Genomic DNA, 144179 nt, shown 5'->3' on the forward strand with positions numbered 1-144179 from the left:
TGGGTTCGATGCAAAGCATTGAGATCTTTTTTTGGTCTCTTTCATGTTGACTCAAAAGACATCCTCTCTTCCCTTTCTTCCAAGGTAGTGTCTGATGGACTTGAAAAGCACTGAGAGGGGGGGGTGAATCAGTGACACCAAAAATGATACTACTTCAGCTAGTAACCGGTAGATGAACTTAAAAATTTTATTGAACATAATGCATGCAATCCAAAATGATATAACAGCATTCACAATAAGTAAAACATCCACCATAACACAAATATTTATACATGGAAAACCCAAATAGGTAAAAACCACGGTGAGATGGAACTCACAAGTTAACTATCTGAAGTAATAGATAATTGACCGGTTAGGGTCTACAAAGTGCTATGCTAGGAGCGAATCTTGTTAGAGATCCCAAAGCTTGATTAGAAGCTTATACCCTGTAAAAGGTAGTACCCTGTTAGGAGTAACCTCGGTGGAGGATTTCTGAATCCAAACTAATGAATCACCCTGTTAGAGGATTTGTACATTGAATCTTGTTATAGCTTACCCAGTTAGGGGATTTGAATTATGTTGTGATTGTTAGAAAACAACAGGATTGGTTTGATCTGTCTAAATAGCCCAATACTTGCTTGATCAGATCCTTCTAAACATATTCAACACTGCTCTTTTGCATACTCTGCAACTTAACTCTTTGTCTTTGTGCACAACATATCACTTTCACTCATATAAAATAATTCATTGTGATGTCAATATATAGACATTTAGATTTCATGTCAGCCTTAAGAAATCATAACACAATTTCCTAGGTGTAGTGTATATGGTCAAGTGATCATAACTCATCACAAAAATACCGGCAAAAATTGTCGGTGGGATAACTCATCACAATTTGTGATAACTCATCACACAATCAACGAATAGTGGTTGGAACAATCAATACCGGTTGGAGTTAAATATATAAACCGTTATCCTTGAATCTCTTGACATAATCTCCGCTTGATCTTCATCTTGATGCCAACTAAGTATATCCATTGGTTGTCTCATGCATATACTAGTTGTCACAAAGTACCGGTTATAAATAAACCTCTTAGTATAACGGTTGTAGTGTAAACAACTTGAAGTTACACCGGTAGAAATTATAAACATATGTGTGTGTATGTATTTCATCAATGACAACATATGATGAATATATTACAATCATCATCAAGCCAACAGTGTCCTTCTTTGGGGAATGAAGATTATTATATGCACATACATATATGATATACATGAGTTATCATACAACATACTGACCTTGAGGGAAGTGACACTACCTCATCTTTTGTGTTCATTATCCTTGGGTTTATACCTCGATTGGGGGGATAAATCCTTGCAATAGCATGCTCCCTCCCTTCTCTTTCTTTTGGGTGTATCGTATCTTAAATCAATCACTCCCAACAAGGCACGTGTGATCGCTTTAACGTGGGGGCATACACCCCGCTCATACTTTCCTTATTGTGATACTTAGAATTACTTAGTGAAATTTGCTTTTCTTTGTAATCTTTTGTATCCTTGCTTTCATTACTCATAGTGAAGGGAACTTTTCTACTTGCAATCATGGTTTTCCCCTTCTCAATATTCTCTTTTCCATTGTCAATCGAAGTCGTAAGATCCTAAGTCCACTGGGGGCTTGGTGCATCTTGCCTCCTTGACATGGTGAAAGTCTTTCGATCTTGTTTCCTTGTACTTTACTGGCAGTATCGGCATAGGCTCATACTCCTCCTAAAGTGGGGGCTAAATGTAGTGTCATAAAATTGTGACCCTAGCAATTTTTTACTACATTAGGGTCCTCACGCATGCGAACTCGAATCCTCTAGCCTAATTGGAGACCAGAGAGTGCTCATCTTGTGAAAACACCTTCTTCCTTGGCCTCTGCATCACTCTGTCCACACTCTGCCCTAGAGAACAAGGGTAGGACAGGAGTGTGGCGCCCCTTTTCCAGCCCTATTTTGGGGCAAGTCCTTTCTAGTGCAAGCATTGTGGGTTGTGCAATGACAGGAAATCTCCCCGATGTCATCCCGTGACAAAATTCAAGTTCCGTGGGGAAATTCACAAGCGATCAAGCATTCAAGCATTCTTTTCCAGCATTGAGCATTCTTAAGTCTCCCTTTAAGGCTAGGTGTTGCATTCAAGTCAATGATTCAACCATTGAAGAGGAGATTAATTTCAACATACAATTCCATACAAACATTTCTATCAACATTGCTACTACAACAACCTCCCTTGAGGTGATTTACAATTCAGTCTTTCATTTACATCTGCTTGCAAGTACTTTCTTTCATTACTTGGTTAATTCCAAAAGTGGGGTTTGACCTAAAGACAAACCCCCAATTCCAACACATTTCCCTCTCTTTTTTGTGTGTAGGTTGTAGGTGTGCAGTTGTACTTTTGGATTCGGGCTTCATTTACAGAGGCAGAAAACCCTTTTCGTTTCACGGATTTTTTGGAGGACCGTGTACATTCCTGCCATGGTCCGGACAAATTTTCATCAAATTTGCAGGGTGACTTCATCTTGGCATTTCACTGTCAGATCCAGGTGCACAACTTCATCCCATATTCAGATTTGAAGTTATAATCGATTCTTTGTCACTTTTTCACTACATAATTCAATCAATTTCCTTTCTATTTCAAACAAAGGAAAAAGGGGATCATCATAACCTCCTTAATTCATTCATAATTCAATCTATCATCTTTGTGTGGAGTTTGGATCTAGTGAATTACCCCTTATCTTCCTAATGTAATGGTGAAAAGTGCTTGAAGGATAATCAATAGTGAAACTCTCATCTCTCTTTGAGGGAAAGGGTTAGTTTTCCTCTTGATATATCACTCATCATTTTCCCACCAATATAGATTGTAACGTATATCTCAAGACAGAAGGTGATAAAATACTGGTAAGTGAGGTATTTGTTGATGATATCATTTTTGGAGGTAATGATGATATGTGTCATGATTTTGCTAATGAAACGAAGAATGAATTTCAGATGTCACTAGTAGGTGAGATAAAAAAAAATTCATAGGTTTTCAAATCCAACAAATGAAGAAATTTTTATCACACAATCCAAGTATGTGAAGGAAGTGTTGAAAACTTTTGGAATGGGAGATTGTAAACTAGTTGGAACACCAATGGTTACAGGCTCTAAATTGTCAAAGGAAGATGATTATGTACCAGTTGATGAAAAGGAATACAGATCCATGATAGTTAAGCTACATTATATTGTCCACAGTGCTCATGCAGTAGGATTGGTTGTTAGATTTCAGAAAAATCCCCAAGAGTCACACATGATTCCAACCAAGAGAATTTTTAGATACTTGAAAGGCACAATAGATTATGGATTATGGTATCCATATGCAGGAAACTTTGACTTAAAGGTCTATACTGATGCAAATTGGGCAGGAAATGTTGATGACAAGAAAAGTATAACCAGAGGAGCATTTTTTATTGGAGGCAAACTAGTGTCTTGGAGCAGCAAGAAACAGAGTTGTATCTCTCAATCAATAGCAGAAGTTGAGTATGTTGTAGCTTACATGAATTGTACACAAGCAATTTGGATGAAACACATATTGGAAGGTTTCAATCTGAAGATATCAAAACCGGTAAAAATTTTATGTGATAACACTAGTGCTATAAACATTTCTAAGAACCCAGTGTTGCATGTTAGGACTAAACATATAGAGTTTAAGTATCATTTCCTGAGAGAGAAATTTCAAAGAAAAGATGTATCACTGGAGTATGTTTCCACTAAAGAATAGCTAGCAGATATTTTAACTAAACCTCTACCTAAGGCTACATTTAAATATCTTAGAGGTAAGTTAGGGGTTGTACCCCTACATGAAGTCAATTAAGAAGATATGGAAGACATTAATCCTGGAGCCTATTGAAAATCTTGAAGAAGGATTGGTGAAGAATGCAGCTACTCCATAGGGGAGTAGCTAATTGCAAATCGGTGAAGCATGGATAAGAAACAAAATAGTTTCCCTTCACTTTGGCATTGATGTCAAAGGGGGAGAAAAGTATATGATTGAGGGAAAAAAAGAAAAGGGGGAGGAAAGTATATGATTGATATCCTTATATGTTAGGGAGAGGAGACAAATTCCATACCAGTTACCAGCTGAAGATATGAAGATGCAGTTGAAGGATAGTTTATGTTAAAAATGTAAACCATGATTCCTATACAAAATGTAAACTAGAATGCCTATACAAAATGTAAACCAGGATTCCTATACCTGAATCATTTGAAGGATAGTATATGCTTTACTCTCAATCATGACAATCAATTGGTATTGATATTTGTATTGTCATCAATGCCAAAGAGGGAGAATGTTGGCATTGCACGAAGATTGCATTGAAGAAGATATTAGGAAGTGTTGTCATTGATGTCATTAGCAATCAATAATGAAGTAGTATAGCAACTAGTAATGAAGTTGTAAAGCAATCGGTAATGAAGCAATGAAGATCAACTGGTAACCCTATCTAGTTAAGAAGCAAAACCCAAACCGATGAAGGTTAGAGATCGATTGTGATGATCTATGACCGAATGATGATTGGTGATGAAGATGACACGTAAGCATGTTGTACGTGATGATTTTCAAAATGGTTTTGGTGCATAAAGATAGCCGTTTATCTTGGGAATGATCAAATGCATAGTATGAAGTGACAAATGCGTGATGTGTTACAGGATTCAAAGTGCGATGATCCAGGAGCGGTTGTAGATGCCTAGAAGAATGTAAATTTGATTGCATGTAATCTAATGGTCAAGATTGAGCCAATGTGTTTGTAATCTCTATGAGAATTTTAGGGTTTGTGTTTCGTTACCGACCTAATGTATTTGTTTATAAGGTCGATGAATTGATTGAATGTGTCATTGTAAATTTTGATTAAGTGTGAACGTGATTGTTGCTAAACCAGGAGGCGTGTTTGCAAAATGATGTGAAGGCAGATAGGAGCGGTAAAGGATTTGATTCAGCAAGGAAGTGTTATTTCTAGATTGGTCAAGAACTTGTTGTTCTCTAACCATTACAGCAGTTTGAAATCCCTTAACAAGGTAAGCTCTAGCAGGCTTCTTGTTGAAATCCTCTAACCATGTGATCCATTAGCTTGGATTTGAAATCCTCCACCGGGGTTACCTTAAACAAGGTATTACCTTTAGCGGGGTATTTGTAGTCAATCCCTTAATCGGGTGGTCCTTAACCGAATCTGTTGCTAACGGAACATTCTTGTATAAGCTTCTAACAAGGCTTGGCTCCTAACAGAGCTAACTTTAGAAGTTTTCAAAATACTTGTGGGTATTCATCCCCACCGTGGTTTTTCTCATTTGGGTTTCCACGTGAAAAAACATTGTGTCAAGTCATGAATGATTTTATGGATGTGTTTTTGGTATGGTTGATATGAATGATTGGTAAATCTACATAGATATATCTAAATGATTGGAAATGATTTTAAATATTTTATTATTGGTATTAATGAAGTGGTTTAAGGTTTTTGTCAAAGGATATTTAAGTTTTAGATCTGTTGTATTATATCACTGCAGTATTAGGTCAACCGGTAAGGTTTAATAATGCAGCTGCAAATTTGTTAAAGTGACTAAATCGGTAAACTTTGTGAGTTGATTCTAAGTGTACTCTTCAACTATAGATTTAGAAAAGTTAGTTTACTCTTCAACTACTGATTCACCCCCCCCCCCCCTCTAAGTAGTTGACTGGATCTTTATAGTTTTATCATATTATCATCGGTCACGAAGTTTAATGTATTTATTTTTGTCTAGGTCGACATGTAAATAAATTGTAATATCATTGTAAGCCGACATAAGGCATTCATGTTTATGTTTGGGAAGGGTATTTAATTCAGTCTAGTTAGGTTATTTTGGATATACATATAGAGAGAATGAATATATAGTGGTGTGATATTGTGCGAGCAATTTTGATCAACTAAATGCAAATATAATATTTTGTAGTTGGTCTTGGTTATTGGTTTAGAGGTTTGGGATGCGAAGTAAGTTACAGGTAAAGGAGGACATGGTGAAAACCAGTACAGATGGTACTTAAACCAGAACTCATCTAGCATAGCAGATGCATTCTCTGAGTTCATAATTTTGTTTGTAAACCAGTATTTAGTGTTTGTAGTCAGTGAGGCTCCTTTTGTGATGAGAAGTGCGTTCTAGGTTGTTGGCCTTCCTGCATGTGTAGGCCCCTATTGTAATATTTATTCATTTGGCCAGTGGATGGATATTGTGGGTCACCAATCCCACCATGGTTTTTCCTCTTTGAGGTTTTCCACGTATAAATCTTTGGGTTATGGTGTATGTTCTTGTGGTGGCATCATTTCTACTTACTGTTATATTATTTTATGGTTACCGATTACTCAATTACTTTATTAATAAGGATAAATTTGATATCACCAGTAGAGAACTGATTCACCTCCTCCCTCCCAGTATTCTTGGATTCCAACAATTGGTATTAGAGCCCGGTACCTTAGAGTAAGTCTAACAGCTTAAGGAAGATCATGAATTTAAAATCCATGGAGATTATGGAGAAACAACTTGAAGTAGCACTTGAAGATTATGATGTTGAAAGGATGAAGAACTTGAAGTTGCAACATGAGTTGAACTCTGTAAATGAATTCATTCTTATCCTACAGGAGAAGTTGTCATCTGCTCAAGTTAGAAGGAAGGAACTTTTACAAAATCAGGATGACGAAGAAAGGAATTCCCTTAATGAACAATGTCAAAAGCTGAGTTAGGAGAATATTGTCATGAAGAATGAAATGCAAGCCCTAACTATGAGGATGTCCAAGGAGATTGAAGATCAGAATAAGAATGCAGAAAATCTTGGCAAATCTCTGAAAGACAGATCTGAGGAATGCATTAGGCTAGCACATGAGAATGATATTTTGAGAACTGAGCTAGGGCAAACCCAGAATAATGAGCAGGAGTTGGAAAGATTGATAGCAGTCCTAAGGGGAGATCTGGATATTGCAAATGAATACAACGAAAAGTTTAAGGATAGTTCTTCAAATCTTGATGAGTTATTGAAGGATCAAAGGTGCAAGGGAGACACTAGAGGTCTTGGATTTGAGCATGGAGAAAGCTTTGGTACTGCAAATGAAGTTGAAGCAACTGATCAGAAGGAGAACCCACCTGTCAATCAAAACTAGAAATCATCAGTAAGACAACCCAATGCACATAAATTCAACGGTAGATGTTTTGTTCACAATAAATTTGGTCATATGGCAAGATATTGCAAATATAGAGCAAATTAGGACAATAATGCAATTCCCGGTCAGTGTTCAAATTACAAGAAGTATGGTCATAGGATAAAAGAATGTAGAATGAATGTGAAATGTCATGCATGTGGAAAGTTTGGACATTTGGCTAATCAATGCAGGTCAAGGAATGATCAAGGATACAGTAAAGCAATTCAGAAAAAATAATGTCACTTATTATGCATGCAACAAAATAGGACATATTGCTAAATTTTGCAGAACCAAGAACAATCTGGTAGGAAATGATGAGAAAGGAAAACAAAAGGTTGATGATATCTGGAAGGAGCATGAGAGGAAATGGGTTAGGAAATTTGAAGATCAACCAGCAGAGACAAACAACCCAATTACTCAACCGGCAAAGCAGCATGTTCCTGCACCAGCAGGAAACTCATCTAGTAACTAAGGCATTAGGCTTAGGGGAAGGCAAATAATGATAGATCTTGCATTACCCCTGGTAGTGGTCTGAAAACTTGTTTTAGATCTTGGAGAAGTTAGTCTAAAGGTTTTTCGGTACTAAGATTATGGATTTTGAATCTTGTATGATAAGTTGGCACGCATTTATGTTAATGTGAAATTAGGGTTTTCACCAAATAAGAGGGAAAGGTTGGTTCATTTCTGATCACACAGCATTCAAAGTGAAGAAGAGAAAAGAGAGAAAGTTTAAGGCAATTCAAGGCGATCAAGAGCATTTTCAAGCAAATTTAAGTGCATTTAGAGCAAATTTTCAAGAGCTTTCGCCGACGAAGGTTGTGAGGTATTTTATCAATTTTTCGTGTTATCTTTTATTTGTAATGGCTTCTAGATCATCTCCCCCTCTGATAAGTTTGGATACTCCTATTGTTGTTGACATCAAAGATTGTCCATGCCCAATTTTCAAGCAATGCCCTCAAATTGCAAAGGTCAATGGTTCAGTCGGCATGTTTTCTAGGGTTCCAGATGGAGTTCTGTCTATTGAAGATGTTCGTGCATATATCCACTGCACTTCAAAGGATTTAGGTTCTACTGAAATCAAAACAATGTACATGACAAATCTTCTAGATAGGAAGGGATCGATGAAACTGAAATTCCAAATTCTGAAGGATCAAGGTTTCATAGACATTTTGGAGATGCCAAAATTTGAAGATGAAATGATCTGGTATGTGCTGAGTCATGTCCACAGGGAATTCATGTGGCTAGACCAACCTTACAAAATCACCAAGGAGGCTATTTGTGCAATCACTAGTTTTCCCCAGACTGGTCAGACTCCCGGAAAGAAGAAAATATGTAACAATGAGGTGGAGAAGTTAACTGGTGTAAATTTTGACAACGGGTCAATAAGGATAAGCACTATCAGAGACAAAGTTGTTCAATTTGCAAGTATGATCATCAGTTACAAGGTAACCCAATCAAACTAATTGAACTCTATTTCCAGTACATGCATTTACTGTGCTCATAAGATGGTCAAATAAGATGATAGGTATGATCTCTGTTAATGGATGTTTGAAGAACTTATTTTAAACCTAGGGAAGATTAAGGGTAAGAAGAAAGGTGTTTTCCGGTATGGCAACCTTGTTGTTTGCTTGATGCTTTTCTTTCTAAATGAGTTACCAGGATCTGGTAAAACACAATGGGAATTTGATATTCTGGTAGGGAAACAAATAAAAGATGCTATAAGAGGCTTGGGATAGAAGAAAGAAAGAGACTCCATTTTATGGGGTTATTTCAAATCTTTTAAGAAGATAATGAAGAAAAGAGAGAGAGTGCCTAAGCATATTGTTGAAAATTACTCTACATAAATCTACTTTATGGTTAAGAGGGATAAAACATTGATGGAGGCAGAGAAACCACAAAAGATCTGGATCACTGAGATGGGATATGAGGTTGATGTTGAGATCTTATACTTATACGCCAAGACTCTTATTGATGCCCCAGTTGATGAAGCTGAGAAAACCTTTAGGACGGCAAAGCAAAAGGAATCTGAAGTTCAGATAGGTTTTAGCAAGAATAAGAGGGAAGGAAAAATCGAGAAGGTTGGGGAAGTTGTGAAGAAAATGTTCTCTGAAATCAAACAGATCATTGGACTAGCAAAAGGGTCATCTTCGGCAACAGTTCAAACTCCACCAATAGCAATAGCCAGCAAGGGTGTATTAAAGAGGAAGAAACTGGAAACTTATATTGCCCCTGTTGAATCTGGTTCTGATACTAAAGTTGTGCCCTCAAAGATTCTCAAAACTTACATCATGATACAGAGGAATAAGCCTGAGGAAGGAAAGAAATAGAAAGTAAAGGTCACTCCTTCAGCAGCCAAAAGAAAATTTTGAAGGAGAGGAAACCCACAGAGAAGAGGAAACTGGTTAAAGAGTCTACTTCTACCCCTAGCAAGAAGAAGAAATCAGATATAGATATGGCTCTCAAATCCGGTAAGAGTATTGAAGTCATTCCTCCTCTCTCAGATACTAAATTGATCAAATAACTAAAGATGGAATTTCTAGTAATATCCAGCATTACTATATACATATGGATGATAAGGAACAAATGGAGATTAAGGAAGCAGTTTTGTTATACTTAGATATATATAAGAAAGTATTACTTGAGATTGAAAATAAAAAACCGGGAGATTTGTACAATAAGATAGATGCTAGGAGATTGTCTGCAGTTGAAGAGGATAAATATATTAAGATGCAGGAGTTATTGACTATTTGTGGTGCAATAACTAATGAATATTTGCAGCAGTGTCTGGAATATGCAAATAAAATAATTTTCCAGAGGAGACACCGACATGTGAGTCCAATGGTAGGTAGAGTAAATGAAATAGTTAAGGAGACCCATGAGGTATGGGTAAAATTCTTTGTAGATAAGCTTGATTTCTTTACTCCACCAATATTCCCTCCTAAGTCTGGTATTCAAGATATCTCAATTTATGGTAAGGGAAAAGGCATATTAGGTTTGGATTCACCATTTTTGGAACAAAAACTAACAAAGGATATTCCTCTGGTAGTATCACCTATACATAATGTAAAAAACTAGTAGATAACATTGAAGTTGTGCATGATAAGCAGGATACACTGAAACAGAACATTCCAGATGTAGAGGTCATTGATGTAGTTACAGAAAATAAACAGCATGAGGATATTGAACCTCCGGCAAAAAATGTACATATAGAAGAGGTTAAGGTTGAGCAGGTTACTGCACCAAGCGGAAAAGCCATCGGTGCCATTCAGCAGGTTGGAGAGTCTAGTAATTCATTGTTGGCACTTGGCTCATCTGGTCAAGTTGATTTTGGACAGAGGAATATTCAGAAACTGGGCAGTTTTGAATTGATGTATGTTGCAGCTCAGAAGTTAAGGAAGGAATAGAAGACAAGCAAGTCATTGAGCAGACCATTCTAGTTCTGCAGCAGCTAGTTCCAGGATACACTAGTCTCGTAGCTAGCGCCTCTGGTAAGCTTAAGATTTTGACTGAACACATTGCAAAAGAGTTTCAAACTCTTCAATAGATATCAAACTGGCAGTTAATAGAGAGATACAATGTAGCTAGGAAGGTCATCTGTGACAATATGATCATATCAGACATGGTGAAGATGACAAAGAAACTAACAAAGATTGATGAGGCTCTTAATCAGTGCAGATGTATATAAAGGTCTTGTACTAACATTGGAAAACTTACAGCTGGCCTGGAGGTAAAACTAAAAGCGAAAAAGGCTTGGTTGGAACATCTAGCTAATAATTTTGATGGTACTCAATCATTGACCAGCGCTATTGATGGTCCAATTTTGGTTACAAAATCAGAGATATCAGCCTTGAAGAAAGATATGGACAAGTTAATTTAGTGATCTAGGGAATTGAGAGGATTGGTAAGTCCCCGGTTGAACACTTTGTTACTTCATAAGCGGGAAAGCTTAGAATTGATGAATAAACCCACACTGGAAAACCTGACTGAAGAAGAACTTCATGTATAAATTATTAATGGGTTTGTATCTATTTTTGGAACATTGAAAACCGGTTGGGATACTTAGGATTTTTGAAGGATGCTTACTCAGATATATTCAAGTACACCTAGATCCAGTAAACACATTTTTTATTTCATTCTTTCATTCATTTGCCCAAAATTTGTCATTGATGTCAAAGGGGGAGTGGTTGTTGTGAAAAATGTTAAGGGACATAAGAAGTAATGTATAGCTCAGGGGGAGCAAGGTCAGTTTTGAGAGGAACCAGGATAGCACTTCAGCGATCCATTTTTTTACATGAATATTGCCATCAATGCCAAAGGGGGAGATTGTTGGAAATTGACACTCATCTAGTTTATTTGTGTTTTCATTGATGGCAACACACATCATTTTTGGGTTGGACACTTAACTGGTACTCACCGGTATTCATGATTCAGCAACCGGCATTCAGGTCATCTAGTAGACAAGGGAAACCGGCAAACTAGGAACCGGTATATGAGGTCGACATAGGAGATTGATCCGACAGGTTTACATGGCAACAATCAGCGGCATCAGTCATGAAGTTTAATGTATTTATTTTTGTCTAGGACGACATGTAAATAAATTGTTATATCATTGTAAGCTGACATAAGGCATTCATGTTTATGTTTGTGAAGGGTATTTAACACAGTCCGGATAGGTTATTTTGGATATACATACAAAGAGAAGGAATATATAGTGGTGTGATATTGTGAAAGAAATGTTGATCGAATAAATGTGAATATAATATTTTGTAGTCGGTCTTGGTTATTGGTTTAGAGGTTTGGGATGCGAAGTAAGTTACCAGTAAAGGAGGACGCACTAAAAACCAGTACAGACAGTGCTTAACCCGGAAATCATCCAGCATAGTAGATGCATTCTCTGAGTTCAAAATTGTGTTTGTAAACCAGTATTTGGTGTTCGTAATCAGTGAGGCTCCTTTTGTGATGAGCAGTGCACTCTAGGTTGTTGGCCTTCCTGCATGTGCAGGCCCCTATTGTAATATTTATTAATTTGGCCAGTGGATAGATATTGTGGGCCACCAATCCCACCATTATTTTTCCTCTTTGAGGTTTTCCACATATAAATCTGTGTGTTATGGTGTATGTTCTTGTGGTGGCATCATTTTTACTTACTGTTATATTCTTTTATGGTTACCGGTTACTAAATTACTAATAAGGTTAAATTTGGTATCACTGGTAGAATATTGATTCACACCCCCCCCCCCCTCTCAGTGTTCTTGGATTCCAATATAAACAGTATAACTCAAAAACCTAGCCCCATAACCATATAATTGAAAACCCCATAAAACATAACAACCTTGACCACCTAGACACAAACACAAACACACACACACACACACACACACACACACACACACACACACACACACACACACACACGTACATATGTATATGTATATGTATATGTATATGTATATGTATATGTATATGTATATGTATATGTATATGTATATGTATATGTATATGTATATATGTATATATGTATATATGTATATATATACATATATATATATGTATATGTATATGTATATGTATATGTATATGTATATGTGTATGTATGTATATGTGTATGTATGTATATGTTTATGTATGTGTATATGTATATGTATATGTATATGTATGTGTATGTGTATGTGTATGTATATGTATATGTATATATACACATAAACCTACATATATATATATATACACACATACACACACACACATATATGTATGTATTTATGTATTGTTGGACATTGTTACTGCTAGGACATGTTTTTGTCATTGATGTCAACATATTCCTATGATCTATTGTTCCAGTGGTTTCAGATTGGTTTATTGGGATCATGGTTCACTATATGGAGTATTTCTAGTATCATTATATCTCTTTGTATTGGTTTCGGGGATCTGGGACTTTAATTGGTCATGTCATATGGTCCGGTTTACAATTTGGTTCTTCTTCAATATTTTGCAGAGTTCGATATTTTCTCCAGTATATTCTAGTGACATCAGATCTGGAGTTGAGATTTTGGGAAATTGTTTGGGATGTTCATGTGTATCTAAATTTCATATGGATCATGATTTGGTGCTCTGCAAGTTATCCTTCCTCGTGACAATTGATGTTGTTTGAGTGTTTTTGATTTTCAGATGTTGATAGATGAAGATTTGATAAGTAGTGTTGGTGCAGCTGTTATAGATGATTCTAACATGCTTGTTGGTGTTTCCTAATTCTGTCCTATTTGTTTTGATGATCTATAAAGAACTAGGAACTTCAATATGCTCAGCTACACTTATCTCATATCAGGAATAAATGTCTGATGGCCAAGTTATAATTAAATTTGATGTTTTGTTTATCTGATGGTGTTCTTCATGATATGAGACCTATTTGGTGGTGTAGCATGTTGTGGTTGATCTTGGAGTTGATTCTGATGGTGTTGCATGTTTGAGAATTTGGTTTAGGTCCATTTTATGTCATGTATATCATTATATTGGTCTTGTGGTCGATCTTTGTATTGTGTGATGTAATTTTGTAATTGAGAGTTGAGGGTTTGGCCGACCTTGTTGTCAAGGTTGATGATCGGTATATATAGGTGGTATAGTCATGTAAATTAGGTATCAATGAAGTGTCTGCATTATCAAGGAATGGTAAAGTTGTGAACAAACGAATACATCCTTCAGCATTGTGATTGAGTAGAGATTGAAGTGTTGTAGAGTAGACAAATGTGCTTAGCCAAAAATGTCATCAGGCATTTGTAGATGCTATTCTTTTAGTTCATTTAATTTCAAATTGTTATCTAAATATTTTGTAGGTCAGTGAGACTTCCTTGTAAGGTAGTGAACCTTCCCTGAGGTTTGTAGCCTTCCATTTTATTATACTTTGAACAATGAGCTCTAAGCATTGAGCCTGAATGCAAGTGCATTCCCCATTGTAATTATTTTCACATACTACTATAGAGGATCATCTAATTATGGGTAGGTTCCCACCGTTTTTTTTTTTCCTTAACTGATTTTTCCATGTCAAAATATTGGTGTTGTGTGTTGTGCTATCAATTTACTTATCTTTGTCATAGCTGCAATTAATCAGATTTGCATTTGAGGTTAAGTTTGCTAATCTGGTGAAAACTAATTCACCCTCCCTCCCTCTCTCATTTTTCCATCATTATTTTTTCCAACAATTGGTATCAAAGCTACATCCTCCGGAAGAAGCTTGACCACTTGAGGAGATCCGAGATGGCAACTGGAGGTGTTATTTTTAAGAAGGAAAGTTCAAGATTTGATGGAAGTAATTATTCTATATGAAAGAACTGGATAGAGGTGCATTTGATATGTCTTCGAGAGGATTACTAGAAGATTACAAAGGATGCCTATTATGTTCCTCATAATGGACCAGTTATTGTTGCTGAGATCAAGGATGCTGAAAATAAAATTAGAGCTAAGGAAGCATTGCTGAGTTCCCTAACTGATTCAGAGATGACTAATATGGTGGGACTTTAGACTGCACATGATATCTGGGAGAAGCTTGAGACCTTATATGAAGGAGATAAACAATTAAAAGTTGCTAAGTTGCAGAGTTTGAAAGGGAAGTATGAGATGTTGAAGATGGGAGATGATGAGAACATATCAACCTTCATGTCTAGGGTGAATGACCTTGTCCTAGGTATCAGATTTGTCGGTGGAACCATTGAAGAAGATGAAATTGTTGCTAAGGTGCTGAGATTATCGCCTCCTACTTACAAACATAAGGTAGTTGCTATTGATGAGATCCGGAGTGTGACTACTGTGACGAGATATGTTGGTTGGAAAGATTGTTGCATTTGAACTGAGCAAGTTTGGTGAATCACATGGAAAGTTTGAGACAGCATTTAGAGCATTTGTGTCTGGAAAGCAGAAGTATGATTCTGAAGAATGTAAAATATCCAGATATGATAGAGAGAGAAGAGAGACGGAAGAGAAAGAAATAGAATTGGATGAGCTTGAAGCATTGATTTCTTGGAGATTGCCTAAAGGAGCTAGTAAGTATGATGGAAAATTGCCTCTTAAATGTTTCTCTTGCAATAAGATAGGACATTTTACTTCTAGGTGCCCAGAGAGAATGTCTAAATATGAGAGGCATGATAAATTTTATAAGCATGATAGGAATGATAGATATGAGAAGAATGAGAAGTATGATAAACCTTACAAGCCTAACTGGAACTATAAACATCAGAAGAACTGTTATTATGTTGTTGATGAAGGTGTTATAGATGAAGAATCAGAAGGAGATGAAATTGTGTTTATTGTTATTAAAGAAGATGGACCGGTGCCTTTTGATTCCACAACCTGCAGTATTGAGGAGAAAGCTTTAGCTGCTAAAGTTGAAGAGAAAGATGAATGGGAGATTGACAGTGGTTGTTCACATCATATGATCGGTGATAAAAGAAAATTTGTGAATATGGAGAAGTATGATGGTGGAATAGTAAGATTTGGAGATGACAAACCCTGTGTGGTCCATGGTAGAGGTTCTATTTCCTTTGATGGTAAGCATAACACTGATGATGTCTTGTATGTTGAAGGTTTGAAGCATAATCTTTTAAGTGTTGGACAGATGGTTGAAAAAAGTTATGATTTGCAATTCAAGAATGGAAAATGCAAGATCCTAAATGCCTTTGGTATAGAGATTGCATTAGGAACTAAGACTGAAGGTGTTATCTTTCATTTGAATGTCGGTGAGAAAAGTTGCTTGATTTCTCAGATTGATGAAAGTTGGTTATGGCATAGGAGAATGTGTCATGTTGATTTTGACTCAATGATTAAGATCAGTTCCACTCAAGTTGTTAGAGATTTGCCTAAAATTGTTAAGCCTATTAATCTGGTATGCAAGGAATGTCAAATGGGAAAGCAAACAAGAATTTCTTTCAAGAGTAAGCAATATACATCTGATGGATTGTTGGATCTTGTGCATACTGACCTATGTAGACCTACAAGTGTAAGAAGTGTGAAGGGTGACAGATATTTCGTGTTACTGATTGATGATTATTCCAGGATGATGTGGGTTGCCTTTTTGAGGGAAAAGTCAAAAGCATTGGAAAAATTCAAGATATTCAAAGCAAAGGTTCAGACTGAGACGGGATTGAAGCTAAAATGTTTAAGATCTGACAGAGAAGGAGAATTTTTCTCCAGTGAGTTTGACTCATTCTGTGAGAAGCATGGAATTTTAAGACAATTATCTACTCCTAGAACCCCACAGCACAATGGAGTTGTTGAAAGGAAGAATAGAACTATCTTGGATGCTACAAGGACTATATTGATTGAAGGGAATGTTCTGAAGATCTATTGGAGAGAAGTTGTTAGCACTGTTGTTTACACATTCAACCGAGTGCATATAAAAGGTGATTCTGGTAAGACTCCTTATGAGATATGGTTTGGTCATGTTCCTACTGTGAGATATTTCAAAATTTTTGGAAGCAAGTGTTATATCTAGAGGGATGAGGGTATAGGAAAGTTTGATGCAAGAAGTGATGAAGAAAATTTCTTGGGATATTCTACAAAGATCAAAGCCTACCGATGCTAAAATAAGAGACTGGCAAAGATAGTAGAAAGTGCAAATGTGAAGGTCGATGAGAACTGTGGAAAAGAAATCAAAGCATGTAGATATGATGATCAGAATGTTATTTTAGTGCAAACTCAGACAGAAGAAATGAAGCAAAATCGTCCGGTAGAGATAGTTAATCCGGATATTGTTGTCATCGATGAAGAGGTGCAGGAACCTAAAAAATCATAATAATCAAAAGACTCTGAGGTATGTAAGATTGAATCATTCTGAAAATCAAATCATTGGTGATAAAAATAAAGGTATGATGACTACAAGAAGGCTAGTTGCTGAAGAGGTATGTTTAATTTCTAAAATTGAACCTAAAGATGTTGTTGAAGCCTGTAAAGATGAAAATTGGATGAAGGCTATGGAAGAAAAATTGAATCAGATTGAAAAGAATAACACATGGGAACTTGTGCCTAGACCTATAGACAAGAATGTGATTGGTACTAAATGGGTATTCAGGAACAAATTGAATGAAGTCAATGAAGTTGTCAGAAATAAAGCAAGGTTGGTATGTAAAGGATATTCACAAAAGGAAGGGATTGATTATGAGGATACTTTTTCTTTGGTAGCTAGACTTGAAGTTGTTAGACTACTGTTTGCATATGTTGCTTATAAGGATTTCAAGGTATATCAAATGGATGTCAAGTCGGCCTTTTTGAATGGTGATCTTGAGGAAGAAGTCTACATTGAACAACCTGATGGATTTTCATTATCAGATGCTGGAGACATGGTATGCAAACTAAAAAAATCCCTTTATGGATTGAAACAAGCCCCTAGAGCCTGGTATGCTAGATTGGATAACTATTTGCTAAAATTAGGATTTAATAAAGGTATTGTTGATAGTAATCTATATTTCAAAATTGAGAATGATAATATTTTGATTGTTTAAGTTTTTGTTGATGACATTATCCTTAGAGGAGATGATGACTTGAGTATGAAGTTTGTCGGTGATATGCAAAAAGAATTTGAGATGTCTATGATAGGAGAAATGAAATTTTTCTTAGGTTTGCAGATTTCACAGATTGGAAAAGGTATTTTTATATCTCAAGCTAAACATGTGAAATAATTACAAAAGAAGTTTGGGTTAGAATATTCTAAACTAGTTGGAACTCCTATGGTGACTAGCTGCAAATTGTCTAAGAATGATGAATCTCTGAAAGCTAATAGACCTTGTACAGATCTATGCTTTATGGACTATTATACCTGACTCAGACTAGATGTGACATTATGCATGTCGTATGCATGGCTTCTAGATATCAAGCTGATCCGAAAGAGAGTCATATCACTGTTGTAAAGAGGATATTCAAATACTTGAAAGGGACTATGGATTATGGTTTATGGTATCCAAGGAATGAAGATTTCATGTTATGTGCTTACACTGATGCTCACTGGGTTGGTGATGTCGATGACCAGAAGAGTACCTTCGGTGGTGCATTCTTTTTGGGTAAGAAATTGGTTTCATGGGCAAGTAAGAAACAAGATTCAGTTTCCTATCTATTGTTGAAGTTGAATGCATTGTTGCTACTAGTAATTGCACTCAGGTAGTTTGGATGAAACAAATGTTGAAGGATATCAAAGTTATCATTGATGAGCCTAGTATTGTCATATATTGTGATAATTACAGTGCTATTAATATGTCAAAGAACCTGATGCAACATTCAAAGACTAAACATGTATCAATCAAGTATCATTTCTTGAGAGAAAAAGTCAGTGAAGAGGAAGTGAAGCTAGAATATGTGTCTACAAAGGAACAAATTGTTGATATTTTCACCAAGTATTTGCCTGCATATACATTTGGATATTTGAGAGACAGGTTAGGGGTATATATCCCTTCTGATGGGATCTAGATGCATTGAGTTGCATCAATCCGGTGGACTTCACAATCTTATCCTTTTTTACCAGATTGATGAGTTTATGTTGCTCCTTTGATGGAGTAGTCTATAATCATGATTTATTTATCTAAGGGGGAGAGTCCGGTTTTCTATTTTGAGAACCTTTGTCATTAATGTCAAAGGGGGAGAGAAACCATGTGAAAAATTATCTTATCTATTGTTGGTGAGCTTAATCTTAGGGGGAGTTTGTTGGAGATGTTTTATTTCTTTGCATTGATTGTTTTTCACATCCATATGTTGTCATCAATGCCAAAGGGGGAAATTGTTGGACATCGTTGCTGCTAGGACATATTGTTGTCATTGATGTCAACATATTCCTGTGATTTATTGCTCTGCTTGTTGCAGATTGGTTTATTGGGAGCATGGTTTGGTATATGGAGTATTTCTAGTATCATTATATCCCTTTGCATTGGTTTCATTGATCTGGGAGCTTAATTGGTCATATCATATGATCTAATTTATAGTTTGGTTCTTCTTATCAATATTTTGCAGAGTTCAGTATTTCCTCTAGTATATTCTAATGAGATCAGATCTAGAGTTGAGATTTTGGAAAATTGTTTGGGATGTTCATGTGTATCTTCATTTTATATGGATCGTGATTTGGTGCTCCGCAAGTTATCTTTCCTCGTGACAATTGTTGTTGTTTGAGTGTTCTTGAGTTTCAGATGTTGATCGATGAATATTTGATAAGTAGTGTTGGTGCAGTTGTTATAGATGATTCTAAGGTGCAGTTGTTATAGATGATTCTAACATGCTTGTTTCATGATATGAGACCTATTTGGTGGTGTAGCATGTTGCGGTTGATCTTGGAGTTGATTCTGGTGGTTTTGCATGTTTGAGCATTTGGTTTAGGTCCATGTTATGTCATGTATATCATTATATTGGTCTGGTGGCCGATCTTTGTATCGTGTGATATAATTTTGTAATTGAGAGTTTAGGGTTTGGTCGACCTTGTTGTCAAGGTTGATGGTCGGTATATATATAGGTGGTATAGTCATGTAAATTAGGTATCAATGAAGTGTCTGTATTATCAGGGAATGGTAAAGTTGCAAACAAGTGAATACATCCTTCGGCATTGTGATTGAGAAGAGATTGAAGTGTTGTAGAGTAGACAAATGTGCTTAACCAGAACTTTCATCAAGCATTAGCAGATGCTATTCTTTCAATTCATTTGATTCTAGATTGTTGTTTGAATATTTTGTAAGTCAGTGAGACTTCCTTGTAAGGTAGTGAACCTTCCCTGAGGGTTGTAGCCTTTTGGGTTATTATAGTTTGAGTAGTGAGCTCTAGGTAGTGAGCCTAAATGCATGTGCATTCCCCATTGTAAATATTTTCACATACTACTACAGAGTATCATCCAATTGTGGGTAGGTTCCCACCGTGGTTTTTCTCTTAACCAGGTTTTCCACATCAAAATCTTGGTGTTGTGTGTTGTGCTATCAATTTTCTTATCTTTGTCATAGCTACAGTTAATTAGATTTGCATTTGAGGTTAAGTTTGTTAATCCAGTGAAAACTGATTCACCCCCCCCCCCTCTCAGTGTCCATCATTATTGTTGCCAACATGTATGCATGTATGTATGTATGTATGTATGTATGTATGTATGTATGTATGTATGTATGTGTATATGTGTGTGTATACACACATATACATATACATATTTTGATATAACAACATGATAAGACATAGACCGTACAAAATTGAACGCTTGCCTTAAAACATAATGAAAACTGGAAACCCATTTGATAATATAACAACCATAACCGTGTAGACCTTACAAACTGGATGCCTACCTTTAAAAGTCACAAAAAATAGAAACCCATTTGACAACACCCCAACGCACATTGTTTCCCTTTATTTTGGTGTGTTTACGAACACATTCTTTATCAATGATCATAAACACCATGGATGCAAATAAGAGAACTGGCAAATGAAGGAAACCAAAGTCGAAGCACCTTTGCGAAAAAGTTAGAGACTACAAAACGAAATGAACAAACCAAAAAAAATACATATGCAAATTTCAACGATAGCCTTAGTGAGGAGTAATTACTCACCTAGGTCAAATGGCACCAAAACCTACAAGCAACCCCCCTGTTAGATGCAAAAACTTGCAAACAACCACCAAATGGAAGTAACCTACATCAAGCATGAAATAGAAAAATGGAGAAATGTCAAACAAAACAACCTAGCATCAGTTACCTTAAATGACTACTATAAAACAAGATCATCGATAACAATGGCATGGTGAAAAGGTGTCACAAAATACATTAAGGTCTCCATGTGCGCGAGCACCTTGGCACATAAAAATGATGGTTTTCAATCCTCAAGAAAAACACTTTTGGTTGCTAAAGTGATGAACAATCTAGAACAAGTGTGAAAGGAGGGAAAGTGGATGTGTTTAACAATGAAATAAACCATTTAGTGGTTCTTGCATTGGATATTAGGTAGTAAATGGGTCTGTGAAATACAAGGTGATACGTAGTAAATGCCCCTTGCTAGATGGAATTTAGAAGATGGTGTGGTATTAATATTGTTGGTATTTTGGATATGTTGATATGGTTTTGTCATTGATGTCAACACTTGTCAACACTTATCAGCACTTGGAGATTTGGTTATGTTCACCGGCAAGTTAGTGACTTATGCACAGTCACCGATATTTGGTTCACCGGCAGGTTATATTGTTCACCGGCACTTGGAAAGACTTGGAGACTACTTGGTTATGTCGAAGACATTGTTCGGACACTTTGTTTTGGTGTTTTGTTCATTAGTTTGATCGGGTTTGCATATTTGTTGTTATCGGCAAATAGGTCTAGGTTATGCACCGGCAGGCATATCTATTCCAGATCAGCACGGCACGTCAAGAAGATAATTAGTTATTATTGTAAATGCATTGAGCCGACATCATGCATCGGATATTGTTTCATTTGTAATTGATTTTATTGTAATATCTTTTAGTAAGCCGGCCTACTCAATTGGTCTTAGGTTATGGTATAAATGTAAGATCTCATTTGTGAGACTGATATAGGTTTTGGGAAAAAGGATTGTAATTCGGTATATGTGATTATAAGCAGAGCTATACACGCAGACATCATTCAAGATTGAAGGAAGGTTTGAAGAAGGCATATCAAAGCTAAACCGGTACTGAATCCAGCATATGAAGATGTTATTTTGAGCAGTACATTATCATTGGATTTAATCATCCAATTGTAGTCAATGTGACTCCCATTTTGTGATTGAGCAGTGAGCTCTAGGCAGTTGGTCTTTCTGCATGTGCAGACTCCATATTGTACACACATAATATCTGCAGTAGTATCATATGATTGTGGGTAAGGTTTCCCACCGTGTTTTTTCCCTTACAGGGTTTCCACGTACAAATATTTGTGTTATGTGTTGTGGATGTTATTGCCTTTTTGTTTCATGCATTAATCTTTACCGGTACTGCAATTAACTAATAAATTGTCTACCGGCATAAAGTTTGGTCTACCAGTATTAAGCATTAAGTTTTGGTTAAGTTGTTTTTGGTTTAAATTTATTGGACAATTGATTCACCCCCCCCCCAACTCTCAGTTGTCTCTGGGACCTAACAAATGCAACTCGTCCTTTGCAAAGAGTGGTGGACTGCTTGCATGCCACATAGACAATACAACTTAGATGCATGCCTTGACATGCCACTTCTCTCGATTGATGTGCACATGTCATGTTGACTCAAAATTGGGTCCCTTTTGACACCTTGAACCAATCGCACTATTACATGTGGCAAATCCTATTTAAGCTAGCTAGAAAGTATTTTTCCAAGTTTGCAACTAGTTTGACTATGTGAGAGAGTAGTTGGATGCCAACATATGCATATGTGATAGTCTGCGTAGTGGCCCGAACATATATAGGATACCCGCTTTTTTCCCTCTCCCCTATTATTGTAATTCATGTTTAAGATTGAAACAATACCAAAAAATATGGAAGGGACGCGAAACAACAATCTTCTCCTTGTTGTGTGACCAATGAATGAGAAGGTTTGGAAGGCAGAACTCATAATTAATTGTCATGTTTGGTTTGTCATATTCCATTCTTGGTATAGATAAGGTTCTATGTAGAACACTCATGAACGACTTTCTACTTAAAATTTAGGCACGACTAAAACAAAATGGTGATACTTATTCAATTTCTCTATGATATTAAAATATTTAAAAAGAATAGATCACAAATTCCAGATGAAATATACATTACATAAAATGGGCACCCACTTAACTACTATTATTTTTGCAAGATGTATAGAGCCAGTCAAAATAAGATGAATTAATAGTCTCTCCAAAGCGCACATGAGCCCAATGCAAGATGAAACTTGCCTTGTCATTTCCCTATTCGTTCACCTGCTCTATCTAGACATTTATCAAGGTGATAACTTCTCTCAAGCATGCAACAGAAGGAAGAACAACATTGACGCAATATGGTTCACAAGTGTTGTAAAATTGTTTGTCCAACTTAAAGCTAGATGGGTAACCATTGAAACCTGCAAGAGAGAAATCAAGCTTGAGATAATAATAATTATATTGGATGCTATATAAGAACCAAAGAAAAATGAATAAATAAATAACACATTTGCAACTTAGCTGTAATATCTTCTCTCTTGAGGTCTCTAAGGTCGACTCTTCTCGCCTAGAACAATTTGAACTTTTTGCCCATTGTGCCCTCTGTTGTTCTGGTGGGTGTGGGTTTGTCTTCTTCCGTCATGCCCCCATCCTCTCCTATGTAAGTGGGTGCCCCCTTTGTGTCTGTTGTGGGGGTCAATGATGGTTGTCCTCCACTAGGTGATGTTGGTACTATGGTTGCCTTGCCTGGTGATGTTGTTATTGCTCCCTTTAGTGATGGTAGCCCTGTTTGAGTTACTATAGGTGCTAAGGTCCCTCCTAGACCTGCTAGTGGGCGAAGTTTTGCATGTGTGGTAAGATCTTTTGCTCCTCCCAAAGAGAAATTTTGACCTCTTTCTTGTGCCAAAACCTCCCTAGCGGTGGTTTGTGGCCAAGATGTGGTTGAAAATGTTGGCTTTTATGAACGTTGTGGATTAGTGTGCAGATTTGTTGGTTTTTGGCATTCTCTTCCTGACCTTCATTGTTGGGTAAGTGATTCCTAGAAGCCTTTAGTTGCTAGTAGCATTGAGCTTTACCCTTGTGCTAAAGGTTTTTTCATTGCTTCATTTGCTTCTTCTCATGATGGTGACTTAATAATTGGCAAGTTGTGGGGTTGGGGAGTTAACTCTCTCTCTGTCAAACCTTGGACAACTTCTTTTAACCCCCTTATCGAACAACTAAATGTGCATCCGATTTCGGTTCACCTTCCTAACCTCCCCCTTCATTTCTGGGAGCATTCTTGTTATGAGGCTATTGGTAACTCTATTGATCATTTCTTGAAAGTGGATGATGCCACGGCTTCCATGGGCCATTCTACCTTTGCCCGTTGTGATGGGTGAAAATTAGGGTTTCACCATAGAATGTAATAAAACTGCTATTTTTTCTTAATTACCATCACATTAGGGAGAGATAGGAATTTGATAGATCTAAGCTTGATAGATCAAGGTTCTAATTAGATCAAAGCCTCCTAAATTGGGATCTTCTTTCCCTAAGATTGAATTGTATTTTTAAATTGTAAAAGATTAGGATAAAATAGTGAATTGTTGAAGAGATTGGGCATAAATAATGAGCTATAGTCATCGTATGGAGCCAGAAACCTAGATCTGGTCGAAGGAATATGATTTGGATCTGCTCCCTGAAATTCGACTTGAATTGTCGGGACTGTGGTGGTATATTTAAAATTTAAAATTCATCATCCAAAGGTGAACCTATTCGTCTAAAGCTCTGTATTTGTTCCTACACATAGTGAAAAGGGGGAAATGGTTGGGAATAGGGGTTTTCCTAAGTCAAACCCCTGTTTAGGAATTAACCTTGAATGAATAGATGCAAATACTGAAATTAATACTAGAAAGATATACCTCAAATTTATAATTGTTGATAATGACGCTTTTCTTCTTTGAATGTAATCACATATGTTGTATGAAATGGCATGAACCTAACAAAACCCTAATCACATGTACATGCTTGCATATGAATGTAGTTTTTCTCCACAATGGTTGAATGATGAATATGCAGCCTTGAAGATCTTTGAAAATGCTTGATAATGAATGCTTCATGGATACAAGGATGATAGATTACTTATAGTCTTAGAATGGATAGAGTGGGTAGATAAAATTAGGTTGATAAAATATCTTTATATAGGCTTGTCTAGGTAAATTACCAATTAGGCCGACCTCCAACGGTCATGCGAAGCCATGGAGATAAATTCCGTTGGAGAGATATGGCTTTGACCCTAATTCAAATTTGAGCCCCATTAAGAGAGATCATGGCATTGGGTGCCATTGCCTAGGACCAGGACAGTAGGAGGCTCGGTCCTTCTCCAAAAGGGACCAAAATAAGCCTCAAGGGAGAGGGTTACCTCACCAAGGAATCCATCAATGGGTGTTAATTACATCAGAATTGGATAATATGCACAAAATGGACCTAGTCAGGTGATCCGAATAAGACACGCTAAAGTAGGGGCACAAATATGAGGTGTAAATTGGCTTGGTGACAATTTACAATGCTACACCTGTATTTTAATCGACATTGACATCTCCATGCCCAGGTCCCTGGGGATGTGGTTCTTATGGTTGGGGATAGGCCTTGGACTCAATCATTGGATTAAGAGGGTCTCCCCTTTCGCTATCGAAGATACTTTTCTACATGCCACTTAGCTTCAGATTGTTATCTCTCGCCACAAAGGTGCTACTACTTGGTGGAAAGAAGCTACGGTTGATCACTTGATTGTCAAGGCTTCTGATTCGGATGATTTTGATGACTCCTAACAAGAGGATGATGACTACTCCCAAGTTGAGTTTGTGCCTCTTACTGGTATTGAGGCCCATGTTGGCCCTATGGTTGTTACCAATGTTGCCTGCTCTGGCCCCATGGCTCCATTTGTTGCTCTTGTTCTATAGTAGAGAATTTCTCTTGATGATTCTACTCTTGCTATGGTTCTACAGCAGTGATCTACTCTTGGTGAATCTACTCGTGTTGTGGTTCTATAGAAGCAATCTAGTCCTAGTGAATATACTCCTGCTGTGGCTATGCATCTACAATAAGCTCTTGTGGCAGACAATAACTCTGCAGGGATTCCCTCGCTTGATCCTTCTCGTGATATTTCTAATAACAATATTGTTTAGATAGTTGTTTATCACAGGCGAAAGGGTAAGATCTCACCCCCAAACTCCTTTGGGTCAAGTTTTGGTTTTCTCTTCCCACTCTTTAGTCAAGGTTTTGGGTTGTTGGTGGTTTGACGGGCTTTTAGTAGTAGTCTTTTCATTTGCTATTAAAGGATTGTTAGACCATATGGTTTGTTAAGGGTTTGCACCCTAGTTTTGATTCCTTTCTTTTTTGCCACCTATTGGTTGTTTGTATAAAGGGTTGGCACCCTTGTTTTGCTACTTATTTTAATCAAAGACATCAATAGAAGTCCAAATTGGGTAGCAGTTGGATGAACTTGATGGACACATTAATTAATATTTGAAATAAGGTTATTTTTTTGTATTGAAAGAATGTATTAAATATTACATAAGAAAGACAGTCAAAAGACTATTAAAGATAAAATAGAGCCCAAGAAGGAAACTATAAGAGAAAATAAGACTTGCTTGTTTACAAGCAAGAAACTTCAGAAGAATAGCAACAACAAGACATAGGAAAAAAAAAAGAGAATAAATTTTATGGCATAGGTGAAACAAATTTACTTTGTTGACTCACTAGCAAGGACATAAGCAAGACCAGGAAGAACACTACGAGCAATGATATAAATAAAAGAGACAACAAAGCAATACAAATCTTATTGTTAATCTGCGAGCAATGGCATTAGCAAGACTAGAAGACACAAGAAATCTTCAAAAGAAGATTTTAGGTTCTTTGCCATTACAACTTTCTTTTGTTGAGTAGAAGCTTAACCTACAGTTTGATTTGTTGAATCTAGAAGTTAAACTTTAAATTCTTCTTATCTCTACCTATAATTGAGAGAAAAGTGATATATGAGTAAAGCTAGAAATACAAACTTGTTGGTGAGCATTAAGGTTATAAAAAATAGCTTTAAGTTAATTTGTGTTCAAAGATAGTTGACAAGTCATTAAAAATGAAGTTTCACTATTTTTTTACAAATTGACATCCCCAAACGATATACTTTATGTTTTCTTACGTTTAACAAAAAGAACAATTAACTGATTGGATCATTATACATTTGTTAAGTAGGTTTATTAGCAATTACCTTTAAGGTCTCGATTGAATTCCAAATCGAATTGCAGGTTCAACTATCAGTGTAATAATTACTATTAAAAAGAAACACAAGTCTAATGTTGGTTTCTTTCAAACAAAAATAAACTCAACTCAAAGAAATGTACATACAATTGTAATTTTGCAAAGTAAACTACTCATATATATCTGAGACTTCAATGAAAAATAAATAAACGAAAATATAGGAAAAAAAATTAAAATTAAAATGGGCTCTTATAGCTAAAGAGAAGAAATTAAAAAAAAAATCATAACAAAATTGGCGGCCAAATAATCTAAGGAGTGGCCACTTTTTTTGCATGATGCACCCAGTGAACACTCCTCTTGAAGTAAAATAAAATAAATATTTAAAATAATTTATTAAAAAAAATCACGATATTGTAAAATATTTTTTTTTTAAATAGATAAGTTTGGGGTTTAAGTTAAAAATAATAAAAAGAAGAAATCACATAATATAAAATATTCAAAATAGAATGCTTATTTTGTAAAAGTAAATTCTAATGTTGTAATTACAAAGATGATTTTCTCAAGATTTGGTGAGATAAAAAATAACATAATAAAAAATAGAATATTTTTTTAAGATAATTCCATGAGATAGTAAATAACATTAAAAGAAGAAAAAAAAATTATATTTAGTAAAAATAAATTAAGTAATTACAAAGATGATTGTAATTATAATTAAATGTTAGTATAAGCAAAAGGATACATTTTCAAAAGTAAATATCAAAATTATAAAGGCAATGTTACAAATATAGTAATAAATGCCTCCATAAATAAAATGGATCAATCATCAAGTGTAAATAATCATAGAGACATATTAACATTTAATAATAAATGCTATTATAAGTAAAATAATAATATCATCAAATTTAAATGATCTAAATTTAAAGGTAATATTATAATAAAGATAATAAAAGAATTTCTAGTAATACTATGTATTAAACTATAACAGCCTCAAATTCAAATTATGAAATTAAATAGAGGTTCAACCGAACCAAGGCTGGGTAAAGATTAATTTTGACGGTGCCTCAAGGGGAAATCATGGAGTTTTGGGTGTTGGGTGTATTGCTTGGGATGATGCGGGTAGGATCCTTGTCAAAGGTGCTCAAAGGTTACCAAATGGCACAAACAATGAAGCTGAAATTTGAGTTGTGTCGATGGCAGTCGAGCTAGCTTGTAATCTCAAAATCCCAAAACTACATCTTGAAGGGGATTCCAACATAGTTACGGATGCAATTTCAAGTGGATCTTCTCAATGTTGGCAAATAAATAAATTTGTCTCTATTATTTGTTCAAAATTGGATCTTTTCAAGATTTTAAAATTTCACATATCCGACAGGAAGGCAATGGGAAGGCTGATGATTTGTCCAACCTGGGATGTGAATTGGACCCCCAAGGTATTCGATGGTGGGATAGCTTAGGAGAAGATGCGGCATGGGATATACTTGAGCAGTACTCGATAATGATTTCACTAGCCATTGGAATGTACTGTGCATTAATTTCACCTTGTTTTTGCTCTTTGTGTCAATCTTACTTCTTCATCATTAAGTTTGAGTTTTCACCTAGAATTATTACCATGACAAGTTTTTTTGTGATTGGATGTATGCGGGGTGGCACGTTTTTTGTCGCGCGGATGGGTTGGTTTAGTCATGAAATCGAACGATTCTAGATTTGGCAGTCATTTGTTTCCCTTTATGTGTGGCTTTTCCTGGTTTTTGGAGAGGGAGTGAGGTGTGGAGGTGGAATTGCTAATCTCAGCCTCTTTGTTTAGAGATGGAGGCCAACTTCACTCTTCATTCCACCAAGCAACAGCTAGCATTTTAGGGGGCATCTCTAATAAGCAGTTGGGTGGCATTTTTCTCTGTGATGAGGAGGAAATTTTGAACATTATCAAGAGACTGTTGGGTCGTGAGTATTTGATGTCTGAGTCTCAGTACAGAACAAATATGGACATTGTTTCCATGTTGGTAGCTTGGGGTCTCTCTTTTGGGACCAAAGTAGAGGTTGAGTGGGTGGCCAAAGCTTGTTTTTTGTCTCTCTCATGTGGTTTGGTTTCTCTGTTGGGGAGAGCAGTTCTATGGAAAGGTTTGAGACTTTCATTTGGGGAAGGAGTAGTGCTCGATTGTGTGAATGTGGAATACAGGTCGATTATGCTTTGGCGGGATGGTGTTGACCGTGTGACAAGAATTGATGAGGCTCGGGAGGCGAGGGAGGATTTGTTGGTATATATTCACTAAGGGACAAGGCTCGTGAGGCAAAGAAGATGTAGAATCGTGGCAAGAAGGTGGTGACTAGGTTGCAGAGGTTCGGGGTTTTGATTTCGACCAAAATTTGAATACCAAGTAGGAAATCTTTTTGTCCTATGTCTAATTTTCACAAATTAGTTTAGACCAAGTTGTAAGGTTTTGAAAGTTTAAGTTGGGCTAGGGTAGATGGATGAAGTGGCTGTCTGCGTACAGCTTTTAATGTCGAATATGCAGTCTATTATTTTTTGCTCTCGAACTCTAGGTTTATCCTTTGTTTATGGACCAATTAGATATGTATGCAGTATTTTCATATTAATATAAAAACCTCTATATTATCGATCAAAAAAAAACTACCTCATGCTTTTAAGCTATCACTCGAATGGATCTTTAAAGGTTGAAGTTTTTTTTACCCTTAAATTAATCTAGCAAAGAGGAACCTCCTAATGTTTAACCTACCCTCTACTTACATTTAGAGGAAATAAATTTATCTTTCATTTAATATAATCAAAATTGTGTTAGCCATAGAGGTCACTCTAACAAAAAATTAGCCTTGATAATATCCCACATGGTTACCATAAATAACCTATTAAGGTATGGCTAATGTGGACACATTAGAATATCTTGGGGCATTTAGCTATAAATTCTCTTATATAAACTTAAGTATGGTTAGTCTGGTCCCAAGTCCTAGGGCCTTAGCCCTCGAGGATCAACCACCTTCTTGTAGAAGTCCTAAAACACCCTAGATAATTACCTATTAGGTGTCACGAATATGAGTTGCATTATGAGTTTTTTTTGGACTGAATTATGACCTTTTCATGTTTCACTTCCATGCAAGTTAGGAGAATGGTGTTGCATTGGTGAGCTTCTTGTTATCTTGTCAAGTGAGCTTATGATAAATGTTTGTCCATCCCTGATTTTAAAAAAATCAAGTTTTCATATGAAAAAATTGAGCACGACATTATCATTATTTTGGACTAACTATCGACAAATTGTTGACCTTGTATTAGAAATGTATAGCAATAAAGGCTTATCATAAACAAGCATGAGAATTGGTGGATTAGTCAAATATTGTTTGGTATCATCAAAATAATATTGTCATTCTTTATTCCATTGAAACTTGGTATCTTTCTTTACTAACCGGTAAAGCAAAAGTAAAATTAGTTAACTATGAACTAAAATGTAAGTGGCTTAGGTTTTTCCTTGGAGATTTATGAAGTTGTCACTTTTGATGTGGAGGCATATTAACAATAGTATCTATCTTCTTGGTATAAACCTCAATGCCTCCCCTGGATACAATGAAACCCAATAAGAGGCATGACAACACAATAAAATATATCTTGTAAAAAATAAAACATCTTAATTTGATCTTCGAGGTTATAATATTTTAATTGTAGCCTAAAAATCCATCCATAAATGCTACCATCTCAAGTCTTCGAATAAAATCAACAATCATATCAATATTATGCAATGGAAAATCATCTTAAGAGAATGTCTTAGATCTAGAAATAATGCATTTGCATATATGCTTGTCAAGTTTGGCTACAAGAACTATATTTAAAATCCAACAAGAATAATTGGCAGGTCTAATGAAGTCCACTTTCAATATTTTCATCTTTCTCCTTCACCATTAGTCTTTGGCTTGCATTTTTGTAATTTGTTATTTGGCAACTTTGGCATCCAGGTCAAGAACAATATTTTGCATGACAATGTAACTAAAGATACCAGATATATCATGATAAAACATGAGAATATGTCACCATAATCCTAAAGGAGGGTGGATCTATTATGCCACTAAAAAGGGTTTTTAACATTAACCAATTTTCAACAGTCTTTAATGATTTTCAATTTCAACCGCAAATCATCACTAAAATGTTTAGTGGTTAAATCAACAAACATTTTCAAAGAAATGTCTAGTGAAGAAAAGGTTTCCCCAAAAAAAGAATGAACCTCGAGAGCATATGGAAAACCTCTATCAAAATGAAATTTACGCAAATCCTCATAGACACCCATGATTAAAATAAGATATTTATTATTGGCAAAAATGTCTAAAGAGGAAGTGCAATGTGTTATGTATAATAAATTAACTCAAGATGCACTAATTGTAGAGTTGTGTCATGATTAACAACACAAGCTAATCAAAAGATTGTTGTGTTTCTCTTTGTTCTTAACCTTGGTAGTAGAAAAAATCAAATCAATAATATTACACTTTTGTGAGGGTTGTTCAAACAAACCTTTTCTATATACCCATTTTTTTAAAGAATAGAAAATCATTTATTGTATTGGTGGAGTAACTATGAATAAGCAAGATTAACACTAAACTCATATCCATGAGAAAGAACATCATTTATAATATCATTATGAAAAATTGAATGTGGTCGACCATTAATAATGGGAGCCATACATGGAGGGATAGTATAATAGCTATCACTCACTTCATGTTCTTTTTCGCAGAGAGGCATGAAATCAAGATAATCCCGCTCATCCTCAAGATTAGAATGACGTGTAAATGAAGGAGAAAAGATTTTTGGTAGTATGGTAGGTGTAGTCAATCAATTATAAAGTACTAGAAATTATATTTCGAGGATGGTCATCAAATGTCATGAATGTTCAAAGTTTAATGAAGTGTAGAAGATGCAATGCGCATGGCATGAATCCAAGGACAACCCCGGAGAATATTATGCACTGAAGAATAAGCCATTCTTGGAACATAATATCAAAAGTAACAAGTTCTTAATCTAAATATCCCCATATTTATCCATAATACATCGCAATCAATGCTCCTAAATGATATGGGGAGGAAACTCAAGGCACAAATGAAATCTTGACTTATTATAACAGATAGGCTCAAGAATAATGCCCTTAATAGGAGTGGCATCGAATGGAGCAATGATTTAGTTAGATCTCTCAAATGAGTGTATTAGTCCAAAAGAGTGTTTAAAGTGGAATACCCTCTTATTGATCAAGTCATTATCTCTCAACCATTTTTTTTATGTATGTCCAATCATATGAACTCTAAAGTAGACAAAAACATGAAAAGTAGGTATGTCCCTAAACAAAGAAGACTCGGTATGAAAGGCAAGACATAATGATGCACAGACCATATGGATAATTAAAGGGTGGACAAGCATTGAATGATCAATCATGGGAAGGCTTAACTAATTGCATCGTATTCTTAAGCACTTTTGGATAGAAAAAGTGGACGACAAAAGTATGTCAAATTGAAAGGTAGAACATACAAGATGAATCAAGCCATTGTAAAACATTACCACTCAAATGAAGTCTAACTCACTAATCAAGAAGATATTATCATCTATGTATTCATAATTTACAAGTAAATATGACTATGTAAAGATGATTCAATAGACTTGTCAAAATAATGTAATAAATTCTCACCAAGGACAATAGTGCCATTATATAATAATAAAAAAGAGCTAACGAATAGTCAGTAACATCTTCATGAGACTAATGAACTAGCATCCTTATCCTAACTATATCTTACTGCATATTTGTAAAGATCAAATGATTGTCATTTCTCATTCTGTGTAATGGTGCTTCTCCTCGATAAAGCAATACACAATTTTGTGATAAAATATAGAGTCCCATATTTGCAACCAATAAATCATCAATGTCATTACGCAACTAAATACTGTTGTAATACAAAAAAACATGACAGAATAACAATACCTTATTTTCATAATCAAAGCACATATTTAAGACAAGGTTCATGAATGGACAAATCTTATCTTTGCATAGGACCTCCAACAAATAATTGTCAAGTTTCTGGTCAGACGAGCTAAGCTCTTCTGAGTTACAAAACTGTTCCATCTTTACTCAACATTTAACATCTGAAAATTTCCTTTTTATCTGCTGTTGACCAGAAGTTTTTCAAAATTTGCATTTGCCTCCTCAATGATGTTCATTTCAGCCATTAATTTATTTAACTTGGCCAGGTTTTCTTCTTGAATATGGGCTGGTACTTTTTCGTTATAGCCAGGAATGTTCATTTTCTTTGAGAGTGCTTCCTGTTGCCTGCTACCAGGAACAAAATGCATCAGATCAAGAAATAGACATGAATACCCCTATGGTATGGTTTATGTAACCTAGTCTAACTTACCTGGAAATATCGTCCTTCTTTTTGCTAAGTTTTGAAAGTTCAACCTCTGCATCTACTTGGCCTCGAAGTAATAGGTAAGTAGAAATCTGCTCATTTACAATATTTACCGCACACCCAATTGGAGGCGCATCACTTTCCCTTAGCACCTAGTAAGATACACATCAAGTACATAAGTTAGTTGGTGTTATGTACGCAGCTATTAATTCAAAAATAAAATGTATACTATAGTAAATTAACGGCTGTGAAACAAAAGACAGACTGAAAAATGAAGGCATGTAAATGCCAAAGATGATAGTGAATTCCAGATAACATCATTTAACTCTAACTACATGATGTTTCTAATGCATTTTGGGGGTTTAATACAACAAAACTTGAATTTTGGTTTGGAATTTGGCTTAGAACAAAACTTAATAAAAATGACTCACCCTCAGAAAACACAATTTGAATAAATTAAATATTTTTGTAACATGCATATGTTACTCATCAATATGATGACATAAATGGCAAATCTATATGACATAAAAATTCAAGATATTAAGCACATACGAGAAGTTTAAAATGATAAACCATAATACAGACTACCCATGGAATCCATATTGAGATGACATAAAAGTACAGAGGTCAAATCACATCAAAAGAAAAGTAAACTAGGAACATTGAAGATTTTAATGCAACACGAGAATGAAGAGAGCAACTCTGCTGGCCAGATTGGTGATTGCCTCCACTTCTGTTTTTTAATTCAACACAAGAATAAAGACTGCAACTCCACTGGCCAGATCGGTGATTGCCTCCACTTCTGTTACTAGATAGTAGATGCTAATTAATTCAATGACAAAAACCGCAAATCTGTGTCTTTGACATTAAATTTAAAATATTGAGCACACACTGGGAAAAGTATAAAATGCTTAACAATAATACAATTACAGACTACTCTTGAAGGTCATCTTGATATGGCTTAAAACACAGGTGAAATCACACAAAAAAATTTAAAAAATAAATTCTAAATGAATGAAGAGTCAAAGACTTCAATAGTAACCACGAGAAAAAGAAAGGATCTCCACTGGCTACAAGAATAAATAATAAGCACATATGATGGAGAGTATAAAATGCTTAAAATGTGGAGTAATCGTGGAGATCAGCTTGAGATGACTTAAAATCACAAAAGGTTACATCACAAAAAAATTAAAAATTAAATAATCCTAATTAAAAATGACCAAAGAATCTATAATTTCAATACTGACCACAAGAAATAAACTATAAAGACAGCATCTTCAATGGCAACATTTATCTACCCAATGGAAAGTTCATAAACACTAAAGGGTAGTCTGTAGACTCTTCCGATAAACTAGGAAGACCTGATACATGCAGGTATTAACCATTAGGGTGTTCGGTATTGGACTCGACAAAAGCTCAGAAAGCTCTTTTTTGACTTGGACCAAAATTCAGCAAAAACTACACAATTAGAAAAATAAAGTCTGTGAAATAATATTCTTAATGGTTTTTATTTCAAATTTCAAATTCATTGTCTGTTTTATGAGATTCACAAGCCACCTGAACTTGGCCATGTCTCTAAATTGAGGTTACAGACTCACTGAGCCTGGATCAGAGTCAAATCCACAAGTCCTTGCTGAGTCTCAGACTCTCAACACAGTACTAACCATGACCCAAGTCCTTTTCTTTTGCAACTTATATATTCAGAGCTTATCTTGCCCCACCAGAAGGTTATTGAAAGCTTTATAATGATTTCCCCGGGTAAATTGTTGGGGTTAAATATTGCTGTCATATGCAGCCTTCGATTTATGGTTGGCCTTGACATCCATTGTCTTTCCAAAAATGCTTTTCAGTCAGATAGCATCTACCCAGTCAAGACTAACAATCCCTGTGCATATATGCTTATTATAGATGACAATACATTTAGTCTTAGGAACTTCCAAAAGAGAAACTTAGAGAAATTGGAAAAGGATTAACCAAGCTTACCTTCATTATGTTCTGTCATGCCCCGCCTAGTTTAATACAAAACACAGCACAAAAGTGAATGGCCTAAACAATAAGAAGCTTACCTGGGGTTTAAATGTAAACAATCAAATATTATCACTAGATAACTATGGGCCGACTCGGGTATTATGAAATATACAATGACAAAAAATGTAAATTCTAGGCTAGCCAACCTCACTATTGTTGAAAATGGTCATTGATGTCAAATAGACTGTCATTGATATGCAGTTCGGTCTAGGAAGATAATGAACATCATGATATACACATCAAGAAGGCTTAAGTAAAGAAGACAATCATTGTCCAAGAATGGTCGATATTGGTATTACAAGACAGGCAGTGAGCTACGACAAGACAAACACACAATAGTTAGAATCTATGCTAATATGAACAGCAATGTCAAATATGAATGGCAATATATGATCGACTTCACAGCAATAAAGATCATTATGAAGTGATCCAAGACAAAGACAGACAAAGCATTGACTAACAAGAAGATTACCAAAGTCTGTGTGGAAGAGACATACGGTTTAGTTCACTATTTACAAAGAGATCGATCATGTTAAGCATGGATTTAACTAAGGCATTAACTAACAGCATATTATCAAGTGAAACAGTGTGTATGATATACACTCCTAACAAGTGCGATATCATTACATGAAAGGACACAATTAATTGGTAATGTATGTTTATTAAACAAGCATTATTATATTGAAGGTTTATTCTCTATGGCAGCGATCAAAAAAAGAAAAAGACATGTCTCTTCTAAAGAGGTATCTTTTCCAAAGGGTATGACTTGTAGAAGAAAAAGATATAAATTGAGATAGAGAATAGGACTAAGAGAGGGTGTGTGTGGTATGTGAATAAGAAGAGAACAAAACAGATACATACACCAGATTGAACAAAAGAAGAAGGGCAATCGATCAAGAGGAAGCAAGTAGCTTCAGATTTAATAATATTAACTAGTAGATTCGTATATTTACAACTACTGGGTATGATGCATAATGAATCAACCATGATCTACTGTTTTGTCTTCAATGTAGGAATGTATGTAATTAACATATTATTGTTAATATATATTTATATATTTCTATCATTGCTATTATGATGTTGGGCATAATAAATTATATAGTAGATTACTTAACACTTCATCCGACCAACCATCTCATTATGGAAGGTAGACTAGAATACATATAAGGGATGCAAATAGCACAAGGTTCCATTCAAGTAGAGCAACCCCGGGTGGGGCCAGGAGGCTGAATGGTGGGTGTCATTCCGTGCTCTTGGGCTTGATGAAAAAGAATAAGCTTGATGCACCTTATATGATGTTCCAGGTAACTCCATAATGGGCATAGGTTTAGGGGAAGTGTTAATGAATAACACATGCACATTATGTGATGATTAGGTCTCTCTTTACAATATTGCTCGTTATATGTTTCTTCATCTTTTATAATGATAAATAACCTGGTTGCAGGGTCTAAGTAGAGACATAAAGGGGTAAGTTGCACTTCCTTAGTATAATTCATACCTCAATTGGGCAAAATATAGGAATATCCGAATAGGGGGCATTACATTTTCCATGTTCTCAAGATAGAAAAAATTGCACTCCAAAAGCAGTATTCGGCAAGTTCCAAGGGTTACCTAGGGACTAGGGATGCAGGGTCAAATTCAATGTGGCCAATTCATGAACATTCCACAACATTTTCTAACTAATCTTAAGGATGTGACATCCATTCCTAACCAAAGATGATGCACAGACCCCTAGAACATGCAGGTATTATTTTTATCCTTCTTTCATCTGCCCTATGTACCTATTTTGCTTCTTTCTTTGTTCATTTAATATAGCATTTTGCATTCCAATCATCTATCTAGTCAACCATCTTTACTAGGGTTGCCTAAACTCATATTTTCTTTCATAATATCCTCCCACTCTAAAATATATTGTGGGGAAAGCCAAGGGCAGATAGACTTTGGTCTAATGGTCTCCAAGTTTTATTTTACATTCATCTTTCTCACCTAGCTTTTTCTGTTGCCTTAAATTAAAGATAATGGACTTAACATATCATACAACTGGGAAAAAAACTCGATCAACACATTAAAGCTTTTCAAATAATGCAACGCTTTTCTACATCCCCACAGCATTTCTAAATATAGTTTCTACATTCTGATAATGATTTAGTATTAATGAGTCCACATTACACAACTGACCCTGACTCATTAGAGAAAAATCCAAATATTGACAATGAGATACCTACATAAAAATTGCATTACTCGGGATTCTTATCCCAGAGCAAGATTACAAAATAAAACAAACTACTATCACTACCTTCACTGATGCTAAGGTTGCAAGCGTGCAAATCTCTGCAGCACATTTTTCCAGTACTACAGCCACATCATCAGTTTTGCATAGAAGGAAAGCCTCTGGCCTAGAAACACATTTTTTTTTGTTAGAAGATTTTCTCTAATAATGCCTGTACTTATACTGAGCATAATCATGTAATCAAAAAATGGGTAGTGTTTGGTACAGAATTTCATGCCCTACCTTTGCTTTGGTTGTAATAGATAAGTCATACGAAGAGACCTTATTGACCTTACTGTAAGCTCAATAAGAGCCATCTGTGACTCAATATCATCATTTGTCCATTCCTGCATTGTAAGAAAATGACTATAACTTCCAATCAAACTATACATCAGAATCGATATCAAGACAACAATCAACAGAGACAATAGTTGATCACAACTAAAAGTGTCTCTAATGACAAACATGGTAAAGCAGGTAAGGGAAAGCAAATAAACCATTAATGCAGCAACAAAAAAATTTACATTACACACCTCCACTGCCGCAGGATAATCAGAAATCATGATTGACTCTTTTCTTGAAGCATCGCCTGGCCTTTGAGGAAGTCGTTGCCACAACTCTTCAGTAACAAAGGGCATGAATGGATGTAATAACCGCAATCCAGTATCCAAGCATATCCATAATGTATCCCTAGTAGACTGTTTTATTTCAGCAGATGTTGAGTTGTCATCTGCTGACATGGCAGGCTTAATTATCTCAATGAAAACATCACACAACTGGTATTGCCACCAAGAATAAACTGCACTTGTTGCATCAGAAAACTCGTATGCCTCCATGGCTGTGACAGTTTTTGAAATGGCTTTATTTAGAGCAGTGAGTATCCACTTGCACCCAAATGGCAGAGATCCAACATTCAAATCTTTACAAGGCACAAAATCTTTTCCCAGGTTAAGCATTGCAAAGCGTATGGCATTCCATAGCTTATTGCACCAGTGTCGATACCCAACTACCCTTTGGATATCCAAGTTTATCTTATCTGACTGTACATTCAAGTTAAAGCATGCAGAACAAGTTAAAAACTACAAATTATAAGATTTTTTTTTTCTGGAACCCAAGATTAAGCATTATACCTGAGCAGTATAAGCAACAAGAGCAAAACGAAGAGCATCTGTCCCACACTCTGTTATACCATTTGGGAAGTCTTTTACTTGCCCCGCTTTTGCAATCTCAAGTTCATTGCGATCTAGATTTCCTTGCTCCAGCCTTTTATGAAGGCCCTCCAGTTTTATACCATTTATAACTTCCAAAGGATCAATAACATTGCCTAATGACTTGGACATTTTACGGCCATGTGCATCGCGTACCATGGGATGCAAATATACCTGTATCAGATTTTTTTTTAAAAAGGGAATAAATACAAATGTGTACATAGAAATCTAAACTGCAAAAAAACCTAGCTACAATGAGTGTGTACAAATATATACCTCAAGAATCACATATATTATATATACAATCATTGAGACTCGTTATTTGTTTCACCCTACTCTGTCAAAGCTTGAAAACTAGTGCTTTGGACCTCAGAAATCTTTGTACTGTGATCTAAAATTCCTAATGATAAATGGAATTATCAATAAATAATCACTCATATAAGTGCCGAGAAAGCTACAAACATTTGAAAAAGCATCTGGTAGCCATTACACTGCTCTACTACACTTATGATAGATCTTAAGATCTCAAAGAAACTCCCAATCTAAAGAATACAGCTACATACTGTGTGGTGGAATAGAAACATAAAACTTTGAAAGAAACACAGAGCTTTGGAAGAGAAAAAACTAACTGTACAAAACGATATAAGAAGAAAAGTGCTAACAGAGAGAAGAAGCAGTCGACACACTTGCATAATTTGGCTAATATTTGGAGCCCAAATACTACTATGAAGCCCTATCTGGGTCAGTGTCCAGGATTAAAGAGTGAAATCTCCAAACAAACATAAGGCAGTCAGTCACTCAGGATAGAGATAATGTCAAATTTTGACCTAACCAAAGTAAGACTGTGGACTTTAGGAAAATATGTTTTCTCTACTGATATTGATGCAAAAGAAGATGTAGATGCACTAGCTGATGGAAACTGAACAAATGCAAATCCTGAAAAAAGGCATATCACAGTAAACGTTATATGGACCCATTGTTCCTGAGTAGCCAACCCAAAGATGGAAGAGGATTCTACTCATGGCAGTTAATCTAGTTCAATAAAACCTTGAACAAGGTCAAGTGTCGGTGATGGGAGTAGCAATGACCCCAACAAAAGGAGAAAAAAATAACACTACTCCTAATGGCTCTCAAAAGAAAGATCAAGCTCCAAATTTAAATGGGGTGAAGAGCAAGGATGGTTAAGATAATGCAATGATAAAGTGGGAAACATGAGCCCGCCATTCTCAGGTGACTTGCAACAAAGGTGAATACAAGAAGAAAGTAGAGTCATGAAGAAGGGGATGAAAAAGAAAGCAGGGGAATAGATATATAGTAGTGACAGTAAATTGGCTTCCAATTATGACACTGATCAGAAAATAGCTTTAGCAGCAGACAGAGTCTTCCAGGACTCAAGTAGTACAACAAGAGCCTCATCCACATCAGCAGATTTGCCAGCCAATAGACTAAAAAAAGATATAACGAGATAGCCAGAATGGGCACTAATAAAAAATCAAATGTATTTGCTTCAGGAAAATCCAGGCTTGATGTTAACGAAAAGAAATCTGAAATTACTTGTGCAGATCCAGATGGAGAACAGAGAACCACACAGCCTATACCATCAGCTTTGATATTTTTACTGGCATGATCTTAAAATACCAAGGTTATTGCATATGATTATATGATGCAGACGGAAAATAAACCTCCAAAAAAAATACTGATCAGAAAATAGCTTTACCAGCAGGAGCAATGTTGGTTTCTACGAGACAGAATTTTCCAGGATTCCAATATTACAACAAGATCCTCGCCCACATTAGTGGATTTTCTAACTGATAGACTACAAAAGAAGGGTAAGGAGATAACAAGAATGAGCACTAATAAAGAATTGAATGTCCTTTGCTTTAGAAAACCCCACACTTTATGTTATCAAAAAGAAATCTGAAATTACACGTGCAAAGTCTGATGGGGAACAGCAAACCATTTACTGAGATGCAAGTTAAAAAGAGATCCCTCATGTGTTATAACTTATATTGCATATGAACCTAAAGAAAACATGCAAAGAATAAAAGACCATTTATGCTCAATATGAACATCTTAAACATTTGCAAGGTTGCACGGGTACGGGGGTACTTGGAGACCTCGGAGACTGGTGCTGGTACTGGTATGGCTATTTTTTCAAAATAGGAGACGTGGGTACTTGGAGACGCCAATTTATTTTAAATATAATTTAATTTTTATAGAAATTCCAAAAATATAATGACATTGAACATTAAATATAATATAATAATTTAGTAATGGCTGTTGCAACGTTATAAGAAATACTTGTGACCTGCATTTGTTTTGAGCATTGTTTTTTTCCGTTTGTACTAAATTTTGATTAGTTTGTTGCCTGTGTTTTGTTTTTTTTTAACTTTTTAAGGTTTCCTTTTTTTTTGTTTGGCTTGGAGACGGTGGGAGACGGGCGGATATGTTAGCGGGAAGTCTCCTCTCTATGGAGACGTTTCCAACCAAGTTTCCAGTGCGGGATACGCATCCGAGTCTCCGGTACGAGTACCCATGCAACCTTGAACATTTGTTATCATTGGTACATGAGTCTTATCAATATGCAACATAGGTGTTGGAAGATGTTTGTTACTTGCAGAGCCTTATGAGTTCATATACATAAAGTGATACTAGCTTAGGTGTCTTGGAAACTTCTTGGATGCCGTATCAAATTTTGGCTTCTTACAAAGATGACAATGGTTTGTTAAAAAGGAGAACATGCAGAGCTATATGAACGAAATCAAATGAGATGTGCTCTTAGAAATAGAGCAGCAAATAGATTCAAAAGATTGTACTGCAGCTAGTATGGACACAAAAGGTGAGTCTGTTGGTAAACTAGTATAGATATCTTAAATACATCTATCTAAAGAAATGCCAAGAGATATCAATTGAAACTATTGTATTTACCTTAAAATTATTTTATTTTAATTTAAATTATCTTTACTACAAACAAGAACAATTAATTTTTTTTCTTAATAATTTTTGTTAATTTTTAAACTTCTTTATTAATGATTATTATTTAAAAAAATCATTAAAAATAAAAATTTATCATATATATTTATTTTTATTGAATTAGTTATTCTTTAATAATAATTTTAAAAAGAATATTTGCTACATATTGTAATTATAAAATGGTAGATTTTTTTTTTAAATCTAATTTTTTATTTTTTATTTATATATTTATCTAAAATTTATAATTTTGATAAGGGTATATTTTATTTTATATAAAATTAATATTAATATTTTGACATGTGAATGGCTGTCAAATTAAGGTAAAAGATTAAAGTTAACATTAACACGCTCACACCATTGCACTCCACCCCTTGTTGCCATTGTATAAGGCCTCTTGGCATTAATGATACTTCACTACCGAGCAGAGAAGGGAAGCTCTTTCGAACCCCAAGTAGGGTTTAACTCCATTTACACTGAAGAGCCCCGGACATTCAGTGGAAGCCGCAAATTAATCCTAAATTTGAGGGTGGTAACTGAAGAATAATCAGGGATTTGGCGTAAGCATAAGTTATGTTTAAGGAAGTTGAACATGTTTTAAAGCAATTATTTCTAAACCACACCGCCAATACCCTCAGCTCTGATGTTGATACTGGCTTGACTTTAAATAAAAGGGGCCATTAAGAGTTTCACTGGAAGAAAACTAGAATTACAGTGGGCATGTCCAAGTATGACAAGCTACTGCCGGGATATGAAACTAGAAATATCAGTATCATATCCTTCGACTTGAAGATGAAGTAACTGGATGTTGACAAGTGGACCAACCTAGCTCTACAAGGTGACAAGGAAACTGAAGCCAAAGTTAAGTCATGTGCAGAAGTAGTTAGAATTAATGGCAAGACAGACAAAAGAAGTGCATGAAATTGAAGATGAAGAATCTGAAATAAAAAAATGCAATCATCAATTTAAAATCAACTGTATAACTTTTGTGTAACAGACAAAAAATCGATTAGAGTTTTTGTCAGATGTACCATTTTAAGTGCTAGTTAAAGTCAAAAGAATTCCAAGGTTCAAGTATCAAAAGTGCAGCCAGAATATCTTTCAAGAGTGCCTAAAGCAAGAAGCTTCATGCCTTCAACAACCAGAAAAATTTCCTCAGGTAGAGCAGAACTAAGACTATAGAATAGCTGTTTACCAGTAGAAAGGCAAGAAGACAGCATACAAAGTTAAAATATTCTCAATGTCCCCTGAAAAAACGATACTCCTTATTTAGGTACAGTCCACACAATGAACATGGGCATATGTTTATGAAAACAAATTTTTGAGGTGCAACATAGATCTTTTGTTTATACTTTTTGACATTTCATTAAACTATAAGGCCACCACTCATACCATTTCATAAGTGACAACTTCAGGGCAGCTTACACATTCCAGACAAGATGAATATGTGACCTCAAATTACAAGCCAAACAAACACCAGAGGGGAAAAGACAGAAGCATTAAACATTTTTAGGTTTTAAGGCTCAACCAAATTGTATGTTATGAACTTTAATGCTGCCTACCACAGTTCCACTTGAAGTTGCAATCTGCCCACTTGAATGACATGAAAAGAAGGGATAATGTTGAATGCAAATTACTCCAAGAGATGACATCCAGGGCCAAAAGAATGTCCATGCATATAATCCAGACAGTCAAGGAAAAAGTTTTACGAAACTTTTAAAGATGTGGTATTTTTAGGATACTACTGAGGATTGGGTTCTTGCAGCATTTCTTACTCTCTCCTCAAGCTTCACTAATTCCTCTTGCAAGAATCTGATGCTGAAACTTACACACTGACATTTGCTAACCAGGCATTGAAAGCTGGAGTGGACATATACTTATATATTCCATTGTTTATTAATTATTTTTTTGCACATAGACAAACTTCTTGCATTATTTAATTCCATAAACTCATTTACTTATACTCAAATATTGTTACTATGAAATTGAAACAGTTGGGACATGCCAAGGATTCCAGAATAATCTCAAGCCTACCATCTTCCACAGCTTCACAGGCTTCCCTACCCAAGTCACTTAAGTTGACAAAGCACTCTGGCTTAATCATGAGTTCCACAACATCATCGCTCCATGAACATGTCCCAAGGCACATCTCATTATCTACAGAGCTTCTGTGAAGACCCTGTATTCATTAAATAAGAAAGTTCCAACATCAAATGTATTTATAACCTTTGTGTTCCAACAGATAGTTATTACTATATATTTATTATTTAATATATAAAATTTTATATGTTTATTATTTAATATACAAGATTTCATATATTTATTATTTACATTGCAAAAATATATAAATTAAATATTAGATTTATAATAATAATATATTTATTATTTAATGTAAAAAATTTAATATATTTCTTGTTTATATATTAAAAATATTTCAATTAAATTTTTAAACATATTTATATTATAATGTTCTAAATTTATTATACTGTATTCAAATTTAATATAACATTTTTTTTATTTTTGTGAATTTATTACTTATATTTTATAGACAAACAAATTTATATAAAGCAAATTTAATCACAAATTTTTTTCCACATTTTTTCCTCTTGCCGAACTTTATCCAAATTTTCTTGTCGCTTAAACACGAACTTGAACCTTGTGGCATAGGTCAAACCAGTACTACAAGCTTAACATCAATTGTCGTGAGTTGACAAACACGAAACATCTCATATGAGAATCTCTACAGCTAAATATAAAAATTAATTATTAAAAAATTCCATGCAGAATATAGCAGCAAACATTGCTTGTAAGAATGAGGGTATAACTAACAGAAATCATGTCAAATGCCATAACTACAATTCATATAGAGCACACGATGACTTCAATTTAAATTTGACCTAATTTAGCTTGTCAGAACAGAAACAAATATCAAACATGCAATAATATTCTAAGAAACCTGTGAAGATCCCTGCACCTTAGAGGACGAAAAGCTATTCCATGCACTACCTGGTTAGATGAACCTTCAATAAACAAGTACAGAAAAATCATTTACTAGTTACTGTTAGTCTATTCCCCATATTCCACAAGATAAAGGAAAATTCCCATTTGAACTGACCTGTTTAAAGGGAACACTTCCTGTAATCTTCATTCCTAGCATTACCATACGAGCTACCCAGAAGAAAAGAATATCATGTCCAGTTTCAAGCAGCGATGTCGGATAAAATGTCTTCATATCAGCAGTATTTTCAGGCCAACCCATCACTGAAAAAGGGAAGAGCCCAGAAGAGAACCAAGTGTCTAGCACATCTGGGTCTTGTTCTATATGATAAACTTTTCCAGGAAATTTTGCATTTGCTTCATCCACAGCTTCTTGTTCATTTCTTCCCACTACCCAATGATCATTGTAGAACCCAAACTCTTTGTACGAATCATCCTCCAAACTGGCATACCATGCTGGGACACGATGACCCCACCAGAGTTGTCTTGATATACACCAATCTCGAATGTTCCTTAACCATCTGCATGACAAACACCGCTAATAAATGAGCATAATGGAAACATATGTCTTGAAAACACAAGGTTTTGCAATAAACCAAAGGCTCAAATAAACATGATAGTAAAAGAAACCTGAACCATTCAGCTTCATACTGTTTTGGAATGATCTCAAGCCTACCATCTTCCACAGCTTCACAGGCTTCCCTACCCATATCACTGCAGTTGACAAACCACTGTGGCTTAATCATTGGTTCCACAACATCATCACTCCGTGAACATGTGCCAAGGCGCATCTCATTATCTACAGAGCCTCTGTAAAGACCCTGTATTCATTAAATGGGAAAGTTTCAACGTGAAATGAATTTATAGCCTTTGTGTTCCAACAGATACTTATAAAATACTTTGTAAAACAATGTCTTACATTATAGTCAAGCTAATGGAAATGCAAGAAATATATGTAAGTATTAAAAAGCTTTGAATTATAGAAATTCTAAACTGTCGAGATTTTAGTTAAAAGAAATTTAAAAGGATAAAAAAATGAATGCTATTTTGTTAGTGGCAATGAAAGAAATGCATAACTCCAGTCTTAATCCAAAAAGCCTTTCCCATAAATGAGTTAATATAAGAGGATTCAGTTGTTGCACAGCATGAAAAATAAAACTTCTGTACTGCAGACAAATATCTTATAATTTACTTTTGGATAAAATGTACACACGGAGCACCGTGGTTTTCCAATGTAACATACGCTTGTCCAAAGAAAAATGGAATGATTCAGAACCAAATTCTTGCCAATGCATGTAATTGAGAAGCCTCATGAGATGTCCACAGGTTCTCCATTAAGTACTTGGTATAATCCAGATGATTTCATGCATCCCCTTTCACAGCTTGCACCCACAAAAACAAGAACCATCTAGGTAACAGAGGGAATCTCCTCTAAAAAAAGCTACTGAAGAAGTATTCAGAACATCAAAACCAAAATAAGATACAGATCCTCCTATGATTTTGATTATTAAGCATCCCTAATAAATCCTCATATAGCTCATAACAGAGGTTACCACAGGCTACAGCTAAAAATAGTATGAAAGATAAATCAAGATTCAAAACCTATTAGCCTCTTCTTTCCTCTTAAGTTGAGATGAATCACACTTGAGCACCAGTCACCATCACTTTGAAACAGAATTCCTAATTTCTTAACCACTGTTAGCATTCATTTTGAAGGATGTGTGATTTTCTGTTAAGACCTTTTACTGATTTTTGTCCTCAAACCAAAGCAAAGCTGACAATAGGACCAAGTGCATGTCTTATGTGTATGCTCTCAATCCAATAGACACCGCATGACTCCACCTGCAAATGTCTTTTTACTGTTCATTTCTGGGTTCTTTCCTATGCACAATATGAGCTTCTGGTAGCCCTCTCTGCTCTTTCAACATCACATGAAGCAAACAAAAAGCAATAAACTCACTTTTCTTGTAGAGCATCTACCACATGCATATGCTGATGTCAAGGATATTAAATTGAGTGTTTAAAGACATCATGACTTCTAAAAATCAAAATAAGCGATGAATAATGACCCCTCCAAGAAGGTTTTGATATTGGATTTCGATGAACATATATATCATTTTTTTCAGAGAAATAAACAGTATGAATATTCAGAATTCTTCAGAATGTTTAGAGTTTTCTTCAGAATGTCTAGAGTTTATCTTTCAAGCTCTAGGGATTGCTTTCACAATTTATCATCTCATTTTGCCTCTTCATATATCGTGGTATCAAACAACTTGCAAGTTGTCACACACAAAGGTTTCAGGTCTCACTCAGTGAATGTAAAATGACAAGGTATCACATTCTATTAATAAATAAAAATGCAACTGTTCCAGCAATTAAGCACTCTTCCTTGTGCAATTATTTTGATGTCAACAGCGAGATATGTGTTGTACCTCATCAATTACTTTGACAGGAGTGAAATTAAATTTATTGTCATGCATGCCCCAACAATTTTGAGATGAATGTTATTTAAAAATAAAAATTGACCTGTTACTTGCATAGACTCAAGTTTGAAACACATTGGCAATTGTTCTCTTGTCATCAGAGGCACATGACCTGCAGATTGAGATTTACTATCTGAGAGGACGGGACCTGCAGGCCATAAATTTGAAGAAGGTAATTGAGTACCCAATTTATAGTGAGTCCCGAGAGATGCTAGTGCTTATTTAGGGATTATCATTAGAAGGAAGGACTAAAGTAGGAGGGACACTTTCAACTTTCAAGATTTTCAAAAATTTGTATATAACATAATTGGATCTGTTTTTCAGGGATAGTTATCTTCAATCACAGGTCTAGTTATCTGCTCCCGATGGCTCTTATGAAAAACCATTGCTAGCAAAAAGAGAATTAAACATTACATGTCAATCAAGAGATGCATATGGGCAAAAGTAGCCCTACTTGACATTTTTCATTCCCCAGAATACTCAGGACTCAGAAAAGACCCTTTGAGAGGGAAGTGGATTATTTGCCACCCACTCTCTATTTTACATGCATGCTTGTGTAACACCAATTATTTAGCATCCAACAGCATCCTGTCATCATTGGATTCTAGATGTTAACGTCAGGCGTTTCTCCATTTCTGGAGAAGATGCCACTTTGCCTTTGAGGACTGCCTTATTGCATTATATTACTCCAGGCTCCTCACTAGATAGCATTCTCAAAGAATTCTTCACGATCATGTGGTGATTGTTGATGCCAACAATATTACTGATATTGACAACAGAAAAGGGTTTTTTCCTTTCCTTCTGTTCCAGTATATAATTTTAATTCCCACGTTTTGTAATTTGAATCTTTATCTCCTATTGTATCTGTTTTTTATTGAAGGGAGAAATTCCTTCACATTTATTTGCTGGTACAATTTGGCGCTGTGTTTTGAAACCCATTGACCTACTCTTCTCAATTGGAAGTACAAATTAGTTATTTGTTGATTTTTCTTTCCACGATGCACTTACTATGTTTGGACAATTTTGTCAGATAGTATTGTACAGGACTGCGATAGCATTTTCAAGGACATCATTTGTGACTGGTGATCATTGATGCCAGTGATAATATCAATATTGAGGAAGCCACAATAAGGGATACTTTTTCTTCCCGTTCCAATTATATTTATTATTTAGTATGATCTGATGTTTCTTAACATTTGTCTCCTATTGTATTTGGTTTAATTTTCCAAGGTTATAACTATCACATTCTTTTGCTGTTATAACTTGACAGTGCATTTCTGTCACCAGAGATAATGAATGTAATTTTTCCATTCATCTTTCCTTTTATTGTTACATCCTTTTGACCATGTATTTTCAATCCTTTTGACCAATTTTGGTCTCTAGGAATTTAATTTTCTTCTTATCATGCACTTCTTGTATTTGGACAACTACATCAGAGAGCATTAGAGAGCACTTGAGGGACTTCACAGTTGATAATATGACATTCTCAAGGACATCCTTCATGAATATGCAGTGGTTATAATCATAGTTTACAAAATAGCCGAGTCTCACTTAAATTTTGGCTGGCACTTAACTCACACAAGCAATCAGTCAATCTGATGCCAAAACTCGCTGGATGCAGGATTCATAGGGAAATAAAGGAAAAAAACTGGATATGATGAAAAAAATTATTTATAAACCTCCCATGCCCACGCATCTTCCCCACAGCATTATGCACCCTTTGAGCATTCAAACTTCAATTTAAATTTCAAACTGATTCCTTTATTTTCAAATTTTTCAAGTGTTCATTTTTATTGTATGTTTGTAATTTTAATTTGTTTGTACTTGTAAATGCTGGAATCTTTGGTGATGATTTTGTGCTTGGTGGATGGTGAGCAAAATCCAATGGAATACATTTATGAGGCCATAAATATAGGGGTAAAAAGCCATCCAAAACTATTGCAATGCGAATATAGATAGATTTGATCCCATTTGGGAGATCATTGATCATATGTGGAGCAATCAACTCCAATAGCTTCACAAATCTTAATGGGGAGTTAATGGAGGGTCCCTGAACATGCATTGTGAAGATGACACCTAAGGTTGAGGTGAGAAGACTCATTATTTCTAAGTCATAGAATTACAACCATACTAAAGGGAATCTCTTTTCTTCAGCACTAGCTTTTTGAAAGATCCATCCAAAACACCAAGCAACAAAAATTGAAGTCCTAACTTAAATATTAAAAGTTACAAATTACTATATTGATATTGATTAGAAATTTTCGAGTATCTTATTTGCAAATTCTTGATGGCAAGATTGGGGTAAAAATAACCCAAGCCTTCAAAAACTAGTCCTCTGAATTTCATCTCAACCTTCAAGTAATTTTAGATATGAGTAATTTCTTTTAGTCCATTCACACGAAGAAACACAATAAGTTAACAATGCCACAATGACCTAGATTTTGTGCAATAAGCACACAAGAAATGTGGAAACATCTATACAAGAGCTTACCAACTTGAATTATATTTATGCTTATAGTGACTAAACTAAGTGGGATGAGATGACCCCTATGTTCACAAATGACGATATTGTTGATTTCAAGAGACAAGCTATGGAGGGTGTACATGTGATAAAAAAAAGAGAGTTTTGATTGGAGGACATCATTGTAGATGATGTCCAACATAAGGCAAAGGAGTCACTATCATCTAGTACCAAAGTGATAAGTTAACAATGCCACAATGACCTAGATTTTGTGCAATAAGCACACAAGAAATGTGGAAACATCTATACAAGAGCTTATCAACTTGAATTATATTTATGCTTATAGTGACTAAACTAAGTGGGATGAGATGACCCCTATGTTCACAAATGACGATATTGTTGATTTCAAGAGACAAGCTATGGAGGGTGTACATGTGATAAAAAAAAGAGAGTTTCGATTGGAGGACATCATTGTAGATGATGTCCAACATGAGGCAAAGGAGTCACTATCATCTAGTACCAAAGTGAAGTTGCAAACGCAGCCTTCTAGGTTGAGTGAGGAGCTGCAACCAAGTGCAAGGATAAGACCCTTTCCCAAATTTTTCACTAAAACGGGAAAAACAAAAAATTGTAACATCTTGCTATTTGTAACTTGCCTAGATATGCAATTGATGATAATTTATGAAAATAATCATGATTAATTCATAATATTTATTCGTTAGTTGTTTATTTACATGATGATGCAATTTCTTACTTTGTATTCAAATCTAATAGAAAACACTTCCACAACATTTTATAGATTTATTTGAGTCCAGTAAACAATCCAAGTCGAGTCTGCATTTGCAAGTCATTGTTGTAATCATAGGAGCAGAAATTGCGAAAAAAATTGAGATTGATCACAAAAATCACAAATCTCTAGGTTTAGCAATTTTTCCCTCAAAAAAACTGTGATCAAAGTAAATCATGTTTTACTGGTTTTCCCCCAAAAAAATTAAAAACATGCATTTTTTACCATTTTTTATCAAATTTATCTTTTTTTGTCAAATTGTAAATCATCAAATTTCAGCTGTTTAAAATATCGCAGTTCTACAGAAATCACCACTAGCTGCCAGCACAAAAAAATGCCCAAGAATTTTGTTTAAACCCTACTCAACAAAATACTCATTTTAAATTTCCGTATGCATCTATGCTTTTAACTAGGGTAACCGGAGGCCAATGAATAGGCTCAAGGTCGATAGCGTGACCACAAGAAGGATTCCCTCCTCTTTTGTTTCCAAAGCTAATGCTACGACCACAGGAAAGATGGACAACAAAAAATGCTTCTACAAGCCTTTGCCAATGCCGCTCAGTAGAATATTTGTAAATTATTAATAATTGCATTATTAAATTTTGCGATAAAAATAATAATGCATTATTAAATTTTGTGATAAATTTAATAATTGTAAAGATCTTATTATAAATTTAGTAGCTAATTTAAAATTTAATCATATTTATTTTTATTAGTATTTAGGTTTTTTATTTAAATTATTGAAATTTTATATTTTTAAAATTTAAAATGAATTTGTTTATTGAATTTTATAATTAAATTGAAATTGTTTATATTTAATATTTATTTTTTTATTTTTTTGAAAAAGAGCGTTAAAAATTTATTAATCAAGAAGAAACATTACAAAAATCAAAGGGCGCCGATCCAATAGGAAGAACAAAGCCTAGAAACCACAAACCAAAAAAGGCTCCCACCTATCCAATCACGTCTTCCATAATAATCGTGTCCAACATAATAGAGCAATCCAACAACAATTGACCCCATTCACCAATATTCCACCCATCCAATCGCTTTGAAGCCCATTTAGCCAAACAATCAACCACTTTGTTCCATTCCAAAAGAATGTGACATATTCCACCCATCCAATCGCTTTGAAGCCCATTTAGCCAAACAATCAGCCACTTTGTTCCATTCTCCAGGAATGTGACAAAAAGAGACTGAATCCAAAGAATCCTTCAGACTAAGGATCTGTTTGACCACCAGTGCCAATTGCCAATTAACATCATCTAACCTCTACTTATTCAGCAAATCCATAATCACCTAAGAACCTCCATTAAAATATTAGTTTGCTAGCATTTATACGCCAAGAAAAGGAAAACAACAACCCCAGAGCTATCCCTACCAATGCCAACAATGCCTACATGCCCATGATTTCCCCTATACGAACCATTCATATTAATCTTTAGAATTTCCAAGGACAAGGGAGACCACTGACCATCTCATTGAATCTTCCTCTTAGCATGCCTACTCTTCCTTAACAGGTATCACCTAGTCCCATATCCCAAAAGATTCAAATTCTGGACAATATACATATCATCAGGATCCACAATAACAAAAAGGTCACATTTTGCCAACATCTTTTGTATCATGCCAACAATTTCCGCCAAACTTGAAGCACAACAAACTTCTTGTCTTGAAAAATCCTATGATTTTCTTTCTAACCACAATTGCCATAGAATGAAAGAAGGGCCAATATCCCAAACTATATGCAAAAAGGAAGTCTTAACTAGAGGTCTTCCTAGATTGCTCCAAAATTCAATCAAGGAATTGGCATGAACACAAGCATGCTTCCAAACTCCCCACCACAAATGCTAAATTTCCTTAGCGAACAAGCATTGAAAAAAGATATGTGAAGAGAATTAATCACTATTATTGCAAAGAACACGTATAGAAGGCTGCCCTTGACATCCCCTTTTTCTAAGGTTCTCCCAAGTGAGGCACTTGTTTTGCACAACCAGACATACGAAAAAATTCAACTGAGGCCAAACAAACCTATTCCACACCTACTTACACCAAGGAGCATCAATCTTCCCATATTTTTGTCTAACCAACTCCATATATCATAAAGCCCACTATAAACTTGCCCTTTGAATCTTGTCTCAAAGCAAAAAATCCTTTCCTTTCAAAGAATTACACACTCTCCTAACAAGGATTCTTGCAAGATCCTCTTGGTATTCCACTGACCCTCAAGGAGGCCATTCAAAGGTCCTTTCCATCTAGACACCTCTACCTAGCTTATAGATTCAAGGAAGTTTTAAAATCCTCAACTCTACTCCAACCAACTTCCAAAAAGCTATTACATAAAGATTGCAAATGAGAAAATTGAGAAACAATGGGAGGATCGCCATCCCAAGAGTCATACAAAAAAGGGCTTTTGGACCCCTGTTACAGATCCAAAAAAGCCCTTGCTTAATTAACTGAGCAACCTTCTTAAGAGTGTTCCAAATCATTGAGCCTTTTCCCTCTAGATTGAAATGAGAAACATCCTTACCATCCACATCTCCAAAGTACTTACCAATAAGGAATTTCGCCAAAGCCTGATCCTGATTAGTGCACCATCTCCAAAAAAGCTTAGCAGCCAACACTTGACCATTCAAACCCACCTATTGCAATCCAAGGCCATCACCCTGCTTTGGCCTTCAAACAAAATCCCATTTGACCAAACTCCACTTTAAAGAAAGCAAGGTCACCTGCCTATAAGAAATGTCGAGAAAGAGCATTGAATTCTTTAATGAAACTCCCTAGTGCAGTTAGCACAAAGCATATATAAATGGGAAGAGCCTAAACAACAAACTTCAAAAGAGTCGCTCTCCCAACCGTCAAGAGTTATTTGCAAGTCCAATGATTGATCCTTCTACAAAGCTTATTCATATCTTGCCAAAACCCTCTAGTCAAAGGACTCGTCACAAGGGGGACTCCAAGATAAATAAAGGGGAAAAAACCAATCTGAAATCGCAAAATCTTTGCAATCCTAATTTGAATAAGCTTGGCAGTATTGAAGAAAAAAATATAAAATTCATCTTCATTAATCTTTTACCCTAAAGCAACCAAATAAATATCCAAAGCCTTCCTGAAATTAATAGCCTCATTGATTCTAGTAGCACCCATCAAATTTGTGTCATCCACAAATTGTAGATGAAAGTGGGGAGGCAGTCCATAACCCAATTCCAACCCTGAATTAAACCTTACCTTACCAGAGACTTAATAAATCTTCCCAACCCTTCAACCATTAAAATAAACAAATAAGGTGATAAAGGATTACCTTGTTGAAGACCTCTAGAAGCACCAAACAACTTCGAAGGCTTGCCATTGATAAGAATGGCAAAGGAAGAGGAAGTGACACAGCCCAAAACCCAATCGATCCATTCACTACCAAAGCCAAAAGCTATAAGAACCTAATGCAGGGAAGACCATTTGACAAAATCACAAGCTTTGGCCATGTCCAACTTAATGAACATACTTTATTCCCTTGAAGCTGTCATAGAATGAATAGCTTACATGGCAATGACAATCCCATCCAGAATTTGCCTACCAACAACAAAACCTCCTTCTTGCTCTAAGATTAGTAAGCTGAGCCAAGGCTTGATTCTTTCAGCAATCAACTTCGTGATTATTTTATAAATCACATTACAAAGAGCTATAGGTCTAAAAGCATCCAAAGTATTAGCTCCTTCCCTTTTAGGAATCAGTAAACGTACCATTTATAGCCCTTAACATTTGTTTATTGCTATGAGACACATGCACCACCTCTAAAACGTCCATCTTGATAATCTCCCAAAACTCCTGATAAAACTCTATAGAAAACCATCTAGACCAAGAGCTTTTCGTTTCTTCATCTAGAACACCTCTTCTAATTCAGAGACAAAGATGGGTCTCATAAGATCTACATTCATTTCATCAAAAACAATAGAGGGAATGCAATCAAGAACGAGCTTCCCCTCAACACTTGCACTAGGGGAGTCCTCAATAAACAAGGCTGCAAAGAATCGAGAAGCCTACTTCAAAAACTGAGTGAAAGAAGAAAGTTGAATTCCCTCTGAAGACAACCTTACCATCTATCCTTCACAGAGTTGTGGAGGAAACTTGTGTTCTAGTCACCTCCTTGATGACAATCAATGCAAGACTTTTGCTTCCAATATATCTCTTCGTGTAACTCTCATTCTTCCAGCTCTTTCACAGCTACAAATTCCTCTCTATACAACTCCCCAGATAAACCCTAGTCCCTAATCTGGCAAGTTATGCCATCCAAAGAAGATTGCGCTTTCAAGTTGGTTGAGATTCCACCTTTTGATCTTATATTCGACAAACTGCTGCCTTTTAACAAAGGAGTGCATTGCTATACCAAAAGCGGGCTTCCCTTCACAGCACCACAACAACACGATCCTTGAGTGAAGGGTCCCAAAGCCACATAAGCTGAAATTCAAACTAACAATTTTTAGAAGTTTTAAATTGAGAAGCAATGAGTTTGATCGGCCAATGATCAAACCCTCTCCAATCTAAAATCTCTAAGCTAGTAGCCCAACTACCATCCATCCAAAAGCAAGATACCAAAAATATATCTAACCTCTCAGCTACAGCCAAAGGGACCTTCCCTTTATTAGCCTTAGGAATAGGAAAATGACGGACATTAGCTAAGATAGAAGCATGATTGAACCTAGGGCACTTCCTTTGCAAATGACCATACTGATGACAAATACAGCTTCGAAAAGGAAGGGCTTCATAATCAAGTTGTTAAATCCAAGAGGAGGATCCAAGACAAATTTCCAACAAATCTGGCAAAGGGTTATTTAAATCAATATCAACACAGATACAAGCATAGGAAATTACCTTTTTTCCAATGTTTGTTGCGATGGGGCCTCCGGCATTCCTAGCAAAAGACCAATCAAATGCAAAATATCATTCCTCCAAAACTCTAATGGATGTCTTGGGAGATGTACCCAAACAGGAACCCTTGAAGGGAGCTCTTTTGAAGAGTTGAAACCTGCACACCACGAGAACCCTTGAAGGGAGCTCTTATAAAGAGTTGAAACTGCATGCCACAGTTTAATGAACAAGCCTACTTAATTGCGAAAATAAGGCCCTGTTCCTATCTAACATATGCAAGAATACAACCACAAAGTAATTATTGGCTGCTAACATAATCTCGATATCTCCTTCCAAGTTCCAAGTCTGTCTCACCCATGTATCCAAAAACATCAAAGAGGCCCGAAATCCCATAAATTTGCAATTTAAAACATGGTTGCATAAGCAACTAACATTCTCAGAATCTGGCTGAATCACCAAGACCAGTCAATCTGCACTTCTCTCCAAACACCCAATTGTTTTCTTGGCACAAGAGACACCCTGCAAAGAAGGGTTCTCACTAGATGCAAACTTCTTGTGATGTTCCATAGCTTGAACATGAACATTTGAAAAGGATGTGCCTTCTTCATATTCTCACAAATTACTAATTTCGAGGAGCTGCCAACCTCCCCAATTAAAAACCCCAGAAATACAAGGCAAAGGAAAGCCCAAACCCCATACCCACCACCAAAGAAATCACACCCTCCCCAAAGAAGAAGCCAAAAAACAATACCCACAAACTCCAAACGCAAAACCCCCAAACTGCCCAGAAAACTTGCCAAAAAATCACCCAAATACACCTCAGAAAGAAAACTGCACACCGCCAACACACCCCACACCGCAATGTTAGAGAGAAAAAACGAGCTGAACATAAGACAAAAAGACTAGGGCCTCAGACTCCCTCCTCGCAGCAACAGTTTGCTCCATCTTTGCATATTTCCAATGTTATTATAATATTTAATATTAATTAGTGTTTAGGTTTTATTAGATTTCCATACGAGTTATTGATAAATTTAATTTTTTTAAAGATCTACAGTAAATTTTATAATCAATTTAAAAGTATTAATATTTAACTTAAATTAATGTTTTAAGTTCTTAAATTTATATTATATTTTAACGAGTTATTAAATATTAAAAAATATAAATATAATATTCATATGTAATCACATTTTTTTACTCGGTTCTACCACTCAACGACTATTCCAAAAAAACTCTTCATCAAACACAAGTATGAAATCCAATCTTGTGGCATAGGTCGCATGTTATCACGATTTTTTACCATTTTTAGTTAATTTTGACTTCAACAAGTATGTTTTTTTCCAGATAGGATTTAAGCTTTTTACCTATATTACACGTATCTACAAAAACAATAGATGAATTGGATGGAGTTTTGTTTTGTGTTTAATAGGACAAAGTCAAACTTTCATTTTAGTTTACTTTAAATATCTCTAAGCTATGAAAATGCCTTCTAATTCAAACAAGAAGAAGATTTTCTCTTTTTTTTGGCATGTTTATGTTTTTTTAAAATCCCAATATTTTTTAAAAATCTTAGAATTTTAATTTGCCGATTTTTGCTCCTATGGTTGTAACATTGATGACAAACATGTATTGAAATTGCAGCTTCTACAAATAGAGCAAGATACAACATCTAGAGAAGATGTGGCTAAAGGGATCCTAGACAAAACGAAAATGGCTGGTCTTGATCCATATCATACAAATGATGGCAATCCCAACAACCACCATGAAAGAGCTAAACTAGATTTGATGGTGACCATACAAGAATGATTCGGCTAATTGAACCTAGATGAGCAATCATGGTGTGCAAAGAATGTCCATGGATCACAAACAAAAGCCAATAAGCAAAAGGTAACACAGACATAAAGCTGATTTATCCTTGAAAAAATATTTACACAATAATTAGACATATTTTTCAATCTTAATTTTGAATTTGACCAATTGGGTCAGATGGCTTAATCAAACAGCAGTCTTTCTACTTTAATAGAGAACATCCAATAAGTAAATTTAAGTCTCCTGCCATCTACAGCATCCCTTTTTATTAGACTGACATGGAAACCTCCCTTCTCCCTTGTCATTAGGACTCTGATGGCTTATACATCATGGCAGTCCTCATCCTTGCGTAGCTAATAAAAGCATTTAGCAAGCTTTATGTAAATTTCAAACGTGTAAGATAAAAATAACATTGACACTTGAGGTAACCCAAAGTAGAGCAAATGATACAAACTGAACCATGAAAATGCTGAAGAAAATTCCATGAAATGCAGGGACAGGGAAGGTAGAAATATTCACAAAGTTTACACCCATTTATATTCTCATTAACTAGACCACTTTTGCATCAGGACTTTTAACCCTTAGCCATTAATTTTATAGTAAATTGTAGCAATTAACTTATTTTTCAAAGCTTCAATTACTGCCACTCGGGCATCAAACCGCTTCATTCCTTCAAATTCCTTGCCACCAATGCTATTTATCAAGCCATCATCAGTGAATATACTTATAAAATCTAGATTGTGACGCTTACCTACAGCAAAATCATTTGGATCATGTGCTGGAGTTATCTGTAGGAGACATGAAAGACAAAAAAATTACAATAATATTGCACCACACCGAGCTTGGTATGAAATGAAATCTAAATTATCTAAATCCAAATTAGAGAAATGATATTTAATGAATTCTTAGTTGTGATTCAGCCAACATCTGCTAAGGAAAGATGAATTAAGTAAGAGAAAAGATTTATATTCTACCAAACAAATCTCAATTGTATCATGAGATACAATCATATAACATTACCTTAACAGCACCAGTTCCAAACTCTGGATTAACAAGCTCTGAATCACAGATGATAGGAAGTTTTCTTCCATCAAAAGGGTGGATGGCAAACTTTTTGTGCAAATGCATGTATCTCTGATCAGTAGGATGCACTGCAATGGCAGTGTCACCTAGCATGGTTTCAGGTCTTGTTGTTGCCACAACTATCTCTCCCAATCCTTCCTCCAGAGGATAAGCAAACGATGTCAAAACTCCAAACTCAACTGGATTTTTGTACCCTGGGACTTTCCGTAGTGTCCGTTTATTGATGTCAATGTAGTCTACCTTTACAAAATGTTAATTGAACATACAACAAATTATTAGGACTAGCTCCTCCAAATACAAAAGATGAGAAATGAAATACCCAAACAGTACCTCAAACAATTTCTAAAGATCAACTAGGAAAGACAGAAAAATTATAATATAAGAGAAATGTCAATACAAATAAGCATACCTCAATATCAGAAATTGCTGTTCTTAGAACACAATCCCAATTAACAAGTCGATGATCTCTGTTTAATGAACATTTTATTAGAACGCGCTCTTAGAAGATGCAGCCCATGAAGAGAATAAATTTAAAATTTCACATCTAGTAGAATATGCATATTTGAGGAAAATGCCTAAGAAATATAGAATAACATACTCAGCAGCCTCTAAAGGAAATCCTTGTAAACACAGAAGAAAATACCAGCAAGCTTGAATACAGTCAGAAAATATGAATACGATATTACAAAGTCTCTCCCAAGACTGCTTAAATATTGTTTGATATATATTGAACATAAGTCATTCACTGTTCAGCTAAGAAAAAGATTCAGAAACATGCCCAGGATAACTGATGCTGTAATGCCATAAGCATACGAGCAATATCGGTTGGTGCATCTCCACAATCGAGATGACATTCTAGAAAGTATCATGGAAGTTTTCTGGCAAACAAACTATGAATCGCTCATACCAAATTTAGGAGCTCTTCCACAAGTTCTTCAATGCACAAAAATCCCATATGACAGAATCCATACAACTACGCAAATATAAATAAGATAGCATACATCAGGTGTCATTTACATGGGTTGATCTCACATACGTTGATAGTAATACATTTACAGATCCACAAACTGTACCTGCTCAAGATATGGCAGACTTTTAGAAATGCCTGGATAAAATCCTGATGGGATATTACATATACAATTCCTGTGGAATATATATCCTACCTAAGTTACCGGTTTTGAATCCTGATGAGATATGACACATATATGCTACCTAAGTTGCCTAAATCCAGGTCCAATCCACACCTACTTCAGGATCTAGTTCAATCTAGTTGGGGAGTCATTCAGGTTGGCTATTCCAATGTGGGTTCATCCCAAATGAACTTGGCTGACCCACATCAAACCCACAAGAATCTGCAATGATGCAAGAACAAGCCTACATCAATTTGCACTTTCTTTTTGCTTTTCTTTCTTCCTTTAAAATCATTTGTCTTTGACTATGATGGATAAAAATTAATCCCTTACCCTAAAAGTGACTTCTACAGCATTTGAAAGTCTAAAACAAACTAGTTTTACCTCATTGTGTATGCAAAACACAAAGACCAATATACTTGCTTACGATTGCATGAATAGAGTTAATTATTGATCAACGAAGGTTCCAAAGTGATTGGTTTGCTATTCCTACACATGTACAAGAGGCCATTCACTCCCAAGAAGATTGAAATTCAAAGGCATTGTTGATATCAAACTTTAAATCAACAAAAACATCATGCTCTTTGACAAGAAACAAAATTGTGTGGCAAAGCCTAAACTATCCCATAGACACTATCTTGGTAGGGTAGTCATTAGACATAAACCAAGTGAAGAAGCTGGTGAGTCAAACTCTAGACAAAGACAACTAGATAAACTGGTAACAGAAACCAATGGCTTTGCACTCTACACCAATTTTCTAACCATTTGCCTTACTAGACTCTTAGCTTCTACGACAATCAAAGAAAGGACTTGTTTACCAAAACACACACTTGCAAATGGCCAATTGTGAGTATCACCTTCCTCAACAACCCTACGACCAAAAACATGAAAATGCAATTGGGCAACATGAATGCTCTCATACATCAAAGAGTGCCTAAGCTTTGCAAGTTATAATCTCAATCGACCTCTCTATGCCTTCACCACTCCCAAATATAATAGCACACTATCATTCATTAGGCTGGACCAAGATGGCAATCTGAGAATATATACATGGGATATCACATATGGGCGGTTTCAGTGACAAGAAGTATATGATTGCAAGCCACCCAGGAAGTGCAGCTTCCTTAGGCTATGTCAAGACAATAGTTGTGCGCCCTGCCCTTAGCCTGAAGAACTCGTGGTTTGAAGATATCCATACTCTCCTCTGAAGCTTCCTAAGTACAATGCCACCAACAATGCTTTTCTTGACCTTTTTTTAAGTCATTGGGGCAAAGCACTTCTCCAACAAATATGTGATAGGGATTGGCAAGGGAAAAGTGGCAAAATGCAAGTAAAGATGTTTGAGTGATCGAAAATTGTGATATTCTTCTATGGGAGGAACTGTCTACATGCTTACACAAAGCATGGAGACTCTACAACAACACACGCCATGACGTTGTTAAGTACACAAAATAAGTTTGATCGAGTTTAGTACATACCTTCGAAATATAAAATAGAATAACAAGTGTGGTTGTCATTGAAGAGGTAGATTAGGGGAATATATCTCATTCAAACCCACGCATGCAAGCTTCCCCAAGTTGTCTCTTTAAATGTTGGCACAATGCCATTGATGGCTTGAATATTTTGTATCTCATGTTGCACCCTCCATTTATCATGGCCACACCTTTTTGCATCATTAGTCATACTCTTTAATATCTTGGGTTGTATCGTTCCCTCTTATTGAGTCACACAATTGTATCAGGGTTGTATGATTTTTTATTAATCGCAAATCTTCGGATCTTTTGCCCTAATTGTTGCACATTAAAGATAAATCTATTGTAGAAATCGAAAAAAGGATTGACCATGTTACCAAGAGGTCTCTAAGAGACCTAGGATTTTATTATATTAATATTCATATTGAGAGCATTCAACTTTGATGTCAAGATACTAAAGATGGACCTAGACTCCTAATCCAAGTAACAAGAAAAATTCATGGAATTCTTGTTAAAAAATGTCATTGCACTTTGTTAATTTACAATGATAATCAATGCCTATCAAGATTGATCTCGAGTCGATTGATGGTTGATTCAATATATTGTTATTTTGAAGACCTTTTGAGATATTTGTCTATCTTCTTCATGCTCTTCATTAAGGGAATTTGATAAATAAGAAAATTCTCACCATAGTTTGTAGATTGTTGTGATATTCAATTGTTATTGCTTTTCATGAAGCATAGCGTGGCATAAAGCGAACCTAGTTGCTATCTTCTACTACAACCTTACATTTATCTATGTTAGTTGCAATTAAATACAAAGATTTTCTTAACAAAATCATTTAACAAGAGAAAGAGGCAATTGGAGGGAATTTCATGAGCTTGTTAGGAAAAACGATTAGCATGAAAATCCACTTGGATATCATCTATAAAAAATGATTAGCATTCCTAAATACCATGTAAACATTGTTTAAGTCTGGCCCTAATCGGGCGTCACATGTAACTTATAATTAAGCAAGACCTGTATAAATGTAACTTGTAATTTATAGGTCTGATCCTATTCTTGGCGCCAAAACAATAAGGCCGACCTAAGGTCTATTAGGAGGCACTGAGGCATATATATACAAGTTCATTTGTAATCATTCAATACCAATTCACATACAGTGAACTATCTCTGTCTACTAATCAGCGATCTACCTTTGTCAAGCGAATTAGTGTTTCAGTCCAGTGAATTCATCCTGATTACTTTCTTGGCGAATTAGTGTTTCAGTCCAGTGAATTCATCCAGATTACTTTCTTGGCTGAGCGAACATCATACTTGGCTGGGCGAACATCATTCTTGGCTGAGCGAACATCATACAAGGCTGGTGAACTTCCTTTCAAGGCTGCCGAATCCATTCACAGTAACAGTGAACTTCATCTAGGGCAGTGAAGAATTCAAGGACATAGCCTTCGGCATATTGTATCGCCTACAGCAAGATAAGTTGCCCTAATGTGTGCCCTAATTTGAAGTATGCTTCATGTGTGAAGCAAGATCGTAAATCTGCTACTGAGTTTAATTAATATAATCTGAGATCTTTAGTTGCTGGGTTTTTCACCTCCAAGAGGGAGGTTTTCTCAGGGTACTGTTGTGTTATGTGTCTTGCATTTGTTATTTTCTGCTTTCTGTTATCAGTCTGATCCTAAAATCAACAATGTATCAGAGCAAGGTTTGAAGCAATCGTGATCAGACTGTCTGACAGCAGCAAAGCACTCTCTCCTACTTCACCTTCATCAAGCAATTTCCTACATTGAAGATGGTGACCGGTTTAATGGTTGAAGATAGACTTGACGGAACTTTGAACTTCACCTCGTGGAAGGTTAGAGTTCTTATTGCACTTGAAGAGAATGATCTACTTCAGTTTGTAGAAGGAAAAGATCAGCCTGAACCTGAAGATCAAGAAGAAAAACTCCAATTCAAGAAAAATGTTGTCAAAGCAAAGAAGATCCTGATTGACTCCGTGAACGACCACCTTGTGCCTATCATTTCCAAGATGTCTTCAGCCAAAGATATGTTCAAGACATTGGAAGGGATGTATGAGATCAACAACACAAGTCGTGCCCTAGCCTTAAAGCAACAGTTTCATCACATCAAGATGGCAAAAGGAGAAACTGTTATTGCTTACTTCATGAGGATCTCTAAGTTGAGAGATCAGCTCTCTTCTATTGGTCATGTTATTGACAGCAAGGACTTGACCATGTTGGCTCTTAATGGTCTTCCTGCATCCTGGGAGTCTTACATTCAAGGAATTAGTGCAAGATCGAAACTTCCCAAGTTTGATCGTCTTCATGCGGATTGCATTCAAGAAGAGTCAAGATTGATAGCAAGAGGAATTGAGTGTGATCATTATGATGTGGAAAATCAAGTCCTTGCAATACGTATAGAAAGAGGCAAAAGAAGGAAGTGGGATAGAGACAGAGAATCAGATCCTGTCTCTGAATCAAAAAGGAAGGACTTATCTCACATTCAATGTTTTAGGTGTGATAAGTATGGTCACCATGCTCGAGAGTGCAAATTCAGGTCTACTCCTCTAGCTTCTTCTACGGAAGTTTTCATAGGGACACCTCAGAAGGAGCCAAGGTAAAATGTCAACTCGGAAGATTTCTTATTCTAAAGGAGGAAATGTCAATTCATCTTCAGAGGGAGCCTGACATTTCAGCTTCAGAGGGAGCCTAACATTTCAACTTCAGATTAAGCCTCATCTTTTGGTTAATGCATTCTTCTTTGTGAGAGAAGTTTGCGGTGAAAGCCCTCGTTCCACCCTCTGCGAGTAGGTATGGTGTATCTACCATCTACGAGCAGGCATGGTGGATGTCATGGAAGAAATTCCATGATGTAGCACTTGTGTTTATCCACCCTTTGCAAGTAGGTATGGTGGATCCACCCTCTGCGAGTAGGCATGGTGGATGTCATTCCATGACTTAGCACTTGTGTTTGTTCGCCCTCTGGGAGAAGCTATGGTGAAGGTCATCATGTTTAATTGGTTTCCATCCATGGGAGTAGCCATGGTGGACCCACCCTCTACGAGTAGCCATGGTGGTTGTGTTCATTTGTAATTCCATTCATGGGAGTAGCCATGATGGACCCACCCTCTGGGAGTAGCCATGGTGGTTGTGTTCATTTGCATTTTTCATGGGAGTAGCCATGATGGTTGTTACTATGTGACTCGGTTATCGAGAAGGAATCTTCCCTAGCTAAGAGGGAGTGTTGATGTGTAGCTAGGTCGGATCCTTCTAGGGCCGACCTAGTACACTTGATGGCTAAGTGGCCTTTGCCATTTTGATGGTTCAATTTGATATGTAAACATTGTTTAAGTCTGGCCCTAATCGGGCGTCACATGTAACTTGTAATTAAGCAAGACCTATATGTAACTTGTAATTGTATTGGACAAGACCTATATAAATGTAACTTGTAATTTATAGGTCTGATCCTATTCTTGGCGCCAAAACAATAAGGCTGACCTAAGGTCTATTAGGAGGCATTGAGGCATATATATACAAGTTCATTTGTAATCATTCAATACCAATTCACATACAGCGAACTATCTCTGTCTACTGATCAGCGATCTACCTTTGGCAAGCGAATTAGTGTTTCAGTCCAGCGAATTCATCCTGATTACTTTCTTGGCTGAGCGAACATCATACTTGGCTGGGCGAACATCATACCTGGCTGGCGAACTTCCTTGCAAGGCTGCCAAATCCATTCACAGCAACAGTGAACTTCATCTAGGGCAGCGAATAATTCAAGGACATAGCCTTCAGCATATCGTATCGCCTACAGCAAGATAAGTTGCCCTAATGTGCGCCCTAATTTGAAGTATGCTTCATGTGTGAAGCAAGATTGTAAATCTGCTACTGAGCTTAATTAATATAGTCAGAGATCTTTTGTTGTTGGGTTTTTCACCTCCAAGAGGGAGGTTTTCCCAGGGTACTGCTGTGTTATGTGTCTTGCATTTGTTATTTTCTGCTTTCTGTTATCAGTCTGATCCTAAAATCAACATTCTACACTGTGCCATGCAATAAACAAAGTCAACTGCAAGAATCTTAGTCAACAAATCATGATAGGCAACTAAGGCTGCGAAGAACCTGTGGATAGATTCCAGGACATTTGAGGTAACGTCCAACTGGATCCCAAGGCACATACACACTTGTTTTCTTGTTTTAGGGGTTCTTTGTTATAACTACTTGTTTTGCCTATATGTAATGTAACTAGTATGAATGCAATCCTATATGCAAAATTTTTACTAAAAATTTTACCAGCAAAAGTAATATATTTAAATGCAGGAAAGAGGGGAGCAATCACTCAGCAAAATTTAATACCCTTTTATACTCTCTGCACATTGAGTGTCATGCCCCCCTAAGCTTGTGGAATTTGCAAAAGAGATTAGGCTCCTACTGGTTGTGAGGCGTTGGATTGTTATGTCTGTTTCTGTATTGTCTTTGTTGATAACAAGAGAGGCTAATGGCATTAATATCAATGTTCTGTTGTCAGGGGTTTTGTGGTTTGCAAACGTTATCCCTGTTCTTGCAATCTAATTCTTCAAACATACAAAGAAGTTTATATTTCCATCCACAAACTGGCAAACTCGGGGGGGGATTTAGCTATAATAATATCCCTTGCCAAGAGCTCGTCATCATATGGTATGCAAGGTTTTATGGGCTGGTTGCAGAAAGGAGGTGGAAGGTCTACCAATTGACAGAATTCCGGTAACAGGGATAGAACTGTCATATATTCATGCAGTTGTTGTGGTTGGATGATTTGTGACTTGACCTATTCTTCGTTTTGTCATTTAAGGTTGGCAAATGTTTCTTAAGATGTAGAGTTGTTCATAATATTCTTTGTACGTGGAGACTGATTCCAATAATGAGTATGGAGTGAATACTTGGGAAGAATTTCACAAAACGGACCAGATGTGTAACTCATTGAAGGCAAGGCCTATAGGATTATCATTCATAGGTTGACCAAAACTGTTGTCCAAAAGTTCTTCCAAGTATAATCTTCGGATGCTGTACATGCTTTTACAGTATTAACTCATTCATTGCTAATATACATGACAAGCAACTTAATAATCTTGACTCTCTATAAATTTTCATACCACACCCCTATTCTGTTGTTTATAACTAGGTAAGAAGGGTTCGGATTGCCTTAAGGCAACATCCGAACCCATATAGGACTGGGTCCTATCCTAAAAGGGTAACGTACCCCCAAGATAGGACCAGCCCCATACCTCCACGCCACATTAAAATATGTACCACGCCACAATAAATCAAATTGGTGCCAAAATGCATTAAGGCCGACTTGAAATTATATGGGTTAAAAGCTCATATAAATAAAGTTCAAATGCAAACTCAAATCACTCATTCAATTTCACATGCAATCAGCGAAATAGCTCTGCAATTAAAGGTGCGAAATATAGAAGAGGATTGTGCGAATTAGTTCAAGAAGATAGAAGGCATTTGGTATTCCTTGTGGCAGACTTGGTGTAATTAGAAGGGCAGATCTGATATGTTAAAAGGGAGCAGATCTGAAGAGTCAAGCTAAGTATTGTATTGATGCAATTAAGATTAAATACATAATCTGACCTATGGGTCTTTAGTGCTGGGTTTTTCCTCCTTGGAGGTTTTCCCAGAGTATTTGTGTTGGTCTCTTGCTCTCTTGTTTTCATTCTTGCATTTACTTGATTATGGTTTACTTAATGTTAGCAAATAATTAAATGCTACAAATCTGATTACTAAACTAGGTCACAAATTTAACATGGTATCAGAGCTAAGGTGTTACTAACTTCAGATTTAGTAAATCATTTGTTGCATATAGTTGTTGTTTGTTTTCAGATTAAAATGTCAAGTTTGAGGGCTGAAGATAGACTTGATGGAGCCCTTGATTTTGCTGCTTGGAAAGTCCGTATTCTATTGATCCTTGAAGAGAATGATTTGCTAAAATTCGTAGAAGAAGAAAGGTTGTCCCCTCCTGAAGATGCTGAAGAACTGAAGCAGTTCAAGAAAGACTCCCTCAAGGCTAGGAAGATCATAATTGAATCTGTCAAGAATCATCGTCACTGTCATATCAAAATTTGCGTCTGCCAAGGAGATGATCAAACACTTGGAAGGGATGTATGAAGTCAACAACCTCAGCAGGGCTCTTGCTCTAAGGCAGCAGCTTCTTCACATGAAAATGAAAGAAGAAGACTCAATCATGGCCTACATCATGAAGATCAATGAACTAAAGGACAAGCTAAGTACTCTTGATTGCCAAATTTCGGATAAAGATCTTGTCATGATTGCATTAAATGGTCTACCTGATGAATGGAAACCATTCATTCGTAGCATTGGTGGAAGAGCTGATCGTCCCAACTTTGAGAGTCTTCAATCTGATTGCATTGAAGAGGAATCTCGAATTGAGGTAAGAGGAAAACTCAAGAACTCTCACAAAGATGATAATCATGCTCTCTTAGCTAAATCTAGGAAAGGTGGACATTGGAAGAAAGAAAAGAGAAGCAAAAGTTTTAGATCCTCCTCCTATGATCCAAGGAAGAAGTCAAGAGATTCCTCCCACATTCGTTGCTTCAGATGTGATAAGTATGGTCACTATGCCAGAGATTGTCAGAATGATCCCAAGGAAAGGGAAGTCAATTTAAATGAAGTTGCTGAACAAAATGAGGACTATCTTCTTATCTCTGTTCTATCAAGCAATGTTCCTACGGACAGTGATACTTGGATAATTGACAGTGGTGCCTCCAGACACATCTCAGGTTTTCGTGAGCATCTTTCAGATCTGATAGAAAAGGATACCAACCTTCATGTGGTAATCGGTGATGATGCTCGATACTCAGTAAAAGGTTCTGGTACTACCTCTTTAAAACTAGATTCTGGTATTTCTTTACAACTCTGTGATATCCTTTTTGTACCTGGTATTAAAAGAAATCTTATTTCCATTTCTGCCTTAGAAGATAAGGGTTTGCAAATAGCATTTTCTGAAGGGAAAGTACTTGCTTGGTCTAAGAAATCTAATTTCAAAACTGCTCGTGTTATTGGAAATAGATGTGATAGTTTATATAAGCTTGCAGCTAATCCAATTCAAGCTCTCATCCATGAGGCCCCTGAATCATGCGAGGTATGGCATAGAAGACTTGGACATCTACACTTTCAAACTCTTCCCACTCTCGGTAAAATGGTTAAAGGTATGCCTAAACTTAGTTTATCTCATGATGACGATTGTAAAGGTTGTGTGCAATGGGTAAGAATGTAAAGAACCCTTTTCATAAAAGTGATAGTAGGGCTAAAGAAAAGTTAGAGCTCATTCATTCAGACTTATGTGGTCCCATGTCTGTAGCATCTCCTAGCGGCTTCCTTTATTATGTTATCTTCATAGATGATTTCTCTAGGAAAACGTGGATTTACTTTCTTAAATCTAATGAGTCTGAAGAAGTCCTAAACAGATTTAAAGAATTCAAAGCCTTGGTTGAAAACACTACTAGAAATCGAATTAAATGTTTAAGGTCTGACAATGGAGGTGAGTACACCTCAGGTAGTTTTTATGATTTCTGTATTAAGGCAGGAATTAAGAGGGAGTTATGTGTTCCCTACAATCCTCAGCAAAATGGAGTTGCTGAAAGAAAGAACAAGACCATTGTTGAAGCTGCAAGAGCCATGATTCATGATCAAGACCAACAACCCTTTCTATGGGCGCAGGCATCCAAAACAACAATTTACATTTAGAATAGATGTCCTCATCGTGCTCTAAAGAATGTAACCCCTGAAGAAGCCTTTATAGGAATCAAACCTGACATCAGCCACCTAAGGATATTCAGGAGCATTGTGTATGTTCATGTGCCTAAAGAAAAACGAACCAAGTTGGATCCCTCTGGAAAGAAAGGCATCTTAGTGGGATACAGTGAATCTTCCAAAGCCTTCAGGATCTACATTTCAGATCAAAGGTATGTTGAGGTAAGTAGAGATGTAACTTTTGAAGAAGATATTGCTTTCAAAAGATCTAAAGGTTCGTTATCTGATAATAATGATATGGTGATTGAAAATCAAGATTCAAAAGTTGATGCTAACCCTAAGATACAGAAGGAGTCCACTGACTTCCAGGATCAGGAAGTTCAGGATGACCCAGCAGAACCCGTGGACCCCACAGATATACCTAAGGATATTGTGGTCTGCAAGAAGAGGCCACTTTGGGTTAGAAACACTATTCAAGATGCTGAAGGATTTGCTGCTCCCAGAGGAACCTTTAGAGATAGCAAGAGACTCCAAAATCACGCCAACTACATTTCTGTGATGTGTAATATCATTGAGTCTGAACCTCACAATGTCGAAGAAGCTATGTCCCGTCATGCTTGGAAATCAGCCATGGATGAAGAGTATGGGTCTATCATCAAGAATGATGTCTGGGACATTGTACCCAGACCCAAAGGTAAGTCTGTTGTTTCTTCTAAATGGTTGTTTAAAATTAAGCATAATGTTGATGGTAGTATTGAAAAATATAAAGCTAGATTTGTAGCATGTGGTTTTTCTCAAAAGGAAGGAATAGATTATGAGGAAACTTTTGCTCCTGTTGCTAGATATACCTCTATTAGATCTATAATAGCTATTGCTGCAGCCAAAGGTTGGGAGCTGCATCAAATGGACGTTAAGACAGCCTTCCTCAATGGTGTCATTGAGGAAGAAGTCTATATTGAGCAACCAGAAGGTTATGTAATCCATAAAAGAGATACTCATGTTTGCAGGTTGAAGAAAGCCTTATATGGGCTCAAACAGGCCCCTCGTGCTTGGTATGAAAGAATTGATAAGTAGTTACTAAGCTTAGGATTTCGTAAGAATGATGTTGATGCTAACATTTACTTGAAGATATATAATGATGATATGCTCATTCTGGTTTTGTATGTGGATGATTTATTTCTCACTGGTGAAAATAAATTAATTATAAGATGTAAGAAAGAATTAGCCTCAGAATTTGAAATGAAGGATTTAGGTCTAATGCATTACTTCCTAGGGTTAGAAGTATGGCAAAAGCCAAATGAAATTTTTCTAAGTCAAGGAAAGTACACTATTGATATTCTAAAAAGATTTAGAATGATGAACTGTAAACCCATGTCTACTCCTATGGAATCTAACTTAAAGAAATTAAGTGTTTCTGCAGCTAACTCTGATTTTGCAAACCCATCTGAGTACAAGCAGTTGATTGGATCCTTGATGTATCTAGTCAATACTAGACCAGACATCTGTTATGCTGTGAATGCCCTCGGTCAGTTCATGTGCTTGCCTAAACTTGTTCACCTGGTTGCTGCCAAACACATTCTAAGATACCTGCGTGGCACTATTGTTTATGGGCTGAAGTATTCACTTAATACCTCAATCTTCTTGGAAGGCTATTCAGATTCAAATTGAGATTGGGCAGGAGGTGTCAAGGACCGAAAAAGTACTTCGGGTATCTGTTTCAATTTGGGCTCTGCAGTAATCTCTTGGGCATGTAGGAAGCAATCTTCGATAGCATTAAGCACTGCAGAAGCTGAGTACATTGCAGCATCTGTTGCATCTAGGGAAGCAGTGTGGCTTCGCAAACTTCTGGTTGGATTATTTGGTCAATCTAGTGGTCTTACCACCATTCATTGTGATAATCAAAGCTGTATAAAGATGTCAGTAAATCCTGTGTTCCATGACCGGTCCAAACATGTGGAAACGCACTATCACTTCATTCGAGATATGGTGCAAAGAGGCACCATTCAGCTAAAGTATATTAGCACAGATGAACAGGTTGCAGATATTCTTACCAAACCCTTATCCAAAGTGAAGTTCGAATACTTCAGAGACAGACTTGGTATTGTGGAAAATGAAACCTTGGTTGAGAGGGAGTTCTAATCTCAGTGACTCTATCTGCAACGTTTTAATCATTCTTGTTTGTGTGCAAGAATGAAAAGTATCCAATCTATGCTTGTGTGTTAGATGGAAAATTGTAATTATGTAAAGACCCACTTGTGTATTACACTTTCTATGCTTGTGTGCTAGAACCATCCTATGCTTGTGTGCTAGGTGGAAGATGTAATTCTATGCTTGTGTGCTAGATCCATTCTATGCTTGTGTGCTAGATGGAACTCTAAAGGTTCAGATTATGTATTCTCTTCTTCCCTAGTTAAGAGGGAGTGTTGTTTATAACTACGTAAGAAGGGTTTGGATTGTCTTAAGGCAACATCCGAACCCATATAGGACTGGGTCCTATCCTAAAAGGGTAACGTGCCCCCAAGATAGGACCAGCCCCATACCTCCACGCCACATTAAAATATGTACCACGCCACAATAAATCAAATTGGCGCCAAAATGCATTAAGGCCAACTTGAAATTATATGGGTTAAAAGCTCATATAAATAAAGTTCAAATGCAAACTCAAATCACTCATTCAATTTCACATGCAATCAGCGAAATAGCTCTGCAATTAAAGGTGCGAAATATAGAAGAGGATTGTGCGAATTAGTTCAAGAAGATAGAAGGCATTTGGTATTCCTTGTGGCAGACTTGGTGTAATTAGAAGGGCAGATCTGATATGTTAAAAGGGAGCAGATCTGAAGAGTCAAGCTAAGTATTGTATTCATGCAATTAAGATTAAATACATAATCTGACCTGTGGGTCTTTAGTGCTGGGTTTTTCCTCCTTCAAGGTTTTCCCAGGGTATTTGTGTTGGTCTCTTGCTCTCTTGTTTTCATTCTTGCATTTACTTGATTATGGTTTACTTAATGTTAGCAAATAATTAAATGCTACAAATCTGATTACTGAACTAGGTCACAAATTTAACATATTCTAGGGTATATATTCTCTCCATTCACAGTATTTTGGGGGAAAACCTCCAATAGCCTCTGAAACTCAAAATAGATGCACCATAAAGATCTTTACTATGAGCTAGGGTTAATTGGTTTGATCCAACAGAACCATTAAGGGAAGCGCTAACAAAATAAGATAGATTGAGACTGCCGCGATATCCATCCAACATAAAGGCCACGTAATATCCATCCAACATAAAGGCCGCATCACAAATGAAATTTCCTATCAAAAAAATGCATAGATAAATAGATGATCACAAGAAAATACCTGTAAATAAGACCCTGTTTATAAAGCCGAACAAAAGCCTCTGTTACTGCATTTGATCTTTTCTCATCCATGGTGAAACACTGTATAAAAGCATGAATAAGAAATTGTTATAGCATCTGCAGAGTATCATTTGGCGAAATGTGACAAAATACTTCTTTGTGATTGAAATCCAGGGTGCAACATAGAGGTGCTCAACAATCTACAGAAAAGCATAATTTCTGACCTCCCGTGACCAATCAAGTGTGGCTCCAAGACGACGCTCTTGATTCAAAATTGTTCCTCCATATTCTTCTTTCCACTTCCAGACCTACAAATAGATCATAGAATTAGTTGCAAAAAACTCAAATAGGCTGCGATAAAAAAAAAGGTGTCCATCTAAGAACAACTCTCAAAACATGTTTTGAAGGTTTACCAGACTTAGCAGCTACCTATTTACTGGTCCTGTATGATCAATCACTAAATCCACTAAAATGTAATAATTATTCTCACCTCTGCCACAAATTTCTCACGTCCAAGATCATGCCTTGTTAGCCCTCTATCACGCATTATCTTCTTTTCCACCACCACCTATAAAGTGCAAAACACATTAGCTTTCAACATTCACAAGGCTACTGTCTATTAAAACATGTCCATGAATATCAGAACAAACTGACAACAGGAAATATAATGTGCAGTGCCAAAGCAATAAACATTTAAACCTGTGTTGCTATTCCAGCATGGTCCATCCCAGGCACCCAAAGAGTATTATAACCACTCATCCTTCGCCACCTAATGATGGTATCCTGGAAGCAAAGAGAGCTGCTATGATAAAATAGTACAAAGAAAACAAATTGATATCCAAAGGAAAAAGCAAGAAACATAATCAGAATCCAATAAAAACAAAGTATAGTTACAGTTGTACCTCAATAGCAGACATAAGACCATGTCCTATGTGTAGAGCACCTGTAACATTTGGTGGAGGCAACACCTGGAATAAATAACCAAAAATTTAATAAAAGCAAATGTCTTTGAATGTCCAAAGAAGAGTACAGGATTATATTTATACAGAAACGTGCATGTAATGAAACAACAAACATTAGATGTTTCTCCTCTTTTATTTATCTTAAATTTTTCAATCAAGGCATTACAACTTAAGATATAAGGTATATCTCATTCTCAAACAAAACTTAATAAATGCAGATGTCTTTGAATGTCCAAAGCAGAGTACAAGATTCTATCTGTACAAAAATGTGCCTGTAATGAAACAGTAAACATTAGATGTTTCTCCACTTTACTATTTTAAATTTTTCATTCAAGACGTTACAACTTAAGATTAGGTATATCACATTCTCACACAATTTCAGATCTATCAAAATCTCAAATTTAAGACTCATAATCATTAATAACAGGTTTTTCCTTAAATTCCACAATTTTTTTATGACAGAACAAAAACAATTTATACTAAGCAATATCTTCATCAAAAATACTTTTCTTTTTCCTTTTAGTACCTTCATTTTCATTACAAAGATCCTCATCTAAAATCTCTTTAGGAATCTTTTTAAATTCATAGATACTAGAGAATCTGGAAGTCCTTTTGAAATCATTAAAAAAAATCGCTCAAAGCAAAGCCCATTCCGTAGGGAAGAACACTAAGAAGCAATCCACATTTCATACCTGTGGTTTGAAGGGAAATATTCATCAAATAATTACTGAATATCTTTCTATTAAGAGACACTAGGGCAGTGGTTTCAAAACATATTCCAATGAATCTTTCCAATAGATATTGTCATTCACATATGATGGATCCCATAAATATTTCCTTTCACTGATGCTAATGCTTGTTACTTTGAGTCCAATGGACCTCATTTGGTCATTTTACGAGTTTAATATAATTTCATTTCACCTCCATTCCCTGCGTTCCCTAAGTCATTACAAAATTCACTGAGTATCTTGCTTAAACCTTTGTGCTCCAAGTTTTGCAAAGATTTAATAAATTTTAGATACCACAGTGACTTGCCTGTTCTTTGCTTGTGAACATTTATGAACCACGTATAGGACACCATCTTTCCATGAAAGTTTCGAAATTTGTAAACCTGCCAAAAATCTCAACTTTGTTGTTGATCCATTTGTCATTCTTCTGTAACAAACCAAAGCCCATACAAATAGGATCTCAAATCCTCTCTACTGCACAAGATGGTGAATCAGTGGGGTTTTACCGTTTGCTTCCCCAAAACTGATCAAAGAATGTCTCATGCAAGAAATAATGTGGAGCTTGAAGGGTACACCGCAGCAAGTTCAGACCTTTCAAGACATGAATGGAATACAGATACACCACTTCCAAGTCAAAAATGAACTCCCCTGTAATGTACTTTTCCAGCCAAACACATGGCCTAAAACAACTTCCCACTATTTCATTTAATATTTAATATACACTCTATTCATAATGCTCATGCTCTAGAAAATGACATGGTTTTCCATATTCATTATCGTCATATTTTTCTACATTTCTTATGTGGTTTTCTTGAGTATGTCCCCTAAAAGTGTAACTATAACTAATGGTGACAAAACCCACCAGCACACTTACTAGTGCATGTAATATGATCAAACAGCCATCTTAGACAAAAATCTTCAAAACACGTGCTCTAGCTTTAAAAGTCATTCCCAATCATACATGTGCTGTCTGAAGCATTGTATGCTTCCATCCTCACCTATTTGAGGAAAGATAAGTGTGTCCATTGTTATGGGAAATCCAAATGTCAAGTATCAGTTCAAACATTAAACTAACATCTCAATCACTTAAGTGATTCTGACTTCTTGAACTTCAAGGAAATTTAAATTGGCATGCATCGGTTGATATATAAGCATCACTCCAGAGAATTGCTGACTATGCTAAACTGAAACACAGCATTGATATTCTCCATCTAGATTGGCCGATTTATTAGTTATGAGTTTCAAAACTGTTCTTTTGGCATTTCCATTATAACTAACAAGATGCAAAAGTGAACTAACCTGAGAAAGTAATATAGGTTGATTGTAGATCATATAAAATTGAAAATCCAGAAGTATTGTTCCATGTGAGCAATTTGAATTATATGGATTGATGTGTACCCAAAACTATTCTCCATTATGTTTATGAACAAAACAGAACTGCTCCTATTGATACAATAATGAATTTTTTATCAAAATCTGGAATATATGTTTAGTACCCATGTTCTTGACTTCATCAGAATCATGAAACACAACATATAACAAGTATCTGCTGATGATCTCAGGTCTTTCATCATATAAGCAACCTAAAATAAAATATGTTGTACCTAAAAGCAATATCCAAAAACAATATGTAGCTGTGTAAGTGTTTATGATAGGCCAATATCACCAATGGAAATTAAGGAGTTACAGCCAAGATAGTTTATTAAGCAAAAATAGTAATATTAGATTATTATGTATGTTCAATCATTAGAAACCTTAAAGACCGACTCTTTCTCAAAAAGGCACTATAATGTCTTGAAACCCAGGCTGCTCAGCTCTGATATTTCATCAACTCTACTATTCAAATTTAAAACCTTCTCCCATGATAATAGTTATCTTAATCTTTCCTAAACCAGAAAGAGAAGATCACATACAATTACAAATGGACGCTTTTTGCTGTTTGCATCAGCCACAAAAAAAGGAGACTTCTCCCACCATTGATACCATCTGAGAAAGAAAAGTTTAAATTAGCTTAAAAAAAATGGTTTTGAATCAAGATAAAACATATTATAATCCTTGCAGACTTCAACAAAACATACTAATCAGTACCATCTACAACCTTCTAACACCTTAAGAATCATAAAAAACATTACTTACGCAGTTTCCACAGTACTTGGATTATATGCTTTGGCCATTTCTGGAGCAAGCCTTTTCTTCTCACCAAGAGGAGTTGGAGGATCTGGATATTCCTCTTGATTTTCATCTGACACAGACTTCTTTGCTGCTTTTTGCTCAGCTTTCTTGGATGGCTGTGATCCCTTTTCAGCCTGTTTACAAACTTGAGAATATGAGAACAAGAAAAATAACTGCCCACTTCTAACCTAACAATATAAATTGGAAACATTAAACAATGTACTTCTTGGTAGCACATATTAAAACACATAAAAGTCCCTATTAAACTTAAAGATTTCACCATCACCATTGCAGAAAGATGTAAAGTATAAATAGCCCAACCTGAGCTTTCGCAGCTTCAGCTTTCTGTGCTGCTTTAAGTTTCTTCAACTCCTTTTCCCTTGCCTGAATAGTTTTCAAACTTATGAACATCAGTGACACATACATTGACAACTCTCACATTGATTAATACACCACAGCCATGACGAATCCAAGCTCCAAAGAATCTTCCTATTTATAGAACATGCTAGTCTCGAAAATAGTAACAGATTATGGACAGATATACAACTTTTCATGCAGGAAACTTCAATATCAATTAATAAATGAAGAAATAAGCAAACAATAATGGCTCTGGGGAAAAAAAGTCTAAGATTTGACTGGGGAAATATACACACACTAAACTGTTCACTACTGTCAGCTAAATTTTTCCTTTAGTTGAACAAATAGATAAAATGGTATCAACCCTCATTCCATTGTAACACACAAGAGAAGTGCACTATAAGCTTAGAAACTGTTTCCAATAGGTATCTATTCATACAAAATTCAAACGCGACTTGCACCCAACTTGTCCATTTATAGACAATTTTATACTGCCACTTTAACATGCAGAGTACACCCAAGTCACGACAATAATGGCTCTGGGGGAAAAAAGTCTAAGATTTGACTGGGGAAATATACACATACTAAACTGATCACCACTGTCAGCTAAATTTTTCCTTTAGTTGAACAAATAGATAAAATGTTATCAACCCTCATTCCATTGTAACACACAAGAGAAGTGCACTATAAGTTTAGAAACTGTTTTCAATAGGTATCTATTCATACAAAATTCAAACACGACTTGCACCCAACTTGTCCATTTATAGACAATTTTATACTGCCACTTTAACATGCAGAGTACACCCAAGTCACGGGCTGACTGCATGGGAATTGCCTTGACCTCTACTACCCACAAACACCACCTGCCTACTACGACAATCTAAATCCCTGATTTAGTCAACATATAATATGCTTTATTTCCTGATTTCCTCAACAAAACCTATACCAGAAAGCATATTAAAAAGATAAACACATGCAATAAGGTTCCACTCAAAAACTTTGAAACTATTTAATTTGTCAACCACATTCCACTCGAACAACAGAAACAATGAAATTTAATAGATTGATCTCAATCATGTAAATTAGACAGAATGGTCAGAAGGACAACAGAGCTTACAGCTGTCTGTGCTATAGCAGCAAAAATCTTTTGAATAAAAAAACAGCAGACCAAAAGCTGTCTGTACAATAGCAGCAAAAATCTTTTGGAGAAAACAACAGCAGACCAAAAGATCAAGATTTTTTCAAAAAATCAGGATTTAATTGAGAAAATCAGATGTTCAAAAAATGTAGAAATATGTTAAAAAAATACAGAAGACAAAAACTATTGCTTTTTTAAATTTGAGGGCATTTTATTAGCAACGAAATATTGAGAGCAAATAAAATTGAGAGCACGGCTTAGGGAATGGCAACCCCTAGCGGCTTTGAGAAGCAGCACTACTAGCATACTCTTTGTCACAATACAGGACAAGGTTGAGGGGTCCAGCCCCCACCACCAAGCCCAAATTAAAGCCTTCAAAATCACACAGACCTTTATAGCACATGCCATTTTTTACAATTTTATCACTTTTAACAAAGCTACAAGATTCCTCAAAACCTTTCAAAAATTGCTTTATTTTCACGCTTTTAGAATTGAGTGTTTTCAATTTTTTATCATTTTTCTGATTAATAGTTATATAATATTAATACAATAAAATGGAATAAATGTAAATTAAGAACATTAAAATAAGACTGATAAAAATTTATAATTTATTATCATATAAAGAAAAACTGAATATGAGGACCCTCTTCTATTTGATAGTGGGATAATTTTGCTCGGCAGGTGATAATGATTATTCAAATGGATATAAGGGGGTATTCACCCATTAAGGAGAAGGAACGGCGATGGAAGATGTCATAATAATAATGAATGGCAAGTGCAAAGTGATTATACTTTAGCATTATCCAAGTGACATATTTTGTCAGGATGCTTCAAGAGGGCTCAGTGTTACTTGTCAAGGTGTTAATTGTTTGCATAGATTGTGCAAAGGCTCAGTGTCATGGCATCTTCTACTGACTTGCAATGTGAAGGTGGTAGAATGAGGGTTAGTAAGCAAAGGAAGATGGTTACAGAGAAAAATCTTCAAAACAACACCAGCATTTGTTCTCTGGCAAAGAATTATTGATCAATTTCATGAACTCGGTAGACAAGGAGATTAAAGAGCTTGACCTTTGGCTCTAGATAGTAAGGATATGGGAGTGGTCGGGGAAAAAGTATGGGCATGTTCCCTAGTGTCTGTATCCACTCAGCAGTAGCGAAATTGTTGTTGGACCCTAATTATACTCGCAATAGTTAAAACATGTTTGACCAGCTCAATCTCTTTGTCATGCTTCTATATTGTCTATGGCTGCCAGTTCCTTTTACGTTACATGACAATATCAATGATGTGCTGCATCAAGCAAAGGCTTATTTTGACTATTTTCCACAGCATTTTCATGCTAACAAAAATCCCCAACTTTGTTCCCATCTTTTACAGACTCATGTGATAAATTTTGTTGGGTTCGGGTTTTGTTCTGGGTAGAACCGTAGATGTGTTACAATGACTTCAATCTGGTGGGATGGGTAAAAATTGACAACTAAATATCTAGCTTTATTTGTTAAAGTAAGACTTCTCTGCCTTGGTCTAACCCCTCACAAAAACCTAGCCTTTTTGGTTCCTTGTCCTAAACCAAGTTTTTTATCAAAAAATATATATAATTATATTAAAATATTATAATTTTATTAATATTAAATATTCAACTTATTAAATTTTAATACTAATAACTTATGTTACCCCGAGTTTCACGGCTATATAAAAATAGGGAAAATCAAAATATATAGGGAAATTTACAATATTCATACGAAAACATGGATAAAGCATGCACATATACATTATAGAACCTTAACATATAAGAACTAGTAGAGTTCTTATGCCAAATTTGTGTTAAATTGAGAGTCAAAGTCAAATTGCTTATAGAATTCATTGTCAAAATTCACTGTCAATATGCAGAATTTATGGGGACATCCCCTGGGAGTCCCCTGTCCACGGGACGGGGACGCCTGAAAAAAAACCCGAGGACGCGTCCCCGGGAAACATAGCTAATAACAAAAAACTAAATACATGTAAAGCAAATTTGTTAGGTCTTGCCTTCTAGGAAGGAGCCATTTTTTCTCTCCAACCAAACAAAATCTAAGATTTTCTACAAGCAATGGCTAACAAAATCGCACTAGCAATAGGGCACACAAACAATAACACTTGTTCATAGTAGAATGAGGTGATAATGCCAAATTGACAAAACCAAAAATAAATTTAAATCCCATAATTATAGCTTTAACATGAAGTTTATTCAGCAGGGAGCATAAACTCCACGTGGCTAACAATTAACCTGAAAAATGAATATCAAATACATGTAGCATAAACTATACTGTGACTACAAAAGCTGGGACACAAATCGTGACTAAAATTCACTACCCTTCCTCTTGTATTTCCTTCGATTCCCTTCCTCTGAAAATCACATTTTTCCTTGGACAGAAACTAGTATTTTATAATATTAAACAGAATTAATATTTTCTTCACACCCCTGCAAAAAAGCAACCACAACTGCATTTACCACTGGATTCTGCCCATGACTGCTGAGAAATGAAATCAGAATCCTTCTAACCAGTAATGTAAAAGAGTTTGCAAAACCAACAGGACTGTAAATACATCCCTCACAACTGTGAATGCTTTTAACATCATGTAAGACCATAGATGGATAAAAAAATCAAAACTCAAAGTCGAAATTAGAAGGAAACTGTCAAATAACGTTAGAACCCAGAATTAAAGGAAAATAATTGATAAGACAACGTTGATTACAATTTTGGAAGGGGGCTTTCACAAAACCTGGGAGTTCGCAACATCTATGATTAATCACAAATTTTTCACGATTCCTGCTTAAGTGGTTTTAACCACCAATAAAGGGCCTGAAGCTTAAGACATTGTTGCCTCATTCTGATGATTTAAATCTTTTTGAGTTGATTTTGATTAAAAATTCTTCTATATTACTCATCATAGTGAGGTAAGGTAAGGTCAAATTTTAGATCATAGTCTGGCCAGCATACCTACTGGACATATGAGATTTCCCTTGTTGACACAATAGGATTTTTTCACATTACCCTTATAAATATTATTCAAATTTTTACGCCTTGAGTCTCAACATCATGACCAACCAAACCGTCAATGCCACATTGTTGCTTGTGCCTATTTCTTTCAGGGGAGAATCTTCTCGAGGCACATTAGATTACTTAGTCTGGACTGTTTGACTTCCAAAAGTAGAATTGTCTGTGTAACGAAAAATAAGCTGGGCTTGGAGATTGTTTCAAGATTTACGCACTAAATACAATAGGCACATTGTAAACAAACAGGATTTATGGTTTCTATCTCTGAAACAGCTCGACGCCAACCAAAACTCACCCAGATTGAACAGATTGATGGGCAATAAACAATAAAGTGGCTACAATCTCATTCAAAAATACAGCTAATAGACCTATTCTAATGCCTCCAAGTGGACATTAAGTTTTCAGAAAACTGACAATTTGAAGAAAACCATCTTGGATTTGTGATTTTTGTTTCAAGATTAACGTACTAAAACAAAAGATTTTTTATAAACAATTAGGATTTATGAGTTCCATCCCTGCAAACAGCCCGAGGCCAACCATAACCCAACAACGATCGAATGCACTAATAAGCAAAAAGCAATGAAGTGGGCACAATCTCATCCCAAACATATGGCAACTAAACTATGATGACGTCCCCGGATGGACATTAGGTTTTGAGAAAAGTGTCAATTTGTAAAAACCATTATGGATTTTGGAAAAAACGTGTATATATCAGGCCAAGAGATATGCACAAATCCAGTCTGAAATATCAAAAGATGCAAGGGGGCAGAATTTTGGTTACCTTTTCCTCCTTCTTCTTCTTTTTCTCGGGATATTCTTCTTTCTCTCCATCTGCCTGTGGCATTTCCTTCACCTGCTATTAATGAAGATTAATTTAGGAAAGAGAAAAAGAAAGACCTCTGTTTAGAAAGAAGACTAACGAAATTTTCTAACCGGCGCCATATGGGTGATCGAAGCTACTGAAAGTCTGTTCAGATCAGTCACCCTGAATATAGGAGAGTTGGACAAATAGGAAAAGAGGGTGCTGCCTCCTCTCAGTGTCAATCTTAGGCTTAGGCTTGCTTGTTTCATGCACTCATCCCTGCCTTGTTCTTTTGTTGCAACACGCTTTTATATCATACGAGGATTTTAGGATTTATGGAAGCAAAAACAAGTAATGGTCTTTATTCTTAAAACCCTACTGAAAAGGTGAACATCTTTACCATAAGGTCTGGCTAGATACAGCGTACTTCCGAATTTTAGCTTTTTCCCCAGGTTATTGTTTGTGTTAAGATTTGAATTTGGGGTTAAAGGCATTCAAAGAAATCAACCTTGCCCATACCCAAATGACAACAAGCCAATTTAAAATCCAATATGAATGTAAATAACAGATCGACCTATCCACAGAGGAAAGAGGAGGGCGTGGTCAATGCTGGATTTAGGAAGTTAAAATCTGCACTTTCCAGCCAAGTTAATATGCATATCAAACAAATTAATAAAACCTATCAATTCGATTTACATTCAAAAACTGCATAAAGAAATAAGGATGAGAAGGGGCGATAAAAACTAAAAGCCATTACAAGTTAGCTTGTTTTGTAAGTTATTAAACTAGTATATTTATATTTAAAAAATATATGTAAAATATGTGGAAAGATGTCTTATAATAAAAAAAAATTATTTGTAAAATAATTGTTTTTCTAAAATATTAAACATCAAGAATACAAATCCATTGAAATCTTGCATGCAAAAAATTGTGAATCTAGTTGGAGACAAGTGGTGAGGGTTCTATTTTATTTGGAGTAATAAAATAACACCTCCACAAAAGCTGAAACATGGCATATTTCATGCATTTACCTGTCATTTGTATGTCATTTTTTTCAAAATGGATTTTTGTTTACGGACACTTTGATGTCATTGTAGATGCCCCTCGGCATAATTAGCAATTTCATTTTGGTGTGCAATGGGTATGTAGAAGAGGCGTGGAAAGTCGATTAGAAAAGAATTTGGTCTATTAGATGCATACATTTGTGTAGTACATGAGGTCAATTGGTAGGCCAATTAGATAATGATGTTGTTTGTGCAACAAAGGTAATAATAACCTTTAGCATGATTAGTGAAGTTTTTCCCTTTGTGCCCCCACTCTTATACATTGGTGACATTATCTTGTGTGTCTTTGTGCTTATCATGATACCTTGTGTGCACATTGGTATGTAATGCAACATGTGAATGACACTTATAATGTGAAAAAATTGTTGAAGTATATTAAGTTTTCACTTTGTCTCATTAGTGTCATGATCTTTTGGCTTGAGTGCATAAAGTTTGGAAGTCTATTAGAATTTTACTTTTTTCAATGGAATATTCCACTTATCAACTGAACCATCTATGAGAAATTATCAATGGAGAAGTGATATTTTTAAATCAACTATGCATTCACTTACAAGGATTGAAATATGAATGAAACAAAACCTCTCAATCAAGAAGATAATCAGGCACCACTACCCACAAGTTCATGTTGTGTTTGCAATTGGGAAAGAGGGAGAGATAGGAGGGATAGAGAGAGGGGGGCGCAAGGGAGCGGGGGGTAAGGAGATAGATATGAAGAGGAAGATAGAGATAGATATGGACAGAGAGATGGGGATGGAAAAGGTGTGTGTGTGTGTGTGTGTGTGTGTGTGTGTGTGTGTGTAGAGAGAGAGAGAGAGAGAGAGAGAGAGAGAGAGAGAGAGAGAGAGAGAGAGAGAGAGAGAGAGAGAGAGAGAGAGATGAAGGATATCTAGAGAGGGGGGAGAAAAGCAGAAAAACATAGAGATAGATAGAGAGAGAGGGGGGGGGTGGGGGGGGAACAATATATAGAGTGGAAGATGAAGATATATATATATATATATGGTGAGGTGGAGTGAGGAAGAGCTAGAGATAAAAGGAGAGAGAGAGAGAGAGAGAGAGAGAGAGAGAGAGAGAGAGAGAGAGAGAGAGGTAAAGACAGAAGAAGAAATGAACAAAGAGTGAGAGGAAGAGGGACAAAAATAGATTCAGAGAGGCATTGGGAGAGATAAAGAAGAAGATATGTAGGGAGATAGAGAGGGAGAGATAGTGAGAAATAGATAGAGAGATATAGAGGAAGGAGTGGGAGAAGAGATACTGAGAGATAAATATAGATGGTGATGTGGAGAGATAGAGAGATAAAGGATATCTAGAGAGGGGGGAGAAAAGCAGATAAACATAGAGATAGATAGAGAGATATACAAACAATGAGAAGTACAGATAAATAAATAGAGATGAAAAGAGGGAGATATATACAGAGAGGGGGGGGGGGGACAATATATAGAGTGCAAGATGTATATCTATATGTGTGTGTGTGTGTGTGTGTGTGTGTGTGTGTGGGTGGTAGAGTGAGGAAGAGCTAGAGATAAAAGGAGATGTAGAGAGGGGGAGAGAAACAGAGAAACATACAAAAAATAGAAAAAAGTAGAGATAGACAAATAGAGATTGGGAGATATACAGGGAGACAGAGAGAGGGAGAGAGAAAGAGGGAGAGATAGTGATATATGGGAAGAGAGAGAGAGAGAGAGAGAGAGAGAGAGAGATGAGAATAGAAAGGGCGGGAGGGTTATAAATTGACATATAGACAAGGGATAGGGATAGACAGAGGGGGTGAGAGACGGGGAGAGATAAAGAGTGGGGGGAGAGAAAGGGATAGAGATATGTAGAGGAGGGAGATAAAGAATAGGGGAGAGGGGGAAAGATGACCCAATATATAGAGAGAGGAAGAGGGAAGGTGATAGAGGGGGGTGTGTAAGGAGATAGAGATAGAGAAAGATATGGATAGGAAGAGATAAAGAGGAAGGGGAGTGTAATGCCCCACCAGGAAACCCAAAGGAAAACCATACAACTAAGCAACTAAGGGTGAAATACAAAAATTTGAAAGTATAAATCACATTAAGTGCTTTAAATAGTACATTGCACAATAATAACACAAGCGGAAGACTAACACAAGAATTCCTAAAGGGTTACCAATGAAGAATGAAACGAAAGGTTAAATTCCATAATTAAGATTAATCCAATTAACCACCATTTGCTCATTGAACGCAACAAACCATAAACGTATAACATATTACACCATTTAAAGATTGAAAGTATTACAATATAATTTTCTCTTCAGTAAACCCTTTGCACAAAGTATAAGGATAACTGATAAATAACATCCAAAACATAAGATTACATTGTTCATCAAATACATGACTCCCAATAATACATGTAAGACTTACATCATTGCCAATTACAAGGTTACATAAATCCATAGATACAAATGACCACATAGGTCTCAAAAGGGCAATAATCTCCAACATGAGATGATGCACGAATCATGAACCACAAGAACACCTATGAAGCTAATCCTTGCCTGAAGGCACGAACAAGAACATCTGATGGGAAGTGGCACTACCACCTGACCATGTGATCCCAAAACAAAATCACCCCACTGTGCTAGGAGATAGTAGAAGACCCTCAAGCAAGCATAAGCAAGACATGGACGACAGTACAATACGACTCCACGATACTCTTGGTGAACTCGACATCACAACACACTAGTGACCCTAAAGAGAGAGTGTCATCATATAGCTTATGATGGTTACCCTAGGTAGGACTCCATAGGTCCCGACCCCCATCATATGTTATCCTGGTAACCTTTCCCAAACCCCCAGTTCCATCTAAGTTTCATGCGGACCTCACCAACCCTTCGTGAAGACAAGGTGGTCGATTTGCCATTCCAGGCCTTCCCAGTACATCTTGAGCCTATACGAGCACTCAACCATGCTCGAGGCACAATATCTTAATTAATATTAAAAACTACCCACCCCCTAATCAATTATTAGGTTATCACTTATTATCTGACTTTCGAGGGGTTATCTTGGCAACCACTTCGGGCGCGGCCCCCACTCGAAAGCCACTCTCTCAAAGGACACTAAATAAACATGGTCACTCTATGAGGACTCTATGGCGAAACAAACACCCATAACACCACTACAGCCATACAGGTGACCAAAACAAATACTTACTAACCCTTGGTTAACCATAAGGAATAAGAATAATATGGTTAAAACAACAAAGTCATAAATACAACACCTAATCAAGAGGTACAAAATACACCACAATAGGATGACTGAACATAGGAAAGAAATTGCAACAAAATAAACCCCTTGCAAGAAATGCTAAATTCACTAAGACCAAATTTAGACAATCTTTGAGAATAACATCATCATATACACTTGCAAATTCATCGATTAAAATTTAATAAAACATCACCACAATGATTAAGAGAAATTCAAGTCATTATTGAACTAATAAGACTAGAAATCTTGCTAATCATCAAAAAAATCAATTTACCTCTTTCAATCTGAACAAGCAACAGTCATAATCATTTTAATGAATAAAACAACCCACATTTATAATACATCATCCTAAAGACGTCATTCAAATTTTTTTATTTCCAATACAATAATCCAAATAAAATAATAAAAATTCATATTAAATATATCTAAAAATATAACATATGAATTATATTAAAATATTTAATCTACTTCTAGAATAAATCTAATTTACTAAATTGATCACATAAAACTAATGCCTTGATTAGACAACTATATATATATATATATATATATATATATATATATATATATATATATATATATATATATATATATATATATATATATATATATATATATATATATATATATATCAACACGTTGCTATAAGACAATAGTAAACAATAATAAAATAATATAACAAACAAAAACGTAAAATTTATCAACACGTTGTTATAAATCAGCGAACACTTTTCATTTCAAAACAACGATTTTAAATATCTCATGATGAGGGGAAAAAAAAGGTATTAAGTGGGCTGCTACCCTTGGGTAGTGTTGCTACCGAATGGTAGTAGGCACTCAATTTGAAGAAAACCATCTTGGATTTGTGATTTTTGTTTCAATATTAACGTACTAAAACAAAAGATTTTTTATAAACAATTAGGATTTATGAGTTCCATCCTTGCAAACAGCCCGAGGCCAACCATAACCCAACAACGATCGAATGCACTAATAAGCAATAAGCAATGAAGTGGGAACAATCTCATCCAAATATACGGTAACTAGACCTATGATGACGTCCCCGGATGGACATTAGGTTTTGAGAAAAGTGTCAATTTGTAAAAACCATTATAGACTTTGGAAACACGTGTATATATCAGGACAAGAGATATGCACAAATCCAGTCTGAAATATCAAGAGATGCAAGGGGGTGGAATTTTGGTTACCTTTTCCTCCTTCTTCTTCTTTTTCTCGGGATCTTCTTCTTTCTCTCCATCTTCCTGTGGCATTTCCTTCACCTGCTATTAATGAAGATTAATTTAGGAAAGAGAAAAAGAAAGACCTCTGTTTAGAAAGAAGACTAGCGAAATTTTCTAATCGGCGCCATATGGGTGATCAAAGCTACTGAAAGTCTGTTCAGATCAGTCGCCCTGAATATAGGAGAGTTGGACAAATAGGAAAAGAGGGTGCTGCCTCCTCTTAGTCTCAATCTTAGGCTTAGGCTTGCTTGTTTCATGCACTCATCCCTGCGTTGTTCTTTTGTTGCAACACACTTTTATATCATACGAGAATTTTAGGATTTATGGAAGCAAAAACAAGTAATGGTCTTTATTCTTAAAACCCTACTAAAACGGGGAGCATCTTTACCATAAGGTCTGGGTAGATACAACGTCCTTCCAAATTTTAGCTTTTTCCCCAAGTTATTATTTGTGTTAAGATTTGAATTTGGGGTTCAAGTTAGCTTGTTTTGTAAGTTATTAAAGTAGTATATTTATATTTAAAAAATATGTGGAAAGATATCTTATAATAAAAAAAAATTATCTGTAAAATAAATGTTTTTCTAAAATATTAAACATCAAGAATACAAATCCATTGAAATCTTGCGTGTGAAAAATTGTGAATCTAGTTGGAGACAAGTGGCGAGGGTTCTATTTTATTTGGAGCAATAAAATAACACATCCACAAAAGCTGAAACATGGCATATTTCATGCATTTATCTGTCATTTGTATGTCATTTTTTTCAAAAATGGATTTTTGTTTACGGACACTTTGATGTCATTGTAGATGCCCCTCAGCATAATTAGCAATTTCATTTTGGTGTGCAATGGGTATGTAGAAGAGGCGTGGAAAGTCAATTAGAAAAGAATTTGGTCTATTAGATGCATACATTTGTGTAGTACATGAGGTCGATTGGTAGGCCAATTAGATAATGATGTTGTTTGTGCAACAAAGGTAATAATAACCTTTAGCATGATTAGTGAAGTCTTTCCCTTTTTGCCCCCACTCTTATACATTGGTGATATTATCTTGTGCATCTTTGTGCTTATCATGATACCTTGTGTGCACATTGGTATGGAATGCAACATGTGAATGACACTTATAATGTGAAAAAATTGTTGAAGTATATTAAATTTTCACTTTGTCTCATTAGTGTCATGATCTTTTGGCTTGAGTGCATAAAGTTTGGAAGTCTATTAGAATTTTACTTTTTTCAATGGAATATTCCACTTATCAACTGAACCATCTATGAGAAATTATCAATGGAGAAGTGATATCTTTAAATCAACTATGCATTCACTTACAAGGATTGAAATATGAATGGAACAAAACCTCTAAATCAAGAAGATAATCAGGCACCACTACCCACAAGTTCATGTTGTGTTTGCAATTGGGAAAGAGGGAGAGATAGGAGGGATAGAGACAGGGGGACACAAGGGAGTGGAGGGTAAGGAGATAGATATGGAGAGGAAGATAGAGATAGATATGGAGAAGGAAATGGAGATGGAAAAGGTGTGTGTGTGTGTGTGTGTGTGTGTGTGTGTGTGTGCGCACGCGCGTGCATGTGCGTGTGTGTGTAGAGAGAGAGAGAGAGAGAGAGAGAGAGAGAGAGAGAGGTGGGGGGACATGTCTAGAGATATAGGGAGAGGTAAAGACAGAAGAAGAAATGAACAAAGAGTGAGAGGAAGAGGGACAAAAATAGATGCAGAGAGGCATTGGGAGAGATAAAGATAGAGATATGTAGGGAGATAGAGAGGGAGAGATAGTGAGAAAGAGATAGAGAGATATAGAGGAAGAAGGGGGAGAAGAGATACTGAGAGATAAATATAGATGGTGAGGTGGAGAGATAGAGAGATAAAGGATATCTAGAGAGGGGGGAGAAAAGCAGAAAAATATAGAGATAGATAGGGAGATATACAAATAATGAGAAGTAGAGATAGATAAATAGAGATGGAAAGAGGGTACAAAAAGTAGAAAAAAGTAGAGATAGACAAACAGAGATTGGGAGATATATAGGGAGACAGAGAGAGGGAGAGAGAAAGAGGGAGAGATAGTGATATATGGGAAGAGAAAGAGAGAGAGAGAGATGAGAATAGAAAGGGCAGGAGGGTTATAAATTGACATCTAGAAAAGGGATAGGGATAGACAAAGGGGGTGAGAGACGGGGAGAGATAAAGAGTGGGGGGAGAGAAAGGGATAGAGATATGTAGAGGAGGGAGATAAAGAATAGGGGAGAGGGGAAAAGATGACCCAATATATAGAGAGTGGAAGAGGGAAAGTGATAGAGGGGGGTATGTAAGGAGATAGAGATAGAGAAAGATATGGATAGGAAGAGATAAAGAGGAAGGAGAGTGTAATGCCCCACCAGGAAACCCAAAGGAAAACCATACAACTAAGCAACTAAGGGTGAAATAAAAAAATTTAAAAAGTATAAATCACATTAAGTACTTTAATTACTACATTGCACAATAATAACACAAGCGGAAGACTAACACAAGAATTCCTAAAGGGTTACCAATGAAGAATTAAACGAAAGGTGAAATTCCATAATTAAGATTAATCCAATTAACCATCATTTTCTCATTGAACACAATAAACCATAAATGTATAACAGATTACACCATTTAAAGATTGAAAGTATTATAATATAATTTTCTCTTCAGTAAACCCTTTGCACAAAGTATAAGGATAACTGATAAATAACATCCAAAACATAAGATTACATTGTTCATCAAATACATGACTCCCAATAATACATGTAAGACTTACATCATTACCAATTACAAGGTTACATAAATCCATAGATACAAATGACCACATAGGTCTCAAAAGGGCAATAATATCCAACATGAGATGATGCACGAATCACAAACCACAAGAACACCTACGAAGCTAATCCTTGCATGAAGGCATGGACAAGAACATTTGATGGGAAGTGGCACTACCACCTGACCATGTGATCCCAAAACAAAATCACCCCACTGTGCTAGGAGATAGTAGAAGACCCTCAAGCAAGCATAAGCAAGACATGGATGACAATACAATACGACTCCACGATACTCTTGGTGAACTCGACATCACAACACACTAGTGACCCTAAAGAGAGAGTGTCATCATATAGCTTATGATGGTTACCCTAGGTAGGACTCCATAGGTCTCGACCCCCATCATACGTTATCCTGGTAACACTTCCCGAACCCCCAGTTCCATCCAAGTCTCGTGCGGACCTCACCAACCCTTCGTGAAGACAAGGTGGTCGATTTGCTATTCCAAGTCTACCCAGTACATCTTGAGCCTATACGAGCACTCAACCATGCTCGGGGTACAATATCTTAATTAATATTAAAAACTACCCACCCCCTAATCAATTATTAGGTTATCACTTATTATCTAACTTTCGAGGGGTTATCTTGCCAACCACTTCAGGTGCGGCCCCCACTCGAAAGCCACTCTCTCAAAGGACACTAAATAAACATGGTCGCTCTATGAGGACCCTATGGCGAAACAAACATCCATAACACCACTACAACCATACAAGTGACCAAAACAAATACTTACTATATATGGTGAAAATGGATAACAATAATAACAATATTGAAAGGCTAAATGAATTCAACCACAAAACCCTAGCCTAACAATCAACAAAGATCCACCATAACATATGAAGATTACCTAAGACAATGCAAAATCACATAAAATCACAAAGATTATACCATCACATGTCCCATAGGGTTTTGATCTCCATTCTTCCTATCTCCATTGATCTTGCTTGATATATTTGCTCTCAGATCTTATATGCACAAGAGCTCAACAAAGAACGGAATGTGGTTGTAAGTAGGATCGTAGTGTAGTCAATTGATCAAGTAGTTAGCTCTTTAGGATCATTAGGGTTTGATAATGAAGAAAGCATCTCCTTATATAGAAGACACTATATGAAATGGAGGGATAAGATTGAGAGGTGTAAAAGGAGGTCGGCTATGATTAGAGGGTAGGTAAAAGAAATAATAAAATAATGAAAGGGGTAGGTAGTGTATGAATTAAGAGATGAATGACATGTGTCATGGGTAGAAAAGGCTAATGAATTAATTAAATAAATAAAGATTTATTTAATTAATAGGAGAAGTAGGATCAATTAAATAAATAAGATATTTATTTAATTTAGGAAAATGATAATTTTAAACAAATAAATGTATTTATTTAAATGAGAAATAAGGCTAGAAGAGGATAAATGAATTAATTAAATAAATAAATATTTATTTAATTAATAGAAGAATTAAGCTTAGATAATTAAATAAATAATATTTATTTAATTAGACTGGACAATTTTGGGTGTCTACATTTTGCCCCTCTTTGAGACAATGCGGCTTGTCGCGTTGTTTCAAAGAAGATAAGATGAACTGATACAGAGTTGCCCCAGAATGGGAATGATATGCCCCCTCGAGAGATTGGATGAAAATGTCTGAAAAGATCGCAAACAATCTCTCAATAAGAAAGAAAGGCTAGAATGGATTGACCGGATAAAGTGACAAAGTCACGGGATAATGAAGATTGACTCGGGAAACGAAGGCTAGGGGTAGTCTATCAGATAGACCACGGGGGAAAATACATCCTCATTGTCATCTACACATTCACAAGAGCATATTGCAGAGCGAAAATAGAGCAGGAGCAGTCAGCAGCGATGGCCTTCACTCACAGATTCGACCGCGTTCGCCGATTTCAGAGGCCAGCAGAGGCAGGAGAGCTGGTAAGTACCACCAAACCTCCTCGTACTTTGACGCATTTATTTGTCATTAATGCATGTCGAATAGGGTAATAAATGCGCTTAGACTAGGGTCTAAAAAGTGTCAAAAAACGTTTAGGCGCGTCTGCGTTGGTGCCAGGCGCGTCTGTGTTCGCTAGGCGCGTCTGTGTTTATGTTAGGCGCGTCTACGTCTGGACCCACGTTTGCGTCAATTGCGGCCGCGTCTATGATGGACAGGCGCGTTTGTGCCAAGAAGGCACGTCTATGTCTCCCAGGCGCGTCTGTGCAGAGCACAGGCACGTCTGTGTCAGGCAGGCGCGTCTGTGTCAGACAGGCGCGTCTGTGCAGTCTTTGAACGCGTTTGTGTCATGTAAGCACGTTTGCGTTGAAAAAGTATGAATTTGCATCTTCTAGGTCAAATCGACAGTTCTGTGATGAACATACGTTGTCGATTGGATAAGCTGCTGAGAGGATACACTCAAGCAGGTCCTCTAGGAAGACTAGGATAGATCAAGGCACTTTGTGATGAACAGTGAGTACCAAGATAGAGTACTTTGTGATGAACAGGGAGTACTGAAACACGAGCAGCACTTTGTGATAAACAGGGAGTGCAAATGTGAGTAACACTTTGTGATGAACAGGGAGTGTCACACACGTAGTACTTTGTGATGAACGGTGAGTACCACTAGGATAAATAGCAACACTTTGTGATGAACAGTGAATGTCACTAGGGTAGATAGCTATATGCATTTAGATAAAAAGTAGCATTTTGTGATGAACAGTGAATGCCACGATGACTGACATGATTGATTTGCTTGACTGCAGGAGTATTTGCCTATGTTGGAGTCACGGGAGAGATTCCCGTCGACACAGAGGTTGCAACCTGAGTTGTCGCTCGAGGACAGAGCTGCCATCGATGAGATGGGTTTGAGACATGTGCTGTATGTGCCTGAGTTTCAGGCAAACATGGGTTTGCTGACTGCGCTAGCTGAGAGATGGCACTCTGAGACGTGCACATTCCATTTGCCTATGGGTGAGATGACAGTCACCCTAAAGGATGTATACAGGATTCTGCGGGTGTCGATCGATGGGGAGCTGATCCCATACGATCGAGATGGAGACAGGGAGGCATTGAGACCGGTATTTCAGGACCCTGGATTGGAGATGAGAGCAGGACATGTGGCATGGGACACCATGACAGCCATAGGGTTAGCATTGCCGGCAGTGATCGGAGGAGCTATCAGTGGGTTCCTATGTCCGGATAGGGCGACACGGGGATTGGCTGTGGGCTGGGGGGGAGCACTGGAGACGCTGATGACACATCATACCAGATATGCCTGGGGACCGTGTGTGCTGGCACACTTGTATTACGAGCTGCATCAGTTTGTTTATCATGGGTCAGTGGGATTGAGCTGCGGAGTTACATTACTGCAGGTATGGGCTTACGAGCATCTGCCGGTTACCCGACCGATTCACTTCAGGGGCAGAGGTCATGGGCGCAACTTCGTGCATTTATATGATATGATCACCTCGCAGCCACGGATTGGCAGGCTAGAGTACTGGCGGCGAGTGATTGATGACATTGATGAGGTCATATGGCGACCTTATCTGGGCTGCGAGCAGTGGGAGGATGACGCAGTTGAGCTACCGTACACCTTTCGGAGTAGGTACCTGATTTGGCGGACGCCCTATGTGTTGGAGAGGCAGCTGGTAGATAGGATTGGCCGATAGTTTGGCCGAATTCAGAGGATGCTGTGGGGATCAGGCATGTATGCCCGCACCATCAGGGATCAGGCACAGTTTGGGCCGCTACTGTCGTACGATCAGGCAGTGACTCAGCTGGTGGAGATGATACCTCTTCCTTGGGACATGTGGCCCGAGATTGAGGACGTCGGGATGGATGCGGAGTATACAACATATTGGACAGAGCATCCATTCCCCCGATTGACAGATTCAGGAGAGGCACTGGAGGGAGATGGTGGTGGTGACGAGGATGATGGTGGAGGCGATGGGGGCAGAGGCCGACAGAGGAGGAGAGGAGTAGTTGGAGAGAGGCGAGTTGCACCTCGGAGGGAGGGTGGAGAGGAGAGGCAGGCTCGGGTGGTGAGGGGTCACGGCGGATTGCCATTACAGGTGCCAGCAGCACAGGGTCCCAGGCAGGTGCAGATACAGGGACAGGGACAAAGACAGGTACCAGTACAGGCACAGGGGCAGGTACAGGGGCAGGCACCCGCAAAGGAGGAGCCACAGGCAGGGGCAGAGGTAGAGGGGGTTGACCCAGTGGAGGTTGAGCTACTAGATCTGAGGGAGATCTGCCAGGGCCAGGAAGATGAGATTCAGGATCTGGAGAGGGAGAGGGATCGGCTCAGGACCAGGCTCAGGGATACTGAGCGAGAGCAGGATCAGGCTATCCAGCGCTACACAGAGGCTGAGACAACACTAAGGGCTGGGAGGCAGGCAGTAGAGGACACAGGGGCCGGATATGCCTATGTTTTGCGGGCAGGAGAGGAGATAACCTACTGGAGGGACCTCTACTATGGTGCAGTGCCAGCAGATCAGCGGGCGAGGAGCTTCCATAGACCGTCGCGTACAATGACAGCTAGGGGGGAGCCGGAGGAGACAGACATCGAGTGGTGGGGTCATGGATCCTCCACCACCACCAGATAGAGGAGACAGACAGGATGATCCTGGGGCGGGTCCTTCAGGGGCTCAGATTCCATCGAGGCCAGGCGCCTCCGAGGGAGGGAGTTCATCATAGCCTTAGAGGGCTCCCTTTGTATCAGTTTTATACCATTTTTGTATTGTAGACACCTGCGGGTGCTTTTGTAGCCATATGATTTTGACATCATTGTATCATGACACTTTTGATTATATATATGAGATGATTTGTCTTTGCGACAGCTATATGCATGTGTATCTATATGATGAGATGTTTTATGATGTATGTTGTATGCTATGGATGCAAATATGTATATGATGCAATGCAATATTTATTTATTTTTGTTCTTTTATGTTTTATATGTTATGCCAATGCAAATGTGAATGTATGAAATGCAAATGAATATGATAATGCAAATAATTATTTACATGATGAAAATGTAAAATGTACTAATATGTGTTGTGTGCAGGATGTGATGCAGTTGTGATATCTATATGTGTGTATGAAATGCTTATATGTGGTAATGCAGGTGCAACTACATGAAATGCAAATGTTTTTGGTGTGTCATTATACTCAGTCATGTGATAGCAGGCTATGCGGACTCGAGAAGGATGATGGAAGTCAATCAAGAAAGGGGGATGAAAGACAGAAGATATGAAAGTGAAAGAGCTTCTTGTGCGTTATCATCATTGAGCTTTATTATGGCAAAATAGGTTATGACAATCAAGGCATATGTTCGACCCAGAAAGTCATTGTACCTGTTTGCATGGAGATGAGACAGTCACAAACAAGGAATGCCCCAGTTCACACTAGACTCACAGTGTCCTCATATCCTTGGACAAGTCATAGCATTACTAAGAAACAATCCACAGACAACAAAGAAAAATAGGTGACGATACCCCATCCTCGCTTTTCTAGTCAAAGACATCCTGGAGATAGAATCTTTAGTCAGAGACATCCCGGAAAAGCTAAAAGACATGCCACCAGAAAGATAAAATCAAAAGAAAACCAAGACTCGACACCAACATCCACTGTAGTCCTCAAGTTTAGTGTCTCTTATCACTTGTATAAGTCATGTTTGATTGTGGTCACAATGTTTACTTTCACAAAAAGGATAGATAGCACTGAACCATAATGTTGTCTGAGTCTATTGAAAGATTTGATTTGTTGAAGCCCATTATTGCTGTTGTGTCTCATCTGAAACTGACTGAATCCATGAAACTGATACTTTATTGTGGAGAAGACGAAACTTTATTGCGGATCTGCGATACAAATGTTTCTTTATTGCGGATTGTGCGCGGATAGATTGAAGAAACTGGAAGAAACTGTACTCCTCGAAACATATGATGTTCTTAGTTCCACACCCATTACTAGACGTAGGATTTGTCTTAGCCACAGATAGGATCTGATTTATTATGGATGGAAAGGGAGATTTGTTATGAATGGCTAACCAATCTTAGGTAGATCAATAACAAGCCATGATGGGGATGGGTAAATTTATTATGAACGAATAGGTTGTGAGTGTGTGCAAAGTGAAAAGATGAAAGTGAATCCTGAAGGAGGGAGGAGCAATGTCTCTACACATGGCACTGGTGACCCAGTTTTCACCATGGTACTTGCCTAGGGCGCCACCGAAGTGGTTTTCACCATTGGACGAAATTATTTCTCTTTACTTTTTTGATTTTTTCAATTTTTTTGTGTCACAAGGCGCTTGTTTGCTAGGTTTTCACCAAGTAACGATTTTTTTGTTTTATAATTTTATTTTTTTTGTATTTTTGAATTTTTTTTGATTTTTTTGGTATTTTTGAAATTAGGATACTCTGAAGAGCTATGTGTAGAACCTGCGAAGGTGCATGCTGTTGATAGGATCCTCCAAAGGTTCACCTTCTGTAGTTGAGAGCCGATATGCATCCGATCCATATGCTGCTATAATAATGTAGGGACCAAGCCAGTTTGGTTCGAACTTGCCCTTCTTCTCTCTGTCTTGTTGATTTTTAGGATTTTCTCTGAGCACCAAGTCACCTACCTCAAATGTGCGAGGCTTGACCTTGTGATTGTAGCTGTGACTCATTCGTTGTTGGTAAGCTTTGAGATGACTAAAAGCAATTTGTCTTCGTTCATCCAGTAGTTCCAGCTCTTGTAAGCGAAAGACCCTATAGTCTTCATCACTGATGATGTTTTGCAAAGAGACTCGTAAAGAGGGTATCTCGACCTCAATAGGCAAGATGGCTTCAGAACCATAGACTACTGAATAGGGTGTAGCTCCTGTGGGTGTACGGACACTTGTGCGGTAGGCCCAAAGTGCAGGATTAAGTTGAATATGCCAATTACGACTAGCATTGTCGACTGTCTTCTTTAGGATTTTAAGGATTGTTTTGTTAGACGCCTCAGCTTGGCCATTACCCTAGGGGTAGTATGGTGTGGAGAAACGGTGGGCGGTATGGAAGCGGTCACAGAGTTCACGAACATCCTGATTTTTGAAGGGATGCTCGTTATCAGTGATAATGGAAACAGGAATACCGTATCGGCAAATGATATAGTTGAGGATGAATGTAGCAATCTGTTTTCCAGTAACTTGTGTGAGAGGCACGACTTCAATCCATTTTGTAAAATACTCTGTGGCAGTGATAATGAATTTATGACCATTGGAAGAAGAAGGGTGAATCTTGCCTATGAGATCGAGTCCCCATTGACAAAAGGGCCAAGGAGACACAAGTGGTTGGAGTTCTTGTGCTAGCGCATGTATGAGGTCTCCATGAATTTGACATTGCTTACATTTCTTGACAAACTGATATGAGTCTCTCTCCACATTGGGCCAGTAATATCCAGTCCTGATGAGTTTCTTGGCCAAGGTAGGACCACTAGCATGTGGACCACATATCCCTTCATGCACTTCCCGTAACACAATCTGAGCTTCGTCGCTTTCTAAACATCTAAGAAGAGTGTCATCTAGACCTCGTCGGTATAGGATATCAGCTAAAATGACATATTGAGAGGATTGGCGAATGAAAGCGCGACGTTGGTTATTTGATAGATCAGGAGGTAAAGTATTGTCACGTAGATATGTGAAAATGGAACCATATAACTGGGATTCGGGACCGACAACGCATAACGTCTTAGTAGGCATGATCTCATATGAAGGGACCAAAAGGCTATCCACCAAGAACTCATAGCGAGTCTTGTTTGGAGGTAGATCGATCAGTGAAGCAATTGTAGCCATGGCATCTGCGGCGCGATTCTGCTCTCTTGGTATCTGCTCAAAGTCTATTTTTATGAAATTTTGTTTTAGACCATCCACCATTTGTTTATAAGGCATTAGCTTCTCATCTTTTGTTTGGTAATCACCAGTTGCTTGACGGATAACAAGTTGGAAATCCCTAAAAACACGAAGTTCTTGGATCTTCCATTGAACTGCAATTCGTAATCCTGTTGTTAATGCCTCATATTCCGCTATATTGTTAGTGCAAGGAAATGATAAGCGATATGATTTTGGTATAGAATCTCCTTGAGGAGTTATAAAGAGGATGCCAGCTTCTGCCCCATGCTGTGTATATGAGCCGTCAAAGTATAGTTACCATGGCTTTGCATGTGACATTATCAAAATGGATTCATCTGGAAATTCTGAACTCGGAGGAACATCATCTATCATGGGAGCATCTGCTAATTGATCTGCGATGGCTTGTCCTTTAATTGCTTTTCTGTCCACATACTCGATGTCGAATTCACTCAGTATCATTACCCATTTGGTCAGTCGCCCAGTAAGTGTTGCCTTATTGAGAAGGTATTTCAATGGGTCTATCCTTGCAACTAACTTTGTCTTATGAGTAAGCATGTAATGTTGTAATTTCTGTGAAGCAAAGACCACAGCGAGGCATGCGCGCTCAATTGGTGTGTAGTTTAGCTCATATCCCACCAATGTGCGACTGATATAATATACTGCTTTTTCCTTGCCTTCAGCAATTTGTTGCGCTAAGAGTGCCCCCAATGCTGTTGGAGTAGCTGAAATGTATAATAACAATGGTTGATCTGGAATTGGTGGCATCAGAATTGGCGGATTTAGAAGATAATCTTTGAGCGTCTGGAAAGCCTGTTGACAGTTGTCATCCCAATTGAATTTGATGTTTTTATGTAGCAGGTGCTGAAACGGATTACACTTATCTGCCAGTTGTGCTATGAATCTTCGAATGGACTAGAGTCTGCCTTGTAAGGATCGAAGTTGACTGATATTTCTTGGTGGTTGCATTTCCAAAATAGTTTTGACTTTTGCTGGATCCGCTTCAATTTCTCTTTTGGATACAATGAATCCTAGGAGCTTCCCCGAGGTTACTCCAAAGACACATTTCTTAGGGTTTAATCTTACTTTGTATTTTTCCAACCGATCAAAGGCAACTGAGAGTATGTCCAAATGTGTATTTTTGTCTATTGATTTGACCGAGAGATCGTCAACATAATCTTCCACAGTTGCATGCATGAGATCATGAAAGATAGTAGTCATAGCTCTTTGATATGTAGCACCTACATTCTTTAACCCGAAAGGCATGACATTCCAGCAGAAAGTTTCCCATGGACAAGTAAATGATGTTTTGTGTTGATCCTCGGTTGCGATTCTTATCTGATTATAGCCAGAGAATCCATCCATTAATGATAGCATTTCATGACCTGCTATGAGATCAACAATCAAGTCAATGTTTGGTAATGGGAAGTCATCCTTTGGACAAACTTTGTTGATGTCTCTGAAATCTGTGCAAATTCTGATGCTGCGATCTGGTTTACTGACAGGTACCAAGGTGGAGATCCATTCAGGGTAATCAATTGGGCGTATGAATCCGACATCGAGTAATTTCTCAAGTTCTGCTTTGACTAGTAATGCCACTTGTGGATGCATTTTTCTTAATTTATGTTTCACTGGTTTTGCCCCCGGTTTGACTGTCAGGTGATGCATTACCAAATTCGGATCCAATCCAGGCATATCAGCGTATGACCAGGCGAAGTTGATTTGTTGTTCTTTGAAGAAACTTATGAATTTTGACCTTTCGGACTCTGTCAGTGATTGAGCTAAGAATATGTTGTGTGGAACCTCTTCTGTACCAATGTTTGTTTTGATAGTCTCCTCTACCAACATGGATGACTTTTCTTCATATGATGCAGGGAGAATGTCGAGCCTTCCATCTTCGAGCGCCTCAGAGAGGTTTTCACCCTCAGATACGTCCTTTCTTTTTACTTTTTTGGAGTCAAATAGTGCCACAATGTGGTTTTCACCATAAGACCCTTGATTTGCTCTTATTTTCACATTTTTGCGACTGGAAGGTCCGACACCCTCACCAAAATATGCCATGCTATTGAGTTCTATGGTGTATCCTACTTTATGGTCTCCAGGGGGAAGATCATCTCGTATGCCTAGATAGTTAATAAAAGCTTCATCGTTTTGGAATGTATCCAACTGTGTGGGTCCTTCATGATCCCAGTCAATGAGTTGATGGTGAACAAGGGGAAGGTCGTTAATGCCCTCGAAGTTAGAGGGGCTAAGAGTGAAGATGTGGTTATATTAGGGTATGTCAAGGTAATTATCGAGGTCATCGATGGCACTCTCCTCATCAGTCTCGATCACGAGCGAATCCAAATTATCATCACTAGTAGTGCATTATGGGACAAGTGTTCTCATCCTATGTGATTTCAACCTAGAACCTTGAGACAAGGACTGTGTAGACTCCTCATAGGTTGTTTCTTGACCAACTCTTAATTTGTTATAAAACTCCTCCTCTTCTATGGGTTCACTTGGCTCTCTGAATGTCTCAGTGAGCTCGTAGTCACTGGAAGACTTGTCGGAACCCCATTCCCATTCGTTGGAATCTGTGGAATAGCGATTCTCTTATTGAATTTTGGCAGCTTTGATCTGTAAGGCTTCTTCTGTCCTTTGGGTGTGGACCTTGGAAGTTAAGAAACCAAGTCCTTTCGAGCGTTCCTTCTTGAAAGTCAATTCAGGTTGTAAAGGTTCAATGATGCCTTCCTTTCGTAACCCCAGAGGGCTTTTTCCATCATACCCGAATTTTTGTAGGATTTTGAAGCCTTTGCCATATTTCTCACATGGAAGATTGATGTGGTTTTTTGTTTCCTCTTCATTGTCCCTGAAAAGCATTTGGTATAAATCTTCCTCTTCTAGCTCGCTCCATTTTTGAAAGGTAGTGGGATCCCATTTGAGTTTCATGATGGAGATTTGCTTGTTAGGATGTGGTCTTCCATATTCTTTTGGGGAACTCATGACTTGTCTTAAGTACATGGTCTGATTGAAAGTATATTCCCCCATGCCTTTGTCCTGAAACTTGCCTTTAAGCTTACCTTGTTTGGATGTCGAAGGTTTTAATGACTCAGGATTAATGTATGCCGACGAAGGAACAGCTTCCTGATTACTAGGAATGATGGTCTCAGTCTTTGATTTCAGGTTATTGCAATATATGAATGGATTAGGATTGTCGTTAACTATTACTTCCACTCCATTATGAGGAAACTTAATGCATTGGTGATATGTGGATGGGATTGCCCTCATTTCATGGATCCAAGGACGTCCTAGTAATATGTTATAAGTGAGATTTAAATCCAGGACTTGACAGACCACATCCTTTGTAACTGGCCCAACTCTGAGAGGTAAGATGACTGTACCCTTGGATGAATGCTCTTCATCATCATATGCCTTAATGGTGATCTTGTTTGTAGAATTTACAGCTTTATCAGAATATCCCAATTGTGTGATAGTGCTTAATGTGCAAATGTTCAGACCTGCTCCTCCATCTATCAAGACTCATTTTATTCGATGTTTGTGTATGAAGGCTTCAATGTGTAATGGTGCATTATGTGGCTGACTTACAGAGGCATCATCAGCTTCCGTGAAAGTAAGTGAATGTGGAATGGAAAGGTATCCCACCATGGCTTGAAATTGGTCCACGTTTAGATCAGTAGGAACAACAGTATCTCTCAAGATTTTATCCAGAATGGCTTTATGTGCGGGAGATATGCGTAATAGTTCGAGGATTGAAATGAGCGCGGGTGTCTTCCCTAATTGTTCTACAAGGTCATACTCAGGTTTGGTTGATGAAGAAGCGGTGTGTTTAGTTGGAGCACCTTGCAAAGTGATTTTACCCCGATGGGTTGTAACATGACATTCAGAGGTAGGTTCAGAAGAAGATCCAACACCTTTTAGGACAATCTTGGGTCTCTGGGTAGAATTCTCAGACGCTTTGTCCTTGATGATAATGGTAGAGACATAATTGTCCATTGAGATGTGATTGATAGTTGAATCATAGTTATAGGATGCTCTGGTATAGTTGGTTTGGTCATCTGTGGCTTTAGCTTTTCCCTTGTAATGTTTTGGGAATGGTTCCTTAAACATCTCATGTTCTTGATTGGATGAATGTCCCTCAATCTCAATATCACCTCTATCAATGAGATCTTGTATGATGTTCTTCAATCGATGACAATTTCTTGTCTTATGACCCTTGCTCTTATGAAATTCACAATACTCATCATCGTTCCACCAATTTGGTTTAACCTTTGGTTCATATGGAGGAAAATCTGGAACTGTGATTACCTTGTTTGCCACTAACTTCTTAAAGACTGACTCAAGTGGTTCTCCCAATGGGGTGTACTTCCTTCGTGATCTGGAAGTTGTTTGAGTATTCACTTGATTGTTTGTAGAACTTGATCCAGAAAAAATGAATTTGGGTCGCACTGTGTTGGCATCAACAACACCATCATTGACTGTGTTCTTGTTTTTATTCCAAAATCTTGGCTTGCCTTTGCCTTTAAAGTCATCCTTGTTTTCCTTGAATATTTTAACGACTCCTTGTTCAATTAGGACCTTTTTTGTCGCTAAGCCTTTTTCTATGACATCCTTGAAGGTAGACAAACAAGCTTTCCTTAGATCATAGCCAATCTCTTTGTTAACATTTTGGGTGAACATTTCTACCATTTGTTTTTGTGGAATTTCACAAGAGCATCTGCTGGCTAGATTTCTCCATCTTTGTAAAAATGATGCAAAAGATTCTCCCTCTTTTTGCTTAGTATTGCACAAAGCAGTGACTAATATGTCTGTCTCTATGTCGTAGGAGAAATGTTGAATAAATGCCTCTGCTAGATCACCCCATGACTTAATTCCAGGTGGAAGTTGGGAGAACCATTCCATAGCTTGATCACCTAAGCTTTGTGGGAATAATCTCATCAAATATGTCTCTTCTGTTGCTACCTCAATGCAAGCTGTGAAAAATTGTCTTATGTGTGCCTTAGGATCCCCTTTTCCTCTATACTTATCAAATTTAGGCGTCACAAAGTGTGTAGGAAAATGAGGCATTGGAATGCTCTTGTCAAATGGATAAGGACATATGTCTCTCATTGTGTATGTTGGCTTTGGTGTATTTATGTCCTCCATTTTCTTTTGTAAGTCCCTGATTTGTTGCTCCAAATTGCTCTTAGGTGGAGATCGACTTCTTGGACCATACCCCATGCTTGAGGCACCAATTGGAGGAGGAGCATGTTGCATATATGGATGATATTGATCATACACATGTTCATATGGAGGAGGTTTGTAATGACGCTGCGTATATGGACCACTTGGTATAGATTCATGTCGAGGAACCCCATATCTATTTTGCGCATGTATACCATATTCTACAGGCATGTCATGTTCCATTGTGTTGCCCCCAAATTTGACATGAGGTTTCCTTGTGTCCAAATTTTGAGCATGCCTTTGAACATCCAATTGTTTTGGCGGTTGATCCTTAGCATTGGTATGTGATTGAGCATATCTGTCTGCATAAGACTTCCATAATGGTCTACGAAAGTGAGTATCATATGCTTGACCATATGTATGTGGGACCTCTGGTTTTTGAAGCAAAGCTGATGGTGATTCAGGTACCATGTGTGGTCCTCTATTTCCTCCACTATTAGGTCTCCTTTGATCCATATTGGAGTGAGGTTGTTGCAAAGGTCTATGTTCCATTATTTGAGACATGTCAAAATCATGAGGTATCTTACCTCCACTTTGTGCCATCATTTGTAAGAAGTATTGTCTATCCCTCCTCATTATTTCCTCAACCAATCGATTGAAATGGGGATTCATGATGGATTTTTCCACATCTGCTGAATGTACTGAAAAGTTGTCCACATTGTCATTTTGTGTAGCATTGTTGTTTATAGTGTCCATGTTATCAACATTTGGAATGTTTCTATAGACATCCATGTCAGGTAATGTAGTATGATCAGAATTGAAAAAGATATCATTGTCATACTCATAAGAACTCATGTTTGCGGACTCTTGAGCCTCTTTAGTTTCTCTCCTGGATTTTTGAAGACGGGTTTCAACCATGAACTATGTATTGACCAAGATGTGAGAGACTAGATGAAAAAATGGAAAGAGTATGGAAGACTAAGAGTTGGATGGAATGTAAATGAATCTGAAGTGTACTTGCAATGTCCAAAGTGTAAGACCAAGTATGTATGTAGTAGAGTAGGTGTGACTTCCAAAGAGAGGATAGTTTCTCTTGATGAGGTAAGTTGACCTTGACTCTAAGTAAGACCAAATGAGACCCAAAGGTAAGAAACCTTGATGAGGGACCACTTAACAAAGTGTTGTTGTATGTAGTTGTAAAGCGGAAAAATCGAACCCTAGTTGTTCTCCCCTCCCCAATCTCCAAGGAGAGAGAAGGGAGAGTGACTAGGATTGATGGTTTTCACTTAGGAGAGACTTCACATTCAAAAGAGGGGTTGAAACCCACAAGATCCAATCCCACACAATGCAAGATTGGATTCTAAATGAGTTTCAAGGGTTAAGACATCAAGGATACCCTCTTTTGTAAAGAATGTAGATAGAAAGATTGAACTAGGAATGCATATAAAGTAGGAAAGATTCGCTTATAAACAGAGATAGGGATATGGGATGAAGCTGCGGACCTGGAATTAGCAGTAAAATGTCGAGACGGTGCTGTTCTGCAAATTTGAGCGAAAGTTGACGGGACGATGGCGCCCGACATGCACACGGTCCTCCGAAAAATCCGCGAAACGAAGGGGGATCTTTTGTCTCTGCACAAGGATTCCAGATCTTCAATTACAGCCGCGTACCTGCAACCTACACACAGAAAAGAGAGGACGATTGGGGGGTTAGGGATGAGGGGTTTTCCTTTAGGTCAAACCCCGGTGATGCTCTGCAAAAAGGATTAGAAAATCTGTTTGATGGCAACACACACAAGAGCACAAGAAACAAACGTTAGTGTTAGCAACAAAAGATTATCCTAAACAGGCATATCAAGAGAGATATTAAGCATGAAATAGAAAGCATATAAACATAAAATGAAATAGCTAATCAAGATGCTCATAGTTGCTCCTCCCTTGTTCCTCTCCTCTCCAAGTCCCAAATGAGTGTAGCTCTCAGCAGCTTTTTGCACTATGGATGCTTGTGGAGGATTGAGATTTAATACTAAGCTTCAAATATGAAATGAAAAGCTAAATACTATGCTAGAGTAGATAGTGATGCTATGAAAAAGCTCTATGCTAATGCCAGTATAACAACAATACTCTAAAATGCTTCCTTTTGCTTGAGGAGAAGGGTTCTATTTATAGAAGAAATGGGGAAATGAAGGGTTAAGATTGAATGGTTTAATCAAGGGCCAAGTTTGAAAGTTGGGGATCCATGTGCACAATTGGCACCAATAAAATGGTGACAAGTGTCAACATAGGATTGGGTTGAAAGAAGAGGTTGGAGGCATTAAAGGCCTGAGAAGACCTCATGGTTATCTAGAAGGTAAGGGTCAAGTCTAAATTAGGATTACCCACTGGATTAGGAGTTAATGCAAGGATAAACCTTTGTGCAAATGATTAAGAGATAATCATGGTCAAAGCATTAATGGCCTGATGAGACCCTTGGGTTGGGTAGAGGTTGAGTCAAAACAAATGTTTTAACCATGTGGGAGGGTTGAATTAACCATTAATGGTTATTGGAGACTTTGGGGATTAAGTGGTTGAAGGTTGAAAGCTTTCAAAGGTTATCCAAGACTTTGAGGGTTAATTTGTTGAACACACAAAGCATTAATTGCTTTTCAAAGACTTTGGAGTCTTTGAGAAGTGACTCCAATTTGCTTAGGAATGTGACAATATTTAGGGGATGGATTAAGTTAATTAGGAAGGGGTTAGAAGAATCTAGAAGGGGATTAGATTTTGCAAGTGGATTTGGTGGGTGAGGGAAAATAGGATTTTATTAAAATAAAAATTCATTTATTTCAATAAATGTGTGCAAGTTGTATTTGGATAAATATTCAAATAAATATTAATTTATTTAAATGAGAAAAATGAAGATAAAGCATTAAAATGCTTGAAGACTTTGAGGGGAACCATTAAAGGCTTGAAGACTTTAAGGAAAACCATTAAAGTCTTAAGAAGACTATAGAAGGAAGCCATCAAGTTTGAAGACTTTAAAGCCATCAAGTTTGAATACTTTAAGGGAAACCATTAAAGGTTTCAAGTGGGTGAGGATAAATAGGATTTTAAATAAATAATTTATTTAAAATAGTTGTGCAACTTGCTTTGGTAGGAAAATACAAGTGGGTGGAGGATAAAGGTGATTTAAATAAATTATTTATTTAAAATAATTGTGCAACTTGCTTTTGTAGGAAAATACAAGTGGGTAGAGAATAAAGGTGATTTAAATAAATGTTAATTTATTTAAATGTGAGAGGTGGGATTTTGGGGGATTTAAATAAATATGAATTTATTTAAATGTGAGAGAATATTTAATTAAATAAATATGATTTATTTATTTAATTTATGGTCTGAATTTGGTTAAGTGAATTAAATCAAATAAATTGAATAATTTATTTAATTAATAGGAGAAGAGGGTTAAGATGAATTAATTAAATATTAATTTAATTAATTATTAATTGATGGTTAAATAATCAAATAAATACTAAGTATTCATTTAATTAAGTGGACAGATTTATGTGACTACATTTGCCCCTATTTGAGACGGTGCGGTTTATCGCGTCGTTTCAAAGAAAGAAAAATAGGTGTGAAGAAATGCCCCATAAAATGTAAATTTAATGGGTGGTATGCCCCCTCGAGAGATGGGCCGAATTTTATTTTGAAAAATCGGGCAATCTCTCGAAAAAGAATGCAAAGTGGAGGGGAGGTAGAATAGAAGAAATTAGAACTAATGATGAAAGAATGGGAGAAAATGGAGTGAATATGAAGAAACAACAAGCCAGCGAGTACCCTGAGGTCATGCAAGAGATACATAGCAGATGTAGTGTGGGGTTTTGATTGATGCTATACAATTGATCAAAATTGGTTGGACAATCTGGTGCAATCGGTTTAATTGCCCCGGTCAAGTCAAAGCGTGACAGTTGATGTCAGTTGGTCGCTTGAACATGATAAAGTCTGAGTAAGTGAATCAAAGTGACCTGATGGTGACTTAGACAATTGATGTAATTGCCCGATGAAGTCAAGGTATATGAAGCAAAATACTCGTTGAGACGTAGACAATTGATGTAATTGTCCGTTGGATTGTGTTTGATTGGTTGATCAATTGATAGTGTGTGCATGTGATGGATGGCTGTGGGGAATCATGGCAGCCCCGTTGAGACTAGGTCATTATGATAAATGCCTGATGTAGTCTAGGATTACCATAATCGATTACCTGTTGAGACCCGAAGATACTTGATCAGAGTATCTGTTGATAGTCTAGGTGTGTGGGAGTCGATGTATCTGTGCAAATAGAGTAACTTTCTTGACTTATTGGATGACTTAGGATAGGAAACACAATCCCTCCTATTTAGAGATGGATGGTGATGAACGTGGCTTGATTAGGTTGATTGGGACATGATGTAGGGTATGTGATGGTGATTATCGAGATGGGGAGGGTGGGGGGGGTTCAATGTTAGATAGAAGAAATGGAGGACCTATTACATTCCTATGGAAGAAGAGGAAAAATAGAGTATCCATTGTCATTACTATGTATGAATGATATGCAGCTATTTATGAATGTATGGATGGATGGAATGCAACGGAATGCAATATATACAAATGAGATGGAATGATGATCCATGGTGGATTATTTTTCATCATTGAGCTTTAAAATGTTGTAAGAAAATACAAGCAACTTGACATAAAGATTCAAGATGACCAGAGTCTTTCTTACATGGATTTTGATATAGCAAGTTAATACAAGCAACTTGATATAATGGATCAAGTTGACCAGAGTATTGCTTGCGGAACAGATAAGGATTATCTCCTTTCATGCATGACTTGGATCGTCCTCCTTGATCTTAGGCTGATCATATCCTGAGACAAGTGCATACCGTACTAAGAAATAAAAACCTTTATCCAAATTGGATGAGGAGGAAGGAACCAAAGGAAGAGCATTGTACCTGCAAACAAATAGTATATACATAAAGAATAAAGAATATGGATCCTTGGTAATGGTTCATGCTCATATGGTCGAGATATACGCTGTAGTCAGCAAGCCGTAATGATCTATGACTGCATTTGGCATAAGATCACGTAGCTTGGTGAACTTCCCACGTAGACACCATTAGTACATGCCCCAGAACTTCATCGGAAATAATGTGCAAACGATACAAAACAATGCTGAAAGATCCCGATATAGATAAACAAATGAATTACTCATGAATCAACCAAGCATTTGATAGCTTAACATAATTTTCTTGTCAAAGAAAACGTCATCTTGTCTTTGTTTTGATAAGGAAGGATGCATCCTTGTTTAAGACAGTTTGGATTGTTGATGTTGATTGTGTTGGTCGAGTGATAAGTGGTCATTTGTGTGAGTATTTTGTCAATGTTTATTTTGTATCTGATCGGATAAATATGTACAAGGTGTTGCCATGTTTTTGTGTGATTTTTGATGGTTTTTCTGATGTTTTTTGGATTTTGTGAAACAATTTTGAATGTTTTTGGTATTTTGAGAGTCATTTTTGAATGTTTTTGATATTTTCTGATGATTGCTTGAATGAAGAGCGTAATGATATATAAGACAATGTAGAATCCACTTCCATCAATAGGTTAAAGGCATTGCCCCCAGTTTTAGACATGACTATGAAAAAGCGGGATGCAAGATGTATGGAGTACTATCATAATTGCAGAGGAATAACAAGCCATGGTTGATGGATGGATGGATGTATGTATGAAGTAGATGTGATCGCCACAAGTCTGAAAGATAATGGAGCCATAGCCTTTACGAGTGGCACCTATTTGCCAGGTTTTCACCATCGTTCTTACCCAAGGTGCCACCGGAGTGGTTGTTCACCGTTTGGATGCATGATTTTTCTTTACTTTTTTGAATGTTTTTATATTTTCTTCAGGACATTTTTCTGAATGTTTTTTGGTATTTTCTGATAGGCAGGGGAGCCTGATGCTCTGTACAGCTTATGTGTAAAACCGTTTGAGGTGCATGCTGTTGATTGGATCTGCGAGCGGTTCTCCGTCTGATGTAGCCAACTGATATGCCCCGGACCCAAATACAGCAGTGACAACATATGGGCCTAGCCAATTTGATTCAAACTTGCCTTGATGTTCTCTGTTTGGTTGGTTGCGAGGATTCTCTCGAAGAACAAGATCACCTACCTCAAATGTACGAGGTCTAACTCGGTGATTGTAGCTTCTACTCATGCGCTGCTGATAGGCTTTGAGGTGATTGTATGCAGCTTGTCGCTTCTCATCAAGTAACTCTAAGTCCTGAAGACGGGATACTCTGTAGGCTTCATCATCGATGAGATTATGCAAGGAAACTCGTAAGGATGGTATCTCGACCTCAATAGGTAAGATAGCTTCAGCACCATAGACCAATGAATAAGGAGTTGCACCTGTAGGGGTTCGAATGCTAGTTCGATATGCCCATAATGCTGGATTCAATTGAACATGCCAATCACGACCGGCATCATTGACTGTCTTCTTTAGGATTCTCAATATGTTTTTATTGGATGCTTCGGCCTGACCATTGCCTTGTGGGTAATAGGGAGTGGAAAAGCGGTGTTGGATATGAAATTTCTCACAAAGCTCACGAACATCCTGATTTTTGAAAGGAAGACCGTTATCTGTGACGATGGACATGGGTACACCATACCGGCAGATGATGTAATTGAGGATGAATGAGGCGATCTGCTTGCCGGTGACTTGGGTAAGTGGAACAGCTTCGATCCACTTGGTGAAATATTCGGTGGCGGTAATAATGAATTTATGGCCATTGGATGAAGATGGATGGATTTTACCCACAAGGTCAAGGCCCCATTGACAAAAAGGCCATGGTGTTGTGATTGGTTGCAGTTCTTGTGCTGGTGCATGTATCAGGTCACCGTGAACTTGACATTTCTTGCACTTCCTGACAAAGTAGTAGGAATCCTTTTCCATAGAGGGCCAATAGTATCCAGCTCGCATGATCTTCTTGGCTAGTGATGGACCACTTGAGTGAGTCCCGCAAATTCCTTCATGTACCTCTTCCAAAGCCTTTGTTATCTCATCTTGTTCCAGACATCGAAGGAGAGTACCATCAAGACTACATCGGTATAGGGTTTCAGCAATAATGGTATATCGAGCAGTTTGGCGAATGAAGGTTTTTCGTTGGTTATTTGATTGGTCGGGAGGAAGGGTGTGATCGCGGAGATAGGTGTAGAACTCACCATACCATGGGGATTCAGAACCGACAAGGTGACATATCATTTCAGATTCCGGGATATCATAAGCGGGAATCCAAAGCTGTTCTACCAAGAACTCGTAGCGTGTTGAATTCTGTGGAAGATCTAGTAAAGATGCGATGGTAGCCATGGCGTCAGCAGCTCGATTCTGCTCTCTTGGTATCTGCTCAAAAGTGATAGTAGTAAATGATGTCTTTAGATTGTCCACCATTTGCTTATATGGCATGAGTTTATCATCTTTGGTCTGATACTCATCTGTTGCTTGTCGAATGACCAGTTGCGAGTCGCCATATACTTGTAGTTCTTTTAGTTTCCATTGTATGGCTAGCCTAAGTCCTGTGATCAAAGCCTCATACTCTGCTATGTTGTTTGTGCATGGAAATGTGAGCCTGTAAGACTTCGGGATGCTATCACCTTGAGGTGTGATAAACAGAATGCCTGCCCCCGAGCCGTGCCTAGTGTATGAACCATCAAAATATAATTTCCATGGTTGTACTTCTGTGATCATGAATATCTCTTCGTCTGGAAAATTGGAAATGAGAGGATGATCACCTATGAGAGGTGCATCGGCCAACTGATCTGCAATGACCTGCCCTTTGATAGCTTTACGGTCCACATACTCAATGTCAAATTCACTTAGAATCATCACCCATTTGGCCAAGCGACCTGTCAATGCTGCTTTGCTGAGTAAATACTTGAGTGGATCAATCTTTGCAATGAGTTGTACCTTGTGTGTTAACAGATAGTGCCTCAGTTTAGTGGCTGCCAAGATTACTGCTAGGCAAGCTCGCTCAATAGGTGTGTAATTGAGTTCATAGCCCACCAGTGTGCGAGAGATGTAGTAAATAGCACACTCTTTTCCTTCTGCATTATGTTGTGCCAGTAATACACCTAATGCTGTACTTGTCGCTGAGATATAAAGTAACAACGGTCTACTTGGATCTGGTGGCATCAGCAATGGTGGATTTATGAGATAGTCTTTAAGCGCCTGAAATGCTTGCTGACATCTGTCATCCCACTGAAAGCGGATGTTCTTGTGTAGCAGGTGTGTGAATGGGTGACACTTATCAGCCAATTGTGCAATGAATCTGCGGATAGATTGAAGCCGTCCTTGTAGTGTTCTTAGCTGACTGATATTCTTTGGAGGTGGCATGTCCATGATTGCTTTAACCTTTGCTGGATCGACCTCAATTGCTTTGCTTGAGACAATGTATCCTAGAAGCTTCCCGGAGGTCACTCCGAAGACACATTTCTTTGGGTTGAGTCGAACATGGTATTGTTCCAGTCTATCAAAGATTTTATCTAAGATGTGAAGATGTCCTTCTCTAGTAAGTGATTTTGCTAGTAAATCATCCACATAATCTTCCATCATAGTATGCATCATGTCATGGAAGATGGTGGTCATTGCTCTTTGATAGGTCGCTCCTGCATTCTTTAGACCAAAAGGCATTACATTCCAGCAGTATGTGCCCCATGGACATGTGAAGGCTGTCTTATGTTGGTCCTCTGGTGCGATCTTTATTTGATTGTATCCTGAAAAGCCATCCATGAGTGAAAGCATGGCATGTCCTGCTGTCAAATCCACTATGATGTCGATATTTGGTAGAGGGAAATCATCCTTAGGACATGCCTTATTTAGATCTCTGAAGTCAGTACAAATGCGGATGCCCCCTTTTGGTTTGCCAACTGGTACAATGTTGGAGATCCATTCTGCATAATCAATTGGTCTAATGAAACCAACATCCAGGAGTTTCTTGAGTTCTGTTTTGACTAGCACGGCAATCTGAGGATGCATCTTACGAAGCTTCTGCTTGACAGGTTTGGCTCCTTTTGCTACTGTGAGATGATGCATGACTAAATCAGGATCAAGCCCAGGCATGTCTGCATATGACCATGCAAAGTTGATCTGACGCTGTTGGAAGAACTCTATAAATTTAGGTTGTTCCTCTAGAGTGAGAAGAGATGCCAGATGTATGATATGAGGATTTTCAGGAGTCCCCACATTGTATTCTTTGGTTTCCTCGATGAGAATCGTTGATCGTTCCTGTTGTGTACTAGCAGGGAGGATGTCAAACCCTTCATCCTCAGGCGCCTCAGAGAGGTTTTCACCATTGGATACGCTCTTTCTTTTTACTTTTGTCGGATCAAATAGTGCCACAGTGTGGTTTTCACTGGAAGATCCATGTTTTATTGTTATATTTTTGCAGCTGAAGGATTTGGCATCCGCCCCGAAGTATGCTGCGCTATTAAGTTCAATGGCGAATCCAGCTTTGTGATCCCCGCTTGGTAGATTATCCCTTAATTCCAAAAAGTCAATGATAGCCTCATCGTTCTGGAAGAGGTCAAGACATGGGGGATTTGGTTGGTTCCATTCAATGAGTTCAGGGTGGATAATGGGCATTACTTCATCGATTAAGTTAAGTGCGGGAGATGTATCAGTGAGGGTTAAGACGGTGTGGTGAAGGTCGTTGATGGTACTCTCCCTGTCAGAATCAGGCGTAGGATGAGACGTAGGGTCTGTGGAAGATGTTTCCAGCTCAGGTACCCAAGTGGTCTTTATCTGTGCTTCTCCGTAAATAGGGATGTCTTTGCGGGGTGGAGGTGGTGATGTGTCTTCCTCATCTGAAGTGTTAAGTTGCACTGAATCGAATTCCCACTCATGTGAGTCGGTCTCTGAATCACTCTCCAGCATCCGATTGCTATACCATACTGGGATGTCTTTGGAGTTAAACACGGCAGGTGTGATTGGTTTATGTATCCTTGTAGTGATCGGTGTTGCAGGAATTGTGATGGGGTTTAATGGATTTGTCACTGGAAGTATCGGTAATGGTGACTCAGTGGCTTCTACTAGAATTACTGGCGCCATAGATGTTGCAGCGGGTTTTGATACAGTTGCTGCTGCTATTGGTGTTATTGATAGGATTACTGGTTCATTTGGTGGGATGATTGGCATTGTAGATGGTTGTGGTGGGTTTGTGAGCCTTGATGGGGCAGTGGGGATAGTGTTTGATGGTGCTTTGATTATGAAAGGTGTCCTCTTTGCAGTAGGTGGGCAAAATGGTTTGCTAGGTTTTCCTTTGAATCTGAGTTTAGGAAGGATCTCTTTTTCAAAGCCTAGGCCTGTATTACCTTTGGGCTTGAATTCTGGTAGCAGAGGTTCATGTCGTCCTTGTTTGCAGTATCCCAAAGCACTCTGACCATCATATCCCATTCTTTGCATAATGAGGAGGCCTTTGCCATATTGTTCCGTAGGAAGTGTAACTTGCGGTTTGTCAGTGGTGATGGGATCTTTATAGATCCAGTCCGCCAGGTCCTCATCTTGTGTCTCTTCCTCTTGACTCTTTCCAAGAATGAAAGGCGTTAAGGCACATGGAGGCGTGATTAGTGGTTGCTGGAGCAACTGCTGTGGTTTACCATGTGTTCTAGGAGAAGTGGGCATTTGTCCCACACAAAAGAGTTGACTCAAGTTGTATTCTCCAGGACCTTCCTCTACGATTTTCATCTTAAGCTTTTCTTGCCTGGGTATAGGGGTGTTCGAACTGGCAAGAGAGGTGGGACTTACATATGATGTGGAGGAAATGGCTTCCCTATTATTAGGAACAGTAATCTCTGGTTGATGGCTGATATTATGGCAAAATGCAAAGGGATTTGCATCGCCCAGGATTGTGATCTCTACACCATTATGTGGGAACTTGATACATTGATGGTAGGTAGATGGAACGGCTTGCATGGCATGTATCCAAGGTCTCCCTAATAATAGATTATATGGCAGAGGAAGGTCCAGAACCTGACAGATGATGTGCTTTACCACAAGGCCTACTCGGATTGGTAGTACCACAGCTCCTTTGGATGAACGCTCTGCATCATCATAGGCCTTGATGGTGATCTTCTTGCGAGGATCCACTGATTCTACTGCATAGCCCAATGTTGTGACCAACTGTAGTGTGCAAATGTTTAGGCCTGCTCCATTATCTATCAAGACTCGCTTGATCCTGTGTTGGTTGATAAAGCCTTCAATGTGTAGTGAAGCGTTATGAGGTTGTTGGAAGGAAGAGTTGTCACTTTCAGAAAAAGTGAGACAAGGTGATGACTTTAGACTTCCAACCATGGCTTGAAATTGGTCCGTATTTAGATTTGCAGGGACTGACGCCTCTTGGAGTGCGTGATCCAAGATTGTTTTATGAGAGGGTGACAGACGCAAAAGCTCCAAAATGGATATAAGTGCAGGGGTTTTGTCTAATTGTTCCACAAGATTGTATTGCTTCGGGACAAAGGTAGTGCCCTGTGGAGCTGCCTTTATGGTAACTTTTCCGCGACGTGTAACAACATTGCAATTTGAGGTGGGATTTTTGAAGGTTATAGTTGCAATTTGTTCACTGGCATCATATAGGTGATTTACAGTGTAGTTATACGCAGCCTGCGTATAGTCAGTGGTATCGGTGCCTCGCCTGGAAGTGGAAGGACCCCTTTGATCTTGTGATGGAAGTGGATTCTTGAACATCAGGTGATCATTATTTGTCGTTTTTGGATCATGTCCTTCAATCTCAATTTCTACTCGATCAATAAGATCTTGAATGAGATCTTTCAATCGGTGACAATTACTTGTCTTGTGTCCTCTTCCTTGATGGAACTCACAGTGTTCAGTATCTTTCCACCATGCTGGTTTGACTTGAGGCTCATAGTTTGATAGCTTAGGTAAAGTGATCAAATTCTGAGAAATGAGTTGTCGCATCACTGTTTCAATGGGTTCCCCTAAGGGAGTGTATGTGCGTTTTTGTTTTTGTGGACGGGGTCTTGGTTCATCCTGAGATGTGATGCGACCTTGATTAGGAGGAACATTTGTGTTATTTTGAGGTGGAGGATTTTGTCCTACAAACCGAACCACAGGTTGTGCATTTTGGACAGTCCGAGCATCCACAACTCCATCGTTGACGATGTTCTTATTCTTGTTCCAGAAGTTCGGTTTATCGCTATTGAAGCGCGGGCGAGGAGCATCTTTTGGTTCATTAAAGATTTTGATGAGTCCTTTTTTGATGAGTGCCCTTTCACATTTTATACCCTTGGTGATCATATCGTTAAAAGAGTCTGTGTCTTTGACATCCAGGTGAAATTCCATTTCTTCGTTTAAGTTGGAAATGAAAATTTCCACTAGTTCTCGTTCAGGTAACTGAAGAGAACGTCTGCTAGACATTTGGCGCCATCGTTGCAGGAATACTGCGAATAATTCACCTGGTTTTTGTTTGGTGTTGCATAGATCAGCCATGGTGATGTCGCGTTCAATATTATAAGAGTAATGAGATAGGAACTTCTGGATGAGTTCCTCAAATGTTCTAATGCCACCTGGAAGTCGGGAAAACCATGATGTGGTTGTTCCTCCCAAGCTTTGGGGAAAAAGGCGCATTAGGTATGTGTCCTCATAAGCTACTTCAAGACAAGCAGAATGAAATTCTCGGACATGATCACGGGGATCCCCCTTTCCTCTATATTTTTCAAATTTGGGTGTTTCAAACCCGCGTGGAAAGGGTGGCATATAAAGATTCCTATCAAACGGATAGGGACAGATGTCGTTAAGTGAAAATTGATTGGTCTTAACACCACTATGAATTTGTTGGGCGAGATTCGCGACTTGTTGCCGCAACATCTCCATTTCATTTGGAGGAGGAGGTGGTGGGTTACCTCGAGGGATGTTATATCTGATGGGATCTCTACGCCTTTCCTCCTCATGGTGACTTTGTCTTTCTGATGCTTGTCTTAATTGGGCAAGATCAAAGTCTGAGGGGAGTTTGGCTCCTTCTTGAGCAAGTCTTAAGAAGTGAGCATCCGCATTGCTCCTGAGAATTTCATCAAATAATCTGTTAAAGTGAGGGTTATGCTGAACCCTTTCGATTGTTGAAGGAGTGGGACTACTTGGGTTTTCATCATTTACATTTCCTCCAAGTGCTTCTTGAAATTCATTGAGGTTGTCCTCTTCTTCCTCAATTTCTATTTCTCGTTGCCTTGATCGCGATCGGGTTTGAGCCATTTTGTTTGCAAGTTTGTGTTGAAGTTGATTGAAGATGATGATGAGTTGTTCGATGAAAGATGGATGATTAGTGGATTGTAGATCTCTAGCACTCTAAAGGTAAATGTAACCAGAATTCTTTCTTTGAATTGCTTGTTTGTTTTGATGAGTTTGGATGTGATAAGGTGTAGAGAAATCTGAGATGTGTTACAGATTTTGACTACCTAGCAATGAGAGGATTCACTCATGAACTAGTTTTAACCTGCGTAGATGTGTCTCTTAGGATGAGCTTATCCTAGATGTAGAAACAATCTAAAAGTGATGTGATGTGTTTGATTTCAAGCAATATCTAAAAAAGGAATCTTGGGACAAGAACCTCTTAATGTTTTGAGAGTTTTGGGATGAATTGATGATGGAAAAATGATGTATGAATGAGATGATGGATGTTTTGTTTTCAACTTTAATAAAAACTTTGTGTTACAAATGGAACAAACTCTACTTCTTCCCTTTCAGGCGTTGGTGGCATTTCTCGAGCTGTGTTGTAGGTGATACAGATGTTTGGGAAGAAGTTGGGATTAATCTTTCCTCCTTGATTTTTGTGATAACTCAGAGCTCTATATTGCATAAAAGCTCTGCGGTTCAGTGATTCTGAATCAAACTCGTTTGTTTTACCTTGAAGATAGAGACGCATGCGATGTAGAAAGACTCTATGTGAGACAAAGATTTGTCTATTGAGATAGAAGAATTTCCTCCTTTTGAGCAAAGCCTTTGAGCTTAGTGGTCTCCTTTTCAAGGTGATATTCTGATGACACTTCTTCTTTCGCAAGATGTGAAGAATGGTCATAAAAGTTGTGACTCTGTGTTGTTTGCACTTTGTTTTTGGTATTTTTGGTTGTGTTGACAGATGTTGGATGAATACTTTGTTTTTGGGATTGATTTTCTGATTTTTCTTTGACAAGAAAACAAAGCAAGCACACAAACACAAAATTGTAGCCTCAAAGGCACAAATGAGTATGGGTCTAGATCAACCCAATCCTTGGACTTGTTTTTGACCCTTCCTTTAGATTTATTTTAAGGTGTATTTCCAAAGCCTGAAGTCGGCTCAATTCGCACTAGGTCTGTAAAACGAACACACTTCAAACACTCTTTATCCCTAAGGTCAAATGGCCAGTTGTGATAAATTTAGCCCACATCTTGATATTTCTTCGACTTTGGTACTACATACCTTATGAATCCCGCCGTGGCAGGTAAGGATGTGATATACTAAGTCTTGCACGAGCATAACAAATAGATGATCCCTATGATGGGGGAGTCACCACTTTTATCAAGCCACAAGTGACCTTTCAAAAAGCTATGTTTCTACTCAAGGAAATATGTATGGTGAGTATCTTGGGAGCAAAACCATCTATGCTCTTGCACTAAATTATACCTCAAATATCCTCAATCAATAGAACGGGTGGGCTACTACTTAAAGGTGTTTAGTCATGTTCGATGTTTTTGGACATAAGTTCATTCTGCAGTGACTCACTTAAGAGCCTTGTAACTGGTGGTGGGGCCCATTTGTCCTTTCGGCCAGTTACACTGTAGGAACAGCTATACCCAAGGCTACAGCTTTCGCTCACACCTGATTTCTATAGCGGCTCGAAGGATTTACCGCTCGAGGTCGTTCCCAAGAGTATCGATCCCTTGGCAGGCCTCTCTTAAAAAGATAAAATTTGAGCGTTACTAACACCTTTCTCTTGCACCTAGGACCACGAAAGCCAAGGGAGAGGATAGTGTGTGTTAGAAGTAGGACCACTCGACCAACTCTTTGCACAAGTGTGCCAAGCACGAAAAACACTTGTTCTTTTTAATCTGTCATTGCAATGTGATCTAACTATTTGGAGATGTTGCTCCAACAATCATGGTGTTCTTTTTAATTTTCAAAGGCAATTGTTTGAGTAAACTAGAATTTGAAAATCCTGGTCAACTTAATGAAAAACACGTTTGCATGAAGTAAAATTGCTTTAAAAATGAGACAAGTTGATTGTGAATTTTATTTGCACCAAAAATGGAAGTGTGGATTGTGAGTTTTATCTTGATGCAAGAAATAAAATTTGCCTTTGTTGATTTTAAGCGCCAAAACGAAGTTTGTTTTCTAACTTGCAAAAAAAATAAAGTTGTTTTTGTATAAGTTTGTGGTTCTTTTTACCTTTGAACAATGAAATTCTTTTTAATAGCCCCAAACAAATGTGTGATTCTTTTTCAAAAGCCCAAATTTGAAATGTGAAGTTAATTCTAAACCAAAATAAAAAGTGAATTCATTTTTAAAACCAACTTCAAAAACAAGTTAGTAAAAAAATATAAATCTACTCTTTAATCTAATTTAAATCTGCACAAAAGAGAAAAATAGTTAGTAAAATCCGCCTATTTGGTGGGCTTCTACAAGCCTAATTTTTTTTTTTTTTTGGTTTTTTTTTTTTTTTTGGTTACAAAGTGATTTGTACAACGTTTTGTTACAATAGCGCTAGTCTGCGTTTGAACAGAGGCACTATTTAACACAAACGTATTAAAAGAAAGGGAAAGATAGAGAAGGGAAAAGCACTGAAACAGGGGGAATAGCGCCAAAATAATGCCAAACGCACCAAAACAGTGTCAAAATCGCAACCTGTGTGACATTTTCAACATTCAAACATGTTATTGGTTAAAAAAAAAATGATCTTTTTGGTGTTTGGATTCACGTCGGGTTCACCAAATGATGCTCTGCAAAAAGGATTAGAAAATCTGTTTGATGGCAACACACACAAGAGCACAAGAAACAAACGTTAGTGTTAGCAACAAAAGATTATCCTAAACAGGCATATCAAGAGAGATATTAAGCATGAAATAGAAAGCATATAAACATAAAATGAAATAGCTAATCAAGATGCTCATAGTTGCTCCTCCCTTGTTCCTCTCCTCTCCAAGTCCCAAATGAGTGTAGCTCTCAGCAGCTTTTTGCACTATGGATGCTTGTGGAGGATTGAGATTTAATACTAAGCTTCAAATATGAAATGAAAAGCTAAATACTATGCTAGAGTAGATAGTGATGCTATGAAAAAGCTCTATGCTAATGCCAGTATAACAACAATACTCTAAAATGCTTCCTTTTGCTTGAGGAGAAGGGTTCTATTTATAGAAGAAATGGGGAAATGAAGGGTTAAGATTGAATGGTTTAATCAAGGGCCAAGTTTGAAAGTTGGGGATCCATGTGCACAATTGGCACCAATAAAATGGTGACAAGTGTCAACATAGGATTGGGTTGAAAGAAGAGGTTGGAGGCATTAAAGGCCTGAGAAGACCTCATGGTTATCTAGAAGGTAAGGGTCAAGTCTAAATTAGGATTACCCACTGGATTAGGAGTTAATGCAAGGATAAACCTTTGTGCAAATGATTAAGAGATAATCATGGTCAAAGCATTAATGGCCTGATGAGACCCTTGGGTTGGGTAGAGGTTGAGTCAAAACAAATGTTTTAACCATGTGGGAGGGTTGAATTAACCATTAATGGTTATTGGAGACTTTGGGGATTAAGTGGTTGAAGGTTGAAAGCTTTCAAAGGTTATCCAAGACTTTGAGGGTTAATTTGTTGAACACACAAAGCATTAATTGCTTTTCAAAGACTTTGGAGTCTTTGAGAAGTGACTCCAATTTGCTTAGGAATGTGACAATATTTAGGGGATGGATTAAGTTAATTAGGAAGGGGTTAGAAGAATCTAGAAGGGGATTAGATTTTGCAAGTGGATTTGGTGGGTGAGGGAAAATAGGATTTTATTAAAATAAAAATTCATTTATTTCAATAAATGTGTGCAAGTTGTATTTGGATAAATATTCAAATAAATATTAATTTATTTAAATGAGAAAAATGAAGATAAAGCATTAAAATGCTTGAAGACTTTGAGGGGAACCATTAAAGGCTTGAAGACTTTAAGGAAAACCATTAAAGTCTTAAGAAGACTATAGAAGGAAGCCATCAAGTTTGAAGACTTTAAAGCCATCAAGTTTGAATACTTTAAGGGAAACCATTAAAGGTTTCAAGTGGGTGAGGATAAATAGGATTTTAAATAAATAATTTATTTAAAATAGTTGTGCAACTTGCTTTGGTAGGAAAATACAAGTGGGTGGAGGATAAAGGTGATTTAAATAAATTATTTATTTAAAATAATTGTGCAACTTGCTTTTGTAGGAAAATACAAGTGGGTAGAGAATAAAGGTGATTTAAATAAATGTTAATTTATTTAAATGTGAGAGGTGGGATTTTGGGGGATTTAAATAAATATGAATTTATTTAAATGTGAGAGAATATTTAATTAAATAAATATGATTTATTTATTTAATTTATGGTCTGAATTTGGTTAAGTGAATTAAATCAAATAAATTGAATAATTTATTTAATTAATAGGAGAAGAGGGTTAAGATGAATTAATTAAATATTAATTTAATTAATTATTAATTGATGGTTAAATAATCAAATAAATACTAAGTATTCATTTAATTAAGTGGACAGATTTATGTGACTACACCCGGTTTTGGAATTAACCAATAAATGAGAATGTTGTAAATGTAAACAAGTACTGATACCTTGTTGTAAGAATGTTTGTATTCTTACATGCGAAGGTGTAATGTATGTAGCATGTAGTATTTTTTATGTTGTATGTGATCTCCTCTTCAATGGTTGAATTCTTGTCTTGAATGCAACACTTAGCTTTGAATGGAGACTTAGAATGCTTAATTGCTTGAAGGAATGCTTGAATGCTTGAATAGCGCTTCCGCCTTTTGCACACATATGTCTTCCTCTTTCTTACCTCCTCAAATGGGAGGGGAAATGTAGTTTATATACTTGTCAATTAGGGCTGATAGACTGATTTTCCCGACCTTAGGCCGACCAGGAAACATTATTTCCTGATTTGCAAACCTAAAGACCCGATGCCCACAAGAGACTGGGCCCAAAATAGGGCCAGGGACCAGGGCGCTGGGCGTCCTAGTCCTGAAGGACCAGGGCGCTGGGCGCCATGGTACCACCTCCCGGGATAGCAGGGTGCAAGGAGGGATCATGCCAAGGTGCAGAAAATGCAATTTTTGGTGTCGTAAACAGGTTTCGGGGTCTCCATTCAGGTTCAACGTTGCGCCGCCATCGTGAAGACCCAAATGCAGTCAAAATTGCAAGTTTCACAATTTTAGGACACTACATTTAGCCCCCACTTTAGCGGGAGTATAAGCGTACGCTCATACTTCCGGTAAAGTACAAGGAAACAACATTGAAAGACTTTCACCACGTCAAGGAGGCAAGATACACCAAGCCCCCAGTGGACTAAGGATCTTATGACTTCGACTGACAAAGTAAAAGGGAAGATCACGAGGGAGAACCATGACTATCAATAGTAAGGTTCCCTCACTATGAGTCATACAAGAAAGATATCAAAAATTTTCAAGGCAAAGCTAAATTTGACAAGAAATTTTCAAGTATCTTGAAAAGATATGGATGGGATGTATGCCCCCCTACGTTAAAGCGATCGCACACACCTCATCGGGGGTGATTGCTTTAAGGTAGTGATACATATAAGAAATGAGAAAGGAGCACATTATCACAAGGATTTAGCCCCCAAGTGTGAGATAAGCCCAAGGATAATAGACACAAAACACAAAGCATGAGGTGACTTCGCTTTCCTCGGGGTTAGTATGTTGTATGATAATTCATGTATATCATATGTATGTATGCATAATTGTTCTTCATTCCCCAATCAAGGAAGGTCACCTAGAAGAAGGGAACACATGTGTCTTTTGAGTGAACATGAGAGAGACCAAAAGAGATCTCAATGTTTTGCATTGTCATCAAGTAGACAACACTAAGGACAACAAATAGAAGAATGAGAATAACACATAGAAGAAGTAACAAAAGAGATCAAGAGAGGAGGAGAGAGTCTGCTATGCTAATGAACTAGTCTAGCACGTCATCTACCCCCCGATCTTGTTGATCAATATTTCGAGAAGGTAGGAAACACGCTAGAGGAGGAACATCCAACATAGCAGATGGAGCTATCACAAGATCCAAACAAGGGCTATGTTCATACCCCAAGCCACGTTGTTCTTGTCTAGGAGCTAGGATAAGTGCTTTAGAAAATTCATTAGATAAATGGTTATCAACATCAACATATTCATATTCACTATCAGAATGAATAGGAGTAACATTTTCATCATGAATAACATTTTCATCTATATCATCATCAAGATTTATAAAAATAGGATCTTTAACTCGCACAGGATCAAGGTCATCATGCATCTTATGTTTAGGAGATTTCGGCTCAATCGTCAGCTGAGAAGAAAATGGAATAATATTGGCTGAAGGTGTTTTTAGGGATTGCAAAGTTTGAGAAGCAGCTGCCTGAGCTCTAAGATGACGCTTTCGTCGGCGTTCACGTGCAGAACGATTTCGTCTAGTCTTAGTAGGAAGTTGCGAAGATTGAGGAGGAGGAATATTCTCATCCTTATCACTTGGGTGTTTAGGTTGTGGTCTCTTAGGTTGAATAATAGGAGAAGAGGAAGGTCTCTTCTCTCCATAAGAGGAAGGAGGAGGAACTGCTCCATATAAGGGAGGAATATTTGGTTTAGGAAGGAGACCAAGCCCCTCATGACGAGGAGGTATAGGTCTACTTTTAGGAAGTTTATTAGATATAGGCATAGTCACATTCATAGGAATGGGTTGGGAATCTTCTTGAGGAAAGACATTAGTTTTATCTTTCAAAGGAAGAACTTCCTTCTCAAGAACGATAGGAATATCAAGTTTGGGTGTTCTAGGTTCTCTTAGAGATAGGATCATATCTTTTTTCCACTTTTGATAAGATTTAAAAAGATGATCACTTCACGGAGGAAGAGATTGGAATTGTTTAGGCCAAAAGTAATCAATAAAAATGCTAGAAGTTCTTTCAGCTGGTTTAAAGAGACTATGATTGACAGTAACAACTTCACCATTATGGGGAAATTTCAAACACTTGTGAATAGGAGAAGCAATAGCTTTCATGGAAGATAGCCAAGGATAGCCTAGCTTCACACGAAATTGTTCGGATGATGGAATAATAGCAAAGTCCACATTAAGGGATTTGTTATGGACCTCAATAGGTAATGTAATAGAACCAATTGCAAGAGAAGAAAATGCATCAAATAGTTTCACAACCACATTTGTTTCATCATAGATCACTTGATTCAATTGCAAAGTAAAAAGAAATTCTTCGGTAATGATATTAACCATACAAGAAGGATCAATAAGCACTCCACGACAAGGTGTATTCTTGACTTTTGCAACTACATATAAAGGACCATTAGGTGCCCTGATAGTTTCACTAGAATCAAAGGTGATTGAAGGTTCTTTAGGGATTTTCTGCTGCTCTACAAAGTTAATCACATTCGGAGTCATAGACATAAGATCATCAGGTGAGACAGAGGAATCATTAGTATCAATCGCATTAGAGGTATGAGAAGGCAATGGATTAGTAAAAATCTGAAGAATCTGGTTAGGAGGAGCTACAGATGTATTGCCTTTATCATTCACTCCAGAAACATAAATAGTATTATTATCAATCAAATCTTGAATTTTACCCTTTAAAGCAAAACATTTTTCAGTATCATGCCCAGGTTGACGATGAAATTGACAAAAAGATTTGTTATCAAAGTAGGGTGAATTAATCTTTGCAGGATCTATTTGCTTTATAGGAGGGAGAGTAAGCACATTTTGTTCCAATAACTTATTCATAATACTATGCAATGATTCATTCAAAGGAGTAAACTTTCTTTCTTTCTTGAAAAACTTAGAAATAGGAGGCACACCTGATGCTGCATTCACATTGTTGTTGATGATGTTTTCATTGAATTTAATGGACTCTCTTTTCGGTTTAAACTTCCCAAATGGTTGTTGACTACTATCACCCTTATCACTCGGAGCCATAGGATTTGCTTGTTCCATTTGACTCACAGTCAGTTGATAATTGTGAAGAGTTGCGCACAACTGTTGGAAAGAAGTAAACTCAGAAAACAGAAGTTTTTCTCTAATATCTTTTTGTAAATTAGAAATAAAGATTCTTTGAATATCATTGTCAGGCACTGGAAAATAAATTTGAGCATACAAATGCTTATATCTACCAATGAAATCAGTCACTTTTTCTTTAACACCTTGTTTACAATGCATTAAATCAATCAAAGTAACTTTAGGACTTATATTGTTTTGAAATTGTTGAATAAAAGAATTTGCAAGTTGTTCGAAAGAATTAATAGAATAAGAAGGCAACGAGCAATACCATTGTAGGGCTTTATCTCTTAATGTTCTAGTAAATAGTTTTGCAAGCAACCTTTGGTCATAAGCAAAATCAGTACATATTGTTTGAAAGGTCTTAACATGTGTTAGAGGATCACCCTTACCATTATAAAGCTCCAAATGCGGAATTTCAACATGTTTAGGGGGGATAGCTCGAACAATGTCAAGAGAGAGTGGGCTCACAACATCAAATGTGGGCACACTAGAATTAGATTGATTCATAGAGGCAATTTGTTGCTGTAAAGAAGAGACAGTTTGTGCAAGATTGTTAATGGTCGCTTCAGTCGAAGAGTTCATATTAGATGTGTTAGATTGTGATGGAGGTATTATGTTATTGAAAGAAGGTATTGATTGAGAGTAAGGTGGTGGGACACTATGATAGTTAGTCATAGGAGATGATTTGAAAGGAGGAACACTACAAGGAGGAATGGAAGGGTTAAATGAATTGCCCCCTTGCGTCATGTTCATTTGCGGAGATATAATAGGAACACTTATTGAAGGAATGAATGAAGAAGTTGGATTGAATGAAGGAAGAGGATTGATTGAAGAAGAGGGATTGCCCCCATGACTAGCAATCATAGTAGGAATGTCTTGTATTGAAGTAGTCATTATGTTTAATGTAAAAGTAGGTATACTAGCAATAGGAGTCGTCAAAGGGATAGAATGATTAACTTGAGTAGGAGGTTGTGTATAACCTAAAGTTTCGGCACAACTCTTCATAGGCATCACATTCGAATCCACAATGTGTGCAATACCACGCAAAATATCAATTCCATTCTTATCACTTTGAACCATACGTTTTAGACCCTCAATTAAAGGAAGAGCTTGACTATCGGGGTATTCTTGAGACATCCATTGTTGAAAATCATCAAATTGGTTATCCAATTTTGAAAGTTGTTCTACAGAAACTTCATGGAGAGCTTCTTCATCATTAAGAGGATTAGAGGAATTACCCATGTCCTCGTTAAAAAGGCCATTCAAATTAGGTTCCATCTCCTCAGTAATTAAACCTTGGAAAGACTTAATTCTAAGGCTTCGTCTAACGGGAATAGTGTAAGTAGGGCTTATTGTTGTAAAACTCATGCACTAAAGAAAGAGAGAAGATTTTGAATTTTAGAGGTAGCAAATTTCAATAAAATCAGCCAATCTCCTAGATTTAAGTTGTTAAATGCAATCAGGACAATCTCCCAAAATTTCGGAAAAAATGTCCGGGACCGTGGCGAACGGAGTGCACACGGTCCTTGCAACTTTTTTCGAAATTTTCAGGGATGAAAGTTATGATGATTTTAAAGCTAATCTAAAAAAATTGAGTGATTTTACGATCTGTAGATAGGCCAAATTAAAGTTGCAATCTCAAAATTGAACCCTACCAAGATTGTTGAAAAATGTAAAATTTGAATTTTGAGAAAGAGGGGGAAACTGAAATTTTGAATTTTATGATTTTAGATGGAATACTGAAAGCAATGCAAGCTTTGAAATTTAAAAGTTGACTCGATTTCACGCAAAATTCGAATTTGAAAGTGGAAATCAAAGTTGTTGCAATTAAACACTTAATTTCAAAAGTCACAAACTGCAAAAATTTGAATAAAACACTGAAATTTCGAATGAATGCCAACACACTTTTCAGATTTAGGACTGTAAGAAACACAATTTTGACACAAATTTCAATTTCAACAATTTTTGAATGATTAGAAGCCTCAATCCGAGCAATCGCTAGACCAACTTCGACTTTAATTTTGAAGGTGTTAAAATTGATAAAATCAGCCAAAATTCTGGATTTTAGCAGAAAAATACAGTAAGATCTAGCTCCCAAAATTTTAGAAAAAATGTCGGGGACGATGGCGCTCGGGGTGCACACGGTCCTCGCAACTTTTTTCCAAATTTTCAGGGATGAAAGATATTGTGATTTTATTGCGGAATCCAAAGTTACAGCCGATTTGGAAGTGTTTTGATCAGTGGAATTATCAGTCAAAGGTTGAATCAAGAAGGTCTTAAAAATTAGGGTTTTGACATTTAACCACTTAATTTTCAGAATTAAAGCACAAATATGAATTGACAATTTGCAATAGAAGGGTAGATCTGAAACAAGCATTAACAATTAAACATTTCACAAGCTTAATTACTAAAAAGAAAATTTTAGGGTTTTTATGCAATTAGCCTCTAAAATTTGCAAAAGATCAAACATGGAAATATAATTAAGGAAACAAAATTTTCAGATCTAACCATGAATAATCAGAATGAGGATGTTCACGTCAGGTTCACCAAAATGTAAAGCAGAAAAATCGAACCCTAGTTGTTCTCCCCTCCCCAATCTCCAAGGAGAGAGAAGGGAGAGTCACTAGGGTTGATGGTTTTCACTTAGGAGAGACTTTACATTCAAAAGAGGGGTTGAAACCCACAAGATCCAATCCTGCACAATGCAAGATTGGATTCTAAATGAGTTTCAAGGGTTAAGACATCAAGGATACCCTCTTTTGTAAAGAATGTAGATAGAAAGATTGAACTAGGAATGCATGTAAAGTAGGAAAGATTCGCTTATAAACAGAGATAGGGATATGGGATGAAGCTGCGGACCTGGAATTAGCAGTAAAATGTTGAGACGGTGTTGTTCTGCAAATTTGAGCGAAAGTTGACGGGACAATGGCGCCCGACGTGCACACGGTCCTCCGAAAAATCCGCGAAACGAAGGGGGATCTGTTCGTCTCTGCACAAGGATTCCAGATCTTCAATTACAACCGCGTACCTGCAACCTACACACAGAAAAGAGAAGATGATTGGGGGGTTAAGGATGAGGGGTTTGCCTTTAGGTCAAACCCCGGTTTTGGAATTAACCAAGAAATGAGAATGTTGTAAATGTAAATGTTTGTAATGTAAACAAGTACTGATACCTTGTTGTAAGAATGTTTGTATTCTTACATGCGAAGGTGTAATGTATGTAGTATGTTGTATATTGTATGTGATCTCCTCTTCAATGGTTGAATCCTTGTCTTGAATGCAACACTTAGCCTTGAATGGAGACTTAGAATGCTCAATTGCTTGAAGGAATGCTTGAATGCTTGAATGTTTGAATAGCGCTTCCGCCTTTTGCACACATATGTCTTCCTCTTTCTTACCTCCTCAAATGGGAGGGGAAATGTAGTTTATATACTTGTCAATTAGGGCTGATAGACTGATTTTCCCGACCTTAGGCCGACCAGGAAACATTATTTCCCGATTTGCAAACCTAAAGACCCGATGCCCACAAGAGACCGGGCCCAAAATAGGGCCAGGGACCAGGGCGCTGGGCGCCATGGTCCCACCTCCCGGGACAGTAGGGTGCAAGGAGGGATCATGCCAAGGTGCAGAAAATGCAGTTTTTGGTGTTGTAAACAGGTTTCGAGGTCTCCATTCAGGTTCAACGTTGCGCCGCCATCATGAAGACCCAAATGCAGTCGAAATTGCAAGTGTCGCAATTTTAGGACGCTACAGTAGTGTGTTGACAAAGTATGATGAGGACAAGCAAGTGACCTTTTGACTCAAGTTTAGACAATTGTGAATGTAATGTGAGATGTAAAGCAATGATGGACTGTGTGAGACCCAAGGACAGGTTGACTGCTAAATGAAACCCTGGAAAAATGACCTAGGAAGCTCAAGAATTTCGAAACTGATTGTGTTTGTTTGCTAAACTGTAACAGTTTTTTCAATTCTGGACACAGACGTGCCTGTATACTTCACAGACGCTTCTTCCCGACACAGACGCTACTATATTTAACACAAACGCGCCTCTGCGATTTTCTGTCAAATGCAATGTTTGCTGTTGGAGCACAGACGCGATTCTGTCCTGCATAGACGCGGCTAGACAACACAGACGCTATTATGCCCGACACAGACGCGTTTCTGCAAATTTTTGTGCAATTTTTCCAATCTGTGAAGTTGTTTTGCTGTGACCAAATCTGACTGTTTGACTGTTTTTCGTGACAAGAGGACACAGTGTTGATGAGGACTCAATGTTTGCAAGTGTCTAGACTCCAAAATGACTCCAAGAAAGTGTGTTGTTTGATGTAAAAATGTTTTGCATACACTTGAAAACACAAAAGACACAATGTTTTGCTGTTTGGTCTTGAATGTTTTGAATGTTTAAAATAAGTCAAGCACAATTCTTATGGCTGGCCAAGACAATAGTTGTTGATCCCACATGGGGTTTTACCCCCGAGGCTACACTATTCAGAGCGGATACTTAGATGCTTGACCTCACTGGCTCCACCCTTGGCACTCACTTCTCGGGTCAACCAAGCATCAGTCCCCATGAAAACTCCCCATGGTGAACTTTGTATCTCTACTAAGAACCGTATGTGTGTGGGCCGCTACCAGAGGTCCGACCTCCTGCCCCAACAACTAGAAGGATTTGGGCCTCTAAAACAAAAAGGTGCTAGTAAGGGCATCTGCTCGTGTGGCCATACATGTGGCACTTTCAGCTCTGTAAATACAGAAGGCTCCCAGTCGGTAGGGGTTACGCCCTACAACTGATCAAATAAATTTGATCAAACGGGTTTATGGGGAGACATAGTGTCGGTATGAACTAATCAGCACACGTTATTCATAGTTTTCACCATGAATACATTTGATTATAATGGTTCGGATGAGGTGGGTTTTCCTCGCTACCACTTGGGTCGTTCTCTTCTCACTAGTAGTCCTAATGACCACACGGGAAGATAGGCCAAGATTAAACAAAAAGAGCCTATTGCTCAAGACACAAAAGACAATGATTCAATTTTAGTGCACCAATTGAAGTGTTTGCTAGTCTATGAAAACAAGGCACACAATAAAAATCCAAAAACCCTTGCCAAGGACCTGCAACAAAGATTTATTAGTAGTTTGGATTGTTTGAAATAATCACCCCTTCCTGCATGCACACAAGTTAGGTAAATTTTTAAAACCCAAAAGACTTTGTGAAAATAGGGGCCTTCAACCAAATGATTTTGCTTCCAAGACAAGCTGCACCAATTTTGTTAGCTAGATCTGAAAATGTTAGTCCAAAAATAAACCAGATCTGAAACCCTAAATGCAAAATCCGGAGACTGAATCAATGAAAAATGCAAAATTTAAAAACTGGTGAACACAGACGCGATTACCCTCTACACAGACGCGCCTCTGTGACACAGACGTGGTTCTGTGAATCACAGACGTGGATAAAAACCACAGACGCGCTTTCCCGACACAGACGCGGATAAAAATGACGCAGACGCGTTTTCGTAACACAGATGCGCCTTTCGGAAACCTGCAAAATAAAATTTTGTCGAAAACACGGACGCGATTCAAGATGTCACAGACGCGCCAAAAAATAAAAAATGCGATCCGAAAGTATGCAGATGCGAAAATGTCGAAAATGTTGTCGGAAATGCCAGATCTGCAACTTCAAACACAAAATCTACAACCAAAGGTTAAATGCAAAAGGGACGACAGTCCCACCGGGCATGCCAAAATGTATATGGTGAAAATGGATAACAATAATAACAATATTGAAAGGCTAAATGAATTCAACCACAAAACCCTAGCCTAACAATCAACAAAGATCCACCATAACATATGAAGATTACCTAAGACAATGCAAAATCACATGAAATCACAAAGATTATACCATCACATGTCCCATAGGGTTTTGATCTCCATTCTTCCTATCTCCATTGATTTTGCTTGATATATTTGCTCTCAGATCTTATATGCACAAGAGCTCAACAAAGAACGGAATGTGGTTGTAAGTAGGATCGTGGTGTAGTCAATTGATCAAGTAGTTAGCTCCTTAGGATCATTAGGGTTTGATAATGAAGAAAACATCTTCTTATATAGAAGACACTATATGAAATGGAGGGATAAGATTGAGAGGTGTAAAAGGAGGTCGGCTATGATTAGAGGGTAGGTAAAAGAAATAATAAAATAATGAAAGGGGTAGGTAGTGTATGAATTAAGAGATGAATGACATGTGTCATGGGTAGAAAAGGCTAATGAATTAATTAAATAAATAAAGATTTATTTAATTAATAGGAGAAGTAGGATCAATTAAATAAATAAGATATTTATTTAATTTAGGAAAATGATAATTTTAAACAAATAAATGTATTTATTTAAATGAGAAATAAGGCTAGAAGAGGATAAATGAATTAATTAAATAAATAAAGATTTATTTAATTAATAGAAGAATTAAGCTTAGATAATTAAATAAATATTTAATTAGACTGGACAATTTTGGGTGTCTACACTTACTAACCCTTGGTTAACCATAAGGAATAAGAACAATATGGTTAAAACAACAAAGTCATAAATACAACACATGATCAAGAGGTACAAAATACACCACAATAGGATGACTGAACATGGGAAAGAAATTGCAACAAAATAAACCCCTTGCAAGAAATGCTAAATTCACTAAGACCAAATTCAAACAATCTTTGAGAATAACATCATCACATACACTTGCAAATTCATCGATTAAAATCTAACAAAACATCACCATAATGATTAAGAGAAATTCAAGTCATTATTGAACTAATAAGACTAGAAATCTAGCTAATCATAAAAAAAATCAATTTACGTCTTTCAATTTGAACAAGCAACAGTCATAATCATTTTAATGAATAAAACACCCCACATTTATAATACATCATCCTAAAGACGTCATTCAATTTTTTTATTTCCAATACAATAATCCAAATAAAATAATAAAAATTCATATTAAATATATCTAAAATAATAACATATGAATTATATTAAAATATTTAATCTACTTCCAGAATAAATCTAAGTTACTAAATTGATCACATAAAACTAATGCCTTGATTAGACAAGTATGTATATATATATCAACATGTTGTAATAAAACAATATTAAACAATAATAAAATAATATAACAAACGAAAACATAAAATTTATCAACACGTTATAAAACAACGAACACTTTTCATTTCAAAACAACAATTTTAATTATCTCGTGATGAGGGGGAAAAAAAAGGTACTAAGTCGGCTGCTACCTTTGGGTAGTGTTGCTACCGAATGGTAGCAAGCACTAGTCACCACCAAATAGTAGTACTGCTACCATACGGTAGCAGCCGCTACTAAGCGATAGCATTGCTACCTTATGGTAGCAGATGCTACCATCTCACGTGGTGTGTATACCCTGCCACGTGGGGTTTATATATATATATAATTAAAAAAAAAAAAAAAAAACCATTCCCTGTGCAAAATATCACTGGTATAAAGAATAGTGAACATAAATCTCTCTCTCTCTCTCTCTCTCTCTCTCTCTCTCTCTCTCTATATATATATATATATTTATTTATTTATTTATTTTCTCTAATGAAAATTTTCATAAGGAATTTTGTCTATCCAATAAAGCATAGAAGACCCAAATATCAAGATCTTGGCCAAAAATTCAAAAAAACACATTGATTTGGGATTTAATTAAATTCAAGAGAAACTACTCTATTTCCAAACCAAATTTTCAAACAAGAATCTCCAATAAAATTTAACAATTTCAATCACACACACAGGGAAAAAAACTCAAAACATTCAAATTTTTATTGCAACAAAAGAGGGAAATCTATCCAACCTGGAAAGCAATCCAAGAAGAAAATTGTAGAAGAGCTTCAATCCTGCATATGGTTTCCAAGTTTTGGTTTTCTAAAATGCCTCCTTCTCTTCTCGTGAACTCACAGGTAATATAGCCAAAAATATTTTCAACCTAAACTTTTAGGTTAAAATTTTTCCCCAACCAATAGGAATAAAATATTTAAAAAGTAATAAAATCTAATTTCCCTTTTCCATGACACAATTATTTTTAAACAAAAATAAAATCTAAAAGCTAACTAAAAGGTCAATGGAAATATTTTTTTATTTATTTTCTTTTCCCGTAAGAATTAAATTCAACATTTACACTAAAATTCAAATAGCCTAGCATTTAACTTATTTCTTCTTTTTTTCAAATAATTTAATACAACTATTTTCATAATATAACATGCAATTTAACCATTTAATTTAACAACTCCATTTATTTAAATTAAATCAATAAACTCAAGTCACATAATTAAATTAAATATGCCAACACAAAATAACACAATTCACTCAATTTAAATCTTTTCAAATAACTGGAAGCATGCAAAACGAGAGAAGACCATACAACAACTCAGAAAACGAAAAATACCAAAGCACTATGACTCACATACCGGTCAAACGAAAAAGACGACTGACTGACAACACACGTAAGTGTAACTGCAGGTCAATTTAGGGTCTAACAACTATCTCCTCCACTCCCATCGAACAAATAAGGCACACTCAAACCTGTGAAACCAGGTGGAGTCGATACCCCGTACCTACTTGGTACTTATACCTGCAATGTCCTTGTAAAGCGGAAAAATCAAACCCTAGTTGTCCTCCCCTCCCCAACCCCAAGGAGAGAGAAGGGAGAGTCACTAAGGTTGATGGTTTTCACTTAGGGGAGACTTTACATTCAAAAGAGGGGTTGAAACCCACAAGATCTAATCCCACGCAATGCAAGATTGGATTCTAAATGAGTTTCAAGGGTTGTGACATCAAGGATACCCTCTTTTGTAAAGAATGTAGATAGAAAGATTGAACTAGGAATGCATGTAAAGTAGGAAAGATTCACTTATAAACAGAGATAGGGATACAGGATGAAGCTGCGGACCTGGAATTAGCAGTAAAATATCGAGACGGTGCTGTTCTACAAATTTGAGCGAAAGTTGACGGGACGATGGCGCCCGACGTGCACACGGTCCTCTGAAAAATCCGTGAAATGAAGGGGGATCTGTTCGTCTCTGCACAAGGATTCCAAATCTTCAATTACAGCTGCGTACCTGCAACCTACACATAGAAAAGAGAGGACGATTGGGGGGTTAGGGATTAGGGGTTTGCCTTTAGGTCAAACCCCAGTTTTGGAATTAACCAAGAAATGAGAATGCTGTAAATGTAAATGTTTGTAATGTAAACAAGTACTGATACCTTGTTGTAAGAATGTTTGTATTCTTACATGTGAAGGTGTAATGTATGTTGTATGTTGTATGTTGTAAGTGATCTCCTCTTCAATGGTTGAATCCTTGTCTTGAATGCAACACCTAGCCTTGAATGGAGACTTAGAATGCTCAATTGCTTGAAGGAATGCTTGAATGCTTGAATGCTTGAATGTTTGCTTCCGCCTTTTGCACACATATGTCTTTCTCCCTTTTTTTGGAAGAGGAAATGAAGTTTATATACTTGTCAATTAGGGTTGATAGATTGATTTTCCCGACCTTAGGCCGACCAGGAAACATTATTTCTCGAATTGCAAACTTAAAGACCCGATGCCCAAAAGAGACCGGGCCCAAAATAGGGCCAGGGACCAGGGCGCTGGGCACCATGGTCCCACCTCCCGGGACAGCAGGGTGCAAGGAGGGATCAGGCCAGGGTGCAGAGAAATGCAGTTATTGGTGTTACAAACAGGTTTTGGGGTCTCCATTTAGGTTCAACGTTGTGCCGCCATTGTGAAGACCCAAATGTAGTCGAAATTGCAAGTGTCGCAATTTTAGGACGCTACAGTCCTGTATCAAAGAACCACACGTGCATATAGACAAATATATAAACAGACACAGCATGCACACCGATGAAGGAGAATCGTTACATTCCCTGTCTCACTGGAGTGAGTGAAGGAAAATCATCCCCTCGCATCCCATACACTTGCAAGCATGAAACATGTAAATAACGCATCACACATATAAGGTAAATGTGTCAGTCCATTTCAGTAATCCATAAAAATCACATTTACCATAAGTAATGAAATACTGCTTGAAAGCATACACTATATATCAAGTTAAAGCATGTAATAACATCGCATAAAGTTTGAATAAAGTATAACAATAATGTATCCACTGAGCAGTCAACTGAAGTCAACAATGAGTCTAAAAAGTCTGATCGAGAAGGGGTACCACATTCACCCCCCCTAAAACTAGGCTTACTCTTGGAAGCCTAAAACAGAAAAGAATAAAGCTCTCTCATCTTCGCTGCATCCTCCCATGTCGCCGAGGTATCATCATTTGGGTCCTATAAGACCCTTACCTAGTCAATGGTACGACCCCTGAGGGTCAAATCCCAACGCTGAAGAATGCGCATGGGCTCCATGGAAAGTAGCACGTCCTCGACCTGCAAAGCGTTCCAATAAAGAACATGAGTCACATTAGGATGATAAGGTCGAGGAACAGAAACATGAAAGACATCGTGGATGCGGGATAGGCTCGGTGGCAAGGCAAGACAGTAGGTAACGGGTCCTATCCTCTCAAGGATCTCAAAAGGGTCACTAAAACGAGGCGCCAACTTATAACCCTTTCCATAACGGATTAGACTCTTCCGCGGACGCACTCTCAAGAACACACGATCGCCAATTGAAAACTGATGATCCAATATATGAGCATTAGCATACTTCCTTTTCCTGTCCTGAGCAGCTACCAAATGTCCATGAATCTTCTTAACTTGTTGCTCCATCTCTCGAAGCATATCCATCCTAAATGCACCCTATCCTCTAACTGATCCCAACTCAAAGGAGTTTAACAAGGATGACCATATAATTCCTGGAAGGAAGACATGCCTATGGAGCTGTGATATCCATTGTTATAAGCAAACTCCACAAGGCAAAGATATTCCTCCCACCACGATTGCTGGTCCATAACATACATGCAAAGCATGTCCTCCAAGACCTGATTCACAAGATCAGTCTGACCGTCAGTCTCTGGCTGATAAGCTAAACTTAAGTTCAATTGGGTCCCCAAAGCATGTTGAAGTGAGGTCCACAATGCTGAAGTAAAGATAGGATCTCTATCAGAAATGATCCACCTAGGAATCCCATGCAACCTCACCACATCTTCCAAGAAAACTTGTGCCACCATTGTTGTTGTATAAGAAGATCGAATAGGAACAAAATGAGAAACTTTGGTCAATCTATCAACAATGACCATGATAGCATCATGACGACGCGAAGAAATAGGCAACCCCACTATGAAATCCATGGAAATGATATCCCATTTCCAATCCGGTACCAAATTAGGTTGTAAAAGCCCTGTAGGGTGTTGATGCTCCGCCTTCACCTACTGACATTCTAAACACTTCGACACAAAATCAGCAATGTCATGTTTCATACCATCCCAATGGTATATATGTCTAAGATCTGTGTGCATCTTCTTGACACCAGGGTGTGCCGAATAAGGTGGACGATGGGCCTCAGTCATGATCAAAATGCGAAGACCCTCCAAAGGAGGTACATAGATCCGTCCAAGATGTCGAAGAAGACCATCTGCCTCAAGATTATATCCATAATATCTACCCTCTAATGATCTTCTAGACTCCATCACAGCTCTAACATCCCGATACCAGGTATCCTGAGGAAGAATCCCAAGAATTCTCTCTCTCAAGTCCACTCCAAGGGACAATGCTGCAACCTCATGTCGCCTACGACTCAAAGCATCTGCCACTAATTTCTCTTTCCCCTTAATATATTGAACCTTAAAATCATGCTCACAGAGGAATTCCATCCATCTTCATTGTTGACTATTCAAGTTCGACTGTGTGAAAATATACTGCAAAATATGGTGATCACTATGCAGCTCAAACTGATGCCCCAACAAAAAATGTTGCCATCTAACCAACGCATGCACTACAACTGCCAACTCCAAGTCATGAACTAGATAGTTTAGCCCGTGGTCCTTGAGTTTGCGAGACTCATAGGCAACCACACAACCATCCTGCATAAGCATTGCTCCTATACCTTCTAAAGAGGCATTTGTGCATACCATAAAATCTCTGGATGGATCAGGAACTACCAAGATTAGAGAACTAACAAGGAGTTCCTTCAAGGTACGAAAAGTTGACTCACACTGCTCTGACCAAACAAAATTCTTCCCTTTCCTCTGAAGAGAAATGATCAGGTGACCTATTCGGGAAAAACTCTGAACAAAGCGATAGTAATATCCGGCAAAACCCATAAAACTTTGAACCTCTGAGACATTAGTCGGCGCTGGCCAATCTACAATGGCTTGGATCTTAGAAGGATCCACGGATACACCTTCTCCTGAAACTACATGACCAAGATAGTTCACCTCTGACTGGAAAAAATCACACTTCGCTAAGTTGGTATAAAGTTGATTCCCCCTCAAGCACTGCAATACGTGTCGCAAGTGGCCCTCATGCTCTTCCATAGATCTATAATAAATCAATATGTCATCCAAGAACACAAGGACAAAATGATCAAGGTAGGTGCAGAAAACTCCATTCATGAGGCTCATGAAAACTAAAGGCACGTTCGTCAACCCAAATGACACCACTGTGAACTCATAGTGACCATAACGAGTATGAAATGTCATTCTATGAATGTCTGCATCATGAATGTGCAACTCATGATACCCATATTTTAGATCAATCTTAGAGAACACCTTGGTTCCCTTTACCTAATCAAAAAGATCATCTATACGAGGCAATGGATATCGATTCCTGATGGTTACCTTATTCAGTTGTCAGTAATCAATGCATAACCGAAGGGAACCATCCTTCTTCTTAACGAAGATAACAAGCACACCCCAAGGAGAAATACTAGGATGAATGAACCCCTTGACCAACAATTCCTCCATCTGCAACTTCAACTCACTCAACTCCTAAGTAGTCATCTGATATGGACCTCTCGAAATAGGTTCCGTGCCAGGAACCAAGTCAATGTGAAAGTCTATGTCCCGCTTCGAAGGAATACCAGGAATATCCAAAGGAAACACATCAGCATACTCTTGAAGAATATGGTGACCATCAAGAGCGATTTCTTGATTCTCTTCCTCATCCACATCCTCAAGAGCAACTGCAAAAAGTTGACACTCTTGACGCATACACTACTTAAGTTGCATAGCGGAAATCATAGGTAAGGATATCGACCTCTGAACTCCAACGATCCCCACTTTCCTACCCTGATCATCTAAACACTCCACTATCTTTTGATGATAGTCCACACGAGCATTGTGAGATGATATCCAATTCATCCCCTATACAACTCCATAAGACCCCAAAGGAATGACTCGAAGGTCAACTGAAGTAACAAAGGGTCATAGGTCCAACTCACAACTAGGAATGAGGGTATCTACAGACACACGTACATCGGTAGCCAACTCTACTTGCCACCTATCCACCTGCTTAGCAGATGCGAGCCCGCACCGCTCCACAATGGATGAGGAAATGAAAGAATCAAAAGCACCAAAATCAAAAAGTACATAGATAGGAATACCACACAACACGCCTGCAGTCTCGATCACTGTACCCTGGTGCTCAACCTAGCGATCATCAATCATTGCAAAAACTCTATGAGATCTACCTGCATCCCCCACTGTTGGCTCTGATGTTGTTGGCCTCTGACTACCCGTTTGGTGAGAACACCGAGGGCACTGAGCGGCGGCTATGTAGCCAAACTGACCACAGGAGAAGCAAGCTCCCCTACTCGGTCCTCTACCTCCAGACGACCCACTGGACTACTGGAAGCTACCCCTACTAGGGGCCTGAGATGCACTTGGAGAGGACTGCCCTGGGAAACTTTGCCTACTCCTCTGCCAGTTCTTGTTCTTCTTATGCTGAGAGTTGCCACCCTATTGGCCCTAAAACTATCTTGGCCTCGGCTGAAAACTCTGTTGCTGCTACTATTGCCCACCCTTAGCGGGTGCCTGAGGACCCCTAAAAGGTGCAGCAGTCTCGGACCGATTCCCTCTAACTCTGGAACCACTAAAAGGCACTCTCGGTCTGCACTCCAGAATGACCGCCATGAGCACGGCTAATATTTTGCTCCACCAGCCTGCCTTTCGCCACGACTACCTCTACTAAAGCAGGCTCAAACACTCTCACTCCTCCACTAATGTGGTCGTTTAGACCCCTCAAGAAGTGTTGAACTAGCATCACCTCATCATTGACAATATCAACATATTGTTTGAGCTCATAAAACCTGTGCTCAAATTGATCTACAGACATACTAAACTAGCGCAAAGCATAGAACTCATCTGCCTGAGACTGTCTCCATTGAGGTGAGAGAAATCGTGCCCTGAATCTCTACAAAAAAATTTCCCATGACATGGTGTTAATGCTCACACCGATCCTCTCCTCCTCTAACTGCCACCAGATAGAGGCAAAATTCTTGAGACGCATGATGGCGCATCTTGCCTTGGTGTTGCTGCCATACAGATGCATGGAAAAATACCGATCTAAACTAATCAGCCAGGTCTCTGCCTCAAGACCGGTACCCTTACCGTCAAAGTAAGGAAGATGGGACCTCATCAAATCTCTCATGTGCCCCATGGTAGCTGAGTCCTAGTCTATTGGGACCTCCCTCCTTATGGGAGACCTCTTTCTCTCTCTCTCTCTCCTCCATAATCTGTTGATGCGACTCTCCTACCTGAGCATGGATGGGCTGATCGGCCTCAGGTCTGGGGCCTAGTCTAGCTAGCACCTCCTGAAACATCTGCCTCAACTCTTCCCTTTCAAAAACTTGTTCTCCTGCATGTTGCTCATCTCGATGAACAGATTGATCTTGATCCACACTCACATGAGTGGGTGGTGAAGGACTATGGTGGTCGGAACCTCGACCACGTCCCTCACCTTTGCCTCTATTGCGGCCACCAAAATGACCACCTCCCTTGGCTTTCCTAGCCACGACCTAACACTACACAAGAAAAAAGAGTTTAGATCTACGACAAGGATACTAACAAGGGAAACACAAACGCTAAGACCTAATCAAAAGGTCAAGATGAATGGGCTCAATATAAAACCAGAGTACCCAGTGTTGAAACATGGGGTCTGATACCAAATGTAATGCCCCGCCAGGAAAACCATACAACTAAGCAACTAAGGGTGAAATAATTTTTTTTTTGAGTATAAATCACATTAAGTGCTTTAATTACTACATTGCACAATAATAACACAAGCAGAAGGCTAACACGAGAATTCCTAAAGGGTTACCAACAAAGAATTAAATGAAAGTTTAAATTCCATAATTAAGATTAATCCAATTAACCATCATTTGCTCATTGAACATAATAAACTATAAACGTATAACATATTACACCATTTAAAGATTGAAAGTATTACAATATAATTTTCTCTTCGGTAAAGCATTTGCATAGAGTATAAGGATAACTGATAAATAACATCCAAAACATAAGATTACATTGTTCATCAAATACATGACTCCCAATAATACATGTAAGACTTACATCATTACCAATTACAAGGTTACATAAATCCATAGATACAAATGACCACATAGGTCTCAAAAGGGCAATAATCTCCAACATGAGATGATGGATGAATCACGAACCACGGGAACACTTGCGAAGCCAATCCTCACATGAAGGCATGAACAAGAACATTTGATGGGAAGTGACACTACCACCTGACCATGTGATCCCAAAACGGAATCACCCCACCGTGCTAGGAGATAGCAGAAGACCCTCAAGCAAGCATAAGCAAGACATGGATGACAGTACAATGCGACTCCACGATACTCCAGGTGAACTCGACATCACAACACACTAGTGACCCTAAAGAGATAGTGTCATCATATAGCTTATGATGGTTACCCTAGGTAGGCCTCCATAGGTCCCGACCCCCATCTTGGGTTATCCTGGTAACCTTTCTCGAACCCCCGGTTCCATCTAAGTCTCATGCGGACCCCAGCAATCCTTCGTGAAGACAAGGTGGTCAGTTTGCCATTCCAGGCCTTCCCAGTACATCTTGAGCCTATATGAGCACTCAACCATGTGCGGGGTACAATATCTTAATTAATATTAAAAACTACCCACCCCCTAATCAATTATTAGGTTATCACTTATTATCTAATTTTCGAGGGGTTATCCTGCCAACCACTTCGGGCGTGGCCCCCACTCGAAAGCTGCTCTCTCAAAGTACACTAAACAAACATGGTCACTCTACGAGGACCCTATGGCGAAACAAACAGACATAACACCACTACAACCATACAGGTGACCAAAACAAATACTTACTAACCCAAGGTTAACCATAAGGAATAAGCACAATATGGTTAAAACAACGAGGTCATAAATACAACACCTGATCAAGAGGTACAAAATACACCACAACAGGACGACTAAACATAGGAAATAAATTGCAAAAAAATAAACCCCTTGCAAGAAATGCTAAATTCGCTAAGACCGAATTTAGACAATCTTTGAGAATAACATCATCATATACACTTGCAAATTCATCGATTAAAATTTAATAAAACATCACCATAATGATTAAGAGAAATTCAAGTCATTATTGAACTAATAAGACTAGAAATCTTGCTAATCATAAAAAAAATCAATTTACCTCTTTCAATCTGAATAAGCAACAGTCATAATCATTTTAGTGAAGAAAACACCCCACATTTATAATACATCATCCTAAAGACGTCATTCAATTTTTTAATTTCCAATACACTAATCCAAATAAATAATAAAAATCCATATTAAATATATATAAAAATATAACATATAAATTATATTAAAATATTTAATCTACTTCCAGAATAAATCTAATTTAGTAAATTGATCACATAAAACTAATGGCTTGATTAGACAAGTATGTATATATATCAACACGCTGTTATAAAACAATAATAAACAATAATAAAATAATATAACAAACAAAAACATAAAATTTATCAACACGCTGTTATAAAACAACAAACACTTTTCATTTCAAAAAAGGTATTAAGTGGGCTGCTACCAAATGGTAGCAGGCGCTACCTTTTGGTAGTGCTGCTAGCTGTCACTACCAAATGGTAGTGCAGTAGCAGATGCTACCATCCCACGTGGTGGGTATATCTTGCCATGTGGGGGTTTATATATATATATATATATATATTTTATTTATTTATTTTTAAATTACTAAAAAAAAAACCATTCCCTGTGCAAAATATCACTGGTAAAAAAGTAGAGAACATAAATCTTTATATATATATATATATATATATTTATTTATTTATTTTCTCTAATGAAATTTCCATAAGGAATTTTGTCTATCCAGTAAAGCATAAAAGACCCAAATCTAAAGATCTTGGGCAAAAATTCAAAAGAATTTTAGGAAATTTAGAGGGGATTTAAATCAATTTCTTCATTTCTTCACACACAGAAAGAAATCTTTGAATCACACAAAGAGGCAAATTGACAAAATTTTGCCAGCATAGCCCCCCTAATTTTAGACAAATAAAAACTTGTAAATAAACAGAAAACTAAATCTATTTCTTACTACTCAATTTGAGAAAATAATCAAAAACCAAATTTTGCAAAAAACTTGAAAGCACACAACCAACAAGATATTGGAAAATCTCTTCAACAAGAACACATTGATTTGGGATTTAATTAAATTCAAGAGAAACTACTAGATTTCCAAACCAAACTTTCAAACAAGAATCTCCAATAAGATTTAACAAATTTCAATCACACACACAGGGAAAAAGCTCAAAACATTCAAATTTTTATTGCAACAAAAGAGGGAAATCTATCCAACCTGAAAAGCAATCCAGGAAGAAAATTGCAGAAGAGCTTCAATCCTGCATACCAATTCCAAAATCTAGATTCCTCCTTCCAAATGGTTTCCAAGTTTTGGTTTTCAAAAATGCCTCCTTCTCTTCCCGTGAACTCATAGGTAATATAGCCAAAAATATTTTCAACCTAAACTTTTAGGTTAAAAGTTTTCCCCAGCCAATAGGAATAAAATATTTAAAAAGTAATAAAATCTAATTTCCCTTTTCCATGACACAATTCTTTTTAAACAAAAATAAAATCTAAAAGCTAACTAAAAGGTCTATGGAAATATTTATTTATTTATTTTCTTTTCCCGTAAGAATTTAACTCAACATTTGCACTAAAATTCAAATAGCTTAGCATTTAACTTATTTCTTATTTTTTTCAAAAAATTTAATACAACTATTTTCATAATATAACAAGCAATTTAACCATTTAATTTAACAACTCCATTTATTTAAATTAAATCAATAAACTTGAGTCATATAATTAAATTAAATACATCAACACAAAATAACACAATTCACTCAATTTAAATCTTTTCAAATAACCGGAAGCACGCAAAACGAGAGAAGACCATACGACGACTCACAAAACGAAAATACCAAAGCACTATGACTCACATACCGGTCAAACAAAAAAGACGACCGACTAATAACACTCACATAAGTGTAACTGCGGGTCAATGTAGGGTCTAACAACTATCTCCTCCACTCCCATCGAACAAATAAGGCACGCTCAGACCTGTGAAACCAGGTGGAGTCAATACCCCGTACCTACTTGGTACTTGTACCTGCAATGCCCTGCATCAAAGAACCACACATGCATATGGACATATATAAACAGACATGGCACACACACTGATGAAGGAGAATCGTGACGTTCCCTATCTCACTGGAGTGAGTGAAGGAAAATCATCCCCTCGCATCCCATACACTTGCAAACACGAAACATGTAAATAACACATCACACATATAAAGTAAATGTGTCAATCCATGTCAGTAATCCATAAAAAATCACATTTACCATAAGTAATGAAATACTGCATGAAAGCATACACTACATATCAAGTTAAAGCATGTAATAACATCAAATAAAGTCTGAATAAAGTATAACAATAATGTATCCACTGAACAGTCAACTGAAGTCAACCACGAGTCTAAAAAGTTTGATCGAGAAGGGGTACTACAAGGAGGGAGAGGGAAATGTACAACTTAATAGATAGAGAGGGAGAGGAGTGATATAGATAGAGGTAGTTAGAGAGAAATAGAGAGGGATTTGGAGAGGGATAGAGAAATTAGGAAAGATGGAGTGAATAAAAGAGAGATAATGAGGTAGAGGCGGAGATAGGGAGATAGAGGTAGAGAGATATAGATAGAAAGGGATAGAGAGGAAGATAAAGAGGGTAACAAATAGATAAAGATATAAAGCGGGAGAGATGGGGTGAACAAGATAGAGTTAGAGATAATAAGATATAGATAGAGAGGGGGAGGGAGAGTTAGGCTGATAGAGATCTAGAGGGGGAAATAATAAGAGAGAAAGGTGATAGATACAAGTAATAGGGAGAGGTACAAATATAGGGAGAGAGGTAGAAAGGGGAGTTATAGAGAGATAAAGACAAGTAGGGAGAAAATAGGAGTGTGTATATGAGTAAAAGAGAGATAGATAATAAAAATAAATGGAGAGAGAGAGAGGGATAGAGAGGGAGGGATAGAGCTTGGAAAAGATAGAGGGGTGAGAAAGATAAATATATAAAGAGGGAGAGACAAAAGAGGAAAAGAAGAGGGAGAGGAAAAATACAGATATACAGAGGCAAATAATGTGAGGGGGATATGGAGAGTTAGAAAGATGAAGATATAGGAAGTGGTATATAAAGAGAGATAGAGAGAGGGATGTGTAGACACATAAATTAATATTTAATTAATTGCCTCACATCGTATAATTAATTTTATTTAATTATGTTATCCCTTTAGTATCCCTAAATTAATTAATCATATTTAATTAATCACCCCCTTTCATCAATATAATTAATTTATTAATTAATTATATTTGCCTTATTTCCTCTAAAGTTTGATTTATTTCAATGAATCAAACTCAACCTTAGCCAATATTCCAATCCTCCTCCTAGTCCCTATTAATTAAATTATTTCACAATTAATTAAATTAATTCAGTGATTCCTACAAACCCACCTTTTAACCCCCTTCATTAAGCTAATTAACCCAAGCCTAACCCCTATCAACATTTATCATGTTTTTAAATGTTACATACCTACCCAAGTCCACATGTGACTCCCCTCATAAATGACTTGCATGCATAACTCATTTCACCTCTCCACCTCACCTTTGACCAAGGGGTGCTCACACATGTGTGAGAATGCTCTTCCTCATCAA

At 37.2% G+C, this 144179-nt stretch overlaps 1 protein-coding gene across 5 annotated transcripts; it reads right to left on the minus strand.

Moving 5' to 3' along the window:
• Positions 1 to 32967: 32967 nt before the first annotated feature.
• Positions 32968 to 86828, minus strand: LOC131066343 (valine--tRNA ligase, mitochondrial 1). Of its 5 annotated transcripts, none has more exons than XM_058001088.2 (20): positions 81680 to 81974; positions 81259 to 81330; positions 76268 to 76330; positions 75911 to 76080; positions 75688 to 75760; positions 72987 to 73052; positions 72784 to 72867; positions 72575 to 72652; positions 72309 to 72392; positions 72086 to 72165; positions 58773 to 58830; positions 58301 to 58603; positions 45511 to 45701; positions 44999 to 45401; positions 38836 to 39087; positions 38239 to 38745; positions 37949 to 38052; positions 37733 to 37832; positions 33415 to 33560; positions 32968 to 33329 (listed from the first exon to the last, which is right to left on the minus strand). In XM_058001088.2, the coding sequence occupies exons 1-20, from the start codon at positions 81680 to 81682 to the stop codon at positions 33161 to 33163; spliced, it is 3006 nt and encodes a 1001-aa protein (XP_057857071.2). In that variant the 5' UTR covers positions 81683 to 81974; the 3' UTR covers positions 32968 to 33160. The 5 variants fall into 5 exon arrangements, with proteins under 5 accessions (XP_057857071.2, XP_057857070.2, XP_057857069.2 ...); XM_058001087.2 differs by having other exon boundaries at positions 81259 to 81333; XM_058001086.2 differs by having other exon boundaries at positions 81411 to 81974.
• Positions 86829 to 144179: the final 57351 nt, after the last annotated feature.

Source organism: Cryptomeria japonica, chromosome 3, assembly GCF_030272615.1.
Source record: "Cryptomeria japonica chromosome 3, Sugi_1.0, whole genome shotgun sequence".
In the NCBI taxonomy this organism is placed as follows: Eukaryota; Viridiplantae; Streptophyta; class Pinopsida; order Cupressales; family Cupressaceae; genus Cryptomeria; species Cryptomeria japonica.

Bases quoted from the DNA above. Each gene is read 5' to 3' on its own strand.
- LOC131066343 (XM_058001085.2), bottom strand. From the start codon at position 81,548: ATGAAACAAGCAAGCCTAAGCCTAAGATTGACACTGAGAGGAGGCAGC. The intron at 72,653-72,783 runs GTTTAAATGTTT...TGCACTTTATAG, and splicing joins ATGCTGGAATAGCAACACAG to GTGGTGGTGGAAAAGAAGAT. The intron at 38,746-38,835 runs GTATAATGCTTA...TTGAATGTACAG, and splicing joins TTGTTGCTTATACTGCTCAG to TCAGATAAGATAAACTTGGA.